Source organism: Gopherus flavomarginatus, chromosome 5, assembly GCF_025201925.1.
Source record: "Gopherus flavomarginatus isolate rGopFla2 chromosome 5, rGopFla2.mat.asm, whole genome shotgun sequence".
Lineage (NCBI taxonomy): Eukaryota > Metazoa > Chordata > Testudines > Testudinidae > Gopherus > Gopherus flavomarginatus.
This window is the reverse complement of record NC_066621.1, coordinates 147803356-147936705: the sequence shown is the minus strand read 5'-3', so window position 1 is coordinate 147936705 and position 133350 is coordinate 147803356. Positions and strand designations below refer to the sequence as shown.

Below are 133350 nucleotides of genomic sequence, written 5' to 3'. Positions count from 1 at the left end.
ATTTTGGAAATGTGTAATTCTTGAGAATTGTATATCTTAGAAAATGTTTAACATTAAAATATAATTTTATTTTTCGTTTGTAAGCACTGTAAATGTGTAAGAAAGAATTGGTGTTTCTTACAGTTAATTATAAATGAATATATAGCTACTAAACACAAAGACTGCTTATCAGGCCACTACTATACGCGATTGTGTCAGATAGTCCTTTTTGGTGGCATTTTCCTTTGTTTTTTTGTAGTCATTTTAAAGATGTGCAGTTTGCAGGACAGCCACTAGGTGTCTTTGTTGCACTGTGGATTTTCTAGAGCTTTGCCACAACATATTAGTCGTTAAGAAATTGGATCAGTTTTTGCTCTGTTACACCCATGTAAATCCAGAGGAGCTCCACTGATTTGAGTAGTTATTCTGGATTTACACTGGGATAAGAGAGATCACAGTTTAGGCCATGCAATTTACAGGGCAGACTGCCGCATCTGTGTGGAGTCAGCAGGGTTCTGCACAGGCAGGGCAGTCTGCCCATGCATAGTAAATTGCAGGTTCAGGGCCTTAGTTACTAGGTAGTGACATATGTCCTATACAGATTTCCATTGTTATTTGTATTATGTTGGTGCCTTGGAGCCCCTATCATGCTGGAGCTATACAAACCTGGGGCTAGAGCCAAGGCCTGTTACAAGCTGTGGAAAGGCCTGTATGGTGAGAGTCCGAGCCCCAAAGAGCTTGCAGTCTGGATGAAGACATGATACACTAGGTGGGTGTAGCAGATAACAAGGAGGATGAGGAGGGGGAGACAAGGGTAGCAGAAATGGGAACGCGGGTTACATAGTACATAGACTATCTGTGGCCTTGATCTTGTACCAGTGGTGTCATTGGGAACTTTTGCCACTGACTTCATTGGGAGCAGGAGCAGGTCTGGTGCAGCAGTCTTTCATGGGCATTGTGGGAAAGGTAACAGGGACCTCGGGGAGGACAGGGTACTTGCTTTGGGGTGATCATTCCATCAGTAGGGGCAACATGGAAGAAGATGCTTGAGAAAGGCAGCCACTGAAGGCTGGTGGTGTTAGTGGAACAAAAGGGATGGAAGATGATCATGTAAGTTATGAGAGTGGACAGGCTGTGAAGGGACCAGTAGTTTGTGTTTGATTTGGAGAAGAGGGAGTAATCCCATTGTTTTCAGTCTGACTACTAATGGAGTGAGGTAATATGTACAGGCCTCAGTGTGCCTGGCCCTGTACAAGCACAGTCATTTCCCTGTAAAGATAACAATCTAATGTTAAGGCAAGATGCAGTACATGGGTTTAACAACAATTGGACGGAGAAGGGGACGGGAAAATGACGGTAACAATAATAATAGCAAATAGTTGTGCATACAGGATATTCAGTACAGATCCCTGCTCTTGGGATGCTCATGTGGACTGTGCACAGGCCGTGAACCATCTGGAAAGCCACGAGTATAACTTTGAATGGAACTGTCCCATTTGTTAAGGCAGAGTCTCCGTGCCCCTAAACAGTCAAAAACTAGGCAGATACCGCAAACTGGTGGTGTGGTCTATAATTCGATTTCACCAACCCAGTAACAAATATGAACTCCTGGATCACTGTAACAGTCTTACCATGGAGTCACAAACAGTCCTCTTAGGTTCTCCAGTCTGTCTTGCCACTCAGTCAAGTTGGACTTAGTGATAAATGGTCATTTACACCAACCAAAAATAAAAAATCGCAAAATAATCAGGTTGCTTCCAGTCCCAAGAGACCAGTCACTTACCCCAGATCATTTGGTAGCCTAGATCTTACACCAAAGACAATGCCTGTAGCCAATCCTGTAATAAACTATCTAAAGATTTGTTAACTAGGAAAAAGAAATGAGTTATTTACAGATTAAAGCAAGCAAGCATAGAACACAAATGAGTTGCAAACTAAATCCTAAGAGTGACAAATTTGTAGAGATCTGTCAATTCAAAATGTCTTTCAGGGCAAACCTAGGGATAACCCTGGGGAATCTCCCACTTCAGTTTAGAGTCTCTGGCCCTGTGAGAGTTCAGATAGCATTATCATTTTTCTGTGTGAAATATTTTTATATCTTCTTCCCTCAGAAATCAAGCTGATAGCAACAGTTTCCACCTAAGCCCCTTCTTCATGGGGTGGGGAGAAGAATGCACTAATCAAAGTCTCTGATCTTTGATCTTGTACAATGGCTCATTTGCATGTAATAAACAGAATTTAACCTCTTCTTGTTAGAGACCCCCATCTGCATTACACAAGGCTTTTCCCTGTTTGATGAGATAACATAGAGGTTTACAATGCAAATGCTTGTTATCACTTTATAACATGGGTTATAGGTGAGTGAGAACAATACATGCAGCATCCTACAAGCATTGTATAAAACACTAAACACTTTCTATCAAGTTATCTAATATTTATTTTGATAATGCTAACACACAGGTAAGCAAGACTGATTTGCTAGCGCAGACCAGGCCTGATTGAGCAGACAACCCACAGGCAGTTCAGCAAATACTCTCTCTGATTAGATTGCTCATAAAAAAGGGATAAACCTCAAAAAGAGCCAACACCGAGGACTTAAAGTCCAACAGTGGAGACACACTTGGTTACCTGGCTGGAGGCACACCTAGTGTTCTGTGCACGTCTATCACTCCTTGTAAGGAGAAGAGGCTTACAGAGACAGTGTGCTCAGAGTAGCTTTGCTATACCTTCATTACAGTCAGCAAGCTTAATTCCATTGAAATCAATGGAGTTGCATCTGCTTATGCCTGTGATGGATTTGGCCCATGGAGTTCTAGCAGAATTCCACCAGGGATGAATTTGGCCCTGTGCATCCACTGAAGTCAATGGCAAGTTTTAAGTGGTGAAAGAAATGGCCCTTGGTTTTTGTGGTGCCAAAGGTTAAAAAAAAATCTGTTTTCATTGTTAAAAACACCCTTTGCAGCCTGGCTTCCTAGAAACATTTACTTTTTTTTAAATGAAGGCTTAGATTTGAAGGTCAGAAATGCTCTGAGGCCTCAGTTCTGTGATTTTATCCTTGTGCATACCTGTTAATGCAGGAATGAGTATCTCTAAGGGCAACCGTTGCTGCATTACATACACAGATCATGATATGTATTAAAAAACAAACTTGGAAGCTCCCTAACTCTGTTTGTCTGTGTGTGTGTGTGTGGAAACCTTTAAAAGGTACTTCTATTTTCAATAACTTTTGTCTGAAAAGTGTCATACATTTCACCTAGCATTTAATTCTTCTAAATGGATGTTACTCTTCCTCCCATTATGGATTCCCTATGCTTCTGTGAAACATTATTTGCATAAAAGGAATTGAATAATTTATAGCGTTATGTGAGCAGGAGCTAGCACACATCTTGGTAGGGGTTTGCTGGTAATCCCAGTGAGTCTAACACATAGCTCATAGCTTGTTTAATGGGATGGAAACTGACAGTTTTTTCTTGTACCTCTGCTATAGAACTCATAGCTTCTGAATGACCTCCATGTACTTAGCTACTTTTCTTGTTGATCTTGCTGCTCTTTTCCTCCATTAATGGGAGAATTCTTAAAGGAAAACATGCACTCTGCTGCAATGTGTACGCATGGTATTCCATAAAATAATAGTTTAGGTCTGGCAGTATTTCCATTGCTTATATAAAACAGTAATAATAATTAAAAAACCCTGCATGAACTGTATTGCTAAAGATAATGTTACATTGCTGTGGCTATGCTTTCATTTAACAGAACTAAAGGTTTGATCACAGGTTATATTTATTTTTAATAGCCTCTGGTGGGAAGAACTAGTTTGGGGGAGTTTTTAAACCTATTGTTTGCTGATTAATTTTTGAGAAATTCTTCCGCATTTTAGACATTTCAGTTTGGTGGAGCTACTGCCAAAATGAATTTATAGGTAGCTTTTCTTCAAAATATTTTTTTTTTAAAAAATCCCACCGTTAGCTTGTAGATTAAACCTATAGGTTTCAAAAGGCAATTGTTTGAAAAAAGAACTATGAGAAATTTAAAATCCAGTAATTATTCTTTTCTATAATCATTAGAGCATTTAAATATATATGTACTGGTAATAAACAGCAACATTGGGAGAGTTTAGAAACAGCTTGATCGCTTGGTATCTTGTTCACTGGAGGGAGCAGTCTCAGCTGCTTTGACAACCTCACTGCCATTTTCAATTTAATCACTTGTGATTCTGAAGCACTTGGTTCCTTTTAAACTTTGTGCACATCCCTCGGGATAGTTCTCTTTTTAAAGTAAGATTCATTTCCATATGTTCATACAATTTTTCTCTTACAAATTATGTGCTGTCCAGAAATTACTCTCCTTCTTCCTGGGGGGTGACTTGCCAAATAGGGTTTCTTTGTTAATTAGTTGCACATGTACTGAACATTAGACATGCCTAATGTTTTCAGCCATCGCACGTAAGTCTTTTCACTGAAAGAAGCCTTAAAGTTTCCCTTTTACTGAACATTTTTGTTTTAGTTTTTAAAGCAATATCTTACCCACTCTTTCTAACCCTGATAAATGTGTTGTGTGGTTTAAAAATTACTCATGTAAGCTTAAATTTAGGTGACTGGCAATATTAACTAAAGAGAAACATTTTGAAAACAATAATTATTTTTCCCTTTAAAAAATAATGAAAGTAATAACAGGATAATCTAAATATGTTAGTTAATCCATTTCCTCTCATTAGGGCTATGCCTTATGTTTAAGAAATGAAAAGGTTTTAAGTAACAAAAACCTACAGGATGGCACATTTCTCAATATTTTATTCCCCAAAATTTTTGATGTGTACTCTGCCAATTCACACAGAAATAGGTAGCATATAAACATGTATCAATAGCATTTTTAAGTTTTCAATTCTTTCTTATTCTGTCCCATCAATTTGGCTGAAAACAGGTATTTGCAAACACTGGTAGCCTAATTTCTTATGGCTTTTCATTTTTTATGAAGTGTTTTCAAAAGACTTCAATCAACCTTAATGGTGCATTTTTAGTTAAGGATACAGAATAGAGAGAAGTCAATTTAAGCTCCCCAGTGAACAAGTGTGTACAGAAAAAAAAGGCATAAATGGGCTTAGAAAACAGAGCCAGTACAAGTAAAATGCAGTGAGCAGAGCACTCAGGGAAGCCAAGATACAATGGAAAGAGTAAAATACTGCAGAGCTTTTTAAACTATATACAATTGGAACAATGGCCTGGACCCAGACATCTATGTTAAACTGTTAGCAGATAGGTGAAAAGGAAGCTTCAATTCTATAATGGGTGCTGGAGAACACTAAAATGGAAGGATTTAAAGCTGAAGCAAATAAATGTCGGGTAGTTCAATGGGATAGAAATCAAGTCAAAATTGGTATATTTTACTGTTTAATTTACCATGTAAAGAATTGTCTCCTGGTTTTATGTATTAATTAAAGCATTATCAGTACTAGCCTACACCTTCCTTTATGACCTCTGAGATAATAAATATCTCTTTGGGGCACCCCAAAGCTCTTTAAAAAATTGAATAATTAAGTAATGTAGCCTTTGCAGGAATAAATCATATATCCACAAATATATATAAATAGAGATTCACCTGGGAAATTATCACCTGCTGATTGTTCAATTATCTACCATAATTTAAACCTGGCATTACTAATACATCTAATACATTTTTCCTGAGTGTCTCAACTATACTGGTGAAAGGGTAAGTACATACACATTAAAAATCTAAAGACAAAAACAATTCAGATCCACAAAGCCAGTATGATGCATGCTCTCAGTTGTCTGGGTCCAATCACCTCTTTAAAACAAATTACCGTATAGTGTACTGGCAATTATTAACACTTGTACTGTAGTGTATCAATTTATACTATGCTTTTATGTCATCTTACAGCTGAGTGCAGTTGTTTTTAGTGTCTGCCTTACATTATGATTCAATCCATTTGGTTAGCTAAATGCAAAGATTTCATAATGTATACAAGGGTGAGTAGTATTAAGGCAGTGCACATAGTACTCATTCTTTTAATGTGAATGTCAACAAGAAGAGGAATTAAGAAGGAAATCATTGTAACTCCAAAAGAACATCTGACTAGCCACTACAGACATGTTTTTTCCCCTTTTTATCCTCTTCACAATCTATAAAGGAGGATTTTTCCAAAACAATTCATTTGGTTGCCAAACCCTTCTTAATTCTAAGGAGATTTAAAACTCATCTACTTGGAGACTGTCTATAGAGAGAGAAACCTACAACCGGATTACAAGATATTCCATCATATGGTGGTGGTTAGCCTGATTGCCGTTACATGGCACATAATAGGACTGCTTAAAAAAAGAGGAAGATATAATCCTCCCTATGCCCCCCCAAAAATCTTTTCATTAAATCTACTAGCACCTTCAGCATTTTGTTATTTGCATGACTTTATCCTCAAAACCAAAAATGTGACAGAATAATGGAGATGGCAAGAAATTAAAAAAAAATCACCCAAGTAATGTTGATATAATTTAATACAATCACAACAAATGATATTTAAAGACTTAAAAGCTCTGAGTCAAACCAGCCATGTACAGCAATGTGTACCGCAATGCATAACAAAATGGGGCGTATTAAGAAGGTTAAAGTGGCTCATCTTTGTGTCTAGGTATTGGAGAACATATGGTGAACTTCCACTTAAGAACATGTTGGTTTGCAACACAAACTAAGTCCTATCTTAATTCTTTTAATTATTCTGTGTGAATGTGTGTTTGTGGAGTGCCTCGTTTCTTTGGAGTGAGTTAATAAAATTAAAAAAAAGTCTGACACGTCTTTGATCCGGCTTCACCCCCCTGCTTTAACTCCATTGACTTAGTATTGGGATCAGATTGTTGCTGCTGCTGTTATTGTTTTTCCCCTGATAACAGTAGATGGGCTACGTTCAGTATTTGTTCCTTGCACACCAGGGCAAAAGGTCATGCAGTAAGGAAGTCCTGAACACGTTACAGTTCTCAAATAAAGGTTTAATCCTGAACTGTAATTGCTTTCATTGGCTCTCTCATATCCTTAATGTTCTTTCAATGTATTTTTTTAGTTCACTTTAGGTATGTAGTAGTTATTAAGCTTTTAAGCATCACCTATAGAAACCCTTAAAGTGCAGTTGCATGCCCATCAAAGCAGAAAATTAACAGGTACTGATAGGCACTAATATAATACACTGCAGACTTAGCAAGAGTTGTGGTTTCAAGCATTAATAGAGAGAGCCTCTTTACCCACTAGATTTTTTTGAAAGAGAGAATGTAATATGTTAGTATTTATGAAAAGTGCCAGGTTTACAGGCCTAGAGACTCAAGTCCCATATTTGTCAAGAGAATAGATACTGTCCTTGAACGTTGCAGTGCAAGGTTCCTTACGCTGCCCTACCAATATTCCTCAACACTGATCTGATGATCTATAAGGGTGTGGATATAGTTCCTGCTCCATGACCATTAAATCTTAGCGCTCTCTTCTGAAACTACTAACAAGCCAAAGAATGGACCACTGACATCTCATTGAACAGCTCTCAGAAAGGAACTTCTTTCAAATACTTCTAACCTGGGCTGGATTCAGAATGAGAGCCTAGAACTGAAACGAGCTATATGGCATTACCAGGGGTGAAAGTAACTTAAAGGACTTACTGGTATGCCGGAGTCCTGAGCAGAGGCATGGCCTCAACTGGAAGAGGCGGGGCCTTTCAAGATTTAAAGACCCTGGGGCTCCAGCTGTGGCTGGGAGCCCCAGGGCCTTTAAATCACCCTGGAGCTCCCAGCTGCAGAGGCAGCTGGGAGCCCCAGGGCTCAGGGGAAAATTAAAGGGCCTGGGGCTCCAGCCGCCGCAGAGCTCTGGCCCTTTAAATCTGAGCCCAGCAGCTGGAGCTCTGGCAGCGCTTTAAAGGGCCTGGGACTCCCCGCAGTGGCTGGAGCCCTGGGCCCTTTAAATCACTGCCACAGGAGCCAGTCTGGTCCGGCATGGCATGCTAGCTCTTGGCGGTACACTGGACCGGACCAGACCGGCTTATTTTCATCTCTGAGCATTACTAATCCCCTGAGCCATACAGTCCTCTTGTTTTCAAATTTGTGGCTGAGTAAGGATCATCATCACTGAGAAATATCCCTGAACACATTTTTTTTTCTTTTGTGCTGACTTCTTTTGACTATTCTTCCAGATTTAAATTTAGGCTGAGTTCAAGCACAGAGAAGAGTAACTTGGGATGACTCCAGACCTGGCTGTCCAATACACATTAACACCTGAGAAAATATCTGGCGCAGCTGAGTATTTCAAAAGGAAGAATAAACAAGTTTAAAGAAGACAGGGAAAAGAAGTTGAAATTTGAAAAGTAGGTTGGGTAAATTATTAGAAGATAGATTCTAATGCATTCTGAATGAAAGAACAGATACATCTAGATCCTCTAGTCATACTGCAATCTGAAGGGATAAAACGTGGATGGGAGGGTGTACATGTGAAGAGGATTTTGTTGTGTGGATCTACATCATTTAAATTAATTTTACTTTCTTCGAGTGTTTGCTCATATCGATTCCAATTAGGTGTGCACGTGCCATGTGCACAATCATCGGAGAATTTTTACCCTGACAACACCTGGTGGGTCGGCTGTGGAGCCCCCTGGAGTGGTGCCTTAATGGCACTGGATATATACCCCAGGCAACTCAGCACCCCCTCAGTTCCTTCTTACCGCCCGTGATGGTCGTTGGAACTGTGGAGCGCGGCATAGCTGTCCTCCACTCTCCCTAGATTTTGCTTCCCGGTTTTAGATAGTTGTTCCAGTTGTTATAGTTGTATAGTTAGTATAGTGCAGTCGTTGTTTTAGTTATAGTGTTAGGTTTGTGATTAAACTTAGCGGGTTGGAAGGGGTCCTCCCCCTACCCTTCTGCCAGCTAGGCTCATGCCCAAGGCTCCAGGTTTTAAACTGTGTTCAGCCTGTTCAAAGCCTATGCCAACAGGAAACCCCCAGGACTCTTGTTTGAAGTGTCTCAGGGAATCTCACCAGGCCAACAAGTGTAGGATCTGTAAGGCGTTCAGACCTCGAACCAAAAAGGAGCGGGACTTTAGGCTCAAGAAGCTCCTTATGGAGGCGGCCCTTAGCCTGGATCCCACATCAGCACGCCAAGTTCCAGCACCGAGCACATCGGTGCACAGTGTCCTGGCAGCAGCTTCAGGTACTGCACCATGAGGAGACTCGGATAGAGGCCCGCAGCACCAGACATCTCCAGCACCGCATCCAGTACAAGTGACTCGGAGCCATTCGCTATTGCCAGGCCCGAAGAGACAGCGTAAGCCGGAGGTGACTGCCTCTCAGCAACAGGCACTGGCACCGCCTTTGCCAATCTCGGAGTCACATCCAGCACCGGAGCGACCGAGAGTGCAAGCGCTGATATCGGCACCGTTGACTCTGGCACTGAGGGAGGAGCCATTGAGTCCGGTGCACGCTGGCTCCCCAACCTGAACCGTGGTTGAGCCCTGCCTTCCATCGACACCGGAGACATTTGCAGCAGCGAGAGACCTCATTGCCCTCACAATGTCCTCCTTCTCCATTCCAGTCTGTCTTGAAGCAATTCCTCAAAAACTCCACAGCTAATCAAATCCTTTTGTATGACATCTATCCATCCAGTTTTGGGTCTTCCAACCCTTCTCTTACCCTTTCCTGCTAAGTTTACCCTCTGTTTCCCATATAGTCTTCCGATCTTCCTTTCACATGCCCAAATCATCTAAGCCTAGATTCCTTCAGCTTTTCTATAATTGGTACCACTTTCACACTTCCCCTAATTCGTTCATTTCGAACTGCAAGCATCCATCTTAACATTTTCAGTTCCCTGTGTTCAGGCTCCTATCTCTTTTTCAGAACCCAGCATTCAGAGCCATACAAATTGCAGTCCTTGTAGATCTTACCTTTTGATGTGATGTGATTTGATTTGATAGGCATTCTCCTATTGCAGATCACTCTGTTGTCTTCTCTCCATTTAGTCCATGCCTTTCCTGTTGCTTATAAGTTGGTTATTGAATTCACCATTATCTGGTACTATAGCTACTTTTGTAGTAATAGTGGCTGGTCCCCAGACTTAGTCTCCTTGTCTTCCTGCAAGGTATCATCAAATCTACAGACCTTATACTCTGTTTTATTTCTGCTGATTTTCATGCCATTTCTCTCAAGTGCACACTTCTGTTTCTCTAAATCTCATTCCAATTCCTCTTTGCTCTCCCCCAAAGCACCACATCATCTACAAAAAGCATGCACCAGGTTGCCATTCTGTGGATGTTTTCTTTGAGCACCAATGTGAACAAAAAGGGGCTTAATGCCAAGCTTTGATATACTGTGATGCTTGCTAGAAACTGTTCAGTTTCTCCACATGGCTGCCTTTTAGCACCCTCATAAATATCCTGGTCAAGTCTGATATAATCTTCAGGTAGCTGTTTCATTCTCATACCAGATGACTTCTCTCCTAATATGGTCAGAAGCCTTCTCAAGACCAATATATATTACGTGCAGGGTTGTCCTCTTTGTATTTTTCCACAAGTAATCTTAATGCAGAGATAGCATCAACTGCTGACTTGCCTGGCATGAATCCAAACTAATTGTTGTTGACCTTTATTTCTCTTTGTAGTCTCTTATCTATAACAATCTCCCAGATCTTCAGTGTGTGGCTCATGAGTTTTTAATGTCACAGTAGTTCACACAGTCTTGTATGTCTCCTTTTCTCTTAAAAATTGGTACTAATGTGCTCTTTCTCCAGGTATTTTCTCAGTCCTCATGATAAAATTAAACAGTACTGTCAGTATGTTCCCCTATACTTGCCACAAGTACTTCCATACTTCTGCCGAGACCTTACTTATTTTTCATGCTGCTCCTACTTTTTCTAGGACTGGTGCCACCAGACCCAGACAGCTTGATTGTCTTGGGTTCTATTCAGTCATAAAAGACTTTCAAAGTAATTTCTTCATTGTTCCTTACTCTGGGTCTCATTGATTAACATAGTTGCACTTTCATCTTTAATTACTGTGATCTCACTGATATCTTTAGTTCTCTCATTGTGGGTCTTTGCCAGTCTATATACTTTGTTCTCACCCTCCTTCATTTCAAGACAGGCATATCAGCTTTCATGTGGCTGCGACCTCTTCTTCACTATTTTGTTTTCTGTTTATACACATACACACACACACACACTCTCTCTCTCTCTCTCGCACACACACTCTTCTGGAAATCCTGCCGCTGAAGTATCACTTGCCAAAATTGAAAGCACTTTTCTTCTTTTCTTTTGCAGCCTCTCCAACTTTCTCATTCCACCAGATCTCATTGGGGGAAAAGGCTCTTGCTTTTGTTTCACCAGCCAGGCTCTTTGCACATTCTTGAATTTTCCTTGTAATATGATTCCATCACTGATTCTTATTTTCTCTTAACCCTTCTAAAGAGATCTTCTCCAACACTTTGATTTTAAACTCCTTGCTAACTTAGCTTCCTAAGCTTCCACTACTTGGTTTTCTGTACTGCTTTGGACCATATTCATCCCCTATATGATGTGTATCCATAGGCAAAAACCAGCATTCTATGTTTTATATTCTTCAGCTCAGCTCAATTTATCATGAAGTAATCTGCACCCCCATACCACCACTCTTATAGGTAATCAAATGTTCTTCCTTCTTACTGAAAAATGTATTAATGTCTATCAAATCATATGTCTGGTCATACTGTAAGATAGTTTCCTTTCCTTCTTTGTATGTCCATATCCACATCTACTGTGGTACTCCTTGAAGCATTTACCATCTCTCCCCAAGTGACCATTAAAGTTGGCTCCAATGACGACTTATTCATTTTTTATCACTTTCTGTACAAAAGTGTCCATTTTTCCCCCAGCAATCGTTTGTTTGTTTGTTTGTTTGGCATATCCCACTTGGTGTGCATATGCATACATAATATATAGGTTATTTTCAAGAGCAACTTATTCAAAATTATCTTGTCACTTTCCATACCCACAGCCACTATGCATTTCTGCATCACTTTGTCTAAGACTATACCAAATCCATTTCTCTTGTTCAACATACCATAATATAGTAGCTTATAGCCTTCCCTGATATCTTTGCCTTTGCTTCCTTACATTTGGTCTCCTGAATGCATGCAGTCTGTACTTTCCTTTTCATCGGTGTCTGAACCAGCTCTGCACTTTTTCCACGTAATGTCCCACATTATAGATACCAGTCTTATTTTCTGGATTCTTTTCCTTGATCGCATCTGTCCAAAATGATGCAGTAACCCTCGCAGTAATACTCTACTACACTTCATCTCTCAGGAATGCCCTCATTTCATAGGAGGTATATAAAGGTCTCATTTCATGGATTTGTTTGGCAAAGATTTACTGCTGGCTGCCAGTCTGATGCTAACTCTCCTCCTTTTTCACCCAGGGGCTGATACTGTCTATGGGTGGAGTTTACTTCCGTTATATGCAAATATATTTAACAGTTACATGTTCAAGGTACCCATGAAAGCTTAAGAAAAGCTAAAGCATACTTATTATTGTACTAGTAGCTGAAACCCCATGCTATCGCAAGGATGTGGCAGTTGGGCCAAGTAATCCACCATCTGTGCAGTCTGCCTCATACAACCAATGAAATTGTTGCATACAAATCAGCTGTGGAGTGAGGTTGGTGACAGGCTGAGTTAGCTCTGATACCTCCCTCTGATATCACAGTGATCTAGGACTCTTGGCATGGCATTGATACATGCCTTACTATAGCTGTACACCACATGGATGTAATTCATTACGCCAAAATGGCTGAGAAGTAAAAAATTGAACCTGGTGCTATTCTAAACAAAAAGAGCTCTCGGCCATACCCATTGCTTTTTCCATCACTTCAAACTAAGTCAACAGACATTCTAGGCTCAGAGTGACATACCGACAGAATGACAATCCTGTAATCTTATTATATAGATACTCTAATACATAGGGACAAATCTGGGCACCACTGAAGTCAATGGCAAAACCCCTATTGACTCTATTGGGACCAGCTTTTGTCCATTAAGGAATATTTTTTAAGTATTTTAGTTAAATCCTTTGTTTAGATTGGGCCCGGTGCTGTCACCCTGTTGAGTGGTACCTTAACCCATAAGCAGTCACATTGAAATCTATGAAACTATTGCCAAATAAGACAGTATTCATGAGAGTGAGTGGCAGGACCAGGCCCATCTTCTCTGATCATGGCTCTCCAACATTTTCAGTCTTCAGATGGGCTCATAAGAGAATGATGCAATTAAGTAGACGTCCTTCCCCAGACCCCAATTGTTCGTGCCTTTTTCTGTTCTCCCATGGATGGATTTTCTTGTTGGGCTTATGACAATTTACAAATCCTGGAGGCTTTACAAGCATTCTGACAACTATAGTCACAAATAATTTCTAGTCCAAATTCTTCATAATTTTGATATTTACATTTGCTCTGCTATGCTTACAAATTAATGTTGCATTTTTCCCCCTAACACATCTAGAGAGGTTATATTGGGAAGAAGAAGAAGATCACTGTGTCCAATTTTTAGCCATATTTTATTTCTTAGTCACAGATACTTTAACACTATGGTTTGTCCTTATAGTTTTACTATAAAATAGGAATTAAAGGATACTGAATATTCATCTTGAAATAACAGAGATATTTTGCTATCCCCTTTTTATCATTTTGACCATAATATTTCCCTGTTTTGTTTTCAGAGCTCAGCTGTTCCATATTGGTATCTTTTGGGATGTAACCATGTTTCATTCCTGTTTGACTGTATAAAGGTGACGTTCTCCCCAAAGAACTTAGGAGCAATTTTAGGACTTGGGAAAGGGGCTGGAAGCCACGTGAGGGTCTCATCTTTGTGATCCTGGATTGCTCCAAGACTTACCCTCCTAGGCCAGCTGAATAAAGTTCTCTTCGTCATTAACGCTTCTCCTTGTTCTGCTCTGTGTCTCCTGGATGATTTGTGGCTTTGTAGAGTGGTAGGGGACCCAACATGCCTCTTGGACTCAAAGCTCCGTGCCCTAGCAATGTTAGAGTCAGCTGGCTGTCAACAGGCAGGGCATAATTTACCCTCTTCAGAACCTGTTACAGGTGCCTCGCCATTGGAGCACCTTTCAGACTTAGCCTGGTGCTTGCATGGCTACTCTGCCATGCCTGAAAGGGAGCGAGGGGCCTGGCAAGGAGACGCTGCAGCAGGGACTCCAGGTGACTACAGCCATGCTGCTGCTGAATGCTTAGTCCAGGAGGAGAGAGAACGAGGAATGCTGCTTACTACTGCCTGAAAACTATTAAAAATAATGAGGCAAAGGAAAGGATGGGAGCAAAGAATGGCCAGTGACTGCTGCCACTGAGTCAAGATCAAACTGGAGAAGGGAATAAGGTCAGCCTGGCTGTGCTGCAGCTTTAAACCACCTCCAGAAACTGCAGACAGGAGGGGAATAGCCCATTTGTATCAGAATTGTGGGAGACAGTGGGCTGCAGAAAGGTGTGACAGACCTTGACAGGTGTTTGGTGAAATTGTATCAAGAAAACTAGATGTGAATTACAAAACAAATGCAGTCCTAGCATTTTACAGTTTTAATGACAATGAACAGAAACGGCCTGGCTCTATGGGACTCACCGTGTTTAGGCAGAGGAGTAAGGGGCACAAAGTGCTATTCCCTTGTGCAGGTGGGATGCATTGTTGGTCTGTATGTGGATGCAGAGAGCAGCTGATGCTGAGCCACCTGTTCCTCCTCTCACACAGGCCAGCTTTGTGCCCCTCCTACGCACTGACCTGCTGGAGCAGTGGGGGAAGCAAGCTGCACAAATTACTCCCTGCCCTTGGAGCAAGAGGGAAGCAAGGGCTGAACTGTGACTCTGAATCACAATTCAGCCCAGGGTCTGTTCCTGGAGAAGAACAATTCTGCACTGCCCCTGACACGTGGCTCCTGGTAAAGCCACAGTATGGCCCTGAGTAAAGTAACTAGTCTGTCCCCCCATAGCACGGGAGCAAACCCATTTCATCTCCCATGTCACCTTTCCTCCTCATTCCCCACTAACAGGGTGAACGCTAATAAAAGTGACATTAATACACAGATGACATACAGGCCAACATTTTCAAGTCTTGAAATTCAGGCATTTAAATCTGTATTTAAACATCTAAATATACATGAGGCACCCAACTTAAGGCACCTGGAGTGGTGTGAAAAGCCCCAGGCTCTGAGGGGTGTGAAAGTACAATACATTCCTGCCTTCACAAAGAAAATCACTGGAATGATGCAACTTCCACACATAAATATACTTTTTCAGGAAGCATATAGCTAAGAACAGTCTCTGCTGACTATAAAAGTCTTATAGAAAATATTGTTTATGAACACTGCATGTTTCACAAGTTTTTAACAAGACAGAGCTGCAAAATGGGGATTTAAAATTCATTCTAAAAGTCCTTTTTTTCACTCTTTACATTTTTCTATTTTCTGTACCTCGCTAAAGTTTACACCAATCTGTTAATCAGTAACTATAAAGGCTGTCTGAGAATCAGCCTAAGAGTAAACCTGGACAGAAAATCTATATACAGTACAGAATGCAGTGTCTCAGAGAAAGCGTACAAAATCTGCAGCCACAGAGAGCTAGCCTAAACAACCCCGACACTCATTCTAGTATTCAGGCCTTGTCAGTATTCCTCAGAGGCTATAATAACATTATAATGGGACTGGTAGACAACACTGACAAATTCTTTCCAAGACAATCGTCTAGGCTCATCAGCATAGACAATCATTCCTTTCGTTTCTACAGTAATAGGAAGATTTTAAGCAATATCTTTTGATTGGAGTTGGACTTGAAAAATGACTTAGCTAGGGGCCTTATTTTAAATGCAACGAGACTGAAATATAAAGTGCAATTTCCCATGCAGTCTCTGCAGAGAATGAGGCACTTGTCCCAGTTCACTTAATTGTCCCTGATTGCGGTTTGTGCAGCACAGTCACTTCTCCATCTTCAAAATCATCTTCAAGGGTTCCAACACTTTTCACTGCTGTTTTAAATCAAGAAGGGCTAAACACCAAATCATTTGACCATTACGGGTCTTTATGTTATTTATGTCTTTATGTCATTAGGCTTTAAAATTTTGTTTATTTAATTGACCTTAAATGGTATTTAAATAATAGTTTTGAGAACACATCAGAGGTACTCCATGCATGTTGATTACAGTGGGATACAAAATGACAGTTATTATTTTGTACCAGTTTTTCCCAGGAGTAGCTACTTGTATGGAAAAGGTGCTCATTTTCTACAAATATTTAGGGCTTGATGATTATGTTTGTTCTTTATTCACATGGTACCATTATTTCTGACTTGCTCTGTGAGAGATGAGGCAGAGCTATTTTTATGCTTCCAACGCCTTTCTGTCTAACGCTCCAATCCCACAATCATCTAGGCCCACGTATAACTTTGCTCACGTGAGTAAACCCAGTGACTTCAAGGAGGCTGTTCATGTGAATATAGTTCAGCTTGTGTTTTCTGATTTAGTGCTCTTCCATTTACTCAAGAAAAGTAGCCTGTTTTAAAAAATATAACAAAAGCCGTGACTAGCCGTGCTGAGCGTGGTGAACAGGAAGCATTAAAATCGTGTTCTTGTGTCACTCCAAATCTTTTTCTTAAAAGTAAATTAGTTTAGTTCAAAATGGAAGTTCAGTCAGATGGAAGAAATCAAAGAGAGCGCTCCAACTCCTGGGCAAATGAGCTGGGCAGCATGAACAATTCAGGTAGGTAACGGAGGGAATGCACAGCAGCGAGTGTTTCAAAGACTGGTGGTATTTGAGGATGCAAGGAGACCGCTTTGGCCTCTGGAAAAGGGAGAGCTATTCAGGGTCTACAGTGGAGTGGAGTGCAGACGCCTGTACTCTTACATAAAATTGTTCATGAAAGTCAGCAAAAGTTGGGGACAGACTGGAATGAAATTAATTAAGTTAAAAGAACTGTGCTAAGGGGTCTTCAAGGCTTCTAGTAAAATCACAGGTTGATGAGACAATGAGCAGAAAAATTCTAGAAATGGAAGGAAATGTTCATAATTGAAATCACTGAAGTGTATTTTCTTTGGCTACTTCTAATGGAATGAGGTTGCTACCCCTGCTTGGATATTGTTTAGCTTGGGGTCACTAAATGGGAATAGACGGGAATGTATGGACTGGAAAGGAGCAAGCTTTACTATCATGGCTGCTACCTCCACTGTCTCCTGGGATTCCAGGATCCACCATGACACCAGCGGCATATTATCGCCTAGACCAACAAGGCCTAGGTCTAGAGCGGCAAATTTGCTCATGTCCCCTCCTCAACTCCACCCTTCCCCAAATCCCCAGCCTGCCTCCTCTCCCAGGTGCGCCGCGCTTTCCTGCTTGCACCTCCCTCCCAGGCTTGCCATGTGAAAGCGCTGCGAGGGAGGGAGGGAGGGAGGGAGAAGCGAGTAGTGGCACTCGGAGGAGGCGGAGCAAAGGTGAGCTGGGGCCCGCGGGCGCGGGGAGTAACCTGGGGAGGGCGAGGACTGCTCCCCACCCCCGCTCACCTCCGCTCCACCACTGCCATCCCTCGAGCGCCACAACTCCCCTTCCCTCCCAGACTTGCCATACGAAAGTGCTGGGAGGGAGAAGCGAGTAGCAGCGCGCTTGGGGGATAGCGGAGGTGACCTGAGGCCGGCGAGTGTGGAGAGTAACTCTTCAGGAGGGCAGGGAACTACTCCCTGCCCCAGCTCACCATCACTCCACCTCCACTATCCCTGAGCGTGCCGCAGCTCCCCTTCTCCCACCTCCCTCCCAGGCTTGCTGTGGGGGAGCGGAGGTGAGCTGGTGTGAGGGGGTGGCAATTTTTTGAGGGCCTAGGGGCAGCAAATTTGTTAATCTGCCACTGCATGACACCACTGGGTCTTTGTAATCCTGATCCTGAAAGGCATCCTGACCAGACTGGGCCAGAGAGAGGGGAACAGATACCATCACCCTCTACTGGCTTTAGCTAAATCCTAAACAACACCAGGCATGTGAGTCTTGGGTGCCTGCTGTCACTCACTTCCTTGTGTGTTATTTTCTTTCCTCGTCTTCTTTATTCTCTTTTCTATTTCTCTCATATTAAATAAAGGCAACAACAACAAAAAGAGTCTGGCTTAATCGCTGAGACAACACCTTTTTCAACGCTGCCGGGGCCTGTGATAACAGAGGCAAGAGAAAAGCAGTACTTTAAACAGACTGATGCTGGTACAAGTTTGCCAGCTCTCAGAGTGACTGATCAGACCACGTGCTGGGCTTGTGTTTCTCCAGCAGTGAGGCTGCAAATAAAAAATCAGCACCAGAGAGAAGCTGCATTTTCTATCTTTGCTATTCTTTTCTCTCCTGTTTTGTGAGTTTGTCCTTTTTGGCTCAAGGAAAACAAGGTCAGGTTCCAACAGCAGCAGCTGACCATCTCACTAAATTGTTATGTTTTCCCCTCAAAAGGGCAGTCCATATAGTCGAAAAATCTGTCAAGCATGACTTTCTCCCTATAAAAGGCTCTATGGAGGAAAAGGAAATAAATCATATTTTTTTAAATGAAAACCTTACTTAGAGCACTGTAAAGCTAAAGTATTAACTGTTTCCCCCTCACTTCCATTTATTAAAAGTTTAAAGAGATTTTTAATGGTGGTTGGAACAATGAGACTTAGCCAGTGACAATTTGACATGAAACCCTGAACTGCACGTAGCTGTTCCTTGCTGTAGCAATGACCAACGCTTTTATTAGTTTCTTGTTGGGCCCAATACACCCCTTTTCAAAGCAACAGGAACTTGCTGTCCAAATTTAGGGGGGAAACTCTTTGTGGGGGATTTGTGTCTTCTGACTTGGAAAGCTGCTCTTTAGGAATAACTGGACACAAATAACTGGGACTGCTAACATTCTCTGCGAGACGCAGAGATGTTAAAATACAAAACTTCATCAAAAAACAGGCCCAAAGGACATTAAAAAGCAAACCTGAAAAACCTTTCTAATCCCCAAACTGATCTCTGCACTATTGTTTCCCTCCCATAACACAAGGAGGAAGAGAAAAGGAGGCATTTTTTCAATTTCCTTTTGGTCACCAAGGGTTTACCTACACTGCAATGTAAGCCCAGGGTTTGAACTCTGGCTCAAGCCTATCCCCACTCTTCCCTATACACACAAATTGCATTAATGCAGGGCTCAGACCCAGGGTCTCAGGACCCCGTGGGGGTGGAGAGTCTGGGCTTGAGTCAAGCTGAGACCCAGAGTTCAAGCCCTATGGCTTTGCGTTGTAGATGCAGCCCCACTAGATCTGTGTTCTGGGAATCCACAAAAAGTATCTCACAATTCCATGGGCCCACTTTGTCTTCTGGACAGCTAAGTTTGATAGACAGTTAAGTTTTCCCACACGGCACCATAAGCAAAGGGTTAAAGCAGCCACATTTGGGGAGGGAGCTGGGAAGTCTAGGGTATGGGTGGTTAGACTCAGTCCCACATAATGCAGTGTAGATGCTGGCACCCCAAGTTGGGAGCCGGCGTACAACAATTCCTAACCTGGGGTTACAAATGGGTGTAGATGTTCAAGTAGTAGGTAACAAACCCAGGATCTGCTAACTCAAGTTCTACTAACTCTGGGCTCACATAGCAGCATAGAGAGACCCCAACTCTTGACTTGGGTAAGAGAATTCTAAAGGCAAGAACCCCTTGCTGAGGACAGCCTGCTCCCTAGGCTCTGCTGTTTGCTGCTGTCATGGTATATAGGTGGCTGCCACAGTCTGTACTTGCTGCAATGTCCAAGTGTTTGGGCACATTGCAATATTCCAGGTTTGAGGTGACAAACGAATGAGTAACCACGATAAGATTCACGTATGAAAAAAAGGGACAAAACTGTATCACCAAATGCAAATGGCAAACTCTTCATAACTGCTATGGCCTGAATATCTAGAAGCAGCTGGAAAGCCAATGAGACACACCCACTCCCCCTATCCCTGATTGGAGACCTGATCAACAAATAGCAAGCAATCTCCTACTCCATTTGGGGATGCTCATAGAATGTTTGATCCTTCTTCCTTCCTCCAAGCATTATCTCCATCTTTTCTTAGTTGAGCCTCAATCAGCTAACCCTCATCCCTGCTGCAATTTCCACTGGGTAAGCACCAAGCTGCACCAGCAGGGATAGGAAGCGATGGGAATATGAACACATGTTTAAAACACTGTAGCCCACACACACTTACTCATTTCCTAAAAGGCCCATTTGTACACTGGGTGGGAACAGTGAGAAATTGCCCATTATTCCTGTAGAGAGTATTTTGGAAAGAGGGGAGTGGAGCTACTCAAACAGATCCATCTGCCCCTGAGAGCCTTCACAGTCATGCCAGCAATGCCCCATAGTCAACTACGTTGGAAGCAGCCGATAGAGTAAATAAAGAAAGAAATCAGCATGGTCCCTTGATCCTCACACAAACCCTAGCCCAGCATAAAACCTAAGTGGCCTGGTTCAAAGGGGCCTGAGAGAACTCCAGATTTTGCTAGAATTATCATCCCTAACCCAGACTCAAACCTAGGCAATGTCTGGAGGGTTTGTTTGTGGCAAGAGATGGTTTCTGGAATATGGACCTAACAATCATTTCTTTAAAAGAAGCTGGCAGCTTGTACTCCCTCAAAGAAATACTGGCAATCATATGCAACTCAATACCTTCCCACTGGTTTTCACCAGCCACGGGGACCATAGAGCTGAGTCACACAAACACACTACTCATGTAACCTGTGCACACACGTCCACACTGACTAGTTGCTAATGCTGCTGAGGTTGTAATTAAGATTTTGTGCCAAATTGTGAGAGATTACTTTGTTGTTTTTAGTGTGGTTCCTTAGCTTTTGGAGGCAGAATGTAGTACTTTGCAATGATCCAGAGTCTTAATAAGCAATGAAGAGTCCTGAGGCACCTTATAAATGTCTGTTACGCTTTAAGATGCCACAGGACTTTTTGTCGCGTTTCACAGATCCAGACTAACACAGCTACCCCTCAGAATCTTAATCCATGCAACAAACCTCGATGCCAACTCTGCCCACATATCTACACCAGCGACACCATCACAGGACCTAACCAGATCAGCCACACCATCACTGGTTCATTCACCTGCACATCCACCAATGTAATATACGCCATCATATGCCAGCAATGCCCCTCTGCTATGTACATCGGCCAAACTGGACAGTCTCTACGAAAAAGGATAAATGGACACAAATCAGACATTAGGAATGGCAATATACAAAAACCTGTAGGAGAGCACTTCAACCTCCCTGGCCACACTATAGCAGACCTTAAGGTGGCCATCCTGCAGCAAAAAAACTTCAGGACCAGACTTCAAAGAGAAACTGCTGAGCTTCAGTTCATCTGCAAATTTGACACCATCAGCTCAGGACTGAACAAAGACTGTGAATGGCTTGCCAATTACAGAACCAGTTTCTCCTCTCTTGGTTTTCACACCTCAACTGCTAGAACAGGGCCTCATCCTCCCTGATTGAACTGACCTCGTTATCTCTAGCTTGCTTGCTAGCACACATATATATCCCTGCCCCTGGATATTTCCATTACATGCATCTGAGGAAGTGGGTATTCACCCACGAAAGCTCATGCTCCAAAACGTCTGTTAGTCTATAAGGTGCCACAGGATTCTTTGCTGCTTTTACAGAATCTTAATGTTACTCTCAGTGGGAATGTGCCGTTTGGGCACTAGAGTACAGTTAAGAGGTGTCCCATAACTTGACTCTTCCTTGGTTTTAAGGGTTTATGGTGTGGCGACATTACACTTAACCAGCCTTACTTCTTTTCTCAGTGAAGCTTTTGTGTATAGCATTATATTGGGAATGCATAGGAAATCCTAGCAAGAGGCTAGAGCTTTTTCTGGACTGACATATTAGAAAATGTGAATGATGGCACTAAAATAATAGAAGCATAGAAATGTAGGACTAGAAGGGCCCTCAAGAGATCATCTAGCCCAGAGGTCAGCAACCTTTCAGAAGTGGTGTGCCGAGTCTTCGTTTATTCACTCTAATTTAAGGTTTTGTGTGCCAGTCATACATTTTAATATTTTTAGAAGGTCTCTTTCTATAAGTCTATAATATATAACTAAACTATTGTTGTATGTAAAGTAAATAAGGTTTTTAAAATATTTAAGAAGCTTCATTTAAAAATAAATTAAAATGCAGAGCCTCCTGGACCAGTGGCCAGGACCCGGGCAGTTTGAGTGCCACTGAAAATCAGCTCATGTGCCGCCTTTGGCACGCGTGCCATAGGTTGCCTACCCCTGATCTAGCCCATCCCCCCATGCTGAGGCAGGACTAGGTATAAAATGGTCCACTGATTTCATTTTTAGTTGTTTATCTTTTACATGGAACTGTGCTTTAAAAATTTAAATGATTTTCCAGCTACATACACTAAGAATTGTGTTTTTACTTCAGCAGTCCCAAAAGCAAGGCTAGCTTCTGTGACTGAATAAAGTGTGCATACATTTTTTTGTAATTTTCTGTCCTCAGGAGGGCACTAAAAGACAGTTGGGAAAAAATGGAGAAGATCAACTTTATCTCAGGCTAGAAACACTCCTGCAATGAGGATATTCTATTTACTGTAAATAAAAACAATCTCATAGCAACCAGCTGGTCCCTCAACTCTCCTCCCCAAAGAAAAGAGTCTGCAGTTTCCCCTAATTAAAACCCCAGGGACAGATTTGTATCCTGTCAACATATACTTCCTTCTGTGTAAGGGTACATAACAAGAGTATAGTAGAGAGCATTAGCAATAAGACTCCTTGGCTCAGCCCTAGGTCATTTCCTTTAGAAACTGCCCCATTTCATAGTTTTGAAGAAGGGGGGAGACAACGTTCAACCCAACTGTGAATTCACTATCATTTGATGACTTATGAAAGCATCTCACAAATTGTAATCAGCTGTTACCTGTCACAAGGGAATATGTAATAATTTTTGTTACTCTATTTGCACGGTAGGAGGGTAGACTTGACTTTACACGCTCACCAGGGATGTTACCAAAATTAAATGAAACAGACTTAGGAAAGTATAGTGCATTGAGGTTAATCTGGTGTTCACGCTCTTGGTCTTATTGGCACAGAACATTAATAGAATAAGCATACTGAGCACTTACTTAGCCTCTTTCATTCAAGGATCTCAAATCACTTTTGCATGCATTAATTAAGCTTCACAAGACCCTGCAAGGTGGGTATTTTATCTGTTTTACAGATGGGAAAACTACATCACAGAAAGGTTCAATGTAGAGATAGTCCTTAGCTGCAAGAGTTGGATCCGAATTCTGAATGCTTTCATTCTTAGGAGTGATTGGATTTCAGTAATGTGAATTTTTTAAATAGATAGGGCCTACAGCACCAGAAATTCAGTGATAGAAAAGGACAAGGAAGTAAGATCAAATTATTCCCCTCTCTGTTTTTTAGAATGACGTTTTTTTTCTTTATTCAGCCATATAACACTTGTGTTATAGCAGTGGTTCTCAACCAGGGGTACACATACCCCTGGGATTATACTGAGGTCTTCCGGGGGTACATCAGCTCATCTAGATAGTTGCCTAGTTTTACAACAGGCTACATAAAAGCACTAGCGAAGTCAGGACAAACTAAAATTTCACACAGACAATGACTTGTTTATAGTGCTCTGTATACTGTACACCAAAATGTAAGTACAATATTTATATTCCATTCGATTTATTTTATAATTATACGGTAAAAATGAGAAAGTGAGCAATTGTTCAGTCATAGTATGCTGTGACCCTTTTGTATGTCTGATTTTGTAAGCAAGTTGTTTTTAAGTGAGGTGGAACTTGGGAGTACACAAGACAAATCAGCCTCCTGAAAGGGGTACAGTGGTCTGGAAAGGTTCACCAGCATTCCACATGTATTTTGCTGGTAGAACGCTGAAAACCTCCAAGACAGTTGCCACCACAGGGAAACCAAGGTGCTTCATAACAATACGCACATCTGACAGCTCTCAGGTTTCCCCTTTTGGTAATGAGGGTGCATTGGTATGTGGACTTCATTAATATTGTTGAATTTGCGGCAGAAAACTCAAGAAAGAAGGCCAAGAAATTTTATATTGAGTGACTGGAAAAGTGAGTACAATACATTCATCTACTGAAAAAAATATGATGCCACTGGATCTAAGGAAAGGGACTAGAGGTTTCTGAAGTAGCTTAAGTTACTTGAGTAAAAACAAAAGTAGACAGCTGGAGACTTCAGACCTTAGAATGGGCCAAAGGCACAGGCCCTATTGAACTCAATGGCCAAACTCCCACTGACTTCACTGATGGCCAACATTTCACCCCAAAGAGCCTTGGTGAAGGATTTTGGTTCATCTATTACAAAGCGAAGAAAGCTGGATTCAGGTCGGAATCCAAAACACCAGTTCAAGGGATTTAGTTCTAAATCCATCTCTAATAAAAAGTGAATAATCCAAGGTTGGTGGCAGAGCTGGGGAAAGAACCTGAGAGCCCTGACTACCCGTCCACTCCATTAACCACTAAATACTCATCCCAAGAGGGACAGATGGCAAAACGGGTAAAGAAGAAGATGGATTCACGAGGCATTTAACTTTAATAATCTGTTCTATGGAGAGTCCAGTTTATGAGACATTTCACAGCTCCTGTGTGCTCATATTTAGCATAACTAGAGACACCCATCAGGGATGTCGCACTTTCCCACTATTGTTAGATAAGAGTGCAGAACAAGTGGGTCCTGGCTGGCTGGATGAAAATCCTTATAGAGAGACTATACAGTGTGAGAATAGGTATGACTCTAAATCCTTCACGAATGCAGAACATATTTTTATTAAATTAACTATTGCATGAACAGGATTTTAAGATACAAATGAAAATATAGGAAGTTAAATATCCAGGGAAATGCTTTTTGCATAAGCTTAGTCGGTCAGTCGTTTTCTTATTTACTTTTGCTGTGATGTCAGATATTTGAGTTTTGAACAGGAACATCCTGCTTTATGACCTGGCTGCTCCTGCATGACACTGCAATGATGTCACACTCCTGGGCTTAGGATGGCATGACATGTTGTCATGGACAGGAGTGTGGTGGCACAAATTCAGAATTATAGTGTCATTGAAGGAGTATCAGGCTGGAGCAAACCACTGTTTCATCAGAAATCTTTAATTATTGCAAAAGAGTCACAGGAAAAAATATTACAACAACTGATGATCCATAGACTTTTGCTGAAGTCTAACATCATTAAGACTCCCTTTTGCCCATCCCCAATCTGAAAGGTTCTCTTTAATTACTTTCTACTAAGGCTTCCCTTTAATACTCCAGGTTATTGGTCTGAGTAGATTATGAGGGTACTAAAGTTCGTGTTCTGCAATAGGAAACAATCTTTGGTCAAACTGGTGCCACTCCCACAGTTGAAAGTGGTTGCTAGAAATTCACCAGGAAATCTGAGGGGAGTAGTGTGGGTTTCTGTTGGCAGGACTTCCAGTGTAAATGCTACAAGGGCAGAGTCTGAGGCCAGACACTGGATTTCTTAATGTGGCTCAAGAAATGTCTGGAATGTCACTAATCACAACCAAATAATTGCACATGACAATGACTGGCCCATGTGCTGGAGTCAGAAAGAACGGTGAGAAGCCTCCATGTCCCCACTGTGCATCCAACACAAGGGCATGTCACAGTTGAAGTCCCTGTACTCTGGGGAGTATGTGATCTGGTCCATCAATATGCCCCAGCGGGCTCACATCACTTCCACAGCTCTACCCTTTTCCACAGCAAAGAAAGCAGCTTGCACCATCCTCCAGGTTGGGGTGACCTGTACATTGCCCAACCCGTGCACTGGGGAAACCCAGTCCTTTTCAGACTGTTCTCTCCCAGAATTCCACCCGCCCTGTCCCTATGTGTGCCAGTCCCTAACAATGATGCCGTAGCCAGCATCAACATTAACTATTTCACTGCTGATCATTTTAGCAGAAATATCCAGCTACTCCAGAATTGTGTCTGTAGCAGAGAGAGGGGAAGGACTAAGTAACACTGAACATATTTCACTTTTCAAAGCTTTTATGTTGTAGTACCTGAGCCTCTTAGTGCATGAGGAAAGACGGGTGGGGGAAGAATTGTGGATGGGAAGTTCCTTCCCTCTTCCGTTTTCTGTTTCCTGCTTAGACCCTGAGCTCAGTGCAGGGACCTATCTTCCTTTATAGCCACAGATGATTTTGTTGCAAGTCTCATGTTTGTTTGTTTGTTTGTTTGTTTGTTTGTTTGTTTGTTTGTTTGTTGTGGGGGGGGGAGTCTTAAAGCCCCAGCTCCTGAAATATGTTTCAGTTTTCTTTTTTTTTTAAAGTAGTCTTTGAGCCCTCATGGTTCCATGGAAAAGCTTGAAAATGTAACCTCTGAAGTCTCAAAAAGCAGAAGTCAAATAAATTTCATCATTTTTAAATCAGTCTGATACTTTTTTGGGATTGACTCATGATTTTTGAACATTTGTGGTTGAGAATACTGCATAAAGGAGATCCTAAAATACATCAAATATATCCTAATGTGCACTTTGGTTGGGAGTACTGCATAAAGGAGCTCCAAAAATACATCAGATATATCCTAATGTGCACTTTGGGGCTCTATAGAAATAATACCTTACATACAATTGTGTGCTGTTACAGTAACCATAGGAATTTATTCTTGTATGACAACATGGTAGCATTGACCATTATATAGACATTTCTGTTCACAGTATTTAATGGATTTGATAAATATGCCCATCTGACCCCTACTATATGTTTGACACTAAAACTTGGGGAAGTTCTATGATCTGTGATATACGGGAGGTCAAACTAGATTGTCATAATGGTCCCTTCTGGCCTCAGAATCTATGAAATGAATGAAAGAAAGCTGGACGCTGAACAATTACTTGTTTTGAATGATTAGCATGAATTTTTAAAAGTGACTAAAACAGTCACTAGAAAAGAGACATTGGGACAATATAAAACTTTGGGCAGTATTCTGTAGCCTATACTTTTTTTTCATCTAAGTACTCTCTATCTAGCTTCTTTTGGACTATGTTCACATTATATTGCTGCTTTTCCACATGTTAAAATACAGCGTGGAAAGGAAGGTCTTTTAAATTCCCTTAGTAAGTTTCACTAAATCCCTTGTTGATCTTGAGCCTTTTGCTTTCTTGGACAGTTTTGCACTACAGATTTCGACTCACATCAGAGTTTTATGCCCCTCAGATTAGGAATATAGCTTGTTATCTTCACTTACATGAGACAGGATTGTGGGAATCCTAGTATTTAACATTCAACTTCACCAGTGCAAGCATAATTTATGCTTGTTGGAACTATTCCATGAGGTCCTGATCCAGCAAAGCACTTAAACACACGCTTAACTTTAAGCATGCGAGTAATCCTATTGCCTTCAGTAGGACTAGGCCTTCAGTTAAGGCATCCGTAGGACTTATCATGCTTAAGTTATGCACAGGTCTAAGTGTTTCGCTGAATTGGTGCCTGAGCACCTGGGAAACTGTATGTAGCAACTGGACTAAAATAAACTGCCATTTGTTTTTCAACAACTAAATTTGCTTCTTTTGTTATAGCTACAATATGCAACAGACTCCTGAAACACAAACCAGAATTTGTCAAAGATGTTGCATGGCTAAAATAAATGAGATTTAGAATTATATGGAATGTCAGATTTAAGTTTTTCTGATTAACAAAAACAACTGTAGTTGGAGTAGTTGATTTTTATAAAATCACTTGAGATGATCACAGAATCGTAGGACTGGAAGGGAACTCAAGAGGTCATCTAATCCAGTCCCCTGCACTCAAGGCAGGACTAAATATTATCTAGACCACCCTGATAGCTGTTTGTCTTAACCTGCTCCTAAAAATCTCCAAAGATGGAGATTCCACAACCTCCCTAGGCAATTTATTCCAGTGCTTAACTACCCTGACAGGAAGTTTTTTCTAATGTCCAACCTAAACCTTTAAGTGAGAATGCCTTAATATGAGGAAAGTAGTTGACACTGAGGATGGGAAAGAAGTGCATTTTGTATGGATAAAGGAAAATATTCTTCAACAGAAAAAAACCCTGTCATCATATTTATATCACAGACAGGCATCAGATATCAAACAGTATTTTTGGAAGGAGCTGGCACACCTTATGAGCATGGATGGTGTTTACACTAGATCTTGTAATGCATAACTGTCAAGAAAGTGAAACAGGCATAGTGCTTATGCCTCACATCATTCATTCTCTACACTTTTTAAACTACATCACTCCAGGGGGCCATTCCCATATACAGAAGACCCCTAAATACTAAGAGCAATGTCACTACAGTTTTAAAATTGATGTATAAAGAAACCATAATGAAGCAGCAAATCAAAATAGAATATGAGATAATACTTTGAGAATTACAACCATTAAACCTCACAATAGCCATGCAAAATGGAGACTAAAGAACACGCCGTCTAAGAGACTTGTTCAATATGATACATCATGTTCCTGGAAGAGCTGTGAATAGAATCTTAGTCTTGTTTCTCAGTTCCCTGTTCTAACCACTAGATAATTCTCCCTACACAGCTCCCTTATACATATCTACCATATTTAATTCAAGAGTGATATCATCAGCACTGAGATCAAACACAGTCACTAAACTGAAGAACAAAAGCAACAGGTGTTTTGCAGTTAAATATCAGTTTCCCGCTACCTCCCTAGGCAAATGTGAGGTTTCCCATCAAAATATCACCTCAAAGATACAGAGGAAACGGGGAAGAGCCTACTGCACAGTTCTGGCCTGTCACTGCACGTGAACCTAGATTCAGACAAGACATGTTCCATGAGGGTGACTGACTAAAACTACCGCAGACATTGAGTCATTTTGTCAGTCAAAGCATACTAAAATAATTCTGTAAAATAAGACTTTGATAAGCAGAAAGTACATATAACTACATTTTCAAAAGACTTTTCTGTACCGCAGTGAAAGAAGAAAAGCCTCAGTGGCACAGTAATTAAAGAACATATCACATAATACCCTCCCAAATGAAGAAAACTTTAGATTACAAGAAAAAAATAAGGCACCACCTCCAAGACAGAAAGGAGTATCATTTGTCTTCTAGTTCCATGCTCTTTCTAGGAAGTTAAGAACTCAAGAAGAGAGATGAGCCATACAGAACCAATTAAGGTACCTGTTCAAGATTATCTGGAAATAGATTGATAAGCTTCCCAACCTGTTGCATACTTCTGGATGGAAGCTATCAAAAAATCCATTGAGCCAAGTTCTCAATGCACAACAAGAATTCAATTCAAGATGAAAAGAAGCAGTGTTGGAAGAGATACTGACATTCAAAAGAGGAGGAGAATAAAAGAGGGAATGAGGTTACACAGGCTCAGCCTGCACCATTACTAAAATTAGATCGTTCCTTTTGTTCTCCTGAACTTTCTGCTCTATTTGCAGGGAATTGTATTAGCAATAGAAACTGTGAGAATCTGTCCAACCTTATTAGAGAAGTTAGATACATAGAAATTATGAAAATCCATTTTGAATTCACTCACACACAAAAAAGGCAGTGTTTTTGAAGCTTTAAAGAGTAGACTAAAAAGAAATTGTGACCCATTTTGGAAAAAACGAATATCAATCTGACAAAGGTTATTTAATCTTATTACAGTACATTAAGCACCAGACCATAACCAACGAGTACTTTATAATTTGTGCACATATATCTTTTTACCATTTAGGCTCCATTGTGCGCAACTATATACAGGGATACTTCTTGCATCTCCCCTATAGCTGTCTGCTTTCTCAGGAATGTCCTCTCATGTGCAAGCAACCCATCTAATATTACAGTGGCTATCCAGCTGAGACCTAGACAACCTTTTTAATACCTGCAAGCATTTTGATGCTTTGTTCCTTAATTTCTAGAACAATGACTCACTTCTCCATTCTCTTCCAGTCGCCCCGCCCCATCATCAGCTCAGTCATATTTTCTAGGATTTTTTTAATGATTTTAGCACAGTAAAAAAAAACCAACATAAGACTTCCTTGTTGCCTGGATGACAAAGCAAAGCTTTCTAAGAGTATTTTAAGTGTTATAACGGAAATGTGTTTAGACAAAGATGCAGATTTAGCGGTCAGTCTAATGGTTTTTAATGCCATGGCAGCAAGTGGAGATTGTGATGGGGATTGTAATGCAATGGTTGATCTCTAAGTGTTGTAGGAATTTTACTTAAGAATTTTTCTAATGAGATCACACCCTTATTCTTCTGCTTGTTTGGGGGATATAATCAGAAGAGGAAGGTAGGTACTAACTATCAACTTAGGGAGGAAAAAACAAATAACTACAGTAGAATCTCAGTTACAAACACCAAAGTTATGTACTGAACAGTGACCACACACCTCATTTGGAACCGGAAGTATGCAATCAGGCAGCAGTGGAAATAAAAAAAACAAAAACAACAACAAAAAAGGCAAATACAGTACAGGGCTGTTAAATGTAAACTAAAAAAATAAAGGGAAAGTGGCATTTTTTTTCTGCATAGTCAAGTTTCAAAGCTGTATTAAGTCAATGTTCAGTTGTAAACGTTTGAAAGAACAACCGTAATGTTTTGTTCAGAGTTACGAATAACCTCCATTTGCAAGGTGTTCGTAATTCTGATCTTCTACTGTATCTATATACTGTGTGTGTATGTTACACACACACACATATACTACCTGACACTAATTATCTTGCACGAGGAAAGTAAAATAATGTTTTAAAAGGAAGTATCTGGGACTATGTGCCTAAATGCATGCAAGATCAGGACTTTAGACTGGAGAACGTCTGGAGCAAATTTTACCCAAAACAAACATATATTAGATTTGTCTAACTTCATTTTGGTTTAAATAAATGATCATTTCTTTACTAATTTTTAGTAGCTCACAAAAGCAAACCAATTCACAGCTATGTTCTAATGCTGGTTAGCTAAACCAAACTTGCTGCGAAAAATGTAAAACAACTTAAAACACTTGGAGGAAAACATCAGCCTAGTACGCTGTATGTCCGTTTTAGGCTTTCTGTAAAGCACACCCGGGTCTCCTTTCCCAGAACATTGGGACAGGTGGGAAACCCAATCATAAATATGGTCGCTTGGAAGGAATCACAGAGTCTGGTAATTTATTAGGTAGACTGGATGTCTACTACTGCCCTCTACTGAATGAAGTGCTCAAGGGCATGAGATGTAGTAGCTTGCACCCAGATAATACACACTAATACTACTATTGCAGCTGCAAATTGTCCTTAAGTTCTAGTGGTGGGGGTCTGTGTTCTGGAGCAGAATGTCTTGCATTCTATCTTCACTTATATAACCATGAAGTCTATGTGGCCACAGAATAGAGCATAAATGACAACTGTGAAATCTATGTGGCCATAGAATTGTTACACTCTGTCAAACTAAAGACAGAATATACCTCAGTCAATACTGGGCTGTCACTTGTGATTCAAATAGCACACAGATTTGCAATTTGTAATTCACTCTGTCCTCAGGTCAGTGATAGCTTTCCAAAACACTCCAATTGAAAGAGACTTCCAAGACAGGAGAGCCCTGCCCAAAACATAAAATATTCAACTAAACTGCCTCCATAATTGGAGATTTTTGCATTAACTGCAAGCAAGGGAAAGTGAAAAAAAATCTAGCTATGTAATCAACGAAAAATATCATTTTTCATTTCTGCTAAATTAAAACTGAGAAGATGAAAGGAAGATAAGTGCAAATTTTTAAGTGGCTCTTTGTCCATTTACAAGTCTATTCTCACTTCACTTGACAATAATAATATTGGTGGTAGAATATATTTCTGTTTGTAAATTCCAAAATGCCTTTACAGTCCTGCCTTGATAGGGCAGATACTTTCCATATTACATTTCTTTTTATGCTGTATGGGATTAGTACTTCAGCTGTGAACTGATGAAACAATTCAGTGTTTATGCTTAGTAGATAGGCTGTCAGTGAGTTGAAACTTTCATCAACAAAGCTCCTTACACTAGAGGAATGTAAACCCTAAACCTTGCACAACATTTTTAATGATAATTTAGAAATATTATTGAAACCCTCTGCCACTACAAACCAGACACAGACCTCACTTGCAGGAAAAGTTTAATTATTTGTAAGGTGGCTTTATTCTAATGGAATGAAATCAGCTGGAAAGAAACAAGCTCCATAGTGTGTGTTGCAATAATTGGACCTACATGTTTACCATAATTGCAAGCTCTACAGTAAATAATAAGTATAAATTTACAAAGTCTCACAATGACCTATAAAAACAAATGTTCATGGAAAAAGATGCAAACTAAAAAGTTTACTAATATAATTCAAGGACTGTCTTAAAATCATGCCCGGTAAACAAACAAAGTGTGGGACCAAATATCAATAAAACAAAATTAGTGTGTCAAAAATTAGGCCTAATTGGTGGACAAAATAGTGAAAGGACAGGCTGTTCCACCCAGCACTCCTTTTGGGGTTCACAAAAACAAACACCTGGCTCTGCCTTACTAAAAAAAGGAAAGGTGCAAGCTTCACTGTCTTGGCTGCCACCTCCACCTTCTCCTGGGACTCTGGACCTTCATCCCAATCCCCAAAAATGTCTCCAACGGCTAAATCCTGAACATCACCTGGCATGTGAGACAACTCCAGCCCATCATAATTATCTTTAATAATATCTACAAGACTGTCAAACAATGAGAATGGGTGACAGGGATAGATCACTTGATGATTACCTGTTCTGTTCATTCTCTCTGAAGCACCCGGCATTGGCCACTGTCGGTAAACAGGATACTGAGCTAGATGGACCTTTGGTCTGACCCAGTATGGCCGTTCTTATGTTCTTAAAACAATGTGGGTTTTTTTTCTCAAAACTCTCTAGAGCCAAAGGGAAAGGGAAAAAAAGATGTTAAAATAAAAGCCCTATTTTTATTTCATATTTTATATTTCAAGTGCTTTAACTGTTTTCCTTATTTTTCCGTATCTTTAATAAATAGTTAAAAAGAATTGTTAATGGTGTGTTTGCCATGCTACTAAGCAGGCTAAGGTGTCTGTATATCAGACTCCAAACCTTGTTTAAAACCATTTCATGTTGGACAGCTTCAGGGTCAACATCTTTGATTCTTGGACTCTTTATTACAGGGGTGGCCAACCTGAGCCAGAGAAGGAGCCAGAATTTACCAATGTACATTGCCAAAGAGCCACAATAATACATCAGCAGCCCCCCATCAGCCCTCCCCACCACTCCCAGTGCCTCCCGCCCACTGGCAGCCCCGCCGATCAGCGCCTCCCCCTTCCTCCCCACACCTCCCGATCAGCTGTTTCGTGGCATGCTGGAGGCTCTAAAGGGGCGAGGGGAGGAGCGAGGGCACAGCAGGCGTGGGGTGGGGGCAGGAAGGGGTGGAGTGGGGGCTAGGCCCATGGCAGAGCCAGGGGTTGAGCAGTGAGCACCCCCCGGCACCTTGGAAAGTTGGCAACTGTAGCTCCAGTCCCAGAGTCAGTGCCTATACAAGGAGCCACATATTAACTTCTGAAGAGCCACATATGGCTCTGGAGCCACAGGTTGGCCACTCCTGCTTTATCCATATAAATTAACATCTTTGCAGTACCTTGTGGAATAGCAGGATGGGCGGAAAGGCGTAGAACAGGTAATGAGACCACTTCATCAAGAAGGCGTATGTCATGGAGCCAGGGCTGTAACCACTCAAGGAGCAGAAATGCTGGCATTTCCTGTTGGACTGTGTGGTGAACTGGTCTATGTGGGGAAAGCCCCATCTGGGTGTAGGGACCACTTGTGATGAGTCAAGAAGGACCTGCTGAGCCAGTCTGTAAACTGGTTCTGTACCCCTGGCAGGTACAAGGTCTCGATCTTGATTGAGTGTTTGATGCAGAATTCCATAGATGAACAGCTTCCTGACACAGGGGAAAGAATGAGCCCCTCCCTGGCTGATGTATTGTCCGTGAGGATCGAGACTGCTGGGTTCACAATATGGGGTAAGAATGCCTGGCATGCCAATCAGACTGGCCTGAGCTCACTGACATTGATATGAAGCAATAGGTCCTCCACAGACCAATGACGCTGGGTCTTGAGCATCCCTAGATGGGCTCCCCAGCCCATCTCTGAGGCATTGGAGACAGGTGTGCCGATGGCTGAGGTTTTGTGAAGGGAATCCCTTCCCAGATCCCTTGAGGATACAGCCACCATGACAGGGAGCAGAGAATATGAGGTGACACCGTGACTGCCTTGTCCAGATGATGTCTTCAAGGGGAGTAGACCACAGCGAGCCAGGATTGGAGAAGTCTGAGTCACAGCCTCATGTGATGAATGACATATGTGCACAAAGCTATATGACCAAAAGGTTCAAATAAAGCTTGACCATGGTGATTGGCTGAGACTGCATGCAATGTATTGACTCTGTGATCACTTGGAAACAACTCACTGGGAGGAGAGCCCTCGCCAGTTGGGAGTCGAGAAACGCCCCAATAAATTCTATTCTCTGAAAGGGTATCAGGGTTGATTTCTGAATGTTGATCAAAAGGCCCAATGCCTAGAAGGTTGACTGGATGAGGGCGATGGCTGACTGCACTTGCACCTGAGACCTGCCCTTGATGGAAGCAGTCATCTTCTCCTGAGGAAGGCCACTACCACTGCCATTCATTTGGTGAAGACTCTCCGGGGCCACCAAGAGGCCAAACAGCAAGGCCACAAACAGGTAACGTCTTTGATTTGCTATGAACCTCAGGAATCTTCTGTGTCCTTGAAAAATCACTATGTGAAAATTTGCATCTTAAGTCAAGGGCAGCATACCAATCCCCTAGATCCAGTGACAGAATGATTGATCCCCAAGGACACCATGCGAAACTTCAGCCTCTTGAAACAACGGTTGAGTCGATGCAGGTCTAAGATGGGTCTGAGATCTCCCTTGGCCTTGAGTATCAAAACATAATGGGAGTAAAACCCTTTTCCTCTCGGATGTAGTGGAACCTCCTCCACTGCTCCCATGCTGAGGAGGTATTGAACTTCTTGCTCTAGCAGAAGCTTGTGAGAGGGGTCCCTGAAAAGGGGCAGGGGAGATTAGTGAGAAAGTGAGGTTGAAATAAATTGGAGGGTATAACCAAATTCCACTGTGTTTAGAACCCAGCAGTTGCAGGTGACCTGTTTCCAGGCCTCTAGGAAGTGGGAAAGATGGTCCGAAAAAATAGGGATAACTGAATCTAGACCATGAGGAATTAGTACGACAACCCCATCAAAACAAGTGTTTCCAGGTGCCCAAGTGATGGAGAAGATCTGGGGAATGGGTTTAGCAATCTAGATGGTGGAACACAGAGAGCAGCTGGCCCTAGGAAAAGTACGGCTGCTCCTGTGGTCAAGGCACTAGACTGAAACTCAGAATATCTGCATTCAGTTTCCAATTTTGCCACAGACTCTCTGTGAAGCCTTGAGCAAGTCACTTGGGACCTGATCCAAAGCACATATAAATTAATAAGAGTCTTTCCATTCACTTAATTGGGCTTTGGATCAATCGCTAAATGTCCCCATGCCTCAGCTCCTCACCTGTAAAACAGAAATGCCTGCTTTCTTGCTTCACAGCAAAGTTGTGAGGACAAATTGTAAACTCTTTGGGGCAGAGGCCAACTTTTTGTTCTGTGTTTGTACAATGCCAACCACAATCAGGTTCTGTGTGGTCCTTGACTAGGGCTCCTATGCATTATGATAATACAAATAAATTATCATTTCTTTATAAGGTGATCAAATATTAGGTTATGGGGGCCTAGAAAGAGCTGATTATGTTATATTATTGTTAATTTCTGGGAAAATAAAACCAAACTGCAGGAAGGGGATGCGTTTGGACTCCACTTTCTGTGTGAAGGATGTCTGACAGCAGGCTAGGAGAAGAGACAGAGCTTTCTCAGGGGCTGGCCCAAGACTATGGAATGAACTCCCACAGGAAATAAGGAGCATCACAAACCTCCCCACCTTCTCTAACATAAACATATAGCAGCAGGTGTATATATTATTTTTTTAAAAATGCACAAAACACTTCACTGCACACACTTCTCCTCCTGGGGAAGAGGATGAGAGAACAAACACATGACAGATATTAGTTATGTTGCTTAATGCTTTAGTGGGAAGCACTCGTTCTACGGTCATCAGCACAGTACAAGAACCTAGAAAGAACAGAACAGAGGCACTTAAATACAAACTCCTTCCCATTACACAATACTACAATAACTGGCAACTCAGATAGTCTCTTTCACAAAAAGGACCCTCTGAATGTAAATCTGTCTTCTAGGACTACTTGTAGATTGATATCGCTGATAACCCATTTTACCTGATGATGCTGTAGAATTATAATGTTAAGATGTTCCTCCTATAATAACTAACAATATATTTGATGTTATTATGCTTAGGTCTGTCTGGAATTAATTAGTAACGTTAAATTAATTTTTGTTTTTGTTTAATTGGTTAATTTACTTTGTTTAAAAATACATTTTAAAAATATTTTAATAAAAAGATGGACCAACATTTACAAAGGAAAATTACCTACTAAGGACAACTTTAAATGTGTAGTATACTATGTAAGGCTGACAATAGCTATATTCCTGTATATGTCTGAACACCCATTAACACACCCATACATTGAACATTTTACAATCAATGCTCCTCTTGCAGTGACACCAAACTCTCATCTTCGTTTCTTTCATACCTAATGCCTGATCCACCTAACCCTTATTCATGGGATGAAAGACAGGCAGGAATCAATAGCTTAAGAAGTGCAAACTATGGCTGTCGACATCTTACATTTAGAAAGGCCAATAACAAGGTAAATTTAGAGTAGCCACTGGCCATCTTCTCCTCATCATTTAATTTCATAACGGGCTTAAGAAGTCTGCAGTATACATTTGCAGAATTCTTAAATTTTAGGAAAATGCTGTACCGATCTATGAAGCCAGTTACAAGTATATGATTTGTCAAATGGCTAAAACTGATTCTTTTTATGTCAATGTTATAATTTCATGATGTGGGCCTAGGAGGTTTGCATACATAGATACATTAGCTCTGTATGTACAGATACTTGAATTGTAGATGTCACATCAATTAGATTTGTGGTTAGATACTACACTGATGAGTGCCTTACAAAAACCAATGGAGAGATGAACACATGGAGTCTTAATGAAGAGTAGAAAATGATGGTCTTTAGTATGCTGCTTGTCTACTAAGGATTTTATACAGTATTTGTCATGCAGATGGTGGATAGGCATAAAGAACAGTAAAAAGAACAGGAGTACTTGTGGCACCTTAGAGACTAACAAATTTATTTGAGCATAAGCTTTCGTGGGCAATAGCCCACCTCATCGGATGCATGTGGTGTAAAATACAGTAGCAATATATATATATAAACACAGAGAACATGAAACAATGGGTGTTACCATACACACTATAAGGAGAGTGATCAGTTAAGGTGAGCTATTATCAGCAGGAGAGAAAAAGAACTGTTTGTAGTTGTAATGAAAATGGCCCATTTCCAGCACTTGACAAGGAGATGTAAGGAACTGTAGGGGGTGTGTATGAAATAAACATGGGGAAATAGTTTTACTTTGTGTAATGGCCCATCCGCTCCCAGTCTTTATTTAAGCCTAATTTGATGGTTTCCAATTTGCAAATTAATTCCAATTCAGCAGTCTCTCGTTGGAGTCCATTTCCGAAGTTTTTTTGTTGTAATATCGCGACTTTTAGGTCTGTAATCGAGTGGCCAGGGAGATTGAAGTGTTCTCCGACTGGTTTTTGAATGTTATAATTCTTGATGTCTGATTTGTGTCCATTTATTCTTTTACGTAGAGACTGTCCGGTTTGGCCAATGTACATGGCAGAGGGGCATTGCTGGCACATGATGGCATATATCATATTGGTAGATGTGCAGGTGAGCGAGCCCCGATGGCGTGGCTGATGTGATTAGGTCAAGAATAGTAGAGTCAGCACATCCACTTTGGAGCTGAAAGAAAAGCATTGACAGATCAAGTGAAATTGAATGTTATGGATAGATAAAGTTGTTTCAAAGACACCTCTCCATTCCATCTCCCACCTAATTACAGTAACGCCTCACTTAAAGTCGTCCTGCTTAACATTGTTTTGTTATTACGTTGCTGATCAATTAGGGAACATACTCATTTAAAGTTGTGTAATGTTCCACTCTTACATTGTTTGGCTGCCTGCTTTCTCCACAGCTGGCAGCCTCCCTTCACCCCCCTCCCCTGCCCAGTGCCTCCTGCCCGCTGGCACACCCCGTGGATCAGCGCCTTCCTCCTCCTCCCCCTGCCTCCTGCTCGCGGCAAGCAGTGGCTTGTGGTGTTTTGGAGGCAGGAGGGAGGAGCGAGGACTCGGTGCACAGGCTCCCCAATGGAGACGGGCGGGAAAGAGGAGGAGCCTGCACCAAGTCCTTGCTCCCGCAGCCTCCTAAATGCCGCAAGCCAGCTCATTGGATTTGCTTAACATCATTTCACTTAAAGTTGCATTATTCAGGAACATAACTACAACGTTAAGTGAGGAGTTACTGTACTGCTCGGACAGAGTTAAAGTTGTTTTGGTGTTGCACAGCCAAAAATGCCCAGTGTATAGATGTGTATTAATCAACAGTGTGTTACAGTTGGGCAAGAGCTACATAATTAACCTTAGCTGATGAATTCCAGAGTTTAATATTTGCAGTGCTGAATAATATTTGAACTTACAAGTCGCGACTTAAGTGTTAACTAACAAATGTTTACTTTGGGAATGCCTATGGTTTTTATGGTAGTAACTAATGTATCTGAAAATAGCAACAGTAATTTTTTAAAAATATAAATAACAGGACGGAGTAAGGAGACAGCAGGAGTATGTAGATCAGCAAGGTGTTTTATTGGCCTTCCAATCTGTTTGTATCCATCTGTTGTCTTATCTTACTGTATGCAGTGTGGCAGTGACCATCTTTTGTTATGTGGTTTGCAGAGTCCTTAGTACAGGTCTGCTCAGGGCTAATTTTAAAGCCTGACCCAGACCCAGACCCAGACCCAGACCAGACCCGAGCACAGCTGACCCAAATTCCACCCAAGAGTATCAAGTTATTTTCAGATCTGACCTGACCCTGATACTTCCCCCCAAACCTGCTCCTCATACTCACAATACGTCTCTGGTCACCGCCTGCCCCTGGGGCTGGCGTGACAGCGCCTGCATGGCCCTTCCCTCCCCCCATTGGCCATTGCTGTCACCTCACTGTGGAATGAGAGACATTGTAACTCATTGGCAAGCTAACTCCGCAGTGCACACAGTGCAGGTCATGGCCAGCAAGAGCAGGGCACGCAATTGCCATCACTCCAACCTCCTGGGCAGTAAGAGAAGATCAGAGCCAACCTGACCCAATCTGAGCCTGAGAAGGCTGGGTTGTTTTCAGAGCTGGCCCAATCCCTGTAGTCCGGTAGCAATGGTCTAGTGCAGTGGTTCTCAAACTGTTGGTCAGGACCCCAAAGTGGGTCACGATCCTGTTTTAATGGGGTTGCCAGGGCTGACTTAGACCTGCTGGAGTCAAGGGCTGAAGCCCAAGCCCCACCACTGGGGTCAAAGCCCAAGGACTTCAGCCCCAAGCAGCGGGGCTCAGCTTGACAGCCCCTGATTGAGGCTAAAGCCCTTGGGCTTCCGCTTTGCTCCTCCCAGCCAGGGGCAGTGAGGCTCAGGCTTCTCCTAGCCCCGGGATAGCCTGGCTCAAGCAGTGCCATAACAAGGGTGAGGCAAATGAGGCACTTGCTTCGGGTGTGCAAAGCAGAGGGGCACAGCTCTATCGCGATCGGCAGCACTTCGGCAGCAGCTCTACCGCCACTGTGTCTTCCGCGGCAATTTGGTGGTGGGTCCCTGAGTCCCTCGCAGAGGGAAGAACCTGCTGCTGAATTGCCGCCGCCGCTTCATTCATTCTTCAGCAGCAATTCGGCAGCAGGTCCTTCTTTCCGAGAGGGACTCAGGGACCCGCCGCCGAAGAGCCTGGAGCCGGCTCTTGCCTCGGGCACAAAAATTCCTTATTATGGCTCTGGGCTCAGGCTTTGGTCCCCCTTCCTGGGGTCATGCGGTAATTTCTGTTGTCAGAAGGGGGGGGTTTGAGAACCCCTGCTCTAGAGCCTGGCACAATGTGATCCTAACTCCTGAGCGGGGCCCCATGATGCCACCAGTGGGTCTATACGGGACCTTAAGTGTGAGGGTGGGGCGGGAACAAAGGTATATTTTAACTAAGTGCTAAGAGTGAACAGGGCTAGGTTGGGACCCCGGCTCTTTCTCCCCAGCGAGCCCCAACGGGCATTACGACTAACTACAGTGAGCGGCAGGGACAGCAAAGGCAGGGGCAGGCAGTGCCCCCCACCCCCACTGAGCCCCCAGGTGTCCTCTGGGCAGATCCATCCCCCCGCCCGGGGCGAAGGCAGGGTCAGGCCCCTTGTGCCCGCAGCAGTGCCCCAGGTTGGCCCTACAGAAACCGCCCGCGCGGACACAGCCTGCGACTAACGCCCCGGCCACGCCGCCGCCAAGGTGCGGCGCGTGCAGCAGGCGGGCCTGGGCCGTTTCCCGTGGCGGCGCAGCAGGCTGCGCCGCGTCCCCTGACTGAGGGCTGCGTCAGGCGGGAAAATGGCGGCGGCTGCGAGTGGCGGCCGGGGGGAGGGGGACGCAGCTCCCTCCGTCAGTGCGCGGGGCCGGGCAGCCGGAGCCGCGGAGAGAGCGAGAGCGAGAGCGGCCCCTGCCGCCGTCGCGTCTGAGCCCCGCACCCCGGCGTCGCCGCAGCGGCCTAGGCGGAGTGGGAGGATCCCCCGCCAGGCGGTGCCCGCCTCAGTTCGAGTCCTGTGGAAACCAACCGGGGGCGGAGCAGAGGGATTTGGGCCCCGCGAGCCGCTGCTGGGGCTCGCCCCTCCCGACGCCGGGGAGCCCGCGCTGCCCCCAGATACGCGGCTTCCCAAGAGGCGCTGGCCGGGCTGTGCTGCCCTCAGGGCTTGAGCCCCGCACGCGGCAGCCTGGCGCGCTCCCCGCGCCGAGCTGGGGTGGCCGGCCTCGGTCTCCACTGGGGCCAAGCCCCAGGGCTGATTCCAGAGCCTGAAAGTGCCAGGGTTTGTGGGGGGGTGTAGGGGCTGTGACACAGTCCTGGATGGGAGCCTGTTGTGCTAGGTGCTGTACAAACACAGAGCAAAGAGACAGTGCTGTCCCCAAAGGATATTTGGGATGCTGCTGTGGGAGCTGAGAGTGAGGCGTGAACAGGGCTGGCTCCAGGTACCAGAGCAGGAAGCAGGTGCTTGGAGTGGTTAACGGAGAGGGGGTGGCACGTCCAGCTCTTTGGCAGCAATTTGGTGGCGGGTCCCTCAGTCCCTCTCGGAGGGACCTGCTGCTGAAGAATGGAGTGGCGAGGTAGAGCTGCTGCTGCTTTTTTTTTTGTTTTGTTCCCTGCTGCTTGGGGCGGCAAAAACGCTGGACCCGGCCCTGGGTGTGAATGCTGGCCCTAGGACTAAGACATTGATGTACCCCAGGCCTTGCACTTAAAACAAACGTGACCTTATCTTTCTTAGTTTTTAGTACAAAGTCTGTGCAATTTGTAGGTGATCCTTGATCTGACAAGAGGTTTGTATGTATGCAGATATGGAGCTGTAGTGTGTTAGATAAGTCTTCCAAAATTGTCATGATCAGTTGCTAATCCAAGTACAAAATCTACTTCTGATTTTAGGGTTTTATATTGCCACCTCCTCATCATGATAGCTGAGCACCTTCCATGAACATTTCATAGCAGTAATTAAGTCCTTGGTGGACTTCATGAAGTCTCTCAGGATTAAAACTCTGCTTGGGGTAAGAGTGTGTTTATTTTTGTATTTATTTTATTTGTTTGTTTATGGTTGGTTGATCTTACTGACAGTTTCATGTGATGAGAGGTGTTGAGTATTGTGGCCTGGCTTGTACTAAGCAGATAACTTTTAAATAACTCCAAAGCCTTATAGGACATAATTTTAAAAATGAAAAGTATACAAATATAATCCTATGTTTTGCTGTGAAATATTAGAAGTAGGCATTCATCCACCTCACCCTTTCAGCCTCTCCAAGAAATTTAAAGCTGCACTTAACGATCTAAGCCTTGTAGAAGAAGGATGGTCTCATACATAGGGGCACTAGCTTGGGACTTGGGAGATTAGGGTTCATGTCCTGACTCCACCAATAACTTCCTATGTGACTTTGGTCAAGTCTCTTTGTACCTCTGTTCTCCAGCTGTAAAATAAGAATAACATATCTCTCTCTACCTCAGAGGGATATTGTGAGGCTAAACACATTAAAAGATTTAATGGTTTTCAGATACTATTGGGTAATGGGGATGATATAAGCAACTGAGAAATATAAGTGTAGAACTACGCTGGTTATGTCCGATTGTTGTTGTTTGTATTGTAGTAGTACCTAGGAGCCCATTGTGCTAGTGCAAGCAGAACAAAAAGCTGCAACCCCCCCCCCCCAAGATCTTGCAATCAAAGTATAAGACAAGGGACAACACATGGGTATAGGTCAGGGGAGTACAAGGAAACAGTTAGACAACATTGATCAATATGATAGGCTGGTATTAGCACTTCAGTGACCTACCTATTGTCAGTGTTTTTGTAGGCATCCCAGCAAAGGACACTAATGAGGTAGCTATTATAGCTATTTGCAGATATTTTGTGGGATGCTTCTCCCAGATGAGGGACAGCATGGGAGAAAACACAAAGGTGCTTGTTTGACAATTTAACAAATGACATCATGGGCTGATCAGAGGTGGGAGTTGATGCTTCAGTAATGAAAGAGAGAAAATAGGTAGGTTGGAGTTAGACCATGAAGGGCTTTGAAAGTGAACAAAGGTAGCTTATGTTTGATGTAACTGTTGTCACCCAGGCCAGCAGGGTAACCAGGCAATGTGGTCAGCCTAGAACTGTCCACATACTTTAGAAATGCAAACTAAGGGTAGATCCTGCAAACAGTTACTTTTGCTGGGACTCGTGCAGAGGTAACTATACCTACGTAAGCTCCTGTTTGAAGATCTGGCCCCACATATTTGTCAATTCAGAGGTCAGATAGAGATGTTTTAGATTACATGGTTTCTCATATTTGTTGGGCTTAAGTCTCTGATTTCTCTTACAAATTTGTTTTTTTTTTTTATAGTGCCTTACAATGTTTCTGTCTTGCATTGCACTCGGGTAGGAGGACTGTGTTGTTTATACACACAGATTTTAAATTTTATGCAAGTATGTCTATTTATGCAGAACTTTGTAGTGGAAATATGTTTATTTAACAAATAAAACATTGTTAAATGTGTTTTATTGGTTAATATTTTGTTTATGGTTAGCAAATATATACTTAGAAACAAGAATGCAGACAAACTTGAAACAAATAATAACACTGTGGGAAAACCATAAAATCACAGCTGCCAGGGGAATTTTATTTAAAAAAAAAAAAAAAGTAAAACTTTACCTTTGGTTTATGTTTCCTTTAAAATTGAATTTCTCTCCTTTACATGCCCCCACAATTTTTCACATATAACCTGGCACTGTTGCACACACAGCACTTTAAAACATGCTATTTAATTTTATTTATAAAAGTTCCAGTGACTTCTGAGCAAGCTTAGAATGTCCTTTTTTTTTTTTTTTTCCCAAATGTCCCTTTTGAACATTTTTACTAGGGTGTGTCCATATTGCATTTATAAACTGTAGAACTGTTTGTAATGAATGCCCTATCCAGTATCTGTATGATTGGCAGGATTTCCACATTACATTTTAGTTGCTTTCAGACATGATTGCTGTTTTCACCTCAGTTGCAAGGAGAATGCAAATAATATGACAACATGCAAAGTTACAACAGGAGAAAGAAATGTACAGTACTATGTAGAGAGTGCTCTGTGTTATAAGGGCAGCAGATCAACAGTACTTCATGGCTCTACATTTTATTACTGAGTATAATGTATTGATTTAGCCTGATATCTTTTAGAGAAAATGCCATTTATTGACCAGTAACACTAATTTAGAGTATCTTGGTGCCTCTCATTTCCATTATTTCTGATGGAATGTTCTGATGCCCAGTGTATGCTTGCAGACCATGTGACTGTTTCCTTGGTGAATGTAAACAGTACGTTGTGCACTAAAGCACTTAGAAGTGTTAAATATAGTAGTGAGAGGATACATGTCAGTGGCACAAGCACATTTGTTTCTCACTACACCTATAGTGCTGTTAAAAATGGGGTGCAGTTTACTTGTCAGTTAGAAGACAGCTAGTATAAAACACTTTCTGCATTAAATCTTCTAACTATACCTGCAGGTACCTCATTTAAAACAAAAATAGTGAGTTGTTACACAGTAGTTTTTTCTGAGTCCTGTTCTCTATCCAGGGCCTCAGACTGAGTAGTCCTGTCTGTTGTCTCTAGATCCTTGCTTCTGTGATCAGTAAGAGAGCAAAATATACATTTATATTGTTACGTTTGTAGAATACAAATATATCTCCTTTTAAAAGTTTCCTTACCCTTGAATAATAATTCCTTTTGGATGTCTACCTACATTCACAGTTGGCCCAGAAAAAATCCAAATGGAAGCAACAACCCTGTAAATGGTTTGCTGGCCTTGCTGATTCATATAATTAACAAGCATATTCTGAATACATGTTGTGCCTGTTACAATTAGGTCTTCAATTTTTTTCTCCCGTATTACAGATGGGGAATTGGGTATGTCAGCCAATAGCATTCATTGTCTACTTATTACATTTTCAAACAAGCACCTTGTGTGTTCCCCTATGCTGTCCCTCTGTTTTATGGAGTGCCCCATAAAGATCTACAAAGCTACCTCACTGTACTACTTAAAACTCTTGCTGTCAATTTTTTTGTAGGGATGGCAAACAGTTAGGCTAGTGGTCTGCTGAGGCCACTGCCCATCGTGCTGACCAATCTTGTCGCATTTGTTTACATGTACCTCCCCATCTGTGTCTTATCTTTACTTTGATTGTAAGCCTCTCAGTCCGCTGCTGGTCTGGGGTCCCGACTGCCGGCCCCTTGCCAGCCGGGGTCCTGGCCACCGGCTCTGCTCAGCCCGCTGCTGGCCTGGATGGACGGAACCCAGGCTGAGCAGGACCGGCAGCCGGGACCCTGGCTGGCAAGGGCCGGCGGACGGAACCCCAGACTGGCAGCAGGCTAAGCAGCTCAGCCTGCTGCCAGTCTGGGGTTCCACCTGCACTGCCAGTCTGGCATGAAAAACCTCTTACTGGCATGCAAAATCTTAAATTAATGAAGACTTGGCACACCACTTCCCAAAGGTTACTGACCCCTGATCTAGACAGCCCTAGTTTTACAGGGAACTCAATGTGGAACTCCTGTACGCACATGGGTCCTCACTGAAATCGATGGGTTTCTTCCTGGACATGGGTGGCCTCCCATTTGAAAGTCCTTGGGGAATCAAGGCTTAAATCATAAGTTGGAATGGGGCAAGATGTAAATTTCAATTCTAGACAAGTGCTCTGTCGTGAAGGTAAACAATTCATTTTATTAATTCCAAAGAGTAGAGGCCATGTTAAATTAGTCCTATAATTCTTCACATAAATTCTGCAATGGTCAGTATATTCTGTATTTTAAAATATGTTGTAATTTTTTTCCCTATTTTAACAGTTTACTTATAGTCGTTAAAGTTCAGTGTATTCTGCAGATAGGATAGATGATGTCTCCTGAAATTAACAATGTGAGAATTCCATATGATTTTACAAATGAAAACAGGACAAAACAATTATCTTTATTGCCTACTTGTGAAGTTTTGAATGTGTCATTTAGTAACACTACCATATTTTTCTTTATCTGCTGTTGTGTTACAGGAAAGATGGGACTCATCCAAGATTCCTGAGTAATAAGAATGGGTCCAGATGTACCTCTCCTGAATGATTACAAACAGGAGTTCTTCTTGAAGCGCTTTCCACAGACTGTTTTGGGTGGTCCCCGATTTAAATTAGGCTACTGTGCGCCTCCTTACATATATGTGAATCAGATCATTCTTTTCCTGACACCATGGGTTTTGGGAGGAGTAGGAACACTTTTGTATCAGTTAGACATTATGAAAGACTATTACACTGCTGCACTTTCAGGAGTACTGATGCTTGTTACAGCACTTATTCTCCAGATGACAAATCTGTATGCAAGACAGAAAACAGTGACAGTAGAAAGAATGCAAATTCAGAATACCCTAAGGGATGAAGATGAGTATGAATTTTCCAGCTGTGTGGGTTCAGAGACAGTTAAATTTATTATTCCAGGCAAGAAATATATAGTCAACATTGTTTTTCATTCCTTTCTTGCTGGGGTAATGTGTGGGTTGGGAACTTGGTATTTGCTGCCAAACAGAATAACCTTGCTGTATAGTAACATTGGAGGAACTGTTGTGATCTTTGTGTTTGGATGGGTAACTATTTGTATAGGAGAATATTCTTTAATCATAAACACAGCTACAGAGACAGCTACTTTTCAGGCACTGGATACTTATGAAATTACTGCTCTGATGAGACCATTCTATATTTTTGTCTTTATTGCAATGGATCTTGCACACAGGTAAACTTCTATCATGCTTATATAACTTTAATGTTGGCTTATATCTGCAGTTTGTTGGTAAATGCTATGAAATAACTCTCTTGAAAGATTTGTATTAGAGATGTAAGTCAATTGTATAATTTTCCAGGCTGCTTCTGGATTTTTCCAATAGAACTTAATGCTTTTATTTTGCTTTTATAGAAAATTAAGAACTTAATAGCTTTCAAGAAAAGTTTCGCGGGGACTGAGAGGTTATAAGGTTAGGATAGTTAAAATGGTCACCCTCAGTCTTAAATTCAGTACTATTGGAAGTAACTGTTTGCCTCACTGTCCTTTTAAGGATCAGTTATCAAGCAATATATTTTTACAGCTTTTAAATATTTTAAAATATTTATACCAAATATAGTACTTTTAAATTAGAGGTAGGCCTGATTTGGAATTATAGATTCAAACACTGAACTTCAGAAAAATTTAGATCTGGATTTGAACTTTGGGCTTCTCTTTGTTTTCAGTCTGATAATGTCCAGGCAGTAATTTAAGTATATTTATTTTTGTGGATTGTGTTTTTTGTTTTTTTTTCAAAGTCTGACTATATTCTCACATTTGAATATGGGATACATAACTTTTATACTTCTGAATGTATCGTGTGTTAAACTTGAAGTGCATCTATACATACAGTATCTTCCTTTCATAGGAGTCAAATACATTTCCTTTTCCATCCAGGTTTACTGTTAACATAGCAGTTTTAGAACAGACAAACCAGATTTTGCACATCATATTTCTATTTTTGCCATTTTTATGGGCATTGGGGATTCTGCCCCCACTTGATGCACTTTTTCTGTGGGGAATGGAACAAGTGTTGGAGTTTGGCCTAGGAGGTTCACCCATGTCAAGTAATACAAGGTAAATTTTATTGACATAATGATCAAATATAACATTGTAGTTTATAACCTATTTTCTTTTCAATCAAATCTTTTTTTTCCCCCCCTTTCCAGGTTGTTAGTAATGTTTCTCATTTCCACTGGAACAGCTATAGCGTCATATTTCATTCCCAGCACTGTTGGTGTGGTCCTCTTCATGACTGGATTTGGGTTCATACTCAGTCTTAACCTGAGTGAGATTGGTCTAGCCTTCAAGCACACCATGAGCAGCCATTTAGCTTCCAACAAGTCTAAGTCCAGTGGCCCTAGGATACACTCTGTGTGGAGGGAATTCTTCTTCTATTTGACTGTCTTGACATTGGCTCTCATAGAAGCCAGCTTGCTGCATCACTTTGCTGGTTTTTCAGCATTTTCCAAAGCCAGTCCCCAGGCTATAGTGAGTTACATTCTGATCATATTACTTATAGTTATGTGGCTTCTTAGAGAGATTCAGGGAGTGTACTTGTTTGGAATCTTCCGAAACCCTTTTTATCCAAAGGATGTCAGGACTGTGACCATGTTCATGGAGACTCAAAGAAGGCTTATGAAAGTTGGTGTTGTCAGAAGGATTTTACTAACACTAGGTAGGAATACCTTCTATATGCTATATGTAACATGATTAAAACATGGCAATAACATTTCTCTATGTGAGTTTAAATTTTCTTAGCACATACATTTTAATGGCTTGAAGTTTTACTTGTAGCTTTGTATGCACAATTAATGGGTTCAGATTTTCAGAAGTGACTAGTGATCTAGAGTGCATGAATTTTAGGGTGCTCAATTTGAGAGACTGACTTGGAGTGTGAGTGCTCCATGCTTTCTGAAAACCAGCCCCCTTTAAGGAATGTAGGTTTGGAACCCCAAAATCACTGGTCACTTTTGAAAATCTTTGCTGTAACTTTGATAAAATAATTCTAAAAGAAAACTGTTTTGACACTAGAAGTCAGTCAAAATATTTGTTCCTTGCAACTTCCTAATTAAAGTTCTAATCCTACTTCCATTGAAGTCAATAGCACATTTTCCACTCTCTTCTATGGAACCAAAATTTGGCCCAGATTGAGTTTGTTTGTGTTGATCTACCAGTTTTGGGACATAATCCTGCAGTGCTTATTCACATGTTTCACTCATTTGAGTATTTCCATTAACTTCAGAGAGACTAATCACAAGTTAAGCATGGGCGTAAGTGCTTGCAGGAATGGGCCCTTTGTGTTAAAATGCCACCTAATTTTAACCTTTTTTTTTGAGGGGGAGAGGGAAGGTCATGAAAAAAATTACTGGTTTAGTGGTGGCAATTCCCATTCACAAGCTAAGATTTCCATTCTGCAATGAGCTCACTGCAGGATCTGGAGCCAATTTATGGACTTTGGTAGAAATTGCAAAGAAAAAATGTTGATATTTCTCTCGTGTTTTCTTTTCCTTTTTTTTAAATTGCAGTGTCTCCATTTGCTATGATAGCATTTCTTTCATTAGACAGTTCCCTACAAAGTCTCCATTCTGTATCTATTTGCATTGGATTCACAAGAACCTTTAGAATGGTAATTTTAATTTTTTTCTAATTTGTTACCTTGTAAAAGAATTTTTTTCCAAAAGAAGTAAGAAGTGGCTTGGAAGAAATACTCCAGGTCAAGAAGAAGGAGAAAGGGCAGATGCTTGGTACAACAAATAATCAGTCTCTGTTTTAGGTTTGGCAAAATACAGAGAATGCCCTGTTGGAGATGGTGATTGTATCGATAGTGCAGATGTTGCTATTTAATACAGATGTGTGGTGGAACAGAAGCCTTGATACAGGAATCAGACTCTTACTGGTAAACCTAATTTTAATTTTGATTAAGCAGCTAGCTATTGCATCCTATTCTTTTCTTGCCCACTTCTTCCAAAATTAGGGCTCAGGGCTTATGAATATGGAGACTGAAACTCTGTAGACGTGGATTCTCTCTTGGTTTAATAATTAATGTTAAGTGTACTGAATAAAACTATGTAAACCTGAAAGAGCTCTAGCAATGCTGAATGTGACCAGATACCTAAGAAAAATATTTGATTATTGTATGTATCTCAACAGGCTGGTGTCATTCGGAATCGATTACTTCAGTTGATCTCAAAACTGCATTTTGCTGCAGCTGTTCTCTTGACATCATGGACAGAGAAAAAGCAACGTCGGAAGTCTACTGCCACCTTAATAACACTCAACATTGTTTTCTTCCCAATTGTATTGGCCTTCATCGCTGTCTCTGCACTACTTTCTTCCCCCATGCTGCCGCTCTTCACTCTACCAATATTTTTAATTGGGTTTCCTAGACCTATCCGAAGCTGGCCTGGACCTGTGGGTGCAACAGCATGTGTTTGTTCAGATACCATGTACTACCAGCAAGTGGTTCCGAGTCTGGCTGCTGCACTGCAGTCTGCACTAGCATCTGGTAGTCTCGGTAGGTAAACTGTAGCTGTATAAAATAATTTGCAGATAATATAGTTAAATGCTTTAATCTGTGTAGCCTCTATTGGAGAACATTGTGATTTGCAACCTCTGCGTTAAATAAATGCGCTTACTACCTAGATTAAAACTTAAACAGTGCAGTGTTCCAGGGCTTATTCAGCTAAGAAAAAAATAGGTGGTTTCTGACCTTGCTGCATTCTCTTAATAGAGAATGCTATGATCTAATACAGTGACACAGTGGTGGCAAAACTGTGTTGCACTTGGCATTCCTTATTTTGAACAAGAGAGGATGTCTTTCTAAAAGATCTACCTAGGTTTAACTTAAATCTATGGGCTTAATACATGAACCACTTGGTAAAATTCTGTGGTCTGTGTTAGGCAGGAGATGAGGCTAGAGGATCATAACAGACCCTTCTGGCTGTAAAATTTTACAAAAGATTGTGGCATGTATTTATTTATTTTTAATGATACTAAAAGAAAAAAAAAACAAGATTTTTTTTTTCTCCGCCAAAGAAAACAATTGCTGAAATTGCAAGAAATTCTTTTGAGAAACACTTGGCACACATAGCCAGAATACTCAAGAGCATGTTGCCCTACTGATAAGTTATGAGTATTTACTTTTGCTATCTTGCACTGATGGCTAGTAAGAGAGGCATCTTAGCATTCAAAGGTAATTGAATCTAACTTCATTCACTCTTTTTCGGAGGAAGAGATAAATGCAGAAACTTTTGTCAACAGCCCTATGCGATGGTTTTGGTACAAGGGCTGAAGAGACTTGAAGTAATTGTTGGAAGCTTCCCCACAAAAAGAAAATCCCCACTCCCAGTTCACTCTTCCAGTAAATAAGAGAACATCTTCCTTATTGCTACTATGAAAGTGCAGTGTTGTGGCACTTGTGCCTCAGATTCAATATTTTTTAAAAAATAGAAAAAATTAGATGATTTTTAAAGGGATAATCTGAATGGACATCTCCAAGCAAGAGATCATGTTAGGATTTCAGATCATTTAAAGATGAAGCGACAATGCTTTATGTGCCACTATTTTAATTTAAAATTAAAAACCTAAACTACAGAGAGGACTTTTAGTAGCTTTGACAGCCCAAATTTTAAAATAATCTTTGCAAAAAGGTAGCAAGAAAGTGCACTTTATTAGCACAGCGGAATATAAGGTTATTTTTAGTTTTAACTATAAGCTAATGGCTGGTTTTACTGATTTGTGTTTTATAACATTCTGAAACTAAAATTCACTGTACAAGTCAAAGATGATTTGAACATGAGTGAGGATGCAAATGAACAATGTGCTGGCAGCAAACATGCATTGTCCTGTTTTGGAATATCACAGATGTGCTGGAGAAGTGACAGCTGACTAATCTAAGGCCTGAATTAAGGAAATCAGTTAGATAGCAAGTTTACCATCACCCTTTTACATCGAAACAGAGAGTAGAGGAAAGCAATGTGGTGTTTCTGTGGGAGGAAGAGCAATCTACTGGCTAAAGCAGTGAGCTTGATTTCAGGACTTTTAAGTGCTAGCATTGCCATTAACTTGACATGTGCAAGTCATTTATGCCTTAATTTTCAAATGCCTACTAATTTTGGTTGCCTCAGGTTTTTTTGTAGTACCCAACTTGATATCGAGGCCCTGATTTTTATTCCTAGTGGTGCTAAGGAACAGCAAATTCCATTGGAGCTGTGGGTGCTTAGTGCCTCTGAAAATTAATCTGTTAGAGTTTCAGGTGGGACATCCAAAAAATGGGTACACTTGCAAAATTTAGGCCTTAACATCTGCGTAAACATCCGTAAAGCAGGCATGATAATACCTCACAGGTGGATTGAGGTTTAATTGATATTTATAAAGCATTTTGAGATCCTTAAATAAAAATGCCATAGAAGCACAGCTGCTTATTATTAATACTGTCATAAATCAGTGTTTGGGGACTGTGGTGACAGGCACTTTAGAAAAGTCTTAAATAGATAAAGGATGACTTAAGCATTCCCAAACTCTCTTACGAATCAGATAATTTAGACAAAAATGCAATTGTCTTGCAGAAGTTTTTCCCTTCTAACTGAGCAAGTAAAGATTAACTATGGAGGTGGTGTATTACAAAAGCATGTCTTAATGGTTCTTGGATGCAGGTTTATTAATTTAGAAATTGGGAGCCCATGTATGAAGTCTTATTCGGTTATTGTTCTCTTCTTCACTCTCCATTAACAAAAATATGATGTACTACAGTGATTACAGACTGATAGTGAGGAGGGCTAATATAGGGTCTGTTGGCTGGAAGACTGTTCTTTTTTAACATTTTTAATTGGGTATATTCCACAGTCATACACGTGTGGAACTCCGGTTGATATAAGTGGGCGTGCTATGCGGGGAATGACTGCCAAAAAGAACTCTTTTAAATGTTTAGTTATTCTGTTGAACAGTGTTCCTTGAATTACAGAGTTTTTTTTCTTCCTCCTCCTTTTCCCTGCAGCCTGACCCTCTGCTGCTGGGGGAGTCTCTGAATTCCCTTTTGTGTACACATTGATTTTTCACAAAAGCAAGAAATCATGGGAGCTTTCTGTTGGCTGAGAAATGCTGCGTATGACTCCTTCCAGAGCCCACTGCTGCTGCAAAAAAAACATGCTGAATTAATTTAAAAAGTTGCAAGGCATGCCTTCCTCTGTCTTATCTTCAGGATCATCAGCCTTGCTGATACAGAGAGTAACAGAAGAAACATGATCCTACATTTTAAGAAGTCTGCCCCCTTTCTTATATTTCTCTCTCATCCCATTCCCACCTTCCTTTTGGAGTATTTTAAGTACCTTGCACTCCTTTGCTATTTCTCACTTATTTTATCTGTGGCTCCCTCTGTCTCCATGCCCCACAGTTCTGTTCCTTGCTCTGCCCAAGACTCAACTGTGTGATCTTGGACCAAGCCACTTACTTCACTTGCCTGTTGTAAAGAGGTTAACATCTCATAAGGTTGTCATGAAGCTGAATTAATGTTTGGAAAGCACTTTGAGATGCTCTGCTGAATGGTTCTATAGACGTGCATTGTAGTAGTATTATACAGCTTATGTATATACGTAACCCTGTAGGCAAGAAGATTAACTTGGTTTCCACTAACTTTTCCCAGCTTGCCTCATCATTTATATTTACACTACCTAAGTGTTTCAGAATGTACTGTAGTCATTGTTCTGGACACAGTATTTGGATCCAGATTTGCACCTTACTTGCTTTGGTTTCTATTCTTGACCCAACACAAGGTAGTTTAATATAAGCAGCAGTCCATAATCTAACTAAACTTGTGGACGCTAATGCACAAAGGCTCAATCTATACTGAAGAAAGTATGACAAAAAGCAGTGCTTGGAAAACTCTCTGTGTACACAAATTCACCAAATATTTCAAGATGTTTTACAAGTTCTGGCTGTAACATCCTGGAATAGGTCTCCAGCTCAACCAGTGTAGTCTACAGTAATTTCTTTATATTGCAAGAGGAAACCACAAGCATTGCAACTGCCCTAGTTCTGCTGGCAATTCTAACCCCATTCCACAAGGCAATGTCTCATACTGGCGAGTTGCCCCAAAGCTCCAGCTAGTAACGGTTGCGGGCACTATGAGATATGTACATCAAGAAGCCAGGAATTCACTGAAGTAACACCTGTGCTGTGCTTGGCCAACCCAAACTGGTTCTGGCAGGATCAGTGTTGCTGTGTAAACGTGCTGGGCTATTGCAAGGACATCACAGGCCACAAACTATTTCATACAAGAGTGTCTTTGCAATGGTTTCCTCAGTGTACAGAAGAAACCTTAATCAACAGAATTGAACAGTAAAAGTTAACTTTTTCTGCATCTTTTTTAGGTCTCTCTTCACCTGGATCACACTACTTGTGCCGTTTTCAGGACAGACTGATGTGGATATTAGTACTAGAAAGAGGCTTCACATACTGCTGTGTTAATATTAAGGTGAATATTTACTGAAAACTTACCTAGTCATGTTTTGGAGAAACAAATTTGTTTCTGTGGAACTTCCTGTAATAGCACAAGTAACACAAGTTAGGTTACATAAGGTTAATATATTCTGGGTGTGGAGCTAATTTAGTTTTGCAACTGATAGGGTATTTTGTGCTGCACCGTTAAGTCCGTAATAATACATTTGAAATGATCTGAAGCACATAAGCAAGTTATGACATAGAAGAAGAGTGGGGGGGGGACTACTAAATTAGCAAGTACGGAAGTACTGTATCACTCGTCCTGTGGATCAAGACATTGTTTTTAAAAACAACTGTATATGGTTGATCTGTAAGGAGCAAAGGTAACATGGCAAATAATATGCAAGGTTCTAAAAAAAGTTCAGATTTATCGTGTCTGACTACAGATGTTAAATACAATCTTAGATCGTATGATAGGTGCTATAAAAAGAAAATCTTAGCTTCATTGGTGCCAGAAATATTAGAAATGGAAGTGTGTCTTCAATTGCTGGAAATAATTTTTAATACAAGAAAATAGTATTTGTTAGCATTGCTTGTGCGGCCAAAGAGCAAAGATGACTTGTTTCCATTTGTGCTATAGGGGCTAGAATTGCAGGAAACTTCCTGCCACACTGCAGAAGCACACAGAGTGGATGAAGTTTTTGAAATGGCCTTTGAACACCAAGAGCATGCAGAGACTCTCTCTCTCAATCATCATTTTGGAAACATTTTAACCCCTTGTACCGCTCTACCTGTGAGACTGTATTCTGATGCCAGGAATGTCTTGTCTGGAATCATTGATTCACATGAGAACTTAAAGCAACTGAAAGATGATTTCCTTAAAGTGCTTGTATGGATACTTGTCCAGTATTGCTATAAAAAATCAAAAATGTGCGAGAAGCTGGACAAAACAACCAAGAACAAAGAAGGGTCATTTCCATTAACCCAGCCCAAAGCATTTGACAGTGCAGTAGAAAAACTCAGGACCATAAAGGATGAAGATAGCTTTAGTGTAGATACAATTGCGGATTGGACCGATGATAGTGATCTTTTTGATCTTGACCCTAGCAGAACAAGAGAGAGAAAAGAAACCGAGCCATTGGAAGCTGCACCTAGAACACTTTTGTCTGTTCCAGGGTCAGTAGAAATGGAGAGCGCAGTTGGTGCTCTGCAAGAGACAGCACCTGAAGATAAACTCTACAAAGCTGTTGTGCTTGGACTCCCTGCTGTAGACAAAGGAAAGAAGCAGGAAGTTGTAAGCTTACCTTTAGCTGAATTTAGCTGCTCTTACTCTGAGTTGCTAAGCATACCTGAAGAGTGGAGAACTGCACCCATACCTACTTCCAAACTCAATGAGAAGAGGCAGAGGTTTCCAGAAGACTGGTACCATTTTGTTTTGAGTCAACTGGATTTTTTTCATTTGAAAGAAAAACCTTCCAATTTACTTGAAGACATTACTAAAGACAAAGCTTTGAAAGAGTTGTATGTCCATGGTGTATTGTCTTGTTGTTTTGGTTTGTTTGGACTAGACAATACAGTTCCTGCTCCTAGTCATGTATTTAGAGCGTACACTGGTGGCATTCCCTGGTGTGTTGGTTTGGATTGGCTAACTGGAAAACCAGAGCTGTTCCAACTAGCACTGAAAGCATTCAGGTAAAAAGCCATGTGTATTATAAAACAGCATAATGCTGTCGGAAGAGAGTATTTGGCTTTCAGAGCTGGCTTTAAACTATATGTAGTGAAGAGAGATTTGCTATCTAAGTGACAGTAAATCACCATATTCATTGAATATTTTGCATTTTCTATGATCAATCAGTAGTGCCCATGTTTGAGCTAACTGAAACAACTATAACAACCTGTAAGTGGGTTATCATAGCTACATTGCTTTTGATAACTGCTTTGTCCCTCTCTCTGAAGTTTATACTTACTCTAGACATTCTGTTATGCATCTTTCAGATATACGTTTAAGCTCATGGTTGACAAAGCAAGCCTGGGTCCAGTAGAGAACTTCAAAGAGCTGATTAACTATCTGGAAGAATATGAAAGTGACTGGTACATTGGTTTAGTATCAGATATTGAGTGGCAACAAGCAGTTTTACAGGAAAAGCCATATCTTTTTTCTTTGGGACATGATCCTAACATGGTAAGGGGAGAAACAAAATGCTAGCAAGCAACATTAATGTGTTTTTTCCATTGCTCTTTGTTTTAATGTGCATCTTACTTCCAAGACTTTACAGAGAACTTTAAATCCAAAGAACAAGTGAATGCTTGACAAAATTTGGCCTTAGTACTGCTGGAAATTGCTAGACAGCTGTTCTGCAAATGCAGCAGCATTTGTTAACTATGACATGGGGATAGTCAAGCATCCATCCATTAAAGATTCAACAGTTCTAGTGAATATATGCAACAGCATAGTCTGGAGGCCTATACGCCTTTCATCTTACACTAAATATTAGGAAGGGACCAGTGCATGTGACACTATGTGGTTCAAGGCACTGCAGTGTTGAAAGTCTCACTTATTAAATTGCAGTCTCCAGTTTCACCTGTTGTTGAAATTATGGAAGAAGCAATTTTAAAAAGACAGTACCCAGAATGATGCTAACTATTCACTTTATGTTCTGTAACTGAAACATTTATATTTGTCTGAATTCTGTTAGTGTACTGAAAATTAAATGTTTTTTCTTTCAAAGGGAGTTTACACCAGCAGAGTGCTTACCCTTCAGGAATTGTTAGTGCAGGTTGGGAAGCTCAACGACGAAGCTGTGCGAGGTCAATGGGCAAATCTTTCATGGGAGCTGCTGTATGCTACTAATGATGATGATGAACGCTACAGTATACAAGCTCACCCAGTCCTTCTGAGAAACCTTACTGTGCAAGCAGCAGACCCACCGCTTGGCTACCCTGTTTATTCATCTCTATCTCTCCATGTGCCTTTGTTGTAGGCTGTTGAAGTGTAAGGTGGTTTTTTTGTATTTCCTATCTGTATAGGAAACCAAACACTAATGCTGCATTTGTACAACTAGAAATATGAAGATCTCATTGAGTGGCATTGGACGGCAGTTGCCAAACCAAGGAAACCTAATTTGCACAGAAAAGGTGCTAGCTGGAGGCAAGAACTTTAGAATCTTGTTTTTTCACTGCTGGAACTACCTAAACCCCTTTCCCTGTGTGGCTGCCACACGTGTCTTGATCTCCACTTCAGAGAAGAGAGACTTAGCTCTGGCCACTAACTGTTGTTGGTGCATTTTTATTTTTTTTTTTATATAGCTTGACAGGTGACTTGCATTCGTAGGCAGGTTACAGCTCATTGTAGTATATAGTGAACTGTAGAGTTGGTAACCAAAGTGTACATATGAATATTTATATGAAATTATTATTCTGATCATTTTATATATTGATGTATTTTGATTTTATTAGAACTTGTTATAATGTATAACTTCAAATCATTTTATTTAATGTGTATTACCAGCTGCCCTTTCACAAAGGAAGCCTTGGAGTGTTTCTATAAAAGTGCACACTAGCTACTCCAGGCTTCCCCTCCTCCAGTGTAAACAAACCATTATAGGGGCTGTATGTAGGCAGGGGGGTAGTTCAGGATGCAGGAGGGCTTCCCCCTCCCCACAGCTCCCTCCCAATTCCACCCCCAGCTTTAGCCCCATGGAGGGCAACAGGGCACTGGACTTCAGCTGGGCAATCTAGGTGTGTAAAGCTATTACACTTGAACCTGTTTGACTGCCCAAGCCCTTCAGCAGAGTAGTCAGACTCTTCCACTTTCCTGGGTACTAACAGGAAGGAGATGGAGTCCTTGCTGACTTGGTGTCCAAGACAGCTGAGACATTTAGAACTGATTACCTGAGCAGAAATCTGCTAAAAGGAGAGGGGGCTCAGCTGACAATTACTTCTCCCTTATGTAAAGAGGGGAAGTGCCTTCCCCTAAACAATGCAGGGCTAAGGGGAAAGCCACAAGCCTGCTGCATCCCCTACCATCCAAACTGATTCGATGTGTGCACAACTTATCCAGCTTCAGTGCTGCCCTTCTAGAGTAGCCCTCACAAGCAATAAACACACTTTCCCCCTTCATAGCTTGGTTGATATTGGTCCTGAATGTCAGCCCATGGTGCAACCAGCTTATGGGGCATGAGGCTTTCAGGCTCCAGGAAGGGAAGAATCTGGGCTGGTGGGTGGGGTCTGAAAGGTGTCAGAATGGTAGAAATAGGATCAAGTAGTTTATGCTGTGTAGGTACCCTCCAAATACAGGGTAAACTCATGGCAGCAGAAAGATCACAATAGGGTTTTTGTCTTCCTACTATTTTTATAAACCTAAAGAATGAATTTATGGAAGGCCCTGCAACAGTAAAGCAGATATGTTTACAGACATGCTTTTATTCAAGAAATGTTCCTACAGTCACATTAAGTTGCATTTGTCAGGTTACATGATAGCAAAAATGTAAGGAATAATTAAAAATATAAAGACCTTAACTTGCAAAGATTAATAGAGAACAGAACTCCCCCAGCTACAGCTACTGCTTTGGTTTAGAATCCTGTGGCACCTTATAGACTAACAGACGTTTTGGAGCATGAGCTTTCGTGGGTGACAGGCATCTGACAAAGTGGGTATTCACCCACAAAAGCTCATGCTCCAAAACGTCTGTTAGTCTATAAGGTGCCACAGGATTCTTTGCTGCTTTTACAGATCCAGACTAACACGGCTACCCCTCTGATGCTTTGGTTTAGTGGGGTTCTGTGCAGGTTTCTCTTCAAGCTTTCTTCTTTTTAGAATAGGAGACATCAGCATCCTGTAATAATGAGAACACAACACCTTTTAATTAATGTTTTCCTCCATTTTCTATTTCATTTAGATTTGGAAATCCTTCACACAAGATGGAGTTAAAAAAAATCTCATTCTACTTGTGTTTGTATTGTCAGCATCTGATCACATACTGTTGTGCAGCAGGACACCTTTAAGTATGCACATGAAACTTTTGCTGCTTGAGTTGAGTGCTTAACATAGGTTTTTCTGCCTAAAATGAGGCTTTTGTCTCAGACACAGCTTAAAGTATGTGACACAAGCAATACTTGCAAGGAAGTGAGCCTGTCTGAATTCCAAATATATTGCTCAAGTCACTTTAAATATTATAGTAGTGACAGAGCATAGTGCAGGCCAGGTCTCTAGCAGCTGCTCAGTATCCAGCTCTGAACCTACATCTGAGGTGAAATGTTTCATCATAAGCGTACTGACTTCACTGTTTTGCTGCTTGAACAGCAATAACCCATGGGGCTGTATATTCTTGTGTAGTGTCCAAATGTGGTACCAAGCAGGGGGGAAGATGAATGGTAGACCGAGAATGCAGTCTACAGAGAGATGAAAGGATATACAGGAACACCCTGTTAGGTATGGCTTACCACTCCACTCTTGAAGTTTTTTATTCTTATTTTGCCCATCTTGTTCAGAAGCCACCATGCCCAGGTGGGTGCATATTGCCAAAGGTAGCAGACTGCTAGATATGGGTGATCGCTGATCCAGGCTTCTTTCAGATCATTTACCATGCTGACCAATGTAAGTCGAACGCAACGATCAGTTGGCATTTTGTGGGACTGATCACCGGTGTTTTCTAGTGACTGAGAAGAAAAGTGGAATGATGAAATGCTACAGAACTTTTGCCTGGAGAAAAAAATACTTCATTTCCCCCATCTTTGGATTTCCTGTGTACCCATCATCACAGCACTTAGAACATACATAATTTGAGACAGACATTTTGTTTTAAATTGATTTTCTGTCTTCTTCCCTCATTTATGCTGCATCCTTAAGGGGGAGTTATACTTCATTTTGAAATGGATCACAGCTTATTGCATATGTATCCCTAAGAATAATAAAATACAGGTCTCTTGTGACTTCTGGCAAAATAGGCTGGCCAGAGAACTGGTCTCTATTCATTTTATATGAACAGTATAGGACTTGGGGTAAATGAAGCCTATATAATATGCCTGGGCCCAAAGCCCCACCCAAGCAACTAGATGTGTGCGCTAAGGAGAAGTCATTTTCCTCCAAAGGCTACAGCAGCTCTACCCAGGCTACTTCATCCCAACAGCCACCTGGCCCTATGTTGCCCTAATGCATGGCAGTGGGTTGGAAGATGTGCATAGCAACCAGTCCTGGAGTCACAGCCTTCCCTCTCAGCCTATACCTGCTACTGTCAGAAAAGGGAACACCTCATTGAACTGGGCTCCATGCAGAGCATATGCACTTGCTACACACTCAGACATTTCAGCCTCTCTTCCATGCAGCAGAACCACATGGATTCTTCAGAGAGGTTGGCCACTCCAGCCTCTTCATTCTAGAATATTAATCTTGTATTGATTTCTGAGTGGGAACAACTTCATGTAAGAGTCATGAAAAAGTAAAGCACACTAGTTGGTTTTTTTTTTATGCCAGCTCCTCCCTTTATGGTGGTTTTTAAGCTGAGATGTGCTAATAAGCCTCCAATCACTGAGAAGAAGCCAGTGCAAGTGTTAGACAACTTGATATAGCAGGGCTGAATAAAATTGGATTAACTGGTATTGAAGTCAGAGGACAGTAGTGTGAATGACACACATTTTAAACTCTTAGTTTTGTTAATTGTGTTGCTGTGCCAGTGGAGGCTTCCACCACTGGCAGGAGCATTACCTTACATAGTTTCAGCATATAGAAAGGAGATGCTGTTGACCAGGATATTATAGATGTTCTAGTTCACTTAAGATGTGTTGTATCTGGCTGTGATAAAGGTGAAAGATGTGTGTTATATGCACACTTGTTTCGAGACCCTCTTAGCCCTAGGCCTATCTTCCCAAAAAGAAACCTCACACCACTGCGTCCCATGATCACATTAAGGACATTTCCCAGTCAAAAGGCCCAACCAGAATGCTTTGCAATATTACACGCTAATGCTATGATAAGTATTTAAATTTTACAAGCCTTAACCATTCTTTAAAACCCAGTTAGGTCCAAAACTTGACCAACTTAAACCTGGTTTATAATTTGGTATAAAATAAGAGCACACACTGGATTTTAGAGTGGATATTTGTTTACTGTCCTGCAACTGAGACATTAAGTGCACTGCACCATTAGGTGTTCCACAGCACCAGGCTTTGCTGCAGCAGAAACTTAGGGCTTGTCTACATCAGAAAGTTGCAGCGCTGGTGAGGGAGTTACAGCGCTGCAACTTAGGAGGTGTACACATCTGCAGGGCACCACCAGCGCTGCAACTCCCTGTTTGCAGCGCTGGCCGTACTCCCGTTTTGTCTCGGGTGTAGAGGATCCAGCGCTGGTGATCCAGCGCTGGTAATCAAGTATAGTCACTTACCAGCGCTTTTCTTGACCTCCGTGGAATAAGCAGGTATCCCAGCATACCTGAGGAAGCCTCTGGTAATCAAGCTGGTCTCCTTCCCCGGCTTGCTCTCGCGTTCCCCAAACCCCGAGCAAGCAGGTCTCCTTCCCTGAGGTTTGCTGGGTGGTTCCGGGAAGGCGAGAGCAAACCGGGGAAGGAGACCAGCTTCGCCGCGGTTTGCTCTCGCGTTCCGCGAACCACCCTGCAAACCGCAGGGAAGGAGACCTGCTTGTTCGGGGAACGCGAGAGCAAACCGCGGCGAAGCTGGTCTCCTTCCCCGGTTTGCTCTCGCGTTCGCCGAACCCCCGAGCAAGCAGGTCTCCTTCCCTGCGGTTTGCAGGGTGGTTCGCGGAACGCGAGAGCAAACCGCGGCGAAGCTGGTCTCCTTCCCCGGTTTGCTCTCGCGTTCGCCGAACCCCCGAGCAAGCAGGTCTCCTTCCCTGCGGTTTGCAGGGGGGTTCGCGGAACGCGAGAGCAAACCGCGGCGAAGCTGGTCTCCTTCCCCGGTTTGCTCTCGCGTTCCCCGAACCCCCCTTGAAGCCGCCCAACAGCGCTGCAGTGTGGCCACATCTAACACCACTTGCAGCGCTGGTTGCTGTAAGTGTGGCCACTCTGCAGCGCTGGCCCTATACAGCTGTACTAATACAGCTGTAACAACCAGCGCTGCAAAATTTTAGATGTAGACATGGCCTCAGTCTGCTAAGGAAAACTCTTTCTGATTGATTGGTTGTGGAAAGAGGCAGGACCAGACTTCTTATCCCCAGGAGCCTGAGAAATTTTATTTTAAAGAATCAAATGAAGATGCTGAGCTCCAGTGTTTTGTTCCCAGCAAGGTTTTAATAAAATAGCTTTAGACACGTTTTATTTATTGTGAAAGTACAGTTACACAAACACTTGCCAGAACAGCAGGGGAGGGATAGCTCAGTGGTTTGAGCATTGGCTTGCTAACCTCAGCATTATGAGTTCAATCCTTGAGGGAGTCACTTAGGGATGTAGGGCAAAATCAGTACTTAGGCCTGCTAGTGAAGACAGGGGGCTGGACTCAATGACCTTCCAGTTCTATGAGAGAGGTAACCTAGCTTGTATGCACAGGAGAGGTGGCCTGTTGAATAGTGTGGAATTATCCCAGAAATTATGTTTGCTGGATAGTTTGTAGGACCCCCCCCAAAAAAAAATTCACCAATTTTGATTGACTAGGGTTTTTTTGCATGATAGTTTAGCTGAAACAGTTTTGGAACCTGAGAGATTTTCTGTGGCTTCCCATAGGAAATAAGAATGCATGCCTTGAAGCTGACAACAGTAGGCACTTTGCCAACGATTGCACCATTGAGTCAACAGAATAGGGAAAATTGTGAGTTGAGCAGACAGAAGTTGCCTAGATGGCAGTTAATGTATTCTGCATTTCAAAGGTCTGTGGGACTAATCCAGACCAAGTCCTTGCAGCTGCAAAATGGCTTCTACGCAGCAGAACAGGGTGATTCTGTGAGTAAAAGCTGACTGTACAGGGAGCTTGCAACCACGCGTTGGCTGCATAGCAGCAAGTTCCAGGTAACCCAGAATGGGAGGGTATAGACCAAATCAGTCACCTACAAAGGGATTAACAAACCTGTGCACTTAGGAAAGGGAAGGTAAAGCACTTGCAAAGGTGAGCAAGGATGTGATTATATATGAAGTTAGGGACAAAGGCCCAGATTTTTAAAGGTATTTAGACAGGGTTGTGCTCAGTGTTGCAATAACTAACTGATGTAGGAGCCTAAAAATCCCATTGCCAATGGGATTTTTAGGCTCCTGTGTGCCTAAATCACTTCTGAAAAAAGATTTTTTAGACTCCTAAATCAGTTAGGCATTGCACCACTGAGCATCACAATGCCTAAATACCTTTAAAAATCTGGGCCTATATAATGTTCCTTTATTATACTGTAGGGTATTCAGCTCCTTACTGCTGGAAGCTTTGTGTTTCCCAACACGGAGGAGCTCAGTTCTACAGTGAAAAATATAATGAAAGTTTTACTGGGCTTGTAACAGAATTAGCTGCTACTGTAGCAGTTTCAGCAGGGAAATAGCTGCTGCTTACCTTTGAGAGGTCTTCAGTAAAGACATTGTGTATAATTTTGGATTGGACAGGTCCTGGACAGATGGTGGTAACGATTATCTCCGGGTATTCCCCAAGTTCAGGCCGAAGAGAATTAAAGAAACCCTAGAAAAAAGGAAGTTATACTGTTATTGTCTCATGCTTCAGTTTCCCTGTTCACAGAATGAGGATAATATTTATGTAGTTCACCGTGGTATTGTGAGGTTTATCTTACGTAATGAGTATTAAGCTCTAACTCTGCTGTAGAAGTTCCATATATTATACTAAACACGATCACCACCACCACCAGTCTTCAATCTGTCATGCTGAGTGACCACTTTGAATGCTTACTCCTAGTTCAGTCTACAGCTAAAGGGCTTGGATAGTAAGAGACTGTTTGCAGTCACTGATGCCTCTTTCCGTCGGCTCTCAGAAGCACAAGGGGCTCTACACCAGAAGCTTTCCCCACTCTTGCAGTTCTCTGGTCTGCACAACACCCACCAACAAAGTATTATGGGGCCTGAATTTTAGAGGTACTGAGCATCTCCAGCACCAACTGAAGTTAATGGCAGTGCATGGTGCTCAGCGCCTCAGAGAATCAAGGCCCCTGGTGTTTTGTCAAAGGGAGCTGTGCAGGAATAAGAACTGCAGGAGCATGGAAAGGAGAAGACCATTGCAATCAAATAGCTATCGCTTCTCCCAACTCCTCATGCAGAGAGTAAAACATGATAGAAATGATTCTTTAAGTAAGGGACAAGAATTGTGTGTCACAGGGAGGAGGGTGTGACAGGTTGGACCCCCCCATCTGGGATGCCACTTGGTATGCTGAGGTCCTACTGGTTCTGCCCATTCCACCAGGCCTGGGTTTCCTCACCCTGTCCTAGCTGTGCCAGGGCCTCAAGCCTTCTCCAGCGCACATTGGTAGGGACATACCCAGCTGCAAATGGACACAGACACCAAGATCAGTCTGTGTGGGAGGAATCAGCCCAGGGATTTACCCAGCACTCACATGCACATCCCCTTTTGGGAGTAAACCCAAAATAATATTGTATTGCGCTGTACAGAAAAATCTACACAGTACAAGCTCATAAAAATCACCCTCTCTCTCAATGTGGAAAGAGATATGCACAGCTTCTTCCCCCCAGATATGAACTGCATAAACTGTGCTATGTGATGAACAAGAAATAAGTTTATTAACTACAAAAGGTAAATTTTAAGTGATTGTAAGGGATAGCAAACAGAACAAGATTACTGAGCAAATAAAACAACACACACAAACTAAGCTTAATACATTTTGTAACCAGTTTTGTGACTGTAAATTCTCCCTCTAAATGTTGTTTTGGTTAATGTGATACAGGAAGGACAGGGAGCAGTGGTAGAATGGAAATATATAAGCCCTAGGCTAATTAAGGCATGGTTCCCTGTAGACTAGGGAAGGTTGCTACAGGTTAATTGGTTCAGGCAGTCAGGGGAAGAGGAGGAAGGAAAGAGGACTGGAGCTTGGAGGTATGTTGCGAGAGCTAAGACCATAAGACTGAAATAAGGGAGACAGGGCAGGGAGATTCCCTCCCCTAGCATCTAACGACAAAGGGTAACCCTACCCTAGGGGAAAGAGGATAAGAAAGTGATGGGGTTGAGAGGGGCTGGAACTTGGAGCAAGGAGCAAACCCAGACCTCTCCCCTGCTTCCCTCCTCTACCACCTCCCCAGGCCGGGACAAAGGGTGGCATCTTACACCCCCCAAGAAAAGCACAGGACCCACCTTACAACCATTGGCCATCTTGTCACAGCAAGTTGCCGAGTTTCTGAAGCTCAGTGGTCCAGTTATTTCTTTTTATAGACTAGACTAGACCCCTGTCTCAACATGGGCTCAACCCTACCTTTCCCTTCAGGTGTTCTTAGCAGCCTTCCTTCCTGGGCAGGCAACAGAGGAGAGTCCAGATTGCCTTGCTTCCCAGCTTTAAATAGAATTTACATAAGGTGGGAAGCCTTTGTTTCCAATGGAAAAGTACCAGCAATGTCCAAGGGGGTATTTGGTAGCATCAGGGCAACTATGAGACAATGTTTATTTGCAAGGTCCACAGCAAGGAATTCCTAGAAGATGTGGATAGGGGTGTGTGGCTACCTCTTTGAACACTCATTCTCTTTTTGTAATGGCTCATTAAGGCTGACTGCTTGGGAAACGCCTACCAGAAAGTAAGTACATACCCACACAGTTGTAATTATTACATAGACAATATTCTTAACTTTAGATACAGAAATGATACATACATACAAATTGGATAAATACATTCAGTAAATCATAACCTTTTCACTGATACCTCATGTGACCCATCTTGTATAAGACACAGAATATGGCACAAGATAATATTTCTATGAAGAATATGGGGTGTAACAGCTGGACTGGGCTCTGACTTGAACACACTGCAGAAAAAGGCAAGAGAGAAGCTGAGCTTTAATTAAAGACATAAGAGGTATGTCTACACTGTAATCAAGGAGTGTGATGGCAGCATGTGGAGCAAGATCTAGCTGGTTCCAGAATCTATTTGCCATACAGATTTCCACCTGGCATATCCTCCTCTCTGACTTCACACTACGGTGTAGGGAGTAAACAGGCCAAAAATAACACCCCACAACATACTGCATGTTTATTATTAGATTACTGCACTGAGAGACTCCTAGCTTAGAAATCATAACAAAGAGATAAGTAAAAGAAGCTGGTTACTTAACTGCATCAAGAAGCTTAACTAAAGTGAAAGTTTAGGTGTGGCCAGTAAGAGTGATGCTGTACACACAGTGCTACTTGAAACAGTCATGTATTTTTTCTTCCACATCAGTTAGGTTCTCCCCCTTAATGCTGTTTGTTGCTCTTCATAGTAGAACAGCATTTCAATGTAAAAAAAAGGTAGATTCTTACACAGAATTGCCACTTAAATAAATGTGACTTGGAATACTAAAATATTTTGTCCCCTTTTTTCTGTTGGCTCTGCAGAGCTAACAGCTTCAGGAAGTGAGCTGGAGTCCATTCTGGCTCATACCAGAATTTTTAACTACCGTCTTTGTTTACACAGTGCCTAATGCTTACACTGCATAAAAAAACCCTGGCACAGAATCTCAAACTCTTTGAGGCCATCAAACTCACTGCTGTGGTTATTTTGTTTGTTTCGGTGGGGTAGGTTCAGTGTCAGAACACAGATCAGTGATTTTATAATAATATTATCGCTATTAAGAGACAAGCACTGTCAAAAAGAAACCTAGGTATTAGGATAGGCATCAAAGAAAGCCCAACATTTGAAAGTATGGAAATACAGTTAGGCCTCTCAGCAACCCTAACTCTGTCCCCTGGTGACACCCTTGCTGGAGTGCATTTGGGGAGGGGACAGTGCTAGAACAAAGTGTTATCCATCCATACACACTTTCAACTCAATGACCACAAACATTAAGATGTCCTGCTCCTAATTGCACTGCTATTATGCAAGTAGCAGCAGCCTATCTAGCAAAGACATCTATTTTAGAAATTTTTGATTAGGCATCGAGCTAAGACATCATAGATCATTCTTCAGTGCAACTCCATGTGGCACCAATAATACAAATTCCTAATTAGGATGAATACTGAAGGCTGTCATTGCCCCACTGAGCCACCGTGTGCTACCAATTATCAAATTAGGAATTTGTATGAAGAGCATACTGAAGTCCATCATTCTGCATGCTTCATTAAGACTGCCTGGGTCACCAATTAAGAATTAACAAATACAAAACCATTACATGTAGACAAACTTCCTAGACTCAAATCATGGAATTAAAGCCATTTCAAAATCTAAGGTAAGGGTGCTCCTCTGCCATCACACTAACTAGCATTATACATACAAGTCTTTACAAATACAGTGTCTTCACACTGAAAGTTTGTGCTTTTAAAGAATGCAGACTTCTTAAAAGGTCTGTGATGTGACAAAAGGAGGATGATAATGGGGTGGTCAAGAGTCAATGTATTGGCTCTTACAAGAAGATATCCACTACCCTATTCTGAATTTCTGAAGCCTTCGGTTAAAACAAAAAAACAAAAAACCACCAAACTACTACATCTACGTGAATAGCAGTTTGTAGAACCAAGCTCTAGCTGTGAAAGAAACAGACGAAAGGTGATTTGAGGCTTGTTTAGCTATACATTAAGGCTGTGGAGTGGTTTAATTGTTCATTTCCTTACTTTCAAATGTTAGATTAAGATAAGGTTAACTTTCAGTGTTCTGGGGCTTATTTTATTTTATTTTTTTAAATAAATAGCCCACCCTTAACACCCCTTAGCAAAGTGCTCTATGTCTAGGGATTTAGAGAGCCTTGTGTGTGCACATGGTTATGTACAATGGGTGAATTGCGTTAGACAAAAAAAGCATTCAGAATTGAATTTACAGTCAGAAACAAGACGACTGAAGTGACCCTAGGGAAGGGTGTTCACATTTATATGCTTTTTCTCTCAGTGACTTCCAGATCAGTTCTCCTCAGTGTAGAAGTCAAAAGCTGACTTTAAGTGAGAGCTCAAACCACCACCTATGATTTCAGTAGTAAGAGTTTTCAGTAACAGCTGACAACGCTTGTGCCTCTTCAGCAGAATTGGGCTCATTCTTTCATATCTTATTGGCTAGCTTATTATGCCAGCCCTTTGCTTTACAAAGTGTTTCAGTAAACTAAGCAAATATCCGCTGTGTGCACCTTCAAGTCAGGTGTTGAGTAAGAAGGTGCCATTTTACAAATTCACTGACTGTAACATTCACTGCAGTTTAAGCTGAAAACAAAATCATACTGTAGCAGCAGTTCCTAGAATAATCTTGAAGGCAGATCATATCTAACCCCATAAAGTTATACAAATTCATCAACCCTTACAGCCATTTTGTTTCTTGGTCTATTGCTCGGAGATCCTTCTGCACTGGTGAAGATAAACATACACATCCCCAATTTGTTGCAAGAAATGCTGAGAATAAAGGGCAGGATGCTGAAAGATACCAGGTACTTCACAAGGGGCCGTGAGTCACTGATTCTTTGAAAGTCATGAAAGTGCTCAAAATTCAAAGGACATGAACATGAATTTCAATTCCCTTCTTCATAAGGAGCTCCCATTACCACTCATGGCTTTCTCCTTCAGAAATACGTATTTCAGCTAGTAAGGCTGTAGGTTTCCATAGGGGATTATTTCTATTTCAAAATATAAATAAGGAAACCCCCATACCAAAGTGAACACAGTAATTCTGAGGGTCTACTGTACAAACACCTTGGGAATGGAGGTTGTTCATAACTTATATTTACACCAATATAAAAAAGCCTTACAAGGAAACAGGGCTGTAATAAAGTATGTCCTACATCAACTGTTTCTAGTTTTTTGATAATTTCACTGTGCCCCTTGACATACAGCATTGCCAAATCCTATGATTTCATTGAGTCTTGTAGTTTTTGGTGTCTTCTTAAAGCCCCAGCTGCTAGAGTCAAGTGATTATTAGACACTCAGCTTTCACTGAAGGGTAAATAAATAGTTCTCTGAAACCACAAGGGCCAAGAAAAGCTTGAAGTGGTGGGGGGACCCTAAAGGCTCCAAAGCCAGAAGACAAATAAATAAATAAAAACTAAACTACCAAGTTCTTGTGATGTTTAGACCACTTATGATTTTGTGCATAGGTGCAGACTTGTTTTTGCCAGTGAGTGCTTCTGAAAGGGGAGCAGGGGGGATGTGCTGTTGGGGGTGGGAAGGGGGGAAGAGGAGAAGAGAGGGAGCACTTTGCCAGGGTTGCGGGGGAGGCTATTTTCAGCATATTTTAAATACTTTCATATTCTAGTTATTGAATGTGTCTATTGTTGGTTATCTTTACTATTTTAATAATTAAGTTATGAATTACATAATGAATTACAGTATATTAAAATCATTGCAATCCCCTACAAGCTGTTTTCACTAATGTCACAGTTTAAAGACATTATGTCTCACTGTAGCTTTTTGGATGAAACTGTCAGCAATCTTATTTACCTCTAGTTCCCTGGTATGGTCTTGATGCATGTTAAGGACATGCTACATTTAGTTGTGTCTGTCCCACTGATGACTGAAGATAATTTAAGTCTTTTGAAGCTGGAGAATGAGTGTTCTGCAGTTCAGGATGATACAGGCACAGTGAGAAGGATTCTTATAAATGTGAAGTATTTGGCTTCCAGAGTACTGCAAATGAATCCATGGTCTCTTTCTTGAAGGGTAACAGCTAATTTAGGCCCCATCATTTTGTCTGTATAGTTGGAATTATATTTTGCCATGTGCATTACTTTGCATTTAACACTGAATTTCATCTGTCATTTTGTTGCCAAGTCACCCAGTTTTGTGAGATCACTTTGTAACTCTTTGCAGTACCCTTTGGACTTAACGATCCTGAGTAATTTTGTAATCACCTGCAAATTTAGCCACTTCACTGTTTACCCCTTTTTGCAGATAATTTATAAAAATACAGTAACTCCTCACTTAATATTGTAGTTTTGTTACTGAAAAATGCAACTTTAAGTGAAACAATGTTAAACAAATCCAATTGTCCTGTAAGATTTAATGTAAATGTGGGGGGTTAGGTTCCAAGGAAGTTTTTTGGGGCAGACAAAAGGCATTACACTGTATAATACTGTACTGTACTGCGGTTGGGAAGTGCCCCTGGCCTACCCCACGCAGGCACAGCCTGCTGCAGGCAAGGACGTTAGGAAGCACCTTTGCTGCAGTAGTGGCAACTTTCCTGGAGAATAGGTTCGGATTTTGCCAGGAATGCTCCAGGCCCTCTTCCTGTCCCTGCTCCACTCCAGGTCCCACCTCTTCCCACCCCCACTCCAGAGCATGCCACAGCCTCTCCCCAAACCATAAACACTGCCAAGCAACTGGTCTGGCAGTGCTTAGGACTTTCTGGGAGCGAGGGGGAGGAGTAGGGATGCGGGGTTTCCCTGCTCCTGTCCCTCCCTCCCAGAAAGTCCTAAGCACTGCCAAACAGCTGTTGGCAAGGGGGGGGGGGGGGAAGCGCTGGGAGGGAGGGGGAAGAGGCAGAGAAGTGGAACTTGTGCAATGCTCCCTTGTAAAGTTGCTGCTCTTCCACAGAACCTTACAAGCAGGCAGCCAAATGATGTTATATGGAAGCATTGCACAACTTTATACGAGCATATTCCCTAACTGAGCAGGGACATAAATGTTGTTTCAATGTTAAGTGGGACAACGTTAAAAAAGAGGAGTTACTGTATGTTGAACAGCACTGGTCCCCGTCCAAGCCCTTGAGAGAGAGACCACTATTTACTTCTCTTCATTCTGAGAACAGACCATTTATTCCCACTCTTTGTTTCTTACCTTTTAAGAAGAGTGCCTGGCAATGCTTTCAGGATCATCTTAGGATTCTTAATTTAATAAGAAGCCTTTTGTTATCTTAATCACCCTGCCTCTGTTTACAAAAAACTCCCTATCCCAAGAGCAGAAGTTATTAGCAGCATGGAACTCATCACATTCCACACTCAAGCTCTGGCTCATGGGTGCTGAACACCCATTTTCCTCCTCCCCACCCCCCAAATGAATGCTTGAGCCCTAGAGCACCCCCAGAGTTGGCACCAGGGCCAACAAGGGTGAGGGGAAGCCGTACAAATTACCAGGGCCCAGCGGTCCAGAAGGGGGCCTGGGGCCTGGCTTACCCGGCTTCATCAGCTTTGTTTAGCTGATCTGCCCTTGCTGGGGGGGCCCGAAAAAAAATTTTTCACCGAGGCCTGAACCAGTTCTCGGCAGCCCTAGTTGGCAATTTTGGGGGCCTAACTTATGGTTTTTGGATCCAAATACCACCGTACTATTTTGCCTAACAAGCCTGGGAAGTCAACCAGGCAAAAAATTGTGATCTTATTTCAGTTGTAAATCTGTTAGCCCTAACTGAGGCCCCTGCAGTGAGTTGTTTGCTATCCAAAAAGGAAAGGATGAACGGATAGGAGACACTTTTCCTTGTCACCAATTGTACCCAGGTTTGGGAGGGGAATGTCATCCATAGCCAGCCCCTTCTGTTAATTCTGAGGAGCTCAAATATTTGGGCAGGGAACCCACACTAAACATAGGCTTGGCTGAAGAAATGTTTCTCCTCGCTGGATGTTGGTTAGAATAAAAGCTTCTGCAAGGACTAGCTGCTATAACAATAGCGCTTCCTGGAGACAGAAGGTCCCTGTGTTCCAAGACTGCTAGTTTAGCAAGCCAGATGGAATTTAGCTTACCTGGAGGGCATGCTTGCTGGCACAATATCCCGTGGCAAGGGGGGCTCCCATGATGCCCATTACACTGCTCATAGTTACAATCTTCCCTTTCTCCCTTTGGACCATGTGATTCAGGACATGTTTAGTTAAGGAGACTGTACCCAGGTAATTAAGTTCCATTATGGCAGCATAGACTTCCACCTTCGTATCCACAAACAGGGAGCGCTGGGAACGTCCACCATTGTTCACCAAAATGTCAATCTTCAGAAAAAAACAAAACAAATTAATACACATCTTAACCACCAACTTTTTTTTCTGAGGAAGCACAAGTCTTGCCCAGCTTTTCTCTACCTCCTATCTTCTAGCTTTTGTAGCACTGGGCCACTATTAGCTGCTGTAGGAGATGTTTTAGTCACTCTAGTGGTAGAAACCCACAACAATTAAGTCTAAATTGAGGGTTGCCTAATTTTGGTGCTGGGCTAGCAAAAAGCTGACAAAAATAGCTCAATGCATCTATGCTGAGCAGTAGCCAAGATCCATTAGAAGAACAGTTGCAGATGGAAGCTACATAGTAGGATTTAAAAAAAAAACACAAAAAAAACCAACAACTTGTAGTCTTGTAGCAAGTAACATCTAAGGCACTGGTCCTGCAAGATGGTCCATGTCGTCTGACCCTTAGGTCTGCCCAGAGCTCCACTGAAGGAGACAGCAATAAGGGTGAGAGAGAATTACAAAAACAGGACTATAAAAGTAAAAAGTGACAAGGGGACCATGTATCAGAGGGGTAGCTGTGTTAGTCTGGATCCGTAAAAGCAGCAAAGAGTCCTGTGGTACCTTATAATCTAACAGATGTATTGGAGCATGAGCTTTCGTGGGTGAATACCCACTTTGTCGGATGCATGTACTGGAGAGTTCCAGAGGCAGGTATAAATACGCAAGCAAGAATCAGGCTAGAGATAACGAAGTTAGTTCAGTCAGGGAGGATGAGGCCCTCTTCTAGCAGTTGAGGTGTGAACACCAATGGAAGAGAAACTGCTTTTGTAGTTGGTAAGCCGTTCAGTCTTTGTTTAATCCTGAGCTGATTGTGTCATAGGGGACTATGGGCACCAACTAAAACTTCCCACTTTATTACACTGCCTGGATTTCAGATTGTTTCAAGTTAAAAGGACAACAGCAGAGCCAGGCATTTGGAGCAGAACACCAATGCATAGGAAAATATTTGATCTTCCCCCTCCCCGCCGATATGAACCATCAGCTTTTGAGTTATGTACACTTCTGTTGTGCATGGTAGCTAACACTAACAGATATTACTAACACTGCAACACGAAGCTCTCTGAATTTGCTTTCTTGTGTTTAACTTTCAGGCCAACACATGCACGCACACACACACACACACACACACACACACACACACACACCCCCCCCATGGTTATTCCATTTTCAGTATAGGTCTAGAAATGAGGTTATCCAACCACAGATCAGGGTCAAATTAGATTCTTAGATCCTTACTCAAGTTATTGGCTCATTGTTGCACCTGTGCAGAACCCCACTGACGTCAATGGCATGCCCACAAGCAAACAACTGTAGGATCAAGGACTTGATATCCACACAAACATTCGTGCGCACACAAACATACAAAATGAGTAACCAACTTTGCTGAATTACTGGAAATTCAAACAAAACCAAAGAATAAAGGTGGAGGATTGGGGGTGGGAAGGACCCAGCCCAAAAGTCAACTCACTCTGCCAAAATGCTGAAGCACGGTTTTAGTTGCAGCTTCATGGGAGCTTCTATCAGTCAGATCAAGGGGCAAAACAAGGATATCTTTACTGCTCAAGTTGGAGATCTCTGAAGTAAGAGAAAGTATTTAAAAGGAGCAAAATCACCAATAAGGCACATTTAATTTCTGATATTTTAAAATAAGTAAATCCAACATCCTCACCACCAACACAGCTTCCAAAAAAGGAAATTCCATCAAGTGGAAAGGGAACAGATTTTGTTTTCTCAAACACAGAATTAGCTAATGGAATGCTATCATAACAGTACCAACACAAAGTACTATCTTATTAAATGAAATGGGTTTACATACCTTCAACATACAAATACACTCCAGTCTACACGGAATTTACACATGCCTTATAGCCACTACAATATGGCTTTTTTAATTAAGATTTTAACAAAGGCCTTCAGAAGCACAGAGTATCATGATCCTTCATATTTTGCCTGTAGGTTAAACTGTTCAGCTGTGTGCATTCCTGAGAGTATTCAGGGTATTGTCCTCTTCAAGAGGGCCAGGGGTGGTAATGGCCAACCTACATACACAATACCAGAGCCAGAGGCTGAAGAACCTTGAATATGGTTACTGCTATATGACTACAGAAACAGCTCCTCAAGGCAGAAAGGGTTAAAATAAAATCTGTATGTGTAGGTACATTATTTGGGCATTAAACAAATGAAAGACACGTAGTGTTGGGTCTTTTTAGGCTAATTTTAATTTTTTTTTAAAAATGTTATATAGTAACTCCTCACTTAACATTGTCCCAGTTAATGTGGTTTCATTGCTGATCTATTAGGGAACAAGCTTGTTTAAAGTTGTGCAATGCTCCCTTATAATGTTGTTTGGCAGTGGACTGCTTTAATCCTGCAAGCAGTGAACCTCCGACAGAGCAGCTCCTCCTTGTGAGGATTAGAGCTGGGGGGGGGGGGCGCACAAGCAGTCCCCCCCCCCCCCCCATCAGCTCCCATAAATTCCCTGTAGGGTATGTGGCTCAGCAGCAGTTCAGTTGTCCCTCTCCTCACTGCCATGCTGCTCCTGACCTCCCCTCTGCCTTGGAGCTGCTCCCAAGATCTTCCTGACTGCTGGGGGTGGTGGGGGGGAAGAGGGGTGCTGATATCAGGATGTCCCTCGCTCCACCTCAGACAGACACTCTGTACCCCCTCTCCACAAAGCAGAGGAGAGGGACAGAAAGAAGGAAGCTGGTTGGAAACTGTTGCTTCCTGTCTGATCTGCTTAAGAGGGCAACGTACTTGAAGTGGTGTCAGTGTACTTAAAGGGGCAATGCACATCTCTCTCACTCATACACGCACCCTCACCACTTTGGAAAGTCAGCACTTGTGCAGCCATGCACATGGCATCAGGAGGAGGGAGTGGTGTGCTCCAGCTGAATAGTGTGAGTTCATCATCATGTTCAGTTTTTGCAAGAAAGTATTTGCAGCTACTGCCCTCACCTATTGTGTTTCCTCCCTCCTGCCTCAGTCCATGCTGCCTTCCAGAGTGTGAGGTTACATTAAACAGCCTATTAACCCTTGAAGGCTCAGCTGAGTGCTGGTTCATCATTTAGCAGTAAGGCATTCCCTGGGGTATATTCCACTCTTACTCCACCACCTCAACCAAGCTGCACAGTCATTCATTGCTGTGCACAATATTAAACTGTTTAAAGTTGTTTATAGACGCATACAGTATAAGTTTTAATGCCTTTGTCTGGCAAAAAAAATTTCCCTGGAAACTATCTCCACCACCCCACCCCACCCACACACCCCATTTACATTAATTTTTATGGGGAAATTGGACTCGCTTAACATCATTTTGCATAAAGTTGCATTTTTCAGGAAAGTAACAGTGTTAAGTGAGGAGTTACTGTAGCGAGGGGTCTCAAACACACAGCCCGCGGAGTTGTTTGCTGCAGCCCATCAACTCCCTCCGAGTTATTTCCTGCAGCCACCAAGCTCCCCTCACCTGTCACTCCCCACTCAGTGCGCTGCATCCCTGCTCCTCTGCCTACCTCCAGGTGCTTCCTGCCACCAAACAGCTGTTTGGCAATGCTTAGCACTTTCCAGGAAGGATGGGGGAGGAGTGGGGAGCCACACACTCAGGAGAGGACACGGGGAAGAGGCAGGGCAGGGGCAGGGATTTGCAGAAGGGGTTGGAATACAGGTGGGGACTTTGGGGAAGGGGTGGAGTGGGGGCAGGGCACTTTTGTACCTTTATAAGAAAAAAGGTGTCAGTGATGCAGCCCTCAGGCCAATGTACTAGTCTTCATGTGGCCCTCAGGGTAATTTGAGTTTGAGATCCCTGCTGTATAGTCATGAAAAATAATGCACAGTGGAAAATTCACAAGTGTAACCACAAGAGCGTGCTCATGACTTTCATAGGGAGTAAGGTCTCATTCACATGGCAAGCTGGTGCACAGTAGATTCACACCTGGGCTTGCCACACATTAATTTGACATGGGGTCAAGCCTTCAGATATTAAGCATTACTTCAAAGTTTTACTGAGAGAGAGAGAGAGAGCGAATATTAAGGTCACTTGAGATCAAATCCCAGTAATCTTGTAAGGTTAATGGACAAGAAACAGAAAGTCAGGGTCGGTGTGACTTCAGTGGCTATTTTTAAATGCCCTCTGCCTGGGAAACACAAATGATCTGAAGTACTTCCCACAAGAATAAGAGAAGCATCAGAAGGCCATGCAGTATTCCAAGGCATCCTATCACTAATGAACCACATATGCTGGCCTTACATTCTGACAATATACTGTCTGAAGACAGGTTTTTTTGCTTTCAATAGAGAAAGGAAGCATGTAAACACACACCCAACCATTTTTGTAAGAGTTTTAGTTGGCAAACCAAGTACTAAGCAAATGGCATAGATGTTCAATAACTTAAACTGGCTTCCATCTTATACATGAAGATGTGGTTCCATCCTCAAAAGCGGGTTTGTTTGTCTCAGTTTCCACATCAAGTGTGCTCTGATTATATGGCTTAAAATGCGTACTGACAACTTTCTGCTTCTAATTAAGCAGCAGAAAGATTTAGTGTAAAGCTAGCCAGAGTTTGTTCCATGCCAATCACAGATCCCAAAACATCTAAGCCAGCCCTGCCATTCTGAGCAGTTTCAACAGCTTGAGTCAGTGAAACCACACTCTTTATGAGAGGGCAGGGGATGGACCCAACAGACACCTCCCCTCCTGGACCAGTCCCCAGTCCCTCACTGTCAAGCTGCCATTTCTTTTTTTAATAGTCCTTTTTTATGGTAAAGACTAACGCAAGCGTTCTGCAATTTATTTTTGTTATGAAGGAGGATTTGAGGAGGCTTAAATACAGCTCATATGATATCTTCACTATTGCATCATGTGTCTGTTTATTACACGGAGTGTTCTTTAGGATGCTTTCAGGCTGACGAATACGTTAGCAAAGCCAAGTGCCATCAATTCCAAGTCTTCCTGCTGAATGCATCAGCTTTTCTATTTGTTTTGAACAAACGGACTTCTCTCACTGTTGCACTGAGCTTGCTTCCTAAATAGTGACTTGCGAGTCTTCTTGTTGCGAAGGCAACAAAATTATTCTCCTCCACCACATCTTAATGTCTGTGTGTGTTTTAAGTGTTTTTAATTAGACTCCACCTAATTCTCTTTTGTCTTTGATTGTTTCTGGGCCATAACTACATTCATCTTTCTCCTTCCGTCATCTGCACGCTATGGAGAAAGTAGAGGGCTGCAGCATGATTTGTTAATGATTACATTTATAGCAATCCAATATATGCAGGCTAAACTGAGTCCTCTTTCCACAATGCTGGGCAAATATTGTGTTGGACCTTGTCCCTGCTCCCAGCAAGTGTTTTTTTTCATTACAGACATAACCTTTGCCACAAATGCAGTCACTGCTTGTGCACCTGGGTGCAGTAACCCCATTTTGTTGAGACTGAAGCCACCACTGTCGGCATTTCATTCATCAACACCAGTAAAATAGTCCAAAGGATAAACTATTTCCTCAGAGACACCTGTGCAACCTTGCTGTTACCCTGTTCAAACATGTTGAAGGCAGACCGGACACAAGAATGTTCCTGTTGTGTAGACATGGCCTTACTAAACAGGGACTACAGCAACACAGTCTCGTACCCACCTGTAACAGGGAGTAGGAGCTAGTTACAGCCACCAAGATGTTTAGGTGATATAAGATAGTGCTAAAGATCACCAACTGCCACAAAGGCAAGTATAGCTGCACATCTTGGACAGCTCAAATATTGCTCAACTTTTACACTAAGAGCCTGCCAGAATTTCCACATGACCCCACCCTGTTAGCACAGAGCCCTTGGGTTCCTTTTGAAAACAGCCTCTTATTTTCAAGAGAAAAAGGCCCAGACTGCTAAGTTGCTTAAAATTGCAGATAAGTGGTTTTGACAATCCCACTAGGTGCCTACGCATCTGCAACTTTAGCACATAAACATTTCTCATTTACTGCTCCTGTAACATTGCATCCTTCAGTTGGAGCTTTCTAAAATACATGTTCTAAGAATACACAACTCAAAGAAAAGCATCTAGGTTATAATAATGTAGGTTCATAACTACCTTTAATTACAAATTTATTCCTGTTGTATGGATTAAGTTTTTTTACAACACCTCTACAATGGCAATAGCCAGATCAATAATATGGAAGTTACTTTTTTACTTACCGAGACACTTCTGTTTCACCCTTTCCAATTCATTCTCTCTTCTTGCAGAAAGCACAATTAAAGCCCCTATCTTTGCCAGCTGGTAAGCTAATTCTTCTCCAATTCCACTTGAGGCTCCTGTCACCCAGACGACCTTGTCAGGCAGTTCATTTTCTGTTGAAGTGACCAAGTAAACAGTTTATGGATCAATGCCAATAGTGATTCACATTTATACAGAAACATGGAACCTCACAGTAGCATTATAATGTCACTTTTCAGTCTATAACCAGCTATTAAGGTTACATGGATATGTGCTCAGAAGGTCAAGAAGTTCCAGAGTTAAGACCACATGCAACCTTAATTTTGCCCATTTGCACATTAGAGTGCAGTCATAGACTTTAAGTGATACAATCATACTATTTCTGTACATAATTTTTCCCCTGTAGTTTATCCCAAACTCTGATTTTGTTAGGCATTTCAAGGGTACACATCCCCACCCTTCCTCCACCCATCCCAAAAAAGAAATCTACATAATTAAACTATTTGTTGAACCAAAGATATTGCACCTATCCTCTCAGCATAGACACACTTATGTCCCCTCTTCCCTTTGCTTCTGAAAACTAATCTACTCTCGTCTACTGGCCAGATTTCCCATTCTCTAGCTATTTAGGACTGATTTACTGCCACTGAACAGTGGAGGTTAAAAAAATATATATTCCCCTATATTATAGTTGTGACCATGGTCACTGAAGGGGCCATACTGAGAATGCTCAATCAGGGCAAACAGCCAAAAATAGGGTAGAGGTTCCCCAAAACTGGAAGCTTATTAGAATAAACCACAAATTCCCTCCTTATCACAATTTTCAACACGGGTAGCGGGTAACAGTCCAATCATCTTCATGCTTTCCTAGTGCCCTGGTCATGATATCAACCTGATGTAAAAAAGTTGTCATATCCTTACCCAACAACAGGCAAGATGGAAGTGTCCTAATTGCCCAGTCCCTAATATGACATTAACTGGATGCCACCTAGTTCTAATGTCATTGCCAATCAGAACACTGGCTGGAAGATGATCCCTAATGCCTACCACAAAACCACTCCAGCTGAATCTTGGCCAAAGAGAGTTTAGAAAACTCAGCTAGAGCCAGAAGTGTTATACCTCTGCCAGCCAATAATGTCAGATGCTGTATCGTACCACACTAAATAGCGCTGACCTATTAATTCTTAAGCTCTCCATGAATTCCTTATTATTAACGCCATATTCCGCATCTTGGGACTACCTCCTGACATTACAGTAACAGCATTCACATACAAGATGGCAGGGTTACTGCTTACACGGTTAGCATCTGGATCTATAATAACAGCATTAATATCCAATACAGAATTTGCATTTACAGGCTGTATGTTCTCTTTAATGTCTTGACAATTTGACTTTATGTGACCCGTCATTCCACACTGGTGATAACTGGCTTCCCTTTAAGGTAAGAGGCTTTAAACTCTGGGCTCCCTTGTGGTTTTAGGGAAGTTGGAGTTAAGTTTACCCTTAAACCCTTCATCCCTTTTAAATTAGGGTGCATATTGCACATTTTTCCCTTGCGGCTTATGCTCCTCCTGGAATCTTGCTTTCAAATATTCACGTGCAATTTTTGTAGCTTTTGAACAAGATGGAGGCTGTGTGTCACAAATGGCTGCATTCACCTCACTACTTTCAGCAATTGTTCTTGCGCTATTAAAACACCATTTGAAATCACCATAGACCCTCTGACAAGTGGCCTATTTTTTTTTCCCCAAATAACCATGCATTTTGTGCCCATGTTTTAATGGGGGATGGATAGCTCAGTGGTTTGAGCATTGGCCTCCTAAACCCAGGGTTATGAGTTCAATCCTTGAGGGTGCCACTTAGGGATCTGGGCCAAAATCAGTACTTGGTCCTGCTAGTGAAGGCAGGGGGCTGAACTCTATGCCCCTTCCTGCTTTATGAGATTCTCTGCGTGTCACATTCTCAGACTTCTAAATTTCAATCTTGAATCTTTTTAGCACAGCATCTTTGTATTTTACATAATTCTAAGCTTCATCTATAGGCATTTCATTGAATACTTCCCTGATTTTTCCAGTCAGTCAGTCAGTCAGTCAGTCTAGTCACCAGGATAGACATCCTTTGCACATCTGGAATAAGATGAACTTCACGCAGACATTCAAAGGTAGACAAAATTCCTCTATATCCTCATTATGTTTGTAAATTGGACAGATGCTCTCCAAATTTTTGCTATTAAGATGAGATGGATTTCCAGGTTGTGGTAGATTCTTTTGCTCTCCCAGGACTTGGCTGCCACATTCCAGCTCTTCTACTTGCTTTTGATGTACCTGTTCAGCAGTCAGTCGTTCAATCCTCCTTTGATGAGCAGCTTTTTCGATTTCAGCCTCTGCTAGACATCTGTAGTAAGTTTGTTTAGCTCTCCCATCAGCTTCTCTTTCCATTTCAGCTATCTTTTGTTTTTCCTGCAATCCAAGGTCTTCCAGTTTTGCTTCAACTGCTGTTTGTTTTTCACTGCTAGTTTTCTAACTGCTTCTGTTACAGCCACTGCATCTGGGACAGATGAAGATGGAGACCCTGCTTTCTGGTCACTGTCTTTTGAACAGATTTTTCCAGGTCTTGATCTTACAACATTTTCTTAAAAGGCAGCCCCCTTTGTGAGCACAACTCTTCAAGGGTTTTTCGGTCAAGATCTTCATATGACTGCAGCTCACTCGTAATTAAATCTTTAACCCTTAAACTCTCAATATATCATAATTTAACTTTTGACAAGTATGTGGTTCTGGCCCAAAAGCCAATTGGCCTGTGGTAATGTATATCCTAACCAGACTACACCAAAGTGATCATGGTCTCTGGAGGGGACACACTTGGAATGCTCAAACAGGGCAGATGCTCTCTCAAACTGGTGGTTTGTTCTAATAATTAGATTCACCAAGCCAGTAACACAACAGCTTCTGTAATACCTTACTGATCTCTGAGGACCTAAAATACTGTTCCCTTTAAGTAATCCAGCCTTTGGCTCCCACTCAGTCAAGCCTACATAATAAGAGTTATATAAATAAATCTTTATTCACCAAGTTCTACCAAGCCCAAGAGATTGGACATCTTATTCACCAGGTCAATTAATATTTCAGAACTCACCCAAAATACATGCATACAGCCAATTCTTATTAAGAAAGCCAAGATTTATTAAAAGAGAAAAATTACTGTGGTTAAAAATTATATACACAGACATGAATAAAGTTCTTAGGTCAGTTTCACAGCAGAGATGGTGAGCTGCTGATTTGTAAGAGTCCTTCCAGAATCAGTTCAATAGATTATAGTCCCACAGTCAGTCCATGTGCAGAGTTTGTTCAAATTATTCCAAGAGAAATTGCAGGGATAAATCGAGGACATATCTGGAGACCTCAGTCTTCTGGCTTGAGTTTTCCCTGACAAAAAGTTTAAGCAGATATGAGATAAAGGATCAGGCTCTGAAGTTCTTTTACAGCTGAAAAACCTCTTGGCAGCAAGTGATCACAGCAGGCATTCCTTGGATGAGGAATAGGTAATATACATTGTTGCTCTGAAGTAACTCTCTTTCCTAGGCATATACCAATAACTAGTTGCATTGATTAGCATAAGGCAATTAACCTTTGAAAGGTTCATAGGCAGCTTACGACAAACTTCAAAGAGAAATAAAGACAATGATATTATTGCACCATCAGTTTCATCTAAAATGTTAATATCCCTTTTGATCTCTGAAATAGAATATAGTAATGAAACGTTACAAACAGGAACAGAAGTTTAGCATCTAAAAGTTAATTAGATCACATTGTTATACTTCTAACAGCTCTAGGTAAACACAAATACAATTAGTATCCTCTTCTAATTCTCCAACAATACAGAACTCTCATCTATTAAACATGGCTATGATAACTGTCTACAAGGAATGGCCCTAGTTACCATTTCAATACTTTTCTAATATGTCCTAAAGGTTGATTTTGGGTCACTTAGCCTGCTGGCTGCCTAACCCTCACTGGCTCAGTGTCACAATGGTATTGCATCTTAGCGAGTACATTAGGATCAATTTGGGTGTTGCTCTTCTGTGAAGAACTTGGAATAGAATACTGTTGGAAACCAGTCAGAACTGGTTTGTTCCAGTAAGTGTTTTTGTTGAGAAGAACTTTTAATGGTTCTCTTTCAAATGAATGTTTTAAAATAAAATAGAATTACAACAGAATAGTGCTAATGGTTAACTAGTGTGCTCAGATACGCAATATACATGGGAGGTTGTGCAGCATAGCCATGTGTGTCAGCCAGCTAAGAAATTCAGATTCTTCTCTGGTGCATTTTGGATTTTTTTCCTGGAGTTTCATAGCTCCTGTATAAACAAGGCCTCTATTTCATTTCACCAGCAGGAGAGGAGGAGATGGGAGAAATTTAGAGGTATGAACCACCACAGTTTAAGAGTCCTGTGGCACCTTATAGACTAACAGACATTGGAGCATGAGCTTTCGTGGGTGAATACCCACTTCGTCGGATGCATGACATGCATCCAACAAAGTGGGTATTCACCCACGAAAGCTCATGCTCCAATACGTCTATTAGTCTATAAGGTGCCACAGGACTCTTTGCTGCTTTTACAGATCCAGACTAACGACTCCCCCTCTGATACTTGACAGTTTAAGAGAGAGTCCACCCTTCCCAGGGTAGGCTAGTCAGATGGAATTGTTCTTCATATTTAGACCAAGGGCAACAGTCACCTTAAACTGGCTATGCTCTCCTCAGAGTGGGCAAGTACATTTCCCAATCCATGTTCATTCTCTAGAACCAGAGCCATCAAGCATCCAGCTACATACATGGGTGACAAAAATGCCTACAGTCTAAGACAAGCTTCCCTCATCTGCCAATGATAGAACTTGCAGCCTGACTCCAGATGTCATGTATACCATGGAACCTTATATTAACTGTTTTACAGCTATTTGCTGGCCTTCCCCATTCTTACATATATTGTGTTTACCCCTCAGATTGCAATCTGTGTTTATTATAAGCAGCAGCATCACTTGGGCCAGATTCTGCAACCCTTACTCAAAGGGTATATCTACCTAGCAGATGGGAGGCATGATTCCCAGCTCAAGTAGAAGTATATACCTTAGTTCTGATGGGGCTAGTGCCTAAAAATAGCACTGTAGCTGTAGCCTGTGCTGCTGCATCCAAGACTGACTGAACAAGTTCATATTGAGGGGATCGGGCAGGACTTCTCAGGTGGCTAGCCTGAGAAACTGGACAAACTGCTGTTTTTAGGCACTAGCTCAAGCAGAATTAGCATGCGTCTGTCTACTTGACCTGGAAATCATACCTCTCAGTGGCTATGTAGATGTACCCAGACTGAGTAGTGCCTTCATCTGCAACTACTGAAATCCATGCTATTAAGTGAGAGAAGCTATTATTCATCACGAGAATGGGTGGCAGAATCTAGAGACTTTTTTACATTAATCCCAGATGTTTGCCACTTTGTACAGTACACACCCGTCCTCCCAAAAACACTTTAGAGCACGAGATGTTTAAAAAGTGTCTGTTTAGTTGGTAATAAAGCAAAAGTGACACAGACTTTGATTCCTCTTTGAGTCCCTACACCCCACAATCTCATCTTTTCAGAAGCACGGTGGACACCAGAAGGTGATTTTAAATAAGTTTGTTACAGATTTCAAATGTGATCAAAATGTAGTTTAGAAAGCACTTATTGCTACATAGGCACCAAACTGCTATGCTGAGAAAACTGACCACAGCTTCCACTTAGAAGGCCACCAGTTTCTAATCCACTGGGATATTCCCATTAAGACTTACAACAAGGCTCAGTGATTCCATTTTACTTTGAGAGATCCTTAGCTAAGGCAGTAGTTGTCATCAATGCTCCTTTCCCACATTTGCATTCTGCTTAAGTCAAAGAGGATAACTTTGATGCATTATAAGTTCTACTCAGTCACATTATCTTTTCCCCAAGTTTGGGGAAAACTCTCCTAGTTTGTTTCAATAGATGAGAAGCACCCCAAGGATACACTGATCTTGCTCTCCTTGTCACATTTATAGCACAGAAAGTTGGGTGACCCTAACTGCTTGGCTTCAATTGCCTCCTCAGAATATTGTTATTTCCGCTAAAGCATGGTCCAATTTTGAGAAATCTGGTATTGTTTTAAGTAAGCTTTAGTGAAAAGGAAGATTACACTCAGAGATATTAAGAAAGTTTGAGACCTTTTCTTATTCCTCCCTTACATAGATGATCTCCATTATATTTGTGTTGTGTAGCATACACAGGCATGTTATGGACAAAGTTCAACACATTGTCCTGGGACAGGAGGTGGAAATCTATGTTTGAGTTGGTAGTCTTATCTTGTGTTTCTATCACTTGTATCTTCCGATCTTTGGTCCAGGTTTGGTTTTGGTTTTTTTAAAACATAACTTGAGAAATGTTTTCTTAAACTGATAAAATTGTGATGTGCAGTATTTTTTAGACATGTCTGATAAAGGTCATCTGTAAGGATAAGGCCTTTGTCTGCAGCCAGATTAAAAGAACAGCCAAGCAGCAGCTGTCATTAGCTGAAAAGCAGGAAGTCACACCTCACATTCCATCTAAATTACATTAAAATAATACATCAGGTTGTTAAGGAGACCCTGACCTAATGGCACCCACTATCACCAGAAAAAGAAATAGATCTTAAGATGGTTAAAGAAGACTTAGTTTGATAGCATCTTGTCTGTCAAGAAATCACTTATCAATAGTTGTGGTTGTGAAATCCTCATTTCTTTATTGTTTCAATCATTATGGTCCCCCATGTCCTTATTGTTTACCTGTATAATCTGTCTGGTTCTTTAATTGTTTATCTGTTACATAATTAATTTTACTAGGTTTAAGTTAATTAAGGTGGTGGGACAGAATTGGTTAGAGAGTTTTGTTATACTAGGTTAGAATTGGTTAGACAGATTTCAGTAAAATGATGGGTTAAGGTACAGCTAAGCAGAACTCAATTTCACTATATAAACTGGGGTCCAAAAGGAATCTCTTTGGAAACCAACTCTAGGACACAGCCCCAAAGATCAGAGCTGCCAGACCTCTACACTCTGCCAATGACACCATGCAGAAAGTGGAGTCCCCTAGATGGACCTGATCCTGACCGATCATCAAGAAAAGTTCATCTGTCTAACTGGGAGTGGTGAGCACTGTATGTATAGCATGTTTTTGGTAATTGTTAATAAATAGAGGTTATGTAGTATTACTGTGTAAGGCTCTTTCACTGGTAAAAGCCCCTGTAAACCCACAAAAGATTAAGCCCTGAGTCCACACAGAAAGGGTGTTTGCCCGAAGCCCACAGAGGAGTAAAGTTAGGTGCTTTTCACCTGCAGCCCTAGGAACTGGATAAAGGTGGGTGCCCTTGAGTGTGTGAGTAACAGAATTTTGTGCAGATAACACATCCTACAAACAGCGAATACATCTAAACAATTTTGTTTTCTTGAAGTAAGAACACTTGATAGGGCAGCATGACACAGATGTTGCCCTGCAGTTGGGGGTACAGTTACCCCAGAATTTGATCAAGCTAACTGCAATCATATTGTGTGCATTCAGCCATCAGGAATTAATAAAACAGACCACCACATGGGTAAAGGTTCATTTGAATAACCAGGGCTTCTGGAGGCCAGGTCAAATGCTGGCTGTGGGCTTGTGCCTTCTGCTAATCAGAAAGAAAGGAGAGGAGAAGAGAATCTATAAATTGAGACAAAGTGAGTGGCTGTTTGGGTGCCTTTGATATAGAAGCTTATTATGACTAAGGCGTTGTCTACACTGCACTCCTTACAGCGGCAGAGCTGTGCAGCTACAGCACAGCCGCTGTAAGGTGCACAGTGTAGCCACTCTTTGTGCCAACAAAATAAAGTCACCCCCAACAAGGGGGCAGGAGGGCATCTCTGTTTAATCCTGAGCCGATGGTGTCAACTGCTGAACTTCAGTTCATTTGCAAGTTTGACACTATCAGCTCAGGATTCAAAAAAACTGAATGGCTAGCCAACTACAAAAGCAGTTTCTCCTCCCTTGGTTTTCACACCTCAACTGCTAGAAGAGGGCCTCATCCTCCCTGACTGAACTGACCCTGTTATCTCCAGACTGATTCTGGCCTGCATATTTATACCTGCCTCTGGAAATTTCCACCACATGCGTCTGACAAAGTGGGTATTCACCCACAAAAGCTTATGCTCCAATACGTCTGTTAGTCTTTAAGGTGCCACAGGACTCTTTGTTGCTTTTTACAGATCCAGAATAACATGGCTACCCCTCTGATACTAAGATTTTTAGGAATGTTTTGTTGGTAAATAGTTTGGTGAAGTTTGAAGAGGTGATGACCAAGTATGAGCTCTGAATTTTGTAAAAGTTAGTTATAAAAAAGACTAGATAATAGTGTGCTTTGGAGTAGTTCTCTGATGCTATCCTGAGAGACGTTTTTCTGACACCATACTCCACGGCAAGGAAGTGACCAGCCTTTGCTGACCTGCTGCTAATTACTCAATATCATCTCAGATTCTAGGTAATTTGGGATATTCTAAACCTATTGCTTCTGTCTGTATGTGCTTAAATCTAATAAATAGCAATTTTATATAAGAGCTACTCCTGGGGGAATTTTGTGACACTGCACATGCACAGAATTCATGACCCCACCCCCCCACAGATTTTTTTTTTTTTTGCTTTCCCGTAAAAAGACTGTCAGGGAAATAAAAGGAAGCTGCATGAGCAGTCCTGCACCACTGCCCAGTGGCACAGGTACATAGTTTCAGGTACCCAGAGGAGCCAGCAGAGGTAAATCACTGCATGGCTGGGGACACCCCAGCTGGGATCACCTGCAAGTCCCAGCTGGGCTGGAGGCAGAAGAGGATGGGACTTTCTCTTCCCCTGAAAGGAGTGACTGGGGCCGTGTCAGACCCACCCCCGGAAACCTACCCCAGCTACAGGAAGCTCTGCATTCTCCCCACATTGCTCCTCAGCTGTGGGGGGCGGGGTCACTGTACAGGGAGCTGCTCCTCCATCCATCCAACTCCTGTACATCTGGACCTCCCATACCCAGACACCCCTCCCAAGCCTCACCTGGTACATCCAGAACCCCTCTAGCCTTTCATACCTCAACCCCTACCTCTGGACCCCACCCCTGCACTCAGACCACCACACCCAATCCATTTGCACCACCCTGAGGGCCCACATCCAGACCCCCCTCACCAGTAACCTCCAACTAACTGCACCCAGACCCCACCAAGCCCTATTTCCCCAGCACCCAGACCCCTCTGCTGAGACCCCCCACACACACCAAGACCCCTCTGCTGAGCCCCAATCACCTTTACCGGGAAGCCCCTGCATAGTCCAATTGCTACTGAACCTGGAAACCCCCCCCCACACACACAAAAAAAGCCTCTGTGCATCCAGATTCCCCCCCCCACCTAGACCCTGCACTGAGCTGCCTGCACCCAGATTGTCCCACACAGAATCCTCTCACCCCACCTCTGGATCTCTCAACATTGAGCCCCTCCATACTTGGATCCTGACCGGCTGAGCTTGCCCGCCTGGGGCAAGGAGGCAGGGCCCTGTAGTGTTTCTGGTACAGGTCCAGACCTTGTGTTGTGTCAGGATCAGGTGCAGCCTCACCACTGAGTCTGTATCAGGGCTGGGAGGACTGCAGGGTGATTTCCCACCTTTGTGCAGCCAGTGGCCTGTGCTCCCCACTGCCATCTAGAGCCTCTGCATTTATTTATTAACAAATAAAACTTGCAGAATTTTAAAATATTGTGTGCAGAATTTTTAATTTTTGGTACAGAATACCCTCAGGTGTAAAGAGCACACTTACTTGCATCAATTTTTCATCAGCCAGAAGCACTGTGTTTCCACTAATTTATTCCTGACCCCACCTGGAGTGAAAGTTAAATTACCACTGCTTTGGTTTCTGAAAATCCTAGGTAACAGGCAACAGATAACATATTTATGATGGCACTAATAGATATGCTTTCATCACATAGATGGAACACACACACAGAAAGACACTATGGAATCGGCTTCCACCTATATCTGTATGGCCCTACCAATTTCACTACAGTGAAAAACATCATGGACCATGAAATAAGTCCTTCCCCATAAAATCCCTTCTCCCCCTGGTGCTAGGAGTGCCCCAACCAGGGAGCTCCTAGCTCCGGCTGAGCTGGGGAGGGACAGGACTCATCCATCTGCCACACAGCTGCTCTCAGGGAGAGCTCAGACCCACTTCCAAGTGCCTCCCGCTGCTGCAGGATGTCCTGGGATTAGACAGCAGCCCCAGAGGTTCTTACAATTGGAGGAAGCTTGTGGAGTTGGGTCTGATCTTCCCTGTGCTGCTGGAAGTGCCCCAGCACGGGACTCTTAGCTGCTAGTCTAGGCAGAACTGGGGCAGGACAGGATTTGCTCTTTCCCTGCAGGGCTACTCTTCGGTATGATGGAAATAGCTCTGGACCCCAGCTCCACACCCCTCCTCCCTACTCACTTCCTGTCCCCCCCCCTTTGCAGCTGCCTAGGGAGGGAACATTGTAAAGGCAACTGCCCCGCCCCCCATTCCAGATGCAATTATTTATTTAAAAAAAAAAGAAAGGTGAGGCACTTGACAGAATTTTTTGATTGACACTTTAGAGCAACCAATTATACTCAGGGCTCAATTCACTGATTGATAGATATAGACACTGAGGTGGTTTTGTAGTGTAGTGATCTCAATTGATTGCCTACTAGAAGACACCTGCAATTACTGTAAAATGAGTGTCCAAAGTAAATCAAAAATCTCAAAAGCGATTACTGCAGTGGATTGGGTGGAACAATTTGGAAGCCAAGTTCTACATGCCAATGGCAACAAACTATTCTGTACAAGCTGCCATGTTTCACTGGATCACACACATCATGTTGGGTACCACTTAAGACTCAGAAACCCATCAAAGCAGAAAGAGGGCTGCAGATAGTGCATTGCTGGTAAACACAAGTTTTTATAAAAAGGCAAAAACAATTTCTTCTCTTTCTTAGAGCTCTGTCATCTTCTGGCTCCTATCATTAAGCTATAATAGAACTTGTGGTGGCATTTGCAAGTGCTAATATACGGCTGAAAAAAACTTGACCCAAAGCTGCGCAAGTTCATTCAACGGAACTTACAAAATGCCAGTTGCTTAGCAAGTGTGAATACGCTATGACAGGACTATCTTCCAAAAGGTTTCTGCTACACATTTTCAGGAGATGAAGTCTCAAAATTAACTCATGTGAGTCTTTGCAATTTTTTCAGGTGAGTCCACAGATGAGCAAGACAACTATGCACTGCATGTTCTGTTTGATTTTATTTCTGACCAGGCCAAAGATGTACAGACAGGAAAGCTATCAACAGTGCTCGTCAATTGCATTTACTTGGATGTTGTTAACGCCACTACAGTTTGTCAAGCAATAATACATACCATTTCAAAATACAGTGCCAAGTTTGACGAAGTATCTGCTTTCATAAGTGACGATGCAACTTACATGACAAAGTCTTTCAAATCGGTTCTCCAGAGTTTAATGTCAAATGCTGTCCATATTACATATAATGCACGTACAATTTCTCTTGTCAGTGAGCTGTGGAGATGAGAGTTTGCTGAAGTTGATAAACTGGTCAGCTACGTTAAAAAGATCTTTAAACACCGCCCAAGCTGGAAATGTCAATACGGGCAGTACTCTGAAAATGCAACCAAAATTGTGGAGCCACAAACTGTACTTCTCCCAGAGCCAGTAATGACCTGTTTCAGATTTGGGGACAACTTATACCTTCGAGTCAGTGGCACTGCTATGGGTACCCGCATGGCCCTACAGTATGCTAACATTTTTATGGCTGACTTAGAACAACGCTTCCTCAGTTCTCATTCCCTAGCACCCCTCCTCTACTTGTGCTACACTGATGACATCAGATGGACCAACGGGAAGGAGGTCCTTGAAGAATTCCACCTGGATTTCAACAATTTCCACCCCACCATCAACCTCAGCCTGGACCAATCCACACAAGAGATCCACTTCCTGGACACTACAGTGCAAATAAGTGATGGTCACAAACACCAAGCTATACCAGAAACCTACTGACTTGCTATACTTACCTACATGCCTCCAGCTTCCATTCAGGACACATCACATGATCCATTCTTACAGCTGGGCTGTAGACATACAACTGCATTTGCTCCAATCCCTCACAGGGACAAACACCTACAAGATCTTTATCAAGCATGCTTAAAATTACAAAACCCATGTGGGGAAGTGAGGAAACAGACTGACAGAATGAGATGGGTACACAGAAGTCACCTACTACAGGACAGGCCCAACAAGGAAGAGAACCCCACTGGCCATCACATACAGACCCCAGCTAAAAACCCTCTCCAGCACATCAACAATCTACAACCTATCCTGGAAAACAATCCCTCACTCACAAACCTTGGAGGCAGGCCAGTTCTCGCTTACGGACAGCCCCCAACCTCAAGCAAATACTCACCAGCAATTACACACCACACCACAGAAACACTAACCCAAGAAACAAACCCCAGTGCCTAGTCTGTCCCCATATCTACTCTAGTGACACCATCAGAAGACCCAGCCACCCACACCATCAGGGGCTCATTCACCTGCATATCTACTAATGTGATATAGGCCATCATGTGCCAGCAATGCCCCTCTGCCATGTACATTGGCCAAACTGGACAGTCTCTATGTAAAAGAACAAACAGACACAAATCAGACATCAGGAATGGTAACATACAAAAGCCAGTAGGAGAACACTTCAATCTCCCTGGACATTCTAGAACAGATTTAAGAGTAGCCATCCTTCAACAACAAAACCTTTCAAAAACAGATGTCAAAGAGAAACTGCAGAGCTATAATTCATTTGCAAACTTTACAGAATTAATTTGGGCTTAAATAGGGACTGGGCATCGCTGGCTCACAACAGCCATTTTCCTTCTTCTGGTATAGACACTTAATTACTGGGAGTGGACCACATCCACCCTAACTGAATTGGCCTTGTCAACACTGGTTCTCCACTTGTAAGGCAACTCCCTTCTCTTCATGTGCCAGTATATTTATGCCTGTATCTGTAATTTTCACTCCATGCGTCTGAAGAAGTGGGCTTTTTTACCCACAAAAGCTTATGCCCAAATAAATGTTAGTCTTTAAGGTGCCACTGGACTCCTCATTGTTTTAAAGGACTCATTGGAATTCCTAGTTTCAGGCTGTACAATACCATGCAGCTCACCAGAAAAGCTACTCTGAGTTCGTCTCAGAAGAGCTCACACTGACACCGAAGATGCAGGTTTTAACAGAGCTTTCAACTTTTCTAAATGATGGTTAACTGAATAAGGAAGTTCAGTTCATTGCCAAGAATGCCATAGGACTGATTGACTTAATCACTTGGTTTGAATCTCGACATGTAATCCACAAAGCTTACAACCAAGTAATGAATGTAGGATGACCAGATGAGAGAGAGAAAATATCAGGACACATGGGGGAGGGTGGCTGGCAGAGCAGAAAAGAACCCAAAAAACAGAGTGCTGCCAGCTGAGTGTGAAATATCAGGACAAACATTGGTCTGAACACAGGACAAACGCCTAAATATTGGGATGTCTGGTCACCCTAAATGGATGTACTAAAAATCATTCTGACAAAGCTGAGTTAAATGCCAGTGCTCAGCAGGTGTTTTCTTGCATGGCAAAGCAGCTCAGACAATACTACTGCTATAGAGAAGAGTCAAGCAATGCAGCAAAAACAGCTCAAAAGTTTCAACAACCTGCAGCAGGGTTCCTAAAAGCAGTGTGTATTTTTGACCCTGCACAAATGCACCTGTTGAAGGTGGTTTAACCTCACTTACTGAAATTCCTGTTCTTTGATAAGAATTGCAGCATGGAGATACCTGTTTACAAAAATATTGCAAAAGCTGACTGTAGTTTGCCTGTGCTACAGTTTTGGAACTCAGTGGAAGGCAGAATCCCCCATCTTGGAAGGCTAGCTCAGCACTGTCTGACAATTCCAACAAACTCTGGATTCAGAAACATCCGTGTCTAAACACAGACAGGTGTTTTCAGCACAGAGACTAGGAAAGAAGACAGACAGCTGCTGGATGCTCCATGCAGACATTCAATTAACAAAATTTGAAACCAGAACTCTTCGCCCCCCAGCCCCCACTTGTTTTTGTTAACTTAAGACTGTGGTCCTCAAGTTTGAGGTTACCAATTGAGATCACTACCCTACAAAACCATCTCTGCTGCCTTATCTACCAATCAGGGAGTTGAGCCCTGAGTATTATTTGCTGCTGTAAAGTGTCAATCAGTAAATCCAGTCAAGATGGATCTAGACTGTTCTCCTTGTTCTGTCATCTGGTACCACTGAGTAATGGTCTCAAATTGCAGTGGGGGAGGTTTAGGCTGGATATTAGGAAAATTTTTCACTAACTAGGATGGTGGTGAAGCACTGGTATGGGTTAGCTAGGGAGATGGTGGAATCTCCTTCCTTAGAGTTTAAGGTCAGGCTCGACAGAACCCTGGCTGGGATGATTTAGTTGAGGATTCGTCCTGCTTTGAGCAGGGGGTTGGACTAGATGACCCCCTGAGGTCCCTTCCAACCCTTATACTCCGATTCTAAAGTTCACATGACCTTAATTTTACTGAAACAAGCTAATAATGGCATCTGGAAGGGGGGTGGGGGGGATGCACCTGGTACACTGACCCCTTCCCCTCCTGCTGCAGAGTAATGGGAGCAAGAAGTGAGGGGCATGCAGAGCTGGGGGCTTTCTGCAGCTGGAAGAGGTACCCAAGAGCAGCTATGCAGAGGAAGAGCAAGTCTTGCCCCCCTCAGCTGGACGGGACTAGCAGCTAAGAGCCCCAGGCTGGGGTGCTGTCAGCAACACAGGGGAGATCAGAGCCACCTCCACGAACCTTCTGAGGCTGCAGGAAGCTCCACAGTTGCTGCTGTCAGAGTCCAGCTCGGAAGACAACACAAAAGTGAGGGTGGCAATCCCACACAAACACCAGGCTTGCACACACACCCCACAATATCCCCTTTTGGGTTGGGACCCCCCCACCAGTTATGCCACCATGAAATTTCAGATTTAAACATCTGAAAATGGGGAAATTTACCAGTTATCAAATCCTGTTGTTGTGAAATTGACCATAATGGACTGTGAATTTGGTAGGGCCCTACCTCTTTGTAGCGTCATATACTGTATATTAAAAGATAACCATGTACAGCTTTATATCACTCTTTCATTCACTGACAGATTTTTGGGAGCTAATGAGGTTCTTATGTTGCATCAATCTGGAATATGCTGAAGTTTTCCCTTTGTTTTTCCAACACCAAGACAAATACTCAACTAGTATTTACTTCATTAACAGCTGACAATTTGACACGCACTATGTGAGTGGAATGGAAATAGTTTGTCCAAAATGTGAGAGTTTAACAGTTCAGAAAGCCTTTAGCATGGAATGTTGATCTTATTTGTGGTCTAAAGACACCACTATTATTCTAATGTGTGAAAAAGATCTTGTATCTGTCAATAGCTTGTATTTCACAATATCGGAAATTCCCTGCATCTATGACAGTAAAATTGGTTTCACAGTTACTGCCTCTGTGGCTGAGAAGATCTATAGATGGGCTGAAAAAGTTACCAGAGTGGATATGCCTTATAAAAATAATTAGAAACTCCTCAAACCAGTTTAACAAGGACAATGGACACTGCATATGAGACAGTGAGAGCTTCCACACAAGCCACTATGGAGTTGAGGACTGGAGGGCTAACTAGTAAACACCTATGTGAAGGGTGTTCTAGTCTGATAAATCAGGTATAATCAAAGGCATTTGAAGGCTCTAACTAGAAGTGGACTTGATTTGCTGGAAGACTGTCTACAATCTCTTCTTAGTGTCTCAACAAAGCCAGAGATAAACAAAGGTTTGTTTTTCCATTGAGAACACTATACTTGTTGCTCAAAATCCTAAGTGGCCCTTGCATTTACAAGGGAGCTTGGCAAGGTCAGCACTATATCTACCTATCCCCCTGTGACGGGCCTCATCTATAGTTTGTTTCATGGTAAAATTAAAGTCCCCTGTCTCCACTATGTTTTTACAGCAAGATAGCTACCATGCATTAGTTATCCTGCACTTAACTATCAATGTCCTGTCCCCCCACCTTTTAAAACAACCTCTGAATCACTAGCCAAGATGATCTAGAAGGAAATGGTTTTTCCCCCTCCGAAAGGAAAGGAATGTTTTGCTTTCTACTGCTGTCTATTCAGGTGCCTGGTTGACAATAGCCCAGAGCTGCAATTGCAGGGCAAGTCCTGCTCCGCCCCATGCTGGTGCATGCCCAGTAAAAATAGAATTGTCTTCAAATTTAGCACTAAAATGTCTGAAGTCTCTATTGAGTATATGCAAAATGTATTTTTTAAAAAAACTTTTACTTGGCTAAATTTGGGGAAAATTTCATGGGGGACCACAAAAGACACATCCTTTTGGCACACCTATTTCCAGTCCCTGCTCCAAAGTATGGAGGTACTTAGAATATCAGGGTTAGAAAGGACCTCAATAGGTCACCTAGTCGAACACTCTACTCAAAGCAGGCCCAATCCCCAAGAGATTTTTGCCCCAGATCCCTAAATGGTCCCCCTCAAGGATTGAACTCACAACCCTGAGTGTAGCAGGCCAATGCTCAAACCACTGAGCTATCCCCTACTTGAAGGGAACCAGACTTCAACATGTGTAAACTGCTGCATTTTTCTATAGCTTGGTTGTCTGAAATGGCTGAAAAATTTTGTCTGAAGTTTTCCAAAACAATTCAGCCTGAGACAGACATCCAGCATGGAAAATTTCAGCCCAGATAGATAGTTATAAGCAGCTGAAAACAGGGTCTTCTAATGGGAACTGTTGGGAAACCTTATTTACAGCCAGTGCTACTATTCCTGCCTAATTAAGCCAATGGTAGAAGACAGCATGGTCTGCATATTGTTGTTGCCACATGAGACAACACCCAGCTCTCTCTCTCATTTGGTTCAGATGCTGAGAATGTCTATATTGCAATCATTGGGTGTAACTGCAGTCCAAGTAGACATACCCAAGCTAAGCTAGCTAGAGTAAAGCTGAGTACCAAAGCAGTGAAGCTGCAGCAGTACAAGCCTTCCTCAAACCCTGGGAATTTTAGCCTGTGCTGAAGCCTTCTGTGACTGGCAAGAAAGTTACAGCATCTACTTTCAGCTAACGGCCAGACCAGCATGAGCCTCATCTACATGACTTTTAGAATGGATTATTGAAACTCCCCATACTTGGGAATGAGTGCACAAACCTTTAGAAAGAAAAAAAAGTCCAAAACTCATCGGCTTGCCTCTTGAGCAACATGAGGGGCACAAAGGGCTTAGAGTTGTTTCACTCTGTGCACTGGCTCCCTACATGTTAATTTCAAAATAGAGATCATCATTGTAGGTGACTTGAAGGTCCTCAAATGACCATCTCTCACTGAAGGAGGTCTCACTCCTCCAACACAATTACACTTCTGAGAAGTGTAACAATCACTCTCAAGGGTCAAACTTCTGAAAGCAGAGATAACACTTTCTCATCAACTGGTGCAAGATTATGGAACACTCTTCCGGAAGAGGTATGAATGACCACAAACCTCACTGTCTTTTAAAAGGTGAGACAGACTTCTCTCTTCAGCCTTCCCCGCTCCCCCAATATCTGCAACCAACCACTAAAGAGACTGAAGTGCGTAAAGAGAGGCAAGTGTACATGTATGTACAGACACACACAAACACACCCTGCTATCTAGCAACCACTTAGGGAGGCAGAAGGAGGCCCGGGAGACAGGTCAGTCCTCGCTTATAGACAGCCTCCCAATCTGAAACAAATACTCACCAGCAGCCGCACACCATACAACAGAAACACTAACCCAGGAACCTATCCTTGCAACAAAGCCCGATGCCAGCTCTGTCCACATATCGATTCAAGTGACACCATCATAGGACCTAATCACATCAGCCACGCCATCAAGGGTTCATTCACCTGCACATCTACCAATGTGATATGCCAGCATGTGCCAGCAATGCCCCTCTGCCATGTACATTGGCCAAACTGGACAGTCTATTCGCAAAAGACTAAGTGGACACAAATCTGACATCAGGAATCATAACATTCAAAAACCAGTGGGAGAACACTTCAACCTTTCTAACCACTCAGTGACAGACTTGAAGGTGGCAGTTTTGCAACAAAAAAACCTCAAAAACAGACTCCAAAGAGAGACTGCTGAACTCGAATTAATATGCAAATTAGATACAATTAACTCAGGCCTTAACAGAGACTGGGAATGGCTGGGTCATTACACTAATTGAATCTATTTCCCTATGTTAAGTTCTCCTCACATCTTCTATGGGTCATCTTAATTATCACTTCAAAAGTTTTTTCCCCTGCTGACAACAGCTCATCTCAATTGATTAGACTCTTCCTGTTGCTATGCATACTTCCATCTTTTCATGTTCTGTATGTATAAATATCTCCTGTGTGTTCCGTTCTGTGCATCTGAAGAAGTGAGCTGCAGCTCACAAAAGCTCATGCTGAAATAAATTTGTTAGTCTCTAAGGTGCCACAAGTACTCCTGTTCTTTTTGCGGCTCCAGACTAACACGGCTGCTACTCTGAAACCTATACAGAAAGAGAATTTGAAGCTCTGATTGCTGATCAAAAGCATATTTAAATGTCACAACCTGCAGCTGTTTGGCTCAACACCTTTGGAACAGCCTGTCCTATACACAGTAGGGCATTCCACAGGAGGCAGGCCCCCTTGCAAACTTTTAAGGAGCTGTGCAGTTCCTAACATGCTTCAGAGCACAGCTCCCACACACATCTTAAAAAGAATGCTGGAGTCCTCCTTTAATCCTTTGGCACCACAGGAGGGTTGAACGAAGGAATCAAGCCAAGGAATGCTATGGAGATCTTGCCTCTGCCAAACTGCACATACTAGCTACGCCTAAACTGCAACAAAAGACCTGCAGCATGCCCACAGCTAGCCTGCAGCAGACTTGGGCTCAGGGGGCTCAAGCTGCAGGGCTATGAAATAGAAGGGTAGACACTTAGGCTGAAGCCCTGGCTCTGAGATCTTCCCCTCCTTGCTGGATTTGGGCTTCCGCCTGAGAGTCTGCTATTATTAGCTCCACAACCCAAGCCAAGGTCAGCTGACCCAGGCTCTGAGATTCAGTGCCACTAGTTTTTTTTTGTGCTTTTTTTACTGTTGCCGTGTAAACATACCCTTAAAGTATGCAGCTTAAGCACAGCCTTCCTTAGCTGTACACCAGCAGTTTTCAACTTTTTTAGGAGTCTGTAAATGAAAAAAATTCAAATAGATGTACAGATCCCTTTGGCAATCTTAGACAGTCTGATTTTCAAAGGTTCACAGTTAAGAACCAGTTTTTACTAGAACACTCAGAGTAATTGCTCAGTCTGTGACAGAACTAGGAAAAAATGCCCTGGTTTTATAATGGTTAAGACATTGGACTTGAAATAAGACCACCTTCCTCTTTATATTACAGGTGCTAATCTTTTGGCCAGCGTTCTAGTTAAGATGTTGTAATCAACTTTCAAAATGCTGCACTGAGCAGAATAGGAGGAAGGACCTCAAGAAGTCAAATAGATTTCCTGGTGGTGCTTAAATAGGACTTCCCTTTATCCTCAAAAGGAGATTTTAATAGCAGTCTCAGTGGAACTGAAGTCATGAGCAGATTTCACAAAGCTGCCTGTATTTCTATGGCCAGATCATCATTTTGACCTTCTTATTTGCATCTTGTACCCTAACTCTTTCTTTGGCCCCCAGTCCTGCAAACCACTAACCACTTGGAGAGCTGAACCCTCTGTCCATGTGGAGCCCCATAGGCACAGGGTTTGACCACACAAAGCAGCCTGCAGTATCAAGCTATAGGTTATCATCTCTTTGAGTCAGGGGTCATGCCTCCTTTATGTTCATACAATGCCTAATGCCTTGTGAGCCTTACCAATAATAAACCACAAGGCATCCATTTCTGTGGCATCAACATAGCTAGTTTTGCAGGGCTTTGTAGAAAGCAATCTCCAATTAAAGACCTGAGAACACAATGGCTGCATCTGCACCTGAAAACAGGTCACACGTAGCTACTGAAAGATATGGGAACCAAAACAGGAACCTAAAGGGAAAAAAAAAAAAAAAAAAAAAAAAAAAAAGAGGGACTGATGAACAGCAGGGCCGGTGCAACCACTAGGTGAACTAGGCAGTCGCCTAGGGCGCCAAGTCGTTAAGGGCACCAAAAAACAGTGCCCTGGCTCGGCAGGGAGCAGTCACCTTCCGGAGGCACTGGAGAGCCAGAGCTTCCCGCTTGCAGCAGCGGCAAGCCCCAGGCATGGAGGAGCTGGCACAAGGAGGCAGCAGCCCTGCAAAGGTAGTGGTGCCGCTACCAGGGAGTAGCCCGGCACCCCCCACCCGAAGGGGCTCATGCAGGCTGCAGCAGATGCATGCGGCAGGAGCCCCCCCCATGCACCCCCCGGCTTGCCCCTTGTCGCACTCAGGCTCTGTGGCTCCCAGGCACGTGAGCTGCCGCTGGGGCACAGGGCCCAGAGCCTGCTCCGGGAGGGGCAGCAGCAGCTCACACTTCCCAGAGCCGCAGAGCCCAAGAGCAGTGAGGGACGAGCCAAGAGGTGCACAGGGGCTGCAGGCACACCCCCCCAACTCCCCCGTCACTATGCTCAGGTTCTGCAGCTCCTGGGAGTGTGAGCCACTGCTGCCCCTCCCAGAGCGCCGCCCCCTTGCCCCACTCTACTGCCTCAGCACACAGCAGCCCGGCAGCATATTTTGCCTCCATGTGGAGCCAGTATCTGACAGGCATGGGCCTGCTCAGGGGAGTCTTGGGGGGGGCCAGACAGGGACAAGGGGAGGGTTGAATGGGTCTGGAGTTCTGGGTGGGGAGGCAGGCTGTGGAGAGAGATTGGAGCAGTCAAGGGACAGGGAGCGGGGGGGGGTTAGATGGGTCAAGAGTTCTGTGGGTCCTGTCAGGGGGCAGGGAGTGGTTGAATGGGGCATGGGAGTCCTGGGGGTCTGTTTGGGGGGGCAGGAGTGTGGATAAGGGTTGGGGCAGTTGGGGGGGGTTCCAGGAGGGGGTAGTCAGGGGACAAGGAGCAGGCAGTTGGAGGTTCTGAGGGGGGCAGTCAGGGGTGGGAAGGAGTGGATGGGGGTGGGGCAGAGGCAGGGCTTGGATGGGGCTTCCCCCCCGGTCCTCTTTTGTTGACTGTTGAAATATGGTAACCCAGGCAAGGGCAGAGCCAGGGGCACATGGGGGCTGGTGCCTGCATGCATCCGCTGCAGCCTGCAAGAGCCCCTGGGGGTGTGCTGGGCTGCAGCCTGGGCAAGAGGGGAGGCTGCTCCCCACTAGCAACACCACCACCTTTGCAGGGCTGCTGCCTCCTGCGCCACGCCAGCTCCTCCATGGCAGGGGCTCGCCACTGCCGGGATGCTCTGGCTCTCCAGTGCCTCCAGAAGGCGGCTCCTCCCTGCCGAAGCGGCCCAAGCCTGGCAAAGCCAGTGAGTGGACTCAAGGTATGGGCCGCTGGGGTAGGGGGGAGCTGCGCACCCTCCAGGGGAGTTCAGGGGGTGGGGAGGGGGAACCTGGTCTAGGGAGCAGCCCCTGGGCCCAGCTGGCCCCAGGCATGGCTGGCCCCTGGGGTCTATAAAGTCTCGTTGGGATTTGCCCCTCAATGAACCGATCTGCAGGAGTGGGGGGCGCAAGGTGGAAGTTTCGCCTAGGGCACAGAATATCCTTGCAGTGGCCCTGATGAACAGCTATAAAACAACTTGACAGTACTGAAACAATGTTAAACCAAGAAAACTATATTGAAAAGATCCATCAGATATTTATTAACTGTTATTCAACATTTAAATTTTTAACATTGATGCACATGGCACTGTAACAGATCTGTCATCTACTCTATCAAACTTAAAATCAAAGGCACAGATTATGAAATCCTTCTTAAGTCAGGATCTGCTGAGGTGATGAAAGGCAAGGAAGAAGGGAAACACCCTTGGGAGGACATTACACAGAGAGCTTGAAAACACACAGTTTGTTCATATTGTGTGCTTAATTTCCTTACTGGCTTTTTAATTAACAGTTTTTATGAGAATGGAACCTTAGTGCCTGGGCTGAATTTAACTGACAAAGTAAGACAGTCAGATTTGAAGAGGGATTTGAAGAGGGGAAGCTAGCCTGACACACACACAGAGAGAAAAAACAAAACAAAAAACCCACACACTTACAGAAGGCCTAAGCAGCTTGCAAATTCAGGAGCAGGAAGAGACAGTGGGAACAGTAACACTTTCTTGTAAAGTGTCACAATCCTTGTCCTATCTCACCCGCATCCCCTCATTTGTTACCCTTATTCAGTCTGTTCTTTCTAAACAGTGCAGTCTTATTTGTTCTGTAGAATACCTAGCAAGCTTATGTTGCTATAAAAGTAACAACATGAACAAATTAGACATCATACTAGAAGAAATCTAGAAAGAGAATTATTAGCACTGTATTAGTGAACATGTATTTAAAACAGACTAAAAACTAAATTGAAACCTTACAGAAGTTTCATAACTATCTCCATTACAGCTGAGATGGACAAGTCTTGCTGATTAAACATTTCGACCTGAGGGCAGAAAAGTTAAATAGCTGGCCTTTTTCCAAAAGGTATGAGTGTACATTTTTGAATGTCCTGCACATTTGTGAAGCATCTAGCAGTTGGATGGCACTAATAATACAGAAATGTTTTCAAAAGACCTCTTCCCTTTTTTTTTCCCCCACAGCTGTGCTGGGTACAAACATCAGCATTATCTGGTCAGAGGCAGGTTATTTCCAGCCTACAGTTTCTTTCAAAGGACAGTATAAATAGGGATGTGGTAGAGACTCCTAAATACTCCCACCCCATCCTAGATTCTTCCCCTCCCCCACATATACTTTCCTGTGACTATCCCACAGAGACCCTCTTGGGACTGCCACCTTGGGACTGCACCGAGACTAGTCTGGGCCCATTTTCCCTGCAGCTTGGGACTTCAGCAGTCTATCTTGTTGAGCTAGACATGCTAGCCTGCTACAAACACAGACCCAGGTTAGACTGACTTAACACTTGGTAAAGCAACTCACATCCTTTCATTTTTTTACCTGCTCCTGTATCTTTTACTTCATACATCTCATGAAGTGGGTTCTAGCCCACAAAAGCTTATACCCAGATAAATCTGTTGGTCTCTAAGGTGCCACAAGAATGCCTCCTGGTGTTTTTTTTTGCCAATACAGACTAACATGGCTACCACTGAAACCAGACCCAGGTCTGGGTCACATCCCCCACACCACTTACTCCATGGCTTTGCCTTGCCACCACTACACCAGGCCCCTCTCCTCCTCCACTGGCTTCTACACCCATGCGACTCTCCCAGCACTCTTCCCATGGCCTTACCCTCCCCTCCATACACACACTCCCTCTGATCCACACGCTCCCCTGAGTCTACCCTAGAGCGTGTCTACACAAGGGCACTCAGGAAAACAATCCACATTAACTACAAGGTGTGCATCCAAAGTGGATTAGTTAAACTGCATTAAACCCCTGTGTGAACACTGGAGCAAAGAATCCTGTGGCACCTTATAGACTAACAGACGTGTTGGAGCATGAGCTTTCCCGCTTTACAGATCAAGACTAACACGTCTACCCCCCATACTTGTTTGAACACTCTCATGCTTCAGCATCAAAGTGGCCTCAATTCAGTTTACTTGAATCCAGCCACCTGAATGCTAGATATTGAGTCCACACAGGGGTTTAAGACACTTTAAAATATTCCACCCCTTTAGCTAAATCAGATTAAAATCCATGTCCCCAGGCACAAAAGCCGCAGTGAGGCTAGAGTGACTAGACAGCAAGCGTGAAAAATCAGGCGGGGGGACACGGTAATAGGAGCCTATAAGAAAAAGGCCCAACTATCAGGGCTGCCCCTATAAATCGGGACAGCTGGTCACCCTGCGTGAGGCACATGCTGCCTCTACCCCTGCCCTGCAGCTGCTGCCGCTCCACTGGCTCTTGCCCCCAGCGCTGGACGGGGCAGGGCGCGGCCCTGGGCACCACACTACCCGGGGGTTACCTGGCCTCTTGCCCCGCCACTCCGCCCACAGCAGGGTGAGGTCGCCGTCCAGGCCGAGCAGCCAGCGGCCCAGCAGGTAGAGCAGCGCGCAGAGCGCCAGCGGGAGCAGGAGCAGCGCGGCCCACTCCATGGCGGGAGCGCAGCGCACTGGCGGGGCCCGCTCAGCCCAGGAGATTTATGCTGGGCCAGAGGCGGCCCCACCCTGGACGAGCGCCCCCCGCCCCCTCGCCATGGCCCAGGCCCGCCGCTGCCCAAAGCCCGCCCCCGCCGGGGAGTGGCCGCCGCTGGCCTGGCGGGCAGCCAGGGACAGGCGCTTGGAGCGGGCCCGCTGAACACCGCGGCGGGGGAGCCCACCCCAGCGACAGGAGACGGGGAGCTGGGGCAGCGCCCCTGAAGTGTCCCAGAGACCCGAACCCCCGGTTGTGTCATGCACTGACACGCACCCCACCCGCGGGAGCTGCCCACTGACCCCCCTCTCCCTGGGGGCAGCGCCTCACTGACTCTCCTCCCTGACGCTGAACCTCCCCCCTTGGCGGCTCCTCCCTCCCCCTTCCCTTGCTCAGGACCTAGTCACTCACTTTATCCTAATTCCAGTGTCTGCACATCCCCCCACTCAGCAACTCTCTAGTCTCCGCTGAGGCCTTTCCACAGTAACCTCGGAATTATCACATACACACACTGCAGCCCCGCCTCAGGGCTCAGCTTCCAGCCCGCAAAGTTGTCCTGCCAGGCAGCCCCAGGCTGAGCCAGCTGATAAATAGTGGGTGAGAGGTCAGCCCCATGATACGGGACCAGGACTAGGATCAGTAAACAGGAGCCCTGTGCCTGGTGTTAACTTTCCTCTGCCTTGAAGCGTTGCCAGAGTGGTAAGTGGGATGGGTCATTTCTATTGTGGGAGAAAGGGGAATTAATTTATATTGTTTACTTGTTCCATAAACAGAAACAACCTTTGAAAACCCATAAAGCATGCTGCTGCCTTCCCTCCTTCTTGCCCCTGCTCCTGTTTTATGCCTGGAAGTGTAAAGGGGCATACCAGCTTCCATTTGTTGTCTTAAAAGGTAAAATAGCCTTGCAACTGAACGCTGATTGCTAGAGTTGGCAAGTTGGCAGTATGTTTTCCTGAAGATCACAGGTTATTCACAGTCCTATTACAGACACCGAAGGCTGGCCTTTCGGATCCAGCAACAACACAGTCCTGGGTCCCTTGATGCTGGGGAAGAAACCAGCTCGGTTGGCAGCAGTAAGGAGCAGTTCCACCTGGACTACTACTGATAACAGTACTGCCATCACCAGCTCCCTGGGCCAGCTTCCCTACCGAGCAGCCATTGTGCCACCTCAGCAGATTGAGAGACATTGCGGACTGAACAAGGCACTAATTTAATCAATGACACTGAGTCCCTACCCTCAACAAGTCACATAGGCCAAAATTTTCAGACTTAGATACCTAATGTTATGCCCCCAAGTCCAGGGGTGCTGAGCACCTACAGATCCAACTGACTCCAGCACTTCTAGAAATCAAATCACTTTTATACAGGTTCCTGAATAGGGATTTAGATGCCTTATCTTATATGCACAAGTTTGGAAAATTCTAGCTTTAATCTTTCTGTGCCTCCATTTCCAGATCTATAACAGTCTCCACTTCTGCAGCAGAAGGCTTGGCCAGGTGGAACCTAACCATTCTCACCAGCTGCACACACGTTTGGCATAAATTGTCATTGATTATTATGGTAGTGCCTGCATTCTACTCAGCCCTGTCTAAGTATATAGTAAGGCAGACCATGCTCCAAGGATCTTGAAATAAGCGACATAAGGATGGGCAAGAGGTATTATGGGTTGGGTTAAATTTAATTGAAACTGCTGAGTGTAACAGCCATGCTTCATTTGGAGTAAATGTAGGACAAAATTAAGCTTCTGTGTGGAACCAGATAGCTGAAATAACAAAAGCCTTCTGTCAAAACAAAAACCATGATGCAGGTCATCACCCAAAATAGAAGCCTATGTAAGGCACATAGGGGATGAGGGGTGTCACTGGATATTGTTTGTTGGAAGTACCTGTGTCTGTGTGAGAGAAAGAAGCAGGAAAAACACCAGAGAAGCAGAAAGACCAGGAGCAGAAAGCCAAGGAATTAGAACATCCACTGGGATCATGGCCCTGAGAAAAAGGTTAGAGAGCTTTTTGCACTGAGTATTGGCTGAAATAAATTTAGAATGTGAGCAAAGAAATTATTTCCTGTTTAATTCCTGTGGTGCTCAGGGAAACCGGACTTTGTACGCTCTTTGTAAATAAATAGGATTGCACTTGGCCAAAGAAATATCTGATTCCAATATCAGTTTCTCCTCCTAATCAAAATGACCCACTGGGCTCCAAGAATTGACTAACCACTTGGGTCAAAAGGGGAAAACAGAGGAATATACGTCAATATTTTTTACTCTTTGTGTAAATAGCCACTATCGTCACTTGGCCATTGAGCTAATCATTATTAGTGGGCTAATTTCTTGTGGACATCACAGTATAAGTGGGACTTGGGATGGATTTGAAGGAAGATTATGACACTTTTTGTATCATAATCATCTCATTTTTGTTGTCAGTAGCTACCAGTGTGGTGCTCTGCTCTTGTTTGATGATGATAACAGTCGGCTGTGTAAGTGTTCTCTCTGAGTGCTGCCCCGTCTCTGAGCAGATAGCTGACAGAGCAGACTCCGAGAGAACTGCCAAAGACCACAGACTCTAGTAAGGTAGGAAGGAACCCAAGCCAGGGTTATTGTCAAACGAAGCACAGTAAGAGTTTCCTGTAGACTCTACAAGACACTACGAATTTGTGCCCCCTGGCAATGGACACAGCTTAGTTAGTGGCGGGACACTCCACTGCCCCCTAGGCTGGACAAAGATGAGCACTCCGGGACCTACTTTTAAACAGTTTTTTTTTTCTATTTTATTGTAAAAAAAATTTGATTTGTTTAAATTTTTAAACATACAGGCAGAATTGTTTAATACTCCCCATTAACACTGTTAATTCTGACAAACTGAAGCAGAAATTCAAAAAATTAACAGCCACAATAGTTTTTATTTACAACGGAACTTATTTTTTTTATAAGATATTTACAAGATGACCAATTTTACACATTGGAAATGGTATCAAAAGCATGCATTACAGACAACTATGTGTCAAATGGCCATAAAACAAGGCTGAAGAATACAGACAAGCTTTCATTTTTTTTTTAAGATTTTATTTTTACACTAGCTTAAACTTGGTTAAAGAAAGCAAGGTTTTAAACCAAAGAACAGTTCTAATAGGGACTTGCAGGGCCTTCCGTTGCAGATTGAATTTCACAGTGTTGTACCCCATATTGGGAGAAATAAGACTATTTTTTCACACTAACACTCACTGAAAATTTAACTTTGTACTTCCCTACTCCCGGCCGGCCGGCCCCCCCTGCCATCTGTGGCTGATGACTGCTGGATCACTATGTGTTAAAGAGGATCATTTATAAAACCTGGCTGCCTTTCTGGATGGCAGCAGGAAGAAGAGTTTAAAAACCGGCTTTGCACTGAGAGTGAGGGCAGTGGGACTTTAGTCTGAGGCCAGGCAGCTACCAGCAGATACCTCTCAGAGCTAGCTGTCACTGGGACTCAAGAGTGTTCTGACCCCTGAAAAGCCAGTAATGCAGGGTGTAACCAGAATGCAAAACCCGCTCGATGCAGACCTGGAAGAGACAACATCAAGGAAAGAAACAAGGCTCAAGCTAATATTTGCCCATTTAACATTTTGGCTCCAAATTGCACAGAAATCCATTAAGGACACACGCTATCATGCGAAAGCAGGACACCCAAGAACAGCCTTATTTAAAAAAAAAAAATGCAGTGCACAGCCCTAATTATACAGTTTGTGTGATACCAGGGTCCATGCTTCTAGAGATTTTCTCCTTTTCTGTGGGTTCCAAACACCATTACTGTAGGAACCCTAGCACAACCCACTGCTGTGTCGCGAGAATCAGCCTCTCTTCCAAATTGCATAAGAACCCCAGCTCTGGGGGAAAAGACAAAAAAACCCACCAGGTTTTCTGTTTGTGCATTGCTATTTATAGCTGTTTGAACCAAAGCAAGGAGAGAAGATTGCTGGCCTCAGATGAGACTACAAACTCAAAGGGACCAAGCAGAGGGGATCATTTCTCCCCTGGCCCACTAACATTTTCGGAAATGAAGTTAGCTCCTCCCCCCAACCGCACACGTGTCGGGTGAGACAATAACTGTGGAGCAATCCAACAGGCAAGCATTGTGAACAGCAGGAACAGGTGTTCTCTCTTTAGAGACCAAACATTCCTGCTTTCACTCCAGTCCATGGTGAAGCCTGAAAGGCGATTGAGAATGTGTTGTCCGAATTTAATACCTCGGCTCAAGACTTCAGTTCTAGTTACATCTACAGCAGAGCATTTGGCATCACTGATTAGTGTAGTACAGCAACAAAGGCTCATTTCATAAAGGAAGCAAATTACTAGAGCTAGAGCATAGGTCCCATTCTAAGTTTCTCTAGCCAATCCAAGCGTTCTAAAAGATACATGAGTTGCCAGCCAGTGCCATCCTTAAACATTTAAATAAAAATGAACCACAATTGTGCGTCTCAAATTCTGTTTTCACAAACAAAAATGTTTAAAAAACCCTTCACCCCCATCTATCTAGAACATGGCATAACTGCTGGCAAACAGACTCAGCTGCAGAAGCATTTCCACACTGGCATTCGAGGGCAGTCTCGCTACAGAATATGTGCAGCTAACCGATTTCTGACACAGGTAACGAACCAGGTGCGTCTTGTGGAGACAATGAGAGGCAGTGCTCAATCCAGCCGCACTCAGTGAGACACAGCACATTCAGAACCATCTGCCAGCCTCTCTCAGGGTATTCATGAAGTTAGTTTCACCCATTATTTAAAAACAAAAAAGCAACCCTATCCAGCACAACACAGGCACCGTACTAGAAGCCTGACCTGTCAGGCAAGAGGAAGTCGCAGCCAAATCTACTCTCCTCTTAGCTGGGTTCTTTTCACCACAGAGTTTCCAAGTGACAGAGTGACAAGCTTGGCCTAACTCTGCCTGCTGGTCCCATCTGCAAGGTCTCGCTGCTGAATGTCTTTCCAAGAAAACAAACACCAACTTCACAAAGGTGACGGGCACCACACACTGAGCCAACACACAGGCACCACCCTCGGGGACTCGCAGATGGGACAGGTCACAAGGCAGGCCTGTTTTTAGGCTTCCCAACCCTCACAAGGCCTCTTATGAAGTGTAGTGGCCACAGCAGCTGATGAAGCTTAGGCAGAGAGCAAAAGGGGTCTGAGCTTCCAGCCTTGCTGTGCCAGCATAAAGCTTGAGAACTTGCTGATCAGGAAAGCTGGGGGGGGGGACGGGGGGAAATAAATAAACCACAGTTAATAAGCCAGGTAAAGAGTTTTTGTGAAAAACAGGAAAAATACAGAGGCCTGGAGAAAACCATCAGTGAATAAAAATATTCACGAGAATAAAGATTCACGGGACCGAACAACAAACAGTTCCTCGCCGCCCGTTGTCAATGGTGCGCTACACCCATCGCAACGCTACCCGCGCAGCTACTTTCTGCACATTCGGTGAGGCGTCCATTTCTTCTGCATCTCCAGCTGACAGCGTCTTCATTTGTCCAGCCACGGCAGCTCAAAGTTCTGTGGAGTTAGTTTTGGTAATGGTCGGCCAAATGCTACAACAGGCAAGTAGGGGGTAATCAGCAAGCTTTCTACATCATCTGGCTCAAGGAAAAATGAGGTAACTTCAGGCTCAGATTCCTGGATTCCTTTCTTTTTATACATTCTAAGCTGCAGTCGCTGTAGAATTCTTTATTCCCTGATCCTCTGAATATCCCACCTTTTCCTTCTCTTCTCATCCAGCTCCAGTTTTGTGTGCCTTTTGGCAAATACACGGTCGTCTAGATTCTCCAAGAGATCTGAAGGATTTGAGTCTCTCAGGGGCTCCACAGCATGGTCCCTCCACGAAGGAATTGCTACAGTCTCCTCCTTCTTTGGCGAGGGCTCTCGTAACGGCAGCGGTGACGGAGGAGGTTGATGCCAACAACACAAGTACGTTTCAGTGGTTGAAAGGTACGGCAGATCTTCTGTCTCGCTGGGGAAACTTTTATCCCTGGGGTGGGCACTGAGACTTTTCAATGGGGTGGATGGTTTTAAGGGAGTGTTCACTAGCGATCTGGCTTTTTCTGGAGTCTCTTGACTCCTCAGTTCACGTTTGCAAACAGGTTCGGATAAAGAGCTACTCGGTTCCTCTTTCACTGGAAAGTGTTTCAGAGTTTTACTCTTGACTTTTGAAAATTCAGCCACCAGCTCTTTTAACTGGAGTCTTCCTCTCTGCACTTCCAAATGCCGACTTCCTTTTATGTCCCTTTCCATTTCTTCCATACGAGAAGTGTTTTGGAGGCAGGGGCTGGGACGTGTCCAAGAGATCCTGCTGGCATTCAATCTGTAGTTTCTCGGATGCTTCTGATTCAGCCTTCTCTTCGGTTTCATACCCTTGAAAAATGCTGTGTTTCTCTCTCTCATTATCCTTCTTCACCAGCTGCATCCTCCTTTCCATGTGCTCAATCCGAGCTAGGAGCATGTCCCTCTCAGTCTTGAGCTCCACGATCTCCTTCTCCTTGGCCTGCAGTTGCTGCTGCTGCTGCTCGATCAGGTCCAGCTGGGGCAGGAAGGTCTGCTTGAGGCAGGCCTCCTGGTTCGACAAGCCCCTGCTGGCTTCCATGGGGCTCTTCCACATGCCGCTCTTCCACTTGCTCTCCGAGGCCACAGCGGGAGGCGGCTGGCCCGGCTCCGCAGTGGCCAAGGCCGGCGGGGGCGCGCTGGCCGCGGCCGGGCAGCCCTTGTCCTTCGCCGCCATCTAGGAGGCGGTGTGTCCAGGCAGCACCGCCTGGTACTTGGGCCTGCTGCTGGCATCCCCCACACCGGCTGGCCTGGTGCTGGCCAGGGGGCATGGCAGGGGCACCAGGATGCCCCAGCTCTCCTCCTGCTGCCCGGGCGCAGTTTTAAACAGTTACAGGACAGATTACTCATTCCTGCTGATGTATTGAGGTACTGCCCCTTGGCTCACTTGGGTGCTGTCTCCCATTTGATCATGTTGTTCCAGACAAACAGATCTATCTATCATGCTGTCCTCTCTTTAAGATGCACCTGCCTATTCCTTGTTATGTCTATGGAGTGTCCTTGTATCGGGCTGTCCAGGTGCCATCTTGGCACAAGTTCCTCTTGTTAGCACTTATATGTGTGAATGCACTTGCTTCTAACAACCCTATTCTCGCCAGCTTCTGTGAGTGAGACTGCCTCTGGCTCACAGCCCAGCTTTTGCTTAGCAATGCCTGGAAGTACTTTGGTTCAGGCTTCAGGCCTCATACTAGGCCTCTGACACAAGAGTTTATATTTCAGGGCCTCATCTTACTACAATTCTTACATCCCCACAACTTCTGTTGTAGCCACCCATTCTCTCTCATCTTATATTTATGCCTTGTCTACGCTATGAAGTTTTGTCAACAAAAACTGCCTTTTGTCAACCAAACAGTGAACACGTACACACTGAGCTGATTTTTTTGGGGGAAAATGTCCAGTTTTGGCAACAAAATACAACCACCCCAATGAGAGATGTATGTCTTTTTCCTCTTAATTTTTCTCAACAAAGTGCCACAATAGACACCATACTTGATTTCATTGCTTTAATTGGCCTCCAGGAGGTGTCCCACAAGGCCCATGCTGACCGCTCTAGTCAGCTGTTTGAATTCCACTGCCCTGCAGCCAGGTAAACAAGCATCCTCCCCTCCCCCTTAGAAGTCCCGGGAATTTTTCAAATTCCATTTTCTGCTGGCTCTGCGCGGAGAGGTCCTATCGCATCTTCCCAGGTAACTGTGGCGGTTTATCACGCCAAACACTCTCCCGCTTGAACCATTGCTGAGCTGTTGGATCTGATAAGTATATGGGGAGAGGAGGCTGTGTAGTCACAGCTGCATTTGAGCCAAAGGAATTGGGATACCTATGGGCACATTTCTCGAAGCTTGTGTGAAAAGGGCTATGATTGGGACACGCTGCAGTGCATAGTGAAGATAAAGGAGCTGAGGCAGGCATACCAAAAGGCAAGGGAGGCAAACCGTCAAGCCAATGCTTTACCTAAAACCTGCCGGTTCTATAAGGAGCTGGACACTATCCTCTGTGGCGACCCCACCTCCACTGCCAAGAGCCCTGTGGATTCTTTGGCGGCCCCAGAGGCAGTGGAAAGAGGACCTAACCTGGAGAACAAAGTTATTGATGAAGTGGTGGAGTTAGATGACAATGTGCAGCTCCCTGTGGGGTCACCCAGTGGGGCAGGCAGCCAGGAACTGTTCTCCATTCCAGAGGTGTTTAGCCAGTCTCAGCAGTTGCTGTCCGGTGAGCAAGAAGCAGGGGAGGAGACGCCTGGTAAGTGGTTGTGGTTTGTGTAGTGCGGAGGTGGGTTCACGGTATAGAAATGTGGAAGGCTGGCTGTGTTTCTGTGAGCTGCACGTTTTGCTATGTAGCTAATTGGTACAGCAGAATAGGGTGTTGATACACACTGAGATCTTATGGGAATCCTCCAGACAGATCTATAGGAAACTTTCCTGGAGATACTCGGTAATGCTCTGCCGAAAGTTCCTTGGCAGAACAGCTTTGTTCCTTCCCCCATTGTAGGAAACTTTCCCATGCCATTCAGCAATCACTTGTGCAGGGATCAAAGCTTCACACATGTGAGCAGCATAAGGAACAGGGCAGAAGCCACAAGCATGGAGTAGATCGGGGTCGGCAACCTATGGCACGCATGCCAAACATGGCACACAAGCCAATTTTGAGTGGCATACTGCCGCCTGCCGCATTCCTGGCCCCCAGCCCCACTCAGCCCCCTGCCCACCGCTCTCCCCTGCGGGGGCAGGAGGCAGAAGCTTGGTCCTGTGGCAGCCAAGTGTCCCCCTTCCCCTGCTTCTTCCCCCAGCGTGGTGCTTTCCGGCCCCTCCTCCTCTTCTTCCCTGCGCCGATCAGCTGATTGCCCTTGCGAGGGGAAGGGGGAAGAGTGGCAGCATGCATGCATCTCCATAGCGAGGCAGAGAGAGGTAGGGATGGGGCCTTGGGGAAGGGGGTGGAACAGGGCATATCCCTTCCAGCCCCCTGCCATGAGCCGCTCATGGCACGGGGCTGGGAGCGACCCTACAAGCCGAGCACCCCAGCCCTCTGCCCTCACCCCCCACACACTCAGCCTTCTGCCCTGCACCCCCACACATCCCCAGCCCTCTGCCTTGATCCTTGAACCCCCCCACATCCTTCTGCCCTACACCCCCCACACCCCATCTGCCCTGACCCCTGAACCTCCCCCCACACCCAGCCTTCTGCCCTACACCCCCACTGCCCTCTGCATCTGCCCTCTGCAAAGATAACGTGTTCCAGGAGGTACTGCGGTGCTCCAATGCAGAGGAAAGGGAACGCAAGGAGTGCTGGGAAGCTGAATGGCAGGACATAAAAGAGAATCAGGAGTTTAAAGATGCAACTAAGTGAATGATTAAAGTAATGGAGGAGCAAACGCAGATGCTAAAGTCCTTAATAATACTGTAGATTGAGCAGAGCCGTGCTTACCCTCCCCTGCAGCACATTCAGAACTCTTTCCCAGCTCCCCTGTACCCCAACTCTGCCCACACATTCCTTTCCACTTTCCGGGACTTCTTGGTTTCCCATTCACTCCACCCCCTCAGACAACTTTCACAATGATAGCTGGACCCACACACATCTGTGAAAGTCTGTCCTTCCCTAGTTCCTCCTTTCCCACCAACCATCTTTGGGAGTTTGTGTGTGCTGTTTCCTGGGCAATAAAAGCAAAGTTTTCGAATGGTGACTGAACTTTATTTGTTCTCTATAAATTAAGATTGCAAGCACTACCAGTACATGCACAGGCATTTTAATAATTTGCTTACTGGAATATAAGGTCCCAAATGTCATCATTGCTTCCTATGAAAACTACATGTAATGTAACACTGAAAATGAGAACCAATAATGTATATGTCTTTGATTGGTGCTTCAAAGTGTTGCCTCAAAGCCTCCCTGATTCAGATTTCCCCCCTCTGGGCTCCTCTGATAGTCCTGGTATCTGTCTGCTGATTTTGAGCAGCTAACTAGTCTGCCTTAGCACCCCAGCCCTGAGCAAAACTTTCACCTTTAGCTTCACAGAGCTTATGCAACATACAACTTGTGGCTATGACCATGGGAATATTATCCTCGTTAAAGTCTAAACTGCCATAAAGTCATCACCAGCACGCCTTTAATCTGCCAAAGGCACATTCCACTGTCATGCAGCACCTGCTCAGCCTGTTGTTGAACCACTTCTTACTGCTGTCCAGGTTTCATGACCCACGGCTGTAAGGGGTACACTGGGTCTGCCAGGATCACTATGGGCATTTAAACATCCCCCACTATAAGCTTCTGGGTTGGAAAGAAAGTCCTCGCTTGTAGCTTTCGATACAGTCCAGTCTTCCTGAAGAAGCATGCATCATGCACCTCCCAGACCACACCGCATTGATGTCAGTGAAACGCCTATGGTGATCCACAAGCACTTGCAACACCATGAAGAAGTACCCCTTCCTATTGATGTACTCTGTTGCAAGATAGTCTGATGCCAAAATTGGAATGTGTGTGCCATCTATCACGCCTCCACAGTTCGGGAAACCTATTTCTACAAAGCCTATTTCACGCATATTTCCCTGACTCACGGTCCTTTGTAGCAAGATGTGATTAATTGCCCTGAACGCTTGCATTAACACAGTTCCAACGGTCAACTTCCCTACTCCAAATAGATTTGCGACCAACTGGTAGCAGTCTGGAGTCATCAGCTTCCACACAATGATTGCCACATGCTTCTCTACTGATCAGCACAAGGACACGAGAATGAGAGTTGCCCTTTGTGCTGGTGCAGCGAGCGCCACACACAGTTCCAGGAAGGTGGCTTTCTGCATCCGAAAGTTCTGTAGCCACTGCTTGTCATTCCACACCTGCATGACAATACAATCCCACCATTCAGTGCTTGTTTCCCGAGCCCAAAAGTGATAGTCTACCCTATGCACCTGTTCTGTGAATGCCAAAAGTAATCTAAAATTGCTCCTATCCATATCACACAGAATGTCAGGCATCTGCAAGTCTTCTTCAGTAAGGAACTTCACAATTAACTGCACTGCCATCTGCGATGTCTTCATGACAGTTAACAGAGCATAGGAGATCCAGCCCTTCTCACAAAGATGCAGGGGTACACAGCAAAGAAGGTCCATTGCAAAAATGCCACGAAAGAAAGCCAGAAGCCCATGGACTGCTGGGACAGCAAGCAAAGTATCATGGGACATTCAGCCCAGTCCCAGGATGTGCCGCGATCCACTCCACTTTCCCACAACACCTAGTGACAGAAGGTGTTGAGCTAGACTGTAGGATAGGTACCCGCAGTGCATTGCTCATGCTGTTGATGATAGTGCCCCCACTATGAATGCACTCTGCCAACAGAGGGAGCGAGTGTGAAAATGTGATTCTGATTTTTATTATGTTGACTTTTGGATGTCAGCATAACTTTTGTCAACCAAACTTGGTAATGTAGACATGGCCTTAGAGCATAAACTCACCAGGTTAGGGACTTTCTCTTTCTTCTGTATATAATGCCTAGCACAATGGGGCCCTGATCAGGCCTGCTAGGTACTATCAGAATACAAATTTAAAAAAAGTAAGAGAAAGTGGTGGTTTTATGGTAGCTTGCATAAGAGATGAAATGGGAAAAAAGCAGATGGCTGGGGAGAAACAGACTGACCCTTGCACCAGATTTTGTCAAGATGCTGGGGGTAGTAATGAAACAAAGGAAGCATCTGTTGGGGAAGAGTCAACGTGGTTTTTGTAAAGGGAAATCATGCCTCATCAATCTGTTAGAATTCTTTGAGAGGGTCAACAAGCATGTGGACAAGAGAAATCCAGTGGATATAGTATACTTAGATTTTTCAAAATGTCCCTCACCAAAAGCTCTTAAAGAAAGTAAGGTCCTCTCATGGATCGGTAACTGATTAAAACATAGGAAACAAAGCGTAGGAATAAATGTCAGTTTTCAGAATGGAGAGAGGTAAACAGTGGTGTCTCCCAAGGGTTTCTACTGGGACCAGTCATATTCAACATATTCATTAATTATCTGGAAAAAGGGGTAAACAGTGAGGTGGCAAAATTTGAAGATAATACAAAACTACTCAAGATAGTTAAGCCCCAGGCAGACTGCAAAGGCAACAAAATGGCAGATGAAATTCAATGTTGATAAATGCAAAGTAATGCACATTGAAACACATAATCCCAACTATACATACAAAATGATGGGATCTAAATTAGCTGTTATCACTCAAAAAAGAGATCTTGGAGTCATTGTGGATAGTTCTCTGAAAACAGCCACTCAATGTGCAGCGGTAGTCAAAAAAGCAAACAGAATGTTGGGAATCATTAGGAAAAGGATAGATAAGACAGAAAATATATTACCTCTATATAAATCCATGGTATGCTCACATCTTGAATACTATGTACAGATGTGGTTGCCCCATCTCAAAAAAGATATATTTTAATTGAAAAAGATTCAGAAAAGGGCAACAAAAATGATTAGGGATATGCAATGGTTTCCATATGAGGAGAGATTAATAAAACTGGGATTCTTCAGCTTGGAAAAAGAGACAACTAAGAGGGAATATAATTGAGGTCTATAAAATTATGACTGGTGTGGAGAAAGTAAAAGGGAAGTGTTATTTACATTTCATAACACAAGAACTAGGGGTCACCAAATGACATTAATAGGCAACAGGTTTAAAACAAACAAAAGGAAGTATTTCTTCACACATGCAGTCAGTCTGTGGAACTCGTTGCCAGAGGATGTTGTGAAGGCCAAGACTATAACAGGGTTCAAAAAAGAACTAGATAAGTTAGTGGAGGATAGGTCCATCAATGGCTATTAGCCAGGATGGGCAGGGATGGTATCTCTAGCCTCTGTTTCCCAGAAGCTGTGAATGAGTGACAGGAGATGGATCACTTGATGATACCTGTTCTGTTCATTCCCTCTGGAGCACATGGCATTGGTCACTGTTGGAAGACATGATACTAGGCTAGATGGACCTTTGGTCCGACTCAGTATGGCCGTTCTTATGTTCAATTTCAATTATTTTCGCAATTTTATTTCACAATATCTATCAGCAAATGTCTATTGTGACATTACACAGCATATTCTTTATGGCAATATGCTTATGTTATGGATATGACTTAAGAGGTACTTTATGCAAGATGGATCTTGTAAGATATCATTGGAAAGGTTATAATTTACTGAATGTGATTATCCAATTTGTATGTATGTATCATTTCTGTATCTAAAGTTAGGAATATGGACTATGTAACAATTACAACTGGGTGTGTATTGGAAGACACCCACCAGATGACAGACCATCAGATTTGATGGGCATAGGAAGGAACAACAAGACCATGAAGATACTAATCTCAGTCCCTCCTGGGAGGCATCTGGGAACATAACTGTGACACTACTAGGTCAGGTGGTCTTATCACCTGATACTACACATGATCTGGAACTTCTTGTAACTTTCCACGAAAAGGGAAGGGGGGTCATGTCTGGGAAACAAAGGATTCCTGCCTTATGTAAATCTTATTTAATAATGGGGAGGAAGGCAAACGGGACTCCTCTCCATGGCCTGTCTGCCCAAGAAGAAAGGCTGCTAAAGACAGGGGAAGGGAAGGCAAGGGAGGAGTCCAGACTGAGACAGGGATCCAGTCTGAAAAGAAATATAGCTGGAAATCTAAACCACAGAAACTTTGCAACCTGCCTAAAATAACATTTAGGATAAGAAATTACGTTTTGTAACCTGTTTCTTAATTATACTGAGCTTAGCTTGTGTATTTTTTTTTATTTGCTCATTAATCCACTTTGTTCTGTCTGTGATCTCTTATATTTACTTAAAATTCACATTTTAGTAGTTAATAAACTTATTTCTTGTTTATAACATAACACCATTTGTACAATTCATAATCGGGGGCATCAGAGGCTGTGCATACCTTCCTCTACATTGAAGGAGGAGGCAGACTTCATAACATATCTTTGGGTCTGCACTCCAAGGGAGGTGGACACCTGAGTGCTGCAGCAAGTCCCTTAAGCTGAGCCTTCCCAGAACTGATCTCACTGTCTGTTTCATTCTGCAGTTGGGTATGGCCCTGCCTGTGTGCTGGAGAAGGCTTAATAACCTGGCTCAACAAGGCAGGTAAAACAGGTGCCCAGGCTGGCATCACAGGTGGGTTCAGTGGTATCTCAGCACATTGGGGGCAAAGGGCGGCAAATGGTTACATCTATAACAATGGAGACAAAAAAAAATTCAGGAAATTTTTTGACAAATAGATACCTTACTAGGCATATTAATATAGAACTTTGAGTAATAATTCAGTAAAACTACAATACAGAAGTATGTTTCCTGCACTCCTCAGAAGGCAGTGCAAAGGCTTGGGGGAGTCAGGGGTAATGGAGGAGTTGAGAGAAATGGAAGTAATTTCTGAGAAGGCGCCTGGGAGGGAACTTGGAGGATTGTTGAGTGTGGGTGAGACACATATGGAACAGTTTTTTGGGGGGCGAGGTGGGAGTGTGGAGTGATTGTTAGGGAGTTTCCCCCATACAGACCCTGGCAGAACCCTAGCCTCTCCCATTTAGTCAGGCACATCTGCCCATGGCCCCATGGCTCCATATCCCCCTGCAGTCCCTCCAATCTCCATGTGGTCCTGCACCCCCATTCCTCCATTCCTATGTGGCCCTGCACCCTCCCTCTGATTCAGTCCCTGACTCAATGCTGTCATCCCACTAACCCCTGAGCTCACACCCCAGTCTGCCCCCCACTAGCCCTTCTGAACCTCAGTCTGACCCCTCCAGCATCCCCATATGCCCCACTGTGTCCATTCTGTGTCTCCTCACATGGTCCTACTGTGAGGAACGCAGCCTCTCGACCAGCTGGCTGCCCTCTCTTCTGGTGCCACAGCAGCCCCTGGTGGGCAAAAGGTTCAACTTCAGTGCCTCTCCAGCAAAATCCATATTCTGTAGAGAAAAAAAAATCTTCAGGGGCCATGAATTCCCCAAGAGTACTACATACAACTGGGTTCTGTGTCTTAGACTCTGAACGGGTTTACCTGGGAGTAGAGGGCAGGGCTGGGCAAAGGTGGAGAGGGTCGAGTGACCTTATTGTCAGAAAGGCCTCGGAGTAGTCCCCGAGGTGCATCACTGTGGGCAAGTAAGAACATTTTGGAAGTGGGGTCGGGGAAAGTGTAAGACAGGAATCAATAGTGTTTGGAGAGGGGGTAGAGAGTAGGTTCCTGATGGCAAAACATTTTGCAGGCTGGATAAAAAAATGCTAAGGCCAGCCCTGCCGCATGCCATAGTTAAGCATCTGTGCAGTTCATCTTCTTGTCGTGTGCCCAGGGCTGGCGCATCCCATTAGGCAACCTAGGTGGTTGCCTAGGGCGCTAACACTTGGGGGTCGTCAACCACAGCGGCCGGATCTTCAGCCGCCTCTGTCGGGGGCAGCATTTTGGGGGCAGGACCTTCCGCCACCTCTGTCTGGGGCGACATTTCGGGGGCGGGACCTTCTGCCGCCTAGGGCACCAGAAAAGCTGGCGGCGCTCCTGAGTGTGCCATTTGATGAACTGGGAATATATCTGTATTGTTTCCTATGAATATTGTATGAGATTTGGTTTCTTTCTCGGATTTAGTATTGTCCTCTGCCTGAATGCAGAGAGTTAAGTCAAAGGAAGCTGTAAAGGGGTCATTAAAGAACCCAGCAGGAAAGATAAATGACAGAGATAAGACAGCTTCAGTACGTATCTTCAAAGCAGCTAAGAAAACAATGGGGCCATGTCAGAATGTTGCAGGCACAGAGGGTGCCCGAGGCAAGCAACAGTGGTTCGTTGCCCAGAGTGCGAAGAGCCAATGAACACACACCAGGGTGGAGAAGCAAGCAAAGTTTATTTGAGATCTCAAAGCGGTGCAAGGAGACAAACGCCTCAAATCGTGCACACCGACACAAGCGGCTTTTCCCTTTTTATAAGTTTTTTTTCTCTTTCTTCCCCCCTCCTTCCTCCTCCTTCCTCCCCCTGTAGCAGTTACGTAAGCGCAGGTGCATTAAGTAATCTTGGCCCGGCAGCTCATTAGTAAGTTTTCCTTCTGCAAGGTATCTTGTCCTTCTGCTAAAGTGCACAGGCCTTATCACCACGGCTTTAGACTGGTTTTAGCTGTGCTGCAACTGATAACTTACTGTTACACATTTAATTTCACAGCTGCTAGCTTTCTAGATCAAGTAGAGTTCAACATGGAGGAGCTTTGGTTCACTGAGGCCTAGATTTATGCCTAGTGACACCAACAACTCCCTCCTTTGAGAATACTCAACAAACTTTTGGCTGAGTTTTCTCATACTTTGAGGACAAAAAGCGATTAAGCTCTAGGGAGCTGGGGTCATTAATGAGGGAGTATAGCGGGATTTCCTGGGGAACAGGAGGTACAAATTCTATGTAGGAGTGCTTTACAGCAAGCAAACAAAAGGAGAGTAACGATACACAATACCACACCAGTGAGCAGGAGGTGAACAATGCCTCCCCCTAGTCCCCCCAGGTTGGGTAACCAGTCCCAGAGGAAATCAGAAATAGTGGGTTCCCCTTTTTAGGCCTTCCACTGTTCAAAAGCCTGTTTGGCTGACAGGATGTGCTTGTTAATATCCTGTGCGTTTTCTGGGACATAAGTACAGCATTCATCCCCTATAAGGGCGCACACCCCGCCCTGGGAAGCCACACTTCCACCCAGGAAGTGTCCATGTATGTCTCGATGATCACAGATCAGATGGTATTTCTGATGCATCTGTAAGAGCAGTGGGCCAAGTCTGGTACTCAAGATCACTCCGAATGGTCATCAGCTGGTCATTCAGGAAATCCCGAATTCCTAAACATACTAGATCCCACTGCAATGCCTTCCCAGCCTCAGTGATACTCAATACAATCTTTCCTTGGTGTAGTACTATAATACACCTGTTATTTAACTATTCTCAGGTACTTTCAAAAGGCATCGACATTAATAGCATAGGAGGGGGGGTTACATTATTAGTCACTCTCCAGGACACAGGGCGCAGCCTGTAGAATAAACCCCAAGCTCCAATCAATACCACATTCCCAAGCATGGGTCCCACAAATGTCCTCCCGCCAGTGTATAATTCTTTGTTTCGTCACCAGGGTCAGTTCTTAATGTCCTTTCTAGTCAAGAATTCCTGGACTTTGGCAATTTCTGAGTGTTCCTTCTTCTTTCCTGAAACAGTCGTGGTTCAGCATCCTACAGGGAAGAGGTTACCAGCACATCACCCTGTAATGGTTTTGATTCTTCTAGAAAAATTCAAAGGCACAGTAGATCTGTCAGTGGACAAGGGAGAGGTTACTAGCACTTCACCTTGTACTTTTTCCCTACTGTCCAGAAGGCACAGTGGAGCTAGAAGGAGAAATAGGCTAAGCATCAATTGGAGAATTCTCCCGAGATGGAGGGGTCTTTTTGCAGTGAGAATCATGGGTCCAAGCAGTCAGCCTTTGGTACTTCACAGCGGTGTTGGTAGTTAGCAGGGCTTAATAAGAGCCTTTTCAGCATGGAGCCAAAGCAGTCTTTCGTTGGTAGACCTTTACATCAATCCAGTTTCCTGGTTCCAAGGAGTGGCAGGGCTGCTAGGGTATTCAGGTAGCGCTTCCTTACCTGTGAGAAAAGAAACCTAACACATTTCATTAGTGCCTGGCAGTGTTTTGCAAACCTTTTAGCTGCGTGGGCAAATTCAAGCCCTCCTTTTCCTGGTTGTTAGCCAAGTCTTAACTGTGAGCAGTGTCCTTGAATGGAGTCAGTGTTGTATCTATAGCCTGAGCTTGCTAGCTAATTATTTTTTTCCGTTAACTCATTCTGTTCTTTGTCCTTTTTCCCTTCTTGGCTTCTTTTGATCTGCAAAGGAAACTTCCACTTTTCACTTATACACCTTTTTCCCAACAATGAACACACAAACATTGTCATTATACAGTACATTAGTCTTATTATTTAATATATGCCACACACAGCCTTTTACTAAAATAACATTACAGAATTTTGGAGCAACAAGCTAGAACAAGCACACCCACTTTGAAGAGTTCATTCAATTCAACCTCTAGTCCAATAGCTTTCCACCATCCCCAGCCCCCTGGCTAGAAATCTGAGATAGCCAGAAAGATCCCATGTACAACATGGGGAGTGGGTTAACTTTTCATGTCTTTGCTTCCAAAGACTGTTGGTATGCAAATTTTAACAACAATTTTTGCAATTAACAATTTGGCCAATGAAGTTTCTTTTTCTTACTTAAGGAAATGCATTAGACTTTAGAATATCACATTCTCCTGATTTATCCAAACACTTTGTATTCCAAGTTGAACAAGACAAGCATCTGCATTTTAATTTAACCTTTTTGTTTGATTTTAAACTAGACTATTCTATGAAAATATTAAACACAACAATTCCAGCCACAAGACAAACACCACAAGACAGAACATAGAACACAAAACATAATTCCTATTGTGCCAGTAAATGCATGGTACGTTGAATGCTCTTCAGCTGGCATCAGTTTTCTCTGGTTATCTGAAAGACAAAAAAACAGAGGTCTACTCCTTCTGGGCAGACAATCATCGCTTAAAATATACAAATACCCTTGTTGACTTCAGGCAAAACAGAGGAATTACCCCATATTTTCTTGTATTTGTTTCATAGGCAGCTCAGGTTTTCAATTACATAACACTGTATACATTGTTCAGCTAATTTAACTAAATTGTTCATAGCCAAACCAAATGATTGCAATCCAATAATTTCTTTGCCTGAATTTATTTACAAACATTTCACAGACACCAAGAACTTTCTTCTTTAGCATTTTTACAAAGTTCAACTGCTGTTCCCTCCAGCAACTACAGAGTTAACTTCTCACTCTCCCTTAAATCACTTGCTTGTCTCCCAACAGCCACTTTTATCAACTTAACTCACCATTCCAAGTAAGTCCTGGGTATTTGAAATCCCCATGCTTACACTTACTGACTCCTTCCTTCCACTACACCCTTAAAGTTTTCCAGTCTGTTTTCCAATCTCTCTGTCTGTTGCCTGCCCGCCTGGGCCCGATCTGGCTTTTCTTGCTGAACCGTCCCTTCCATGGGCACCAATTTGTTCCACTACCAGTTTAGCTAGGAGGCTGGGCTTCTCAACTAGACCCCACCCCTCCTGGTCTCTTCCCTTAAACATTCTTACTCACAAGACTACCTGAGTCCTCCCTCGTGAGGCTTGTCACCTGGACAAAAACACATGGCCATTGGGCAAAGGCCATTTACTTAACATATAATCCAACCCCCATCTGTCTGCTGACACTTAAACAGAAAAGAGAATTACACAGAGCAGAGGAACTTTTAGTCTAAGCCAGGCTTTCCCACTTCTATACACTGACCGCTACAGGGGACGGGACAGAAGGATCTCAATTCGACCTCAGAGCTTCCTCACATGCATGGCTTCCACTCCGAGGAATTACGAATGAGAGGTTCAGTTCCGCCCACACTCCTAACGCCCAAATGAACAGAGCAGAAAAACAACAGTAACCGGTTAAACAGAACAGAACCAGAACCAGATAGCGTTTCCTTATCTTATTGGGGCTCACTTTTACTCGTGCAGTTCTCAACATATAACACCAACAGTACCAAGCAAAGCAAACATAAAATAACAAGGGTAAAACAAATAGATGGTGTAAATTCTGCAGGGCTCCCTCCTTCTTAATTGCTCACCAAACTGTGACAAATTTCTGTTACCAATCTATCCCTTGTGTCAGGTGATCAGGCTGACACTACAGGATCATTGGGGGCAGATAAAGAAAACACCATATAACTGAATTTTAAAGCTTCATTAATAAAATAATAAAACAACAACGGAGAGTGTTGGGAACACTCCCACATCACTCAGGAAAATATTAATGCCCCAAGCCCTAAGCCCCTTTCATACTCACACATGTACGTCCAGACTGGCCACTTCTGTGTATAATGTTCAGAGAAGGGGGAGAGGTGGACGGGAGATTATCCTGTATACAGCTTGTCCAGAATTTCTAACATGCTTCCGCTCTTGGGAGGGCTGTTCTCTTACACCCTGGAATCTCCTGTGGCGTCTCTTTCAGAGATTCCAGTCCAGGTCGGCAGCCTGTGGCTTCTTTGGTGTCACCAAGCCACACTGGCTCCGGGGTCACAAATGCACACTGTTGGATCTTACTGGACAGTTAGGCTTTGCAAATGTAATCTTAGTTCTGTAACTTATATTGCCTTTGGTTCGCCTCTGTCAATTTTCCTTTTTCCACAGCCAGCTGGGGCAGAAAGCAGTTTTTCTTTGTACTTAGCATAGTCTGCGTTGATTCTTGACCTTGAACGCAGAGCAACTTTCTTTTTATCCCTGGGCCAAGCTGAATTTCAAATTAACCCATTCCTTTCCTCAATAGACAAATTTGCTCACGCTGTGTCAAGGCTTTTTGGTGATTAAACGCTCCTCTTAGATGTATGATCTTATCTAGATTGAAGTACCTTCTAGTGGCATTGTTTAAATGGATTTTCACGCGTGTAAATATTCCAATTCTCTAAATACCTGCAGGTTGATGAACCATAATGTACGTACATGTAATATGCTGGGGTACTCTTAGGGGGTAAGATGGAATGTTTAGACTGCCCCCCCCCATTTTCCACTTACACACATAGGGAGGGTGCCCTGTCCGCACTAGCGGCTCATAAACTAAGGATTTTTCCCTACAGGGTACTCACACAGGAGAGGCTAAGGAGGATGGCCACGACCCTCCTACACCTCCCTTCAGCAAAGAGCGTCAGCTAGTCTCTGGGAGAGGGCGCCGCTTACTCTGATTGCATCCAGTGAGATGATCAGACTGTCAGTAGACTCATAGACTCATAGACTCTAGGACAGGAAGGGACCTCGAGAGGTCATCGAGTCCAGTCCCCTGCCCTCATGGCAGGACCAAATACTGTCTAGACCATCCCTAATAGACATTTATCTAACCTACTCTTAAATATCTCCAGAGATGGAGATTCCACGACTTCCCTAGGCAATCTATTCCAGTGTTTAACTACCCTGACAGTTAGGAACTTTTTCCTAATGTCCAACCTAAATCTCCCTTGCTGCAGTTTAAGCCCATTGCTTCTTGTTCTGTCATTGGAGGCTAAGGTGAACAAGTTTTCTCCCTCCTCCTGATGACACCCTTTTAGATACCTGAAAACTGCTATCATGTCCCCTCTCAGTCTTCTCTTTTCCAAACTAAACAAACCCAATTCCTTCAGCCTTCCTTCATAGGTCATGTTCTCAAGACCTTTAATCATTCTTGTTGCTCTTCTCTGGACCCTCTCCAATTTCTCCACATCTTTCTTGAAATGCGGTGCCCAGAACTGGACACAATACTCCAGTTGAGGCCTAACCAGCGCAGAGTAAAGCAGAAGAATGACTTCTCGTGTCTTGTTTACAACACACCTGTTAATGCATCCCAGAATCATGTTTGCTTTTTTTGCAACAGTATCACACTGTTGACTCATATTAAGCTTGTGGTCTACTATGACCCCTAGATCTCTTTCTGCCATACTCCTTCCTAGACAGTCTCTTCCCATTCTGTATGTGTGAAACTGATTGGTCCTTCCTAAGTGGAGCACTTTGCATTTATCTTTATTGAACTTCATCCTGTTTACCTCAGACCATTTCTCCAATTTGTCCAGATCATTTTGAATTTTGACCCTGTCCTCCAAAGCAGTTGCAATCCCTCCCAGTTTGGTATCGTCCGCAAACTTAATAAGCGTACTTTCTATGCCAACATCTAAATCGTTGATGAAGATATTGAACAGAACCGATCCCAAAACAGACCCCTGCGGAACCCCACTTGTTATACCTTTCCAGCAGGATTGGGAGCCATTAACAACTACTCTCTGAGTACGGTTATCCAGCCAGTTATGCACCCACCTTATAGTAGCCCCATCTAAATTGTACTTTCCTAGTTTATCTATAAGAATATCATGCGAGACTGTATCAAATGCCTTACTAAAGTCTAGGTATATCACATCCACCGCTTCTCCCTTATCCACAAGGCTCGTTATCCTATCAAAGAACGCTATCAGATTAGTTTGACACGATTTGTTCTTTACAAATCCATGCTGGCTATTCCCTATCACCTTACCACCTTCCAAGTGTTTGCAGATGATTTCTTTGATTACCTGCTCCATTATCTTCCCTGGCACAGAAGTTAAACTAACTGGTCTGTAGTTTCCTGGGTTGTTTTTATTTCCCTTTTTATAGATGGGCACTATATTTGCCCCCTTCCAGTCTTCTGGAATCTCCCCCGTCTGCCATGATTTCCCAAAGATAATAGCTAGAGGCTCAGATACCTCTTCTATTAACTCCTTGAGTATTCTAGGATGCATTTCATCAGGCCCTGGTGATTTGCAGGCATCTAACTTTTCTAAGTGATTTTTTACTTGCTCTTTTCTTATTTTCTCTTCTAAACCTACCCTCTTCCTGTAAGCATTCACTATACTAGACATTCCTTCAGACTTCTCAGTGAAGACTGAAACAAAGAAGTCATTAAGCATCTCTGCCATTTCCAAGTCTCCCGTTACTGTTTCCCCCTCCTCATTGAGCAGTGGGCCTACCCTGTCCTTAGTCTTCCTCTTGCTTCTAATGTAATTGATAAAAAGTCTTCTTGTTTCCCTTTATTCCCATAGCTAGTTTGAGTTCATTTTGTGCCTTTGCTTTTCTAATCTTGCCTCTGCATTCCTGTGTTATTTGCCTATATTCATCCTTCGTGATCTGACCTAGTTTCCATTTTTTATATGACGCCTTTTTATTTTGTAGGTCACTGTCATAAACAGATAGCTAAGGGTTAATGTCTCTTTCACCTGAAGCACCTGATCAGAGGACCAATCAGGAAACCGGATTTTTTCAACTCTGGGTGGAGGGAAGTTTGTGTCTAAGTCTTCTGTCTGTCTGCCTGCTTTCTCTGGGCTTTGGAGAAGTAGTTTCTGCTTTCTAATCTTCTGTTTCCAAGTTGTGAGTACCAAAGAGTTTGTTTCTTTTGTATTTACATGAATATAGTGGCTGGAGTGCTTTAATTTGTATTCTTTTTTAATAAGGCTGTTTATTCAATATTCTTTTAAGCAATTGACCCTGTATTTGTCACCTTAATACAGAAAGACCATTTTTATGTATTTTCTTTCTTTTTATATAAAGCTTTCTTTTAAGACCTGTTGAAGTTTTCTTTACTGGGAAATTTCAGGGAAATTGAGTCTGTACTCACCAGGGAATTGGTGGGAGGAAGAAGTCAGAGGGAAGTGTTTTTTTTGTTCCAGAACTGGAATTACAGAGAGTGGACTCCCTCTGTTTAGATTCACAGAGCTTGTGTCTGTGTATCTCTCCAGGAGCACCTGGAGGGGGGAAGGGAAAAAGGATTATTTCCCTTTGTTGTGAGACTCAAGGGATTTGGGTCTTGGGGTCCCCAGGGAAGGTTTTTCAGGGGGACCAGAGTGCCCCAAAACACTCTAATTTTTTGGGTGGTGGCAGCAGTACCAACTCCAAGCTGGTAACTAAGCTTGGAGGTTTTCATGCTAACCCCCATATTTTGGACGCTAAGGTCCAAATCTGGGACTAAAGTTATGACAGTCACACAAGATCTCAAGGGTAAGCCAAGGTGGTCTTTTGCCACATTTTCTATCTTTCCTAACCATCGGAATAACTTGCTTTTGGGCCCTTAATAGCGTCCCTTTGAAAAACTGCCAACTTTCCTCAGTTGTTTTTCCCCTCAGTCTTAATTCCCATGGAACCTTGCCTATCAGCTCTCTGAGCTTACCAAAATCCGCCTTCCTGAAATCCATTGTCTCTATTCTGCTGTACTCCCTTCTACCCTTCCTTAGAATCGCAAATTCTATGATTTCATGATCACTTTCACCCAAGCTTCCTTCTACTTTCAAATTCTCAACAAGTTCCTCCCTATTTGTTAAAATCAAGTCTAGAACAGCTTCCCCCCAGTAGCTTTTTCAACTTTCTGAAATAAAAAGTTGTCTGCAATGCAGTCCAAGAACTTATTGGATAGTCTGTGCCCCGCGGTGTTATTTTCCCAACATATATCTGGATAGTTGAAGTCCCCCATCACCACCAAATCTTGGGCTTTGGATGATTTTGTTAGTTGTTTGAAAAAAAGCCTCATCCATCTCTTCCGCCTGATTAGGTGGCCTGTAGTAGACTCCCAGCACGACATCACCTGTGTTTTTTACCCCTTTTAGCCTAACCCAGAGACTCTCCACACTTCTGTCTCCTATGTCCATCTCCACCTCAGTCCAAGTGTGTACATTTTTAATATATAAGGCAACACCTCCTCCCTTTTTCCCCTGTCTATCTAAAGTCCAGTAGCCCACACGGAAAGGAAAGGGGAAGGGAAGATGGGTACACACACTCCTAGACCCAGGTAGCTTCCTCACCAGACGATGTCAGGCCTAGTCAGCCTACCATGGGTTGGACCTCCTAAAGATCCACTAGTTACCGGGCTTGCGTTAGAGTAGTCCTGGTCACGAGCTTTTGCTTCACAGGGTACTCTGGGCATCTTCTGGTAACAGTCACTCACACTGGCCCCCAGTACCATTCTGCATCTGATCTTGCTTTTTAGCTACAACAGGGAGAGAGTGCACTAGGACATAGGGTCTCCCCTTTCTAGACAGGTCCCTCCTTTGTCCCTGCACTATCCCTAACCTGCTTTTGAATCCTTGCACTCCGCCAGACAGGGGGAAGAACAGGAGCTACGGTGGGGGATATTTTTACAAGAGCTCTCCATACAAACAGCTTCAGAAGCTACCTGTTCGCTGACAAAACAGGAGTTTCGTGGAGGATCGTGTCATAATTAAGTGATCCTTCCAGTGGCCACCTTTTCTGGTCCTCTAGTTGATATTGAGGCCAGTCTACTATACAGAACTTTTTCAGTTTATGCTTAGTCATCGAATCCAAACCAAACACCTTCCAATTCACCAGATTGCATTCTAGGGGTGTGCACCATGCCCGCCCCACTTTACTCTGTCCCTGCCCCATGCCGCAGGAAGACACTGGGCGTCCCCAGGTCCTATCAGACAAAGTCCAGACAACTGGACTGTTCCTACCTTATCCAAGGGACCGGTTCCTCACTGTCGCCCTCAACTGCTTCTCCACTACTCGAGCGCATTGCACCGTTGTGCCCTCCGGGGTCAGTCAAACTGCGTCTCCGCTGAGGCCCCCGGTGAAGTCACCGGTGTGCACTGGGCATCGGTTGTTGCTGCGATCCGTTGACCACCAGGAGGGATCCGGGCAAGGCTAATTTTAGCCTCGAGCCCACCCAGGGACACCAAAACTGTTGCAGGCACAGAGGGTGCCCGAGGCAAGCAACAATGATTCGTTGCCCAGAGTGCGAAGTGCCAATGAACACACACCAGGGTGGAGAAGCAAGCAAAGTTTATTTGAGATCTCAAAGCTGTGCAAGGAGACGAACGCCTCAAATCATGCACACCGACACAAGCGGCTTTTCCCTTTTTATAAGTTTTTTTTCTCTTTCTTCCCCCCTCCCCCCCTCCCGTAGCAGTTACGTAAGTGCAGGTGCATTAAGTAATCTTGGCCGCGGCAGCTCGTTAGTAAGTTTTCCTTCTGCAAGTTATCTTGTCCTTCTGCTAAAGGTGCACAGGCCTTATCACCACTGCTTTAGACTGGTTTTAGCTGTGCTGCAACTGATAACTTACTGTTATGCATTTAATTTCACAGCTGCTAGCTTTCTAGATCAAGTAGAGTTCAACATGGAGGAGCTTTGGTTCACTGAGGCCTAGATATATGCCTAGTGACACCAACAAGAAGGCACCTCTGTTGCTACCCAGGGTACTTCACCACTTGTCCCTTTCACCTGATTTCACAATCACAAACACACCAGGTTGTGACCCTTTCACCAAGTGTGTATTTAGCCTTCCTTCTGAAGTATCATGCAGGCTTATAGCAAGAGGCAGCTTCTCTATACCCCTCTGAGCTTTCCCTTGCTTCCTGTTCCTTCCATTTATATCCTCCCAATTACATTGGTAGCCCAGGTTTCAGAGTGGTAGCTCTGTTAGTCTGTAGCAGCAAAAACAATGAAGAGGCACCACAAGGACAGGGACTCCTTGTTTTTATTGTTAGCCCAGTGATTACCATCCAGGTGCTCATAAACCCACAATAGAAAGTATTTAATTGCTCATAGCTGAGACTGTAGCTTTCTTTCTGCTGCATCCACATCAGTGATCAGGGTGCTATTAGTAGTCACAGGCCATTATGTGGAGATTCTACTTGCAGGTGCTAGCAAAGGTAATGCATTTTGTTTTGCTAAGGCTGGGATGCTAAAGGAGTGAAAGATGCTGATTAGTTAGGAAAGTGCCTCCAGCAGAAGGGGAGAGGGAAGTGATCAGAGAGGCTGGTCTGGAAGTGAGAAGGCTGGTGAGGTATGCTATTCCCTGATAACCAGAAACTTCTTTACTTAAACTCAGAACCATTCAATTTTTAAAATCAATCATCTTAATCAAATTTTTAAATGTTTTATTGGACCAACTTCTCTTGGTGAAAGAGACAAGTTTTTGAGCTACACAGAGCTCTTCTTCAGGTCTCCAAAAAAAAATCTGACAGTCTGACTGAGACACAGAGAAATAGAGGGAGGAGACCGAAAGCAGTGCAGGCTGTTTTCTCTCAGCTCAGAAACAGGAAATAAGCCAGACCTGCCTGAGTGGTGTTAAGCTTCAGTAAGGGAATATGCATATAGCAGTCTTTGTATGCAGTCTTTGTTGGTCCCAGGATATTAGAGAGACAAGGTGGATGAGGTAGTATCTTACAAGACCAACTTCTGTTGATTAGAGAGAAAAGCTTTTGAGCTGCACAGAGCTGAAGAAGAGTTCCATAAGCTTGATAGCTTGTCTCTCTCACCAACAGAACTTGGTCCAATGAAAGATATTGGCTCACCCACCTTCTCTCTGTAGGAATCTTTGTTATGTTAAAATCCACTTCTCTCAGCTCACCTTTGGAGCAAAATAAATTATGCTTTGTTTTGAAGAAGCTGTTTCTATCTCACTGCAAGCTTGTGCTGTCAGAGGCTCCTGCAGGAAAATTGCAGGAGCCAAACCAATTGGGTCTGCTGAAAAAAATGCAGTTGGCAACCTGGAGTAACCCGGAGACTCAGTCGTAGACTGTTTGGGTTGCAAGATCCCACCTCGAAGAAGTAGAGGCACTGGCCTGCCACTGAAAGGGGTTCACTCAAGGGACTGGAAAAGACTCTCCGCAGGAGCGGCCTGCCCACAGATTATGACAGCCATTATTTATGTTGCAAAATTCTGTGTAGGACTAAAATTGGCTAGACAGCTAAGTACTAGTTTATATTTTCATAAACTAGAGAACTTGATGTTATGAATTTTAGGCATGCATGAGATTTTCAGCATGTGAGTGGGTGGGTGTGCACAGATCTTCTGCAGGCTGAAGGACAGGTATGGGCAAATGTCTTAGCCTATTTCAGAATTGCTTGCAGTTCATGCAAATTAAACATGGTTCAGGAAGATGCAAGCCAAGAGATGAAGCTGAAAGGAGTCCTTCATCAGCTCTCCATGAGTACTGGAATACCCATTACTGTTCTAACACAGCAGCAACTGAGGTACCTTCTGTTATGTCCACAGTATATACACGGAGAAATTGAATAAAAATATAAATATTCCTGCAATATAACACTATTTTATTTCTTAGAATTCAGAAGGATAACACACAAGAAACCAAAAACAGAGAGAGACAAAACTGGCTGCTCCTTAAGACAATGAGGCGCAATTCACTCCACCTTGCTTTCGGATGGTTCTTTCCAGACTGACTCTGCTCCAGTGCTACCAACCACAAAGCTCGAGTTTTCACCAATAGCATGCAAAGAGTAGTCCAAAAATCACAGAATGACACCTGGCTTCAAAAATTCTGATTCTGCCATTTCAAAAGAAAATCTGGGTACATCTACACTACGGGATAATTCCGATTTTACATAAACCAGTTTTATAAAACAGATTGTGTAAAGTCGAGTGCACGCGGCCACACTAAGCACATTAATTCAGCGGTGTGCATCCATGGTCCGAGGCTAGCGTCGATTTCCGGAGCGTTGCACTGTGGGTAGCTATTCTGTAGCTATCCCATAGTTCCCACAGTCTCCCCCGCCCCTTAGAATTCTGGGTTGAGAGCCCAGTGGCTGATGGGGGAAAAATCATTGTCGCGGGTTGTTCTGGGTAAATGTCGTCAGTCATTCCTTCCTCCGTGAAAACAACGGCAGATAATCATTTCACGCCCTTTTTCCCTGGATTGCCCTGGCAGACGCCATAGCACAGCAACCATGGAGCCCGTTCAGCTTTTTTTTTTTTACAGTCACCGTATGTGTACTGGATGCCGCGGACAGAGGCGATACTCCAGCGCAACACAGCAGCATTCATTTGCTTTTGCATGATAGCAGAGATGGTTACCAGTTGTTCTGTACTGTCTGCTGCCAGTGTAATTTGGCAATGAGATGACGGTTATCTGTTCTTCTGTGCTGTCTGCTGCTATCATGGATGCCCCTGGCTGAGAGCGGCCAGGGGTGCAAAAGCAAAACTGGGAATGACTCCCCGAGTCAATCTCTCCTTTATGGTTTCTAAAAATAGAGTCAGTCCTGCCTAGAATATGGGGCAAGTGTACTAGAGAACCAGTGTATCAGAGAGCGCAGCCGCTCCGTGTCAGATCCCGCAGAAATGATAAGCTACATGCCATTCACGGGGGTGCCCCTGCAACAACCCCACCCGTTGCTTCCCTCCTCCCCCAACATTCCTGGGCTACCATGGCAGTGTCCCCCCCATTTGTGTCATGAAGTTATAAAGAATGCAGGAATAACAAACAGTGACTTGTTAGTGAGATAAAATGAGGGGGAGGCAGCCTCCCGCTGCTATGACAGTCCAGGCAGGACATTAAGCGGTGCGGGGGAGAGGAGCCCAGCCTGCCGCTGCTATGATAGTCCAGGCAGTACAGAATCTTTTCTTTACACAGGAAAGGGAGGGGGCTGATGGAGCTCAGCCCCCAGTTGCTATGATGAGGATGGTTACCAGCCGTTCTGTCCCATCTACTGGGAATGACCAGGAATCATTCCTATTTTTACCCAGGCGCCCCTGAGGCCAGCCAGGGTTATTCAGCAGTTATCAAGCACGAGCTGATGGTGACGACGGATAGCAGTCATATTGTATCGTCTACCATTGGGGAGGGGAGAAGAGCGGATACTGCTCTTCACTGCTGCAGCACCGCGTCTACCACCAGCATTCAGTAGACATAGGGTGACATTGAAAAAAGTAAAGAAACGATTTCTTTCCCTTTTCTTTCACGTAGTTGGGGGAGGGAGTAAATTGACGAGCTATACCCTGAACCACGCTGGACAATGTGTTTGAACCTACAGGCATTGGGAGCTCAGCCAAGAATGCAAATACTTTTCGGAGACTGCTGGGGACTGTGGGATAGCTGGAATCCTCAGTACCCCCTCCCTCCCTCCATGAGCGTCCATTTGAGTCTCTGGCTTCCTGTTATGCTTGTCACGCAGCACTGTGTAGCCTGTAGATTTTTTTTTCAAACGCTTTGGCATTTCGTCTTCTGTAACGGAGCTCTGATAGAACAGATTTGTTTCCCCATACAGCGATCAGATCCAGTATCTCCCGTATGGTCCATGCTGGAGCTCTTTTTGGATTTGGGACTGCATTGCCACCCGTGCTGATCAGAGCTCCACGCTGGGCAAACAGGAAATGAAAATCAAAATTCCGCGGGGCTTTTCCTGTTTACCTGGCCACTGCATCCGAGTTGAGATTGCTGTCCAGAGCAGTCACAGTGGTGCACTGTGGGATACCACCCGGAGGCCAATACTGTCGATTTGCGGCCACACTAACCCTAATCCGATATGGTAATACCGATTTTAGCACTATTCCTCTCGTCGGGAAAGAGTACAGAAATCGATTTAAAGAGCCCTTTATATCGATATAAAGGGCCTCGTAGTGTGGATGGGTACAGCGTTAAATCGGTTTAACGCTGCTAAAATCGGTTTAAACGCGTAGTGCAGACCAGGCCTCAGAGAGGTTGGCAATACTTGTAGCAGCTGTCAGTCGCTTCCCCATAGGCTGCTGTCGCTTTATATCCCACCTCCCTGTTGGCTGCATCCTTACCCAACTGGATACATCCTGGGGCCAATAAGAAGTCCTGCTTTGCTGCAGCCAGTGAGACTCTGTTCCCAGTGGCATGTGTGCATCTGCTGGTTAGAGGAGCTGGATTTGTTCCTATTACACATGTGTTTTGGTGGCTGCTCATTTGAAAAGTCACCAGGTGGCAGCAAAGACACAGGGACTGAAGAACAACAGAGCTCTAAGTAAAAATCACTCGAATTTCACCACAAGAAAGTGATTTGTATCCCAAAAAGTCACCAATTCAAGTTTTTTTTAATCACCGAGGCCTTTGAAATGAACTCCAATTGGCAAAATAAATAAATAAATAAAAATTGCCCAAGATGGCAACACGGTCTGCTCACATACTTTTCTATGGAGGCCTTTAGCCTGAACTCATGATGACCAGGATATCCCGCACACTTAGCTTGCAATTCCAGCACAGTCCTCAATACACCACACCTTGGTGCATATTACAAAGGATGAATATAAACAAATAACACAAATATGTAAGGAAAAAATTACAAAGGCCAAAGCACAAAACGAGCTCAAACTAGCTAGGGACATAAAGGGTAACAAGAAAACAATCTACAAATACGTTAGAAGCAAGAGGAAGACCAAGGACAGGGTAGTCCCATTACTCAATGAGGGGGGAAAAACAAGAACAGAAAATGTGGAAATGGCAGAGGTGCTTAATGACCTCTTAGTTTCTTAATGACCTCTTAGTTGGTTTTCACCAAGAAGGTTGGTGGTGACTGGACGTCCAACATAGTGAAAGCCAGTGAAAATAAGGTCGCATCAGAGGCTAAAACAGGAAAAGAACAAGTTAAAAATTACTT

At 43.4% G+C, this 133350-nt stretch overlaps 2 protein-coding genes, 1 long non-coding RNA gene and 1 pseudogene across 7 annotated transcripts; 2 read left to right on the top strand and 2 right to left on the bottom strand.

The window, feature by feature from the left end:
* The first annotated feature begins 41134 nt into the window (after positions 1–41134).
* PCNX4 (pecanex 4) lies at positions 41135–57154 on the top strand. Of its 4 annotated transcripts, none has more exons than XM_050952527.1 (12): positions 41135–41259; positions 41708–41826; positions 45841–46567; positions 47270–47449; positions 47542–48050; positions 48901–49001; positions 49149–49271; positions 49526–49889; positions 53743–53846; positions 54453–55504; positions 55808–55994; positions 56542–57154. In XM_050952527.1, the coding sequence occupies exons 3-12, from the start codon at positions 45879–45881 to the stop codon at positions 56791–56793; spliced, it is 3561 nt and encodes a 1186-aa protein (XP_050808484.1). In that variant the 5' UTR covers positions 41135–41259; positions 41708–41826; positions 45841–45878; the 3' UTR covers positions 56794–57154. The 4 variants fall into 4 exon arrangements, with proteins under 4 accessions (XP_050808484.1, XP_050808483.1, XP_050808482.1 ...); XM_050952526.1 differs by having other exon boundaries at positions 41135–41278; XM_050952525.1 differs by adding an exon at positions 43159–43241 and having other exon boundaries at positions 41135–41826.
* A 1060-nt stretch (positions 57155–58214) lies between these two features.
* Positions 58215–102343, bottom strand: DHRS7 (dehydrogenase/reductase 7). Of its 2 annotated transcripts, XM_050952697.1 has the most exons (7): positions 102150–102339; positions 77950–78102; positions 73244–73350; positions 71524–71763; positions 63290–63412; positions 59255–59470; positions 58215–58647 (listed from the first exon to the last, which is right to left on the bottom strand). In XM_050952697.1, exons 1-7 carry the CDS (start codon positions 102277–102279, stop codon positions 58609–58611), a joined length of 1008 nt encoding a protein of 335 aa, XP_050808654.1. In that variant the 5' UTR covers positions 102280–102339; the 3' UTR covers positions 58215–58608. The 2 variants fall into 2 exon arrangements, with proteins under 2 accessions (XP_050808654.1, XP_050808655.1); XM_050952698.1 differs by lacking the exon at positions 71524–71763 and having other exon boundaries at positions 102150–102343.
* Positions 102344–102734: 391 nt separating this feature from the next.
* LOC127050997 (uncharacterized) lies at positions 102735–104461 on the top strand. Its single transcript, XR_007774364.1, has 2 exons — positions 102735–103015; positions 103090–104461. It is a non-coding gene; the product is annotated as an uncharacterized LOC127050997 (long non-coding RNA).
* A 629-nt stretch (positions 104462–105090) lies between these two features.
* Positions 105091–110677, bottom strand: LOC127050944 (male-specific lethal 1 homolog; annotated as a pseudogene).
* Positions 110678–133350: the final 22673 nt, after the last annotated feature.

Excerpts from the sequence above, each read along its gene's own strand:
- PCNX4 (XM_050952527.1), top strand. The coding sequence starts at position 45,879 with ATGGGTCCAGATGTACCTCTCCTGAATGATTACAAACAGGAGTTCTTC. Across the intron at positions 49,272-49,525 it reads CAGGAATCAGACTCTTACTG|GCTGGTGTCATTCGGAATCG; the intron begins GTAAACCTAATT and ends GTATCTCAACAG. Across the intron at positions 53,847-54,452 it reads ACTGCTGTGTTAATATTAAG|GGGCTAGAATTGCAGGAAAC; the intron begins GTGAATATTTAC and ends TTTGTGCTATAG.
- DHRS7 (XM_050952697.1), bottom strand. The coding sequence starts at position 102,279 with ATGGAGTGGGCCGCGCTGCTCCTGCTCCCGCTGGCGCTCTGCGCGCTG. Across the intron at positions 78,103-102,149 it reads GTGGCGGGGCAAGAGGCCAG|AAAATGAACTGCCTGACAAG; the intron begins GTAACCCCCGGG and ends TCACTTCAACAG. Across the intron at positions 71,764-73,243 it reads TGCTTCAGCATTTTGGCAGA|ATTGACATTTTGGTGAACAA; the intron begins GTGAGTTGACTT and ends TTTTTTCTGAAG.